The sequence below is a fragment of the Cornus florida genome, unplaced genomic scaffold (assembly GCF_030987335.1).
Source record: "Cornus florida cultivar Cherokee Brave unplaced genomic scaffold, ASM3098733v1 CherokeeBrave_3.0.0_Hap2_Chr11, whole genome shotgun sequence".
NCBI lineage: Eukaryota > Viridiplantae > Streptophyta > Magnoliopsida > Cornales > Cornaceae > Cornus > Cornus florida.
Genome location: NW_026775581.1, coordinates 139,337,117 through 139,481,295, shown reverse-complemented (window position 1 = coordinate 139,481,295; position 144,179 = coordinate 139,337,117). Strand labels below are relative to the sequence as shown.

The window sequence follows — 144,179 nt, the reverse complement described above, 5'->3', positions numbered from 1 at the left end:
CCATATCCTGTTATTAACAGAGCGGGACGGGGCGGTAAAAATTGCCATCCCTATTACTGATTACTTTGTTGGGACAATTACACTAACCTCTCCTGAAGTTTCGTCAACCTACATTGATCTCCCCTCTTGTTTGTCATATTACACTCATCTCCCCTAACAAGCATAAAAGATGGATGGCGTTAATAGAAAGAGTAAAGTTACTAATTTACCCTTTGTCCACTCTCTCTCTTTGCAATAACATCACGGTGCTCCAAACACCTTCTCCGGCGAACTCAGTTCAGTCTGGTGAAAGCCACAATGGCGACCACTGTGCGACTTCATACACACACATATATATATATCCACATATATAATGAGAAATACGTATCCCACGGGCACTGTTCTCTTCAAGCTCTCTCTCGGTTGGGTCTCTTAATGAACAAGCTCTCTCATATATAAATCACTAACCTATCGTATATACACGTGTATAGCTCTGTATTTGTATCGTTGAAGTATGGTTCAATCAAAGTTCACCGAAATCAATGAAGTTCCAATTCTATTGGATGTTTACCTGAATCAATGGAAGATGGTGCCGGCGAACACCATGTCCACGTACCCTGCAATCCTGTATACAGTATATACATACATATATATATATATATACACACGCCATAACCATCCACACACCGTCATCTTCAACCCAAACCGCGCCGGCAGCCAAACATGACCCAAACCACATGAATGATTCTAAACTGATTCTTGTTTTTTTTTTTTTAAAAAAAAAAAAAAAAAACAGAAGTTGTATCTGTTCGTAGAGAGAGAAAATAGCTTTCTCAGCCATCACGAAAATGGGTCCGCTCGTTGCATGAAGCGTTGCCGGAGAGGAGTGCACCAACTTGCCAGACTGAAATGGGTTTACGCCAAAACTATCAGCTCGCCGTCACAATATGGAGCTTTGCCGTTTGCCGCCGTGAGCTTCGCCAATGGATTCTTCATTCCTCGCCGGTGATTTTTCCATGTCGCAGTTTGTCCTCACCGGTAAGCTCCTTTACCGCTGTTCATCATTGCTCGCCCCTGTTCTTGTTTGCTCGCTGGCCTGTTCTTGTTAAATTCAGTGATTGCATCGCGGCCGGATCCATACACTATGTTGCTCACTACCGTCGGAATCGCGACTATTCACTATTATAGTCGTAGCTTGCTCGGCGACACCTAGTTCCAGCGAGAGTCCAGCATCATCTTTAGCTTCGACCAACCTTCAAGACCCATCTTGACGAAGCTTCCCGGCACCATCACAGACCGCCCATTGCGAGTTTTACCTTCCCAACAACCATTGTTGCCCTTATCAAAAGCTAAGCGTTCTCTCTCGGTGTGTATCTATATTTCTTTGTCTACAAATTTTTGGTTCCGATGTGGTTCAGTCCGAACTAGGTTTTGGTGTCAGCGGAACCAAGGAAGGTCTCAAGAGACAATGATTTTGTTGTCACCGGACTTGCAGTTTGTTCGCCGGAACTGGGTTTCACACCGAGTAGTGTTCTCGCCGATTTGTTTGCTGATTGGTTCATTTAAGCAACGCTGCTGCTTGACCATGTGTCTCGGAGGCTCACCGGAATGGTGAGCCCAAACTCAAGCTCGTGGGTTTCGTTGAAGATGATGGTCACCCAAACTGAAGCCCACAAGGGTAGAATGGGAATTTGATACATAAAAAATTGCTGACATCATCATTTTCAGTCAGAAACAGTGTTTTCCGTTAACGGAGGGATGTCTATGTTATCTATATACGAACTTGGAAGGAGGTGAGTGTAATATGACAAACAAGAGGGGAGGTCAGTGTAGGTTGACGAAACCTCAAGGAAGGTTAGTGTAATTATTCTTACTTTGTTTATTGATATTTTATTTTAATTAGACTTTGTTTATTGGTATTTTATTTTATATTATTTATAATTTAATGATCTGAAACACATTAATGTATTTTTATACTTTTAATAATAATATTGATATAGATATAAATAGATTAATAATAATATAAAGTATATAATATAGATACTGATATGGATAAATAATTTTTATTTTTAATAATATCATAGATATAGATATGTATTCTATTAATGTTATACAGACCAACTAAACTATCTCATATTAATATATTCAAATATAAGTTAATAAGTGCATATATATATATATATATATATTCATTGCTTATTTGCAGATGTTAATACATATAATTTTCCAAAATTGTGATGGTTGAGCAAATTTATATAAGGGAAAAAGAAAATTACGATTCATTAAAATATGCATTTATGTTTAGTTGGATCGGAATCAAATTTCTAATTAATTCTCATGGAAATTTGAACTGTGGGTCAATCAATTCAAATTCAGGTCAAAATAGAATTCTATTTTAACAGCGACAAGACGTCGGCGTGGCGGGTTCTTAGTGTCCAATCACTCAGTTCCCCACGTGTCGATGAAACGGCGCCGTTTTGAGTTCGTTAATGTTCCCAGTCTCCGCAATCATGACGCAATGCCTCAACTAAGAAGGGTATTTCCGGAAATTACACTCGGAAGTTTCAATACCGGACTGGAATGCGAACTAAGGTAAAGCCGAACATAAAAAAGACCCGTGTTTGTTTAATAAGTTGGGTTCCTCCTACTGTATCGAAACATCATCGCTGCCCTTACCTCCTCACTTTCGTCTCCGAACACACACACACAGACTGTTTGGCTTCGTACTTCCGGTTCCCTTGGCTCCAATTCATACAGTTATCCTCTCTATACCATCAATTGTCGAACGAAATTCGAAAGCCTTTTTCCGCTGGACTTCCCAAACAAATCCTTAATTATCCTCTAAAATCATCAGTTCATGATGAAACCCAGAACACACACAAACGCCTCGCCACCGCCACATTTTTCCTAAAAAGGTTCGTTTTCCTGCTTAAATCACTCTTGCCGTTTAATCCATACGATTTGTTTCATATTTTATCTTTTGTTTCGGTTGATTATTACAATTTCTTGCACTAAAATTAGGGTTCATCATGAAATCTATTGTGAATTTGTTTTTAGAATGCTGCGTTTGGCTGCTGAGAAAACGAAGGAAAACAATTCAAAAAAATTGGAACTTTCTACCTTTTTTTGTGCGTCTCTCTTCTGTACTGTTATTTGTTCGAGTTCCGTTTTTATATCTGGTTCTTTCTTTTTCCCCCCTTACTTATGTTTTCTTGCCGACTAAACGGAGTCTATATGATCTTTTGGTTTCCTGCATGTTCTTATGATTCTTTCTTCTGTTAATAACAATTCCTTTAATCGATTAAGTTTCCTGAGCACAAAGTTAATTAAGAAATATAGCGTGTTGATGACAATTGCAAGATATAAATAAATAACTAAAAGTGAACTATTGAGAGCTTTTGTCTTAGAGGTTTCCATCTGAAAGTAAGATTACTTTTTGTGTTCATACAATTAAGTGTCATGTTAGATAATAATTCCTCAAGTGCTTTGAATTAAGATTTCTTCTTTTAGTTTTTCAACTTATCGATAAAAGTATTCTCACCACACGCAGACGTAGCTGGATAAATGATGATGATGTTAAGATTAAATTCTGTTAGTTTTAAAAATAAAAATAAAAATAAAAATTCAATTTTCTTTTTTTATGTCAACTTTATCATCTTCTTCCCTGTTCTTTTTCTTCCTTTTTCTCGTTTGAACTCTGCATTTCACATTTGTAGTTGATGCCTTTCCATAAAACCAAAAGCATTGAGATTTCACTTTAAACTTAGAGGGAGAGAAAACAAGAGGAGGATGGGGGCTTTTTCTGTCTTTGGTTATTTGTCATAAAATATTACTTAATCAGATGATACTTCTAATATGTTGATATATTGTGTTTATGACATTTTGCCAGAAACCTTGATTTTGTTGTATATATGTTGTTTTAAAGGGTGCTTCTCTTTCAAAGGCCTGCTCGCATTATATCAGTGGGGTGGGCAGCCTTTTATCAGAGACGATGGGCAGTTCATTCAATCCGCAAATTTTGGTGGAAAAGCTGGCCAAGCTAAATAATTCACAGCAGAGCATTGAGAGTATCCTCTTGTCTTTAAATCGATTGCTGAGGCAGTGATACAACCCTCTCTATGTTTTTTTTGGCTGTTTTCACTCCTACAGAGAGGTCATTTTCCTGTCATGGTGGCAGTGGCAAATGGCTAGCACCATTTGTTGCAGTACTAATGTATCTGATGCTGTTATGTTTAGGTTTTGTTCTTTTACGAAGTTGGTTCTCCTTTAGGACCAAAAACTTATATTAGTTTATGTTATCTGCTATGGAACTGAATCTTGGAAGTCTTTGTTCTTCAAATAAGATTTGGATTATGATGTTTTTAGTTTGAAGAATTCATATATTGAATACCTGTGAATTGTTTTTGCTTTGAAGAATAATTTTTGCGGATACCAATGTTCATCCAGAATATTCTCCTGTACTATTCAGAGTCCCCTTTTTGTAATTTTTATTTTATTTTTATTTGGCACATGTACTCACTTTCTTATCTTCAATATGTTATAGGCATCATTGTGCTGCACTATGCATATAAGATTTTCGTTTATGGATTAATCTGGGGGATTACATGTAGCTTATGATTTGTTGTTTCACTTTACATCCTATTCTTTGCCTCATTACCATCTTCTATTATGATGCTATCTTAGCATTTTTTGAAGTATTTTATTTATTCACCTTACATTTATTAACCATATAATTTTAGTCATTATTAGATTCTTCTATCACACGCTACCCTTGACATGATTAAGCTCTATCACATTGGTGTATTTTCCATATGAACAAGGCGAAACAAGTGGTTGAAACATGGGCTCGACAATTTCACTGCTCCCCACGTGAGCAGCGATTGGCTTTTCTATATCTCGCAAATGACATTCTGCAGAACAGTAGGCGAAAAGGTTCAGAGTTTGTTGGTGAGTTTTGGAAAGTTCTTCCTGATGCACTCCGTGATGTAACTGAGAGTGGGGACGAGTTTGGAAAACATGCTGCTCTACGCCTGGTAAATATATCTATCTATCCCTTTAGATTTAGCATTTGCCTGTCCTGTCCTGTCCTTTTATTTATGTATAATAAAATGTGACGCATCCTCTCTTTTGACTCTCAAAGCCTTTTGTTGTATGAGGCATGCTGAAACTTTATATGAAAGCAAGTCAAGGCATATAATTTTCTTAAATTTCTACAAGGAAATGTGGAAGGTCTTCTTGATTCTGATCCAGTCATACTATCTTGATTTCTGTAATATAATTGTAGCATGTTTGCCCATAAATTTCTCTTAGCAAATTTTTTTTATATAGTGAGATTCAGGGGATGGACTTCTTATTGTCTTCCATGATTTTACATGAGGAAATAACTAGAATGTAGAACACTTTTTATAAAATGCATTAATTGTATAATTACTAATTTATTATATAATGTAATTTATTTTGATAGTTTTATTTAATTTCAACTTTTAGTATAATAGATTATATATTGTATCTTATTTATAAATTTAACCCTTTTATTATTGGTGTTAAAAGGTATTTTAGTCATTTTATGTAGCTAGGGTTGCTTCAAGGGTATTAAAGTCATTACAAATATTTTCCGTTAGTCTAGAATCTAATGGAAAGGGGCTCTGTGATGACTTTAATAGTACTAGGGGTAAAGTGTCAAAAATGAAAGTATAGGAGGGTTTTGTGAATTTAACCCTACCTATATATATTAATATATAATTGTATAATTCACGATGCACGTGGTAAAATAATAATTGCTGAAGGATGTAAAAATTAAATAAAGAGGTCACATAACAATATTTTATATAAGAGGATCTTTGTAATTTTTGTTATCTTTGTTTTCGTGATAGGTAAAAATCATGAATTCTAGTTCATAATCTACCACTTGCGAATTGTTATTAAAACAATATAAAGTTATGCAATTATTAGGAAAACTAATTAAAGCACAAACAAAAATGTAAAATCTTTAGTATGTTAATGCTAGATTCATAAGTGATCAACTCGGAGAGGACTTTTTCTTTAAAAATCATATAAATGCAATTTCGAAGAAATACATGTGATCAACCTATTTTTGCAATCTTCATACCCACTGATAATCCTTAGAAGCGAGTATCTGTCATTGGTACATTACTATTTTCTAAGCGACACAAACATACTATTTGTGTCTCTTAAAAAATTTATGTAAAATAACAAATTTACACAATTTTAATAGAAAAATATAGATAATTATAGATGTAGATTTAAATTTGCACGTAATAAATATACTAATATGTATCTTGTGTGATTCTATAACAAGATTACTTGTGAGATCAAATACCAAATTTTAAAAAATAATAATTGAAGCTATAACAAAGAACTTTTGAAAAATCAAGTCAATAAATGAGAAAGTGATAAATGGTCAAAACCTTCATTATAGGAATGATCTTTTCTTTTGATTTTCCTTCTTAAGCATAAACTATTTTTTATTTCACCGGATTGTAACTCTAAAGATAAATTACTTTTATTGATACTCTGCAAACTACTTTTAGATTATCTATGTTGTCATGTTATCACAACTTCCACTCATATTTGATAGTTGATGGTAAATAAAATAGATCTATTCTCTGCTCTTTTACACTTTTAGATGGCCAATTTATAATTTTCACAAACATGTTACATGGCTTTGGCGTGCAAGAAAAAATTATAAATTGAGGGTTGAGTATTATATTCTATTCAAATTTTTTTATAAAAAAAACGCAATCTAAGCGCCTAACACAACTGTGCCGCTAAATTTTAGTAAGTTTTATTAACAAGACTCAATATTGTTTTTCTTCATATTTACTTCTCTTCTCAAATTTCTCACAAACCAAACAAAATTATCACAAAGTACAGAGCAAAAAGGATTTCAACAATCAAATTGTGAATTGCTATAATTACATGAATTTAAAGAAGGCAAGAAACCCGTCTATGAGGATCTGAGTTTCTAAGTTTGGCATCGATTTCTTCAACAGTGGACGGTGACATCTTGCTCTTTGAAAGCCTCCAATGGAATCCTTGGCGGTGAAGACGACATGGTGTAGTCTCCCGTCAGAAAAACCATTGCAATTGACAAGACTCAATATTTTTAAGGTTTTCATCTTTACAAAGAATTTAGAAAAAGTAAGAGACGTGTCTAAGGATTTGAGTCTCTAAGTTTGGCTTTGACTTCTTCAACAGTGAACGGTGACTTGTTGCTCTCTAAAAGCCTCCTACGACGTGGAGTCACTCCTCCGAAAATCCATTGCAAATTTGCAATTATGGTCATTATCTGTCTCCGATGACTCGATCCACTACCATCGTCATGAAGCTTGAATTATAAGAAAAACAATGTCAATTACAATTTAAAATCGATATGTGAGAATATATATCAATAGGTGGACAAAGTTGATTTCATCTTTTGGACCATATCAAAATTGTGATTTAGTTAAAACTTGATAGAGATACATAAGAATGTAACTGCTAAATTCCATGTGAGAGATTGTTGGAAATGAGAAGTTCTACAATACCTCGGGGTACCGTACCCTCGGTGTCTCCCAGCTGTTGGATCATTCATCAGATTGGCCCCACCACCACATCCAATGGCTGGTAGACCCGGGGTACGGTACCCCCGGGTTAGTCTAGAATTTTCCCTTGAAAATTTCAAGTGTCATAAACACGTGCATTTTGTTAAAAATGTTGTTGTTGAGTAGTACTGGAGTGTCATGAGTATGTACATTTTGTCTAATCAATTCTTGATAAATGTATATTAAATTACAATCTCATTACTATCCATTTTCATTTGTCTCGAAGCAATTGAAACTCACAAGAGTTATAACTCTAAAATCTTTTGGTAACAATTCTTAAAGCTAAATTATCTTCTTTGTTTTTCCTAACAGACAAATAGTTAATAGTACCCTTTAAAGCTAAATTACCTTTATTATTTATTTTTTCTTTCCTAAATTCACACGTCTTTTTCTTTTCTCAACAGACAGATTGTTTGGCCTTTAATTATACACACATTTATTAATATGATACGTTCAAATATGTCCATATAAAATCATTGAGAAACTTTTCCTCTTCTTTAGATAGAAAAACTACATTATTTATTATTTTTAACATTTTCAATAATTTTATGCTATTTCGTATATGAGTTAAATATACATTCTATACTAAATTGTGATTATTAATAATTTTATTTCTAGACGTTTTCTTTTTTCTGCACAATCCAAAGGACCCCAACGCTTGCCAAAAGGGTCCCATATGAATTTCCACGTTTCCTTTTCCTGTGCAACCCAAAGGGCACGAACCCTTGCTAAAAGGTTCCCATATAAATCTTCAAATAGAAATTTTCAACAATTTTATATCTATATCTATATATACAATTAATACAGACACTTTATATAAACCATTAATGCAAACACTTTTAATGAAAGACACTTTTTTTGTATTTAAATATATATATATATATATATATATATATATATATATATAATTTGTTTGGAAATACGAAAAAGCCCCACTTTTATATAGTATAAATATCTAAAAGAAAAGGGAATAACATTTGGCAAGTAGTTTGCTCCTTTGTCTTCAACCCAATCCCACTCTTTTTGTTTGTGCAATTATTTTTCTGTTTGTTTCTTTTTTTTAAGTATTATTTTTGTCAGTATTTTGTATATATCTATATCTTTTGAGTTAACTCTATGATTAGAATATCAAAATTTTAATTGGTGTAGTATTTCTTATTGTGTATTTCGGTGGCTCCTGTATTCAGATCAGTATATGGGAGGAAAGAAAAGTTTTTGGTTCTCGAGGACAGATTCTTAAGGAAGAGCTTGTGGGAAAGCACCTGGAGAACAGTAATAGAAATGGGAAGCTTTCCGGGTTTAAACTGGTAACTTCATGTCTGTGTGCTGAATGCATGTTTTTTAAATATTTTCTTTCTAAGGTCCTATGTAAACTAAGAATAATATCATCTTTTATATTTGTCAAATAGAAACATTCTGCTGGAAATGCTTTGGATAAAATAGTTTCTGATTATCAAGTTCTGTATGGTGGCCAATTGGACGAGGATGCTATATTGAGCAAATGTAGGAATGCTATTAGTTGTATTGAGAAAGCGGACAAGGAAATTGGTGGTGATATTAGTTCAGGTATGTCTTGAGTGTTCTTTTACAGAAGTACTGAATATAATTCCATTAATATTTCTGCAGGTTTCCAATGTGGTTTATTATTTCTGTAGTTTTGTAATTTTCTTTTTGCAGAATAATGTTTTTGCTTTGTTATTATGTTACATTTCTAATTTATTCAATATCATTTATTGGCGACGTAATACTAGTTCAGAGTTTGTTTTAAGTAATTATTTTTCTTAATTAGAATTTGATAAGCTCACACTTTTGTGCATGCTATGTAAAGTATATATATGAGAAAGCAATTCAATTGGGCAGCTATACATGAATGTGCACATTTGCATCAATTTATTTATTTTACCTTGAAACTGTGAAGACTTGCAAGCTTCATAGCCTTGTGTTGATTTAAAAGTGGTGTTGCCAGATTGGTAATTGCAGATGGTGCTTGGAGTTAAGACGGTTCTTTATTCTAGAACTCTGCAAAATTCTTGTCATGTTATGCAATATAAAGGCAGGCTACATGTCAAAAGATTGGAGTGAGCTCTAAGTAACTGCTGCTTTGGTTGCTTTTCTATTTAATGAAAATTTTACAGCATTTGATTTCTTAGAATGTATAGAGCATGTAATCTTGTACTTCTTTCAAAGCAACTTAAATTGGTCGTCGCACTTTCTTTACTCCATGCAGATAAATAACTGCGGAGTTTGTTGCACTGCCTCCAAGTCAAAGATAAAAATTATGGTCTTTTGGTGTAGAAATGATTCCTGGATGTACAGAATTAGTAGATGATTGCTTGAATACATGTTGAAGTTTTGGGATTTTACTCATATTTCTCAGCAGTTTGCTTATACAATTGACTTCTGTTGTCTGTCTTAAAAGGATTGCTTGAACCTATTTCTTGTAATATTAATATTAACTGTATATTTTTATTGATTATTATTTTTTTGGGAACAGGGAAACTTGATGGATCTGGCTTTGTGGTGGAGCTTCAGGGGCAGCACACTATATTGAGAGACTGTATAGAACAGCTAAGGGCAGTTGAATCATCAAGAGCAAATCTTGTGTCTCATCTCAGGGAGGCTCTCCAGGAGCAGGTTGGTTTATCTGACATATACTAGGACTTTGAGATTATATGTGTTCTTATTTGTCTTTCTTTCTTTAATGTGATGAAGAGCTGTTATGGTTATGTTATTAGGAATTTAAGCTGGATCAAGTGCGCAATCAACTTCAGGTAACTCTTTTGCATCTTGTGTTGGCTCTACTTGGAAATTGCATAGTTGAAACTCGTTTCAGTGTATATGTATACATATATATGTATTGCATGTGTGTGTGTATATTTGTTAGAATATTCAAGTTGAGAAAATGCTTTGTTGAGTTTGAGTACAAAAAATTTCAAGAGGTAAATTATAGGAACTAGCATCTGGCTTTGTAGTTTGTCTAAGCTTAGTTTAGTTGGGACAATATTAAACATATGAATCCCTCATAACTCTGGACGGGAAAAAGGAAAAGGTAAATAATTTTGAATAAATCTTCTTAAATGCTATGTCTTTATCCTTGGGAATATAAAGCCTTGTGTCTATTGTGCTTATTAATATATGGCATTGGATCGTAAGCATCTAAAGCATGGTTTACCGAATCGGCTGGTTCGCAACGGGCTTGGCACCGGATGAGTGCGAGTCTCACTGATTTATTGGCGGGACTCAATTTCACATTGGAAGCGAACCCGTTAGTTTTGCTAAATTGGATGTGGTCTGCAAGCGCTCCGGTTCACCTACTCCAGATTGGACTCAGGCTCATTACATGAAATGTTTGCTTAAAACATTAGAATGCACCAAGGCGTGTGGCCTAGTGGTATTCATCTCCTTTCAAAGTGGAAGGTAGAGGGTTCGAGTCTCCCTAACTGTGGGACTTAATTGCCATGACTAAGTCACAATCCTTCTAAAGGGGTGCCGCTATCATGCTCCTCGCACGCATTGGCATTCAGAGAGCAAATCCTTCCCCAATTCACAAATTTAATTTTGTGAATCCTTGAATGCATAACGATATCTCATTTAAACAATCTCTCTTTTAAGAATTTGTAATTGTTGTAAAGCATAAAACAGAAGTGAAGAGAGAAATAAAACACGAAGAACACAAGGATATTATGTGGTTCAGCCACTAGGGCCTACATCCACGGTACAAAGAGCCCAAATGGCTACATCACTTTAATAATATATTCTTTTCCAATCTTTGTATACAATGATCACCTCTATTTATAGGTGAAAGAATATAGGTGATAAATATGAAAAATACATTAATAGAAGATTCCTAAAATCAATACCATAAATTGCTCCAATCAATATTCTATCATAGGTTAAAATCTCTCCTATGATATTCTCATATCAAATATTCTGTCAAGGAGTAATTTATGGGTTCATATAATAATATTTTCCAAATATAACATCTTCTAACACTCCCCCTCAAGCTTAAAGGTGTATGGAAATAACGCTCAACTTGCATATTAAATTAGGAAACAAATCATTTTCCAACGATTTGGAAAAAAACAATAAAACTGCTAGAGACACGGTGAATGCGAAGAACAATGCTACCGAACACATTAGTAGCCCAAACAAGTCCACATAGTACCGAACACATGGCGAAGGTTACGGACAATGCTACCGAACACACCGGTAGCCCAAACAAGTCAATAAAAAACTATCGGAGACACGGCAAAGACGAAGACAATGCTACCGAACACACAGACAGCCCAAATAAGTCACAAATAGAACCGAGAAACCCTTAGCAACATTTCAGATACTAAGGGAATGCCCCAAAATAGGGGTCCGAACCTAGGAAGAGAAATTAGGCTCTGATACCATGTTGTAAAGCATAAAACAGAAGTGAAGAGAGAAATGAAATACGAAGAACACAAGGATATTACGTGGTTCAGCCACTAGTGCCTACATCTACGGCCCAAAGAGTCCAAAGGGCTAAATCACTTTAATAATATATTCTCTCTCAATCTTTGTATACAATGATCACCTCTATTTATAGATGAAAGAATAGAGGTGATAAATATGGAAAATACATTAATGGAAGATTTCTAAAATCAATACTTTAAATCACTCCAATCAATATTCTATCATAGGCTAAACTCTCTCCTGAGATATTCTCATATCTACATCACTTTAATAATATATTCTCTCTCAATCTTTGTATACAATGATCACCTCTATTTATAGATGAAAGAATAGAGATGATAAATATGGAAAATACATTAATGGAAGATTCCTAAAATCAATACTATAAATCACTCCAATCAATATTCTATCATAGGCTAAAATCTCTCCTGAGATATTCTCATATCAAATATTCTGTCGAGGAGTAATTTAAAGGTTCCTATAATTATATTTTCTAAATATAACATCTTCTAACAGCAATAAATATGTAGATTTCTCACGTCGTCTAATATAGAAGAAATAAGAATAATATAGCTCAAACACATTTCCTGGGGTGTTAATGAAATTACATTTTTATTATCCCACAAAGTATATAATGGTCATTAGTATAGGTAGAAATATTGAAAACATGTTGTACATACACATATATTTAGTAGCACACGAGTGCACAAGCGCTTTGGAGGCACTCCTGCTCTTACAAAATTTTGGATTTTGTCACTTTTACGCTCCCGCCCTCAAATTCGCTCTTGTTCCCGCCCCCGCTCTATGTGACTTGGGCCATGGCAAAAAATAAAAATATAAAAATTAAAGCAAAAGGAACAAGGTTTGAACTTGAGGGCAAGCGAAGACCAAGTGAAGGAATGAACAAAACTTTAACCACCACACCCTTGTGTCCTTTAATTATTCAATGCATAACTATTTCATTTGTTGTATTTTATGAACTGTGTGCATCTTTAACTACATATATAACCTTTAAATGCTTAAAACCTTAAACATAATCAAGAATTGTCCCCTAATATCTGTTGGCCATCAATTTTGACCATTTTTTATTTATTTATAAAACCCCTAAAATACCCTCAGTGAACTCTCTCTCTCTCTCTAATATTTCTCTCTCCCCAATCTCTTTCAATTCAACATTGTCACGCTGAAGCGCCCGTATGACAGTGTCCCTCTGCCTAAACTGCTAGTCGGTCCAGGTAGTAACAGACATCAGAAGAGGTCAAGATACTTTGCACTGTATATACAATTAATAAACTAAACTTGTTTACGAGCCCAATACAAAATAATATCAATTCTGCATACATACTTTGCCTAACATATATATACAATCAATAAGCTAAAATTATTAAAATGTCAAAAACAAGAATTGAACAATATTCTGTATAATTAATACAAACTAAAGTTGTTCTAGTATTGAACAAAAAATTAACAGTTTTGCATGCCCAGTCTTCATTAAAAATAAATAGAAAACCTGTTGTGGAGTACTGGATGATGGCCTTGCTTCCGTACGGAGAGGATGGTGAAGACAAGACCCAAGAGGTGGTTTGGATCCAAATTCAGCCGACATGTTCTCTTGTCAATGAGATTTTATTTTTGTATAATTATTTTGCCTTGGGTATTTTAGGTAGTTCAATCTTCAAATTGGGAAAATATCCTTATTTGCTCAATTTGAAAAATGTTATTTTATGTAAATTTTTTTATATAATATGTAATTAATATCAGGGGGGTTTTCACACATTTTGTATATAACTGGGTTTATTTTATTTTATTTTTATTTTATTTATTTTTTTTTTTGCACTTTACCCATAATCAATTATGATAGATAATATGACATGTAAATAAATTATTTTTACTTAACAGATAAACACTCTGGAGACACTCCCACTTTCAAAAAATTGTTATTTCGTGTATTTTTTATTTTCACGTAGAAATGGCAACTGTTTTGAGATATAAATGCTATATATATGATGATTCATAATTTAACTTGTATTGTTTTTTTAATTTATTTTGTTTTTCAGATTTATTTATTTTATTTATTTTCTGTTTTTTAAATCCCCCACATTATATATAGTATGAATTTTCTTTTATTCATACTTTAGTTATTAACTTAATAAAAAGTGCAATTACTTTACCTTTTTAGTAACAATAGGGACTTAGAATTTGTGAATAAGTCGCTACTTTTGCTAATTCGGCTTCAAAAATTGAATAAAAATAATTAAAATTCACTAAAAAGTAAAAACCCACTATATTGAATTAAAAAGTAGCATATCGGTGCATTTTGGGGTTATGTGCGAGGTCCAAAAAATTTCACGACCGTGATAATCGATTCTGGTACATTACGTCAATACGAGCCCGATTTCTCATGAGCTGTCGATACAATTTAGTCATGAGAAAGCTGAAAACGAGGGTTTGATGAACCAGATTTCTCTTGAGCTATCTGAAAAAAATGGATGTGTAATAGAACGAAACTGTGGATACAATTTAGTCATGATCACAAAAAATTAGAGAGCAGAATTACATTTGAAGTAAATGTTATTGGGTTATAGCAGGATGGTATGACACAAGAAGCATGAATTTTCTGTCACTCTCATTACCTTGTGTTTCTGTAAGTGTTAGCTTTTTTAATCGTTTTACTGTTTTTTCTGGTATAAATTGCCAACTCTCTGTTAAATTTTTGTGTGAATGCTTGTTACTTTTTTGGAGAGTGCCTTCTTTTCACCCCATTCTAAGTAGCATGATCTACCTTTCATATGTATTGCTTTCAGGCCGCTCATTCCCAGTCAGAACAGGCTGGTAATATTTGCAGACAGTTAATGAACAGCAATGACGTGCAGTTGCTCGCTGCGCAGAGTATTAAGGAGACTCACAGCTCCAAAGCGCCTCACTGTTTTACAGCAGGAAATGGAGAAAGATCAGCCCCTGTAATGTACACACGACAGGTACCTTTTGCTGAAAAATCTGGCCACATCGAAGAGGACCCCAAATCTGCGGCAGCTGCAGTGGCAGCAAAGCTCACCGCATCAACATCTTCAGCCCAAATGCTGACTTATGTCCTCTCTTCCTTAGCATCAGAGGGTGTCATTGGTAATCCAATGAAAGAATCTTCCAGTGATTATCCTTCCGAAAAAAGGCATAAGCCTGAGAATGATCACTCTTACATACCACCTCAGACTTCCCAAGCACCGGGTCCACCTTTTCCACATCCTGACTCACTGCAACACAACAACCCATCTACAAGCCAAGAATTGACTCCAAATGAGCAACCACCTCCCCCGTCATCTCCTCCCCCTTTGCCACCATTGCCACCTATGCAACCATATCCGGTGCCCCATTTCATGCAGACTGCTGGATCAACATCTAGTGTACCATACAGTTATGGTACAGCCCAACCGCATCCACCACTCATGCCTGGTTATCCCATTGTAGGGGCTCCCATCAATGGTGTCTCTCCCTTTGCAGCGCCTTTAACAAATCCTTATCAGAGTTTTCAAGGACCAGAAGGTGGTTTTTATGGCCAGCCATCATCTTTGCCCATGGCTCCTCGGCAGTAGAATTATCCATCTCTGGTGGGTCTCAAAATGAAGAAGACCTGTTGTGGTAATTAAGTCTCTTTAAAAGCTTCTTTTTTAGCCTTTGCTAGAAGTCAGTCTCAAACCTTCCCTACATCTGTTGTGCTTTCTGAGTAGACATACATAATTAGGTTTTGCACATCTCAAGTAAATGTTTGTAACTCATATTTCCAACTGTCTTTAATTTATGGAGTTGAAATAATTCCATTGTGTTGTTGAATTGAAGATAACTAGTTTGACCATGTCGAATCCGTAATTTAACCTTGGTTGTGGCTGTGGGGTTCATACCTAACAGTAATTTTTGGGATGCAATGTTGAGAATCTTCCTTTCTGGTATTTTGCCAGAATACAACCTGAAGTAGCAATGTGGTAAACCGCAGACTGTGTTGGCCTGGTAAGGTGGCTGGCAATGGATGCTGAAGTATGTACTGCTGATTGATATAAATGTTGGATACCAATATCTGTTTTTGTACTGTGTTGATTGACGCCAGTACATTTTTTATTTATTTTTTATTTTTTTTATATACAGTGGTGATTGATGTAAATTTTTGAATAACCTATTGAACGTGACTAATGAGAAATTGGAGGAACGTGGATGTTGAAGTCCCATATACAGAATTAAGCTGGCATTATTTGATTGCGTTTTTGCGCGACTCTAATTACTAAGCAAGCATCCAATAAAGAAATAAAGACTGTTGGTCGGTAATAGTGTAAATTAGAAAGTTTGTGCTGATAAAATCTGTGTGATATTGATGAGTGTGGTTCTAAATTGATGATCTACGTTGCTGCGTTGCATTGCATTGCATCAATAAAGTAAAGTTGCATCTGGATGCATGCGATTAGTAGCACTAGTAGTATCTAGTACAGTATTAGAAAGCAGTTAAAATGCACCATTTCGATTTGGTGCGGCACCCACCGTTTTCTCTCTCATTCTGTATAAAACACATTTACTGAAAGCGTAGAGGACCTACTGTGTGTGTACTGTGTGTTGAGCTGGTGGTCAAGACTGAAAGGAATCGAAGGTGCAGTAAATCATAACAGGAGTGGGGGATTAGTATTGGGACACCGTACGGAAATAGGACAACGGTGATATAATGTCCACGTGTGCATGACGTGTTGACAGACCTTTTGAAAATACTATCTCGCACGCTAGCGTGTTTAATTTGTTGATTGATTGCTTTTGTTGGGTTAAAAGTTAAAAATAATACGGAGTTGAAATTAGTGTACTATATATAAGAGATAAAAATAAAGGAGTAAAGCAAAGATATGGGACAGATTTACAGAGCATTGTCGAGTGGTTGTAACAGTTTGACTGCAGAGGTACTCTGGACTTCAGGTTGTCATCATGTGGCCTATTTTTATCTAACTTTCTTGGTTTTTTTTGGAAAAAGATAAACTAATACTATCTCTAATTTGAAGGAAAAAAGAACAGCCAAAACCTTGTTAATGGAATTAAAAATTACACATTCAAACACATCTTTAGTCTAGTATGACAGATATGGGAACACAAAGTGAGACAAAAACACTGTCCGATCCCAATTCCGATACTTTGAATATTAAAATATTTTCAAACCATATGTTTGGTTTCTTGAAATGAAAGTTCAAGATGGGCTAATTGAAACCCTTTGTTATTTAGTGTACAATAAACAAAGAAAGGGTTAAATTAAAGGAAGAAAGTGGATCGAAGAGACAAAGGAAGAGCAAAAAGCGAAATGAGAAAGGAAGAAAAGTAGTCAACGGAGGAGGAGGGGCGTTCTAATGTGTGTGTGTGTGTGTGAATGGGAACAAAGGCTGACAAAAGCCGCCTGTGTCCTATGCTTTAACGGCTGAAGCAGTCGTCAAAGTAAGTTTTCAAAAGGAGAGTGCGTCAGTCTTTGCTTTGCTCATAGGGAAACAAACGAGATATTTAACTACTAGTACTAGTATTAATCTTTTATTTTTTTTATAAAAAAAATAGATCGATTCTTGAACTACGTACGTCTCTTTCACAAAGGTGTGATGAATCTTCCTATCCCTATGATTTAATAATATTATTTTTTTAAGTAAAACTGAGTTTTCCAATCCATTGGAGCAATATGGGAAGTGTGTTATTTATTTATTTTTACATAATAATAATAATAATAATAATATAAAAAAAAACCCTTACAATTTTTATACCGTAATAGAATTGTTTTCTATTTTTAAAGTGAAATATGTATTTATTAAAGAATATATATACTAACACTCTAAAAAGACTACATGTAATATTTAAAGGGGTAAGCAAAAAAATGATTGGATGAATCTTATATACACTTTGGTGTGTAGTAATATTTTGTATTGTATTTTACTGCACAAATTAAATTGGGAACATAATACACGCTATCACATAAACAAAGCAACATGATTCAATAATAACATTTTATTATATGGTCAAAGTGGGGGACCAAGGGACAATCCAATCCCTGCAAATGCACCCCCACCTCCTTCTCTTTCTGGTTTAGACTGTGTCCGTACTTGCCGTCCACTACCACCACCACCACCACCACCACTACCTGCAGCTTCAGTTGGCACAGGGTCCTGTTTTATAAACTCGTATATTTTGTAATTCTGATTTTTGTTTAACCAATATATGATTCTCTTGAATATTATTTATACTTCTAATTCATTGTTTAACCAACCTACTAATTTAGTAGTAAAATATGAGATCGACCACAAACAAACAAATAAACCGACATGCCTAAATCCTAATGCCTAATTACCATTAATAATCTTAATGACAACTTCGTGCGCATACACCAACTAACTCTTACCAGCTTTTGTCTCTTCAAATTTACGCCAATTGCCACTTTATAGGGGATTGGACTAAGTACGTTGTTTATTGGGCCATTTGTGAAGGAAGTTAGTTATTTTTGGCCGACCACAAATATTTTATGTGTGTGTGGGGGTAGTTTTCCACTACCTTTTTTTCATTGTCTTGACAAAAGAACATAATACTAAAAACTTTGTTATGTAGCTGATAACCGGTCTCAAGTTCCAAAATAAAAATTAAAAAAAAAAAATTTGCTTTACAATCACACTTAAATATTAATTGCCGTTTTATGACCATTTGAAATTTAATGTCCTAAACAATTTCTTTCTTTTTAAAAAAATTATTAACTCAATTTAACATGTGGATATATCTACCCTAATTAAACAATTTCTAAGCAAAATAAAAACCTAACATCAATCCACCTAGTTAATTAAACTCAAAAATAAAGTTCTATTGCAAGTTTACTCTCTCCGTATATAAGAAGTGAAACCAAAAGTGCCTCCTTGACCGTAACATGAGAAACCTACCAAACATTGCTGAATGTGATCATAAATTATTTTCCTAAATTGAGTAGAGTTATGCCTAACCCCTTTTAGTGCAAAAGCTATATGTCACTGAGGATATATACCTCATTTTTTCTCAAACATAGAGATTTTCTGCATTACCAAAATCTAGCAGAAATATTGATGTTCCAGTACAAAAACTCAAAAAAGAATTACTGTTGAATATTTAAAATTTTAAGATCGAATTGCTAACTTCTTATTAGATTGAGTTTGAGGCAGCCAAAGTTGAATAAATTCATGGACAATGAAAACTGTGGAAGTTGTTTACTGGATTAATAATACTTAACTTTATTGGCAAATGGGAAATGGGAACAACATCCAACCAAAAATAGATTGTTTCCACGTTTGCTATTAGGGTGCTCTAGTTTTTCCAGTCTTCTAGTCAACATATAGAGTTATCAAGTTAACCTTACCTCCAAGTTAAGTTCGTGGAGAAAGTCTGAACTTTACCCTATTGTGTGGAGAAATGTTTAGCAAAATTTTCTCAGAATTAAGATTACTAAAAAAATAAAATAAAAAAGTACATGACAAAACAAAATTATGTTGGTAGAAATCATAAAAATTATGTTCAAAGTTTTTGACAATTAGTGCGTTAACAATTATGGCAATTGCTTTGAAAGTAGAGAATCAAGCTGAAATGGTTTTTATTTCGAGTTATTTGAATTGATATGATTAATTTGTCTATTTATAATTATGAGGACAGGATACACGCATAAGTCAGAGAATAGCTACCTTAACTTTTTCTCTGTTATCTCTCTTTCCCATCTCTCTTTCGCAGCCGCCCGGCTCCTTCTGCTTTGCTCCCTGCTCCCTTCTATAGGAGTGAGGAGGTGACCTTGCTTGTCTCCCACATGTTAATAATATCAGCGTGTCACAATAAGTTCGCATGTGCACAATAAATCCGCACATGGCGATTTTTCACGTCATTTTTTGTGCCTTCCAAATGAAAAAATAAAAAGACAGGACACACGCATACACCATGTAACTGTCATACACCGGCTTTTCGCGGCGCCATGCTCCTCAGCTTCCTCTAATTTCCCCAACATCATAATCATATCTTCACTTCAACACGGTATATGCTAACTCTGTGCCCCACACACACCCACCCACCCACCCACCCACCTCTAGCTAGCTTCTTCTACTATATATATAAATATATATGTCTTCTCAAACCTGTACGTTATATATTTGTGCCAACCTTTGAATTTGTAAAGTTAATTGTTAAAACTTAGAACCCTGTTAGTTTTTAAAAATATTTTTTTATAATTATACTTTTTTCGAAAATTATTTTTATAATTATACTTGTCTCAAAGATATATGCAATCCATAATTTTAAGCCTTTGATTAGTAACACAATTCAAAAGGCACTAATTTTAAACTTGTCTAAAAAGTATTTTAATATATTATGTAAAAATCTCTAGCACAAAAACAAATACCATTTTTTTTGTATAATCAATAGAACTTGTGATAACCTGTAGAGTGCAACAATAAATTACATGTAGGTTATTAATAGATTCCATTGGAAATTTTCAAAAAAATTATAAATAATCACAACTAAATATTAACACTTCGGGTCATACGTAAGACTTGCATTCATCATGACGATGGATAACAGCCCCCCTATAATTAGAGAATGTTTCAACTAATGCACAGGAGATATATAAGTATATAGCATGCATGTCATGACTAATTAATGTCCCGCCATGCTTAATTAATTTACATATATCAGAAAGTTGAGGGCCGATGAATAACAACCCTCTCACAATTTGGGATGGCAATGGGGCGGAATTGGAACGAATTTGACTAAACCCTATTCCGTTTCGTTAAAAAATCTATCACACCAATACTACCTCTATTCTAGAACGAGTTTGTAATTGTTATACCAACTTCGTCTTTACTCCGATAGACAAAGTACTGATTTCGCTCCATGTACTGCGTTTAATTATGGGGCGCGACGGGAGCGGGCCAGATTATGCCACTTTATTAAGTAGTAAAAAAAAAAACTAGCTCAATATGTTCAAATTGGACTGATAAATAAGCTTACCCAACTTTTAAATTACTATGTAGTGAATACTAATATATTAACAAACACTTCCAGCAAAATAACAAGAATCTTAATAATATAAAATATATATTTTATAAATATAAAAAAAATTCAAAGGTACATATATAATCGGGGCAGAAGCGGGTTTAGCACTAAATCCACCCCTGTCCCAAACCCGCTTCGAATTTTCAATTATTTTATCATATTCGTCCCAAATTCATTTACAGGCCACTAAATCCACCCTATTAGGGGCAAGGATGGGGCAAAAACCCACTGGGTCAGAGAAAATTGCCATCCCTACCTACAATTAGAGAATGTTAAAGCTTTTGGATTTGAACACACACATACTTACACCATCTAGTTTTTATAAAATTAAATTAGTATGGAAACCAATTGCGGAGTAGTCCCTTGGTTTCTATACTGTACAAAATATATAATACCCTTTTACAGTTTTTGGTAACAACGTTCACCACTCATATAATATATATATAAGTGTAAACACCTTAAAGTATATGTTTACAATGCATATTACACTCTTTACATATAAAAAAATACTCAGTAAAATTTTAATTTGGTGCAAAAAGGTCCATCTGATAAATTTAAACTCTTACTTGACTAAATTACCCGAACTATTTTATAAAATATATAAAAATAAATAATTTTATAAAATGACCAAAAATGACACTGTTGGAGAAAGCCTCTAATGTACCAAAAAAAAAAAACCTAAAGTTTTAATTTGGTGCAAATAGGTCCCTTTAAACCATAAATTGACTAAATTACAATTACTGAACCATTTTATAAAATATAGAAAAATAAATAATTTTATAAAATGATAAAAAAAAAAAAAAAAAATGATACTATTGGACTGACAATGGACAAGTAAATATAAAAATAGAAAATAAAAATATGAAAGAAAAGTAAAGATAAAAATAGAAGGAAAAAAAAAATGAAATGGAGTGCAAACTAAAGAAAACAAATTTGTTTCAAACTTTGAAAACCAGTGCACACTGATATTGGAATTTTTTTTTTTTTTAAAGTGTGGTTACAATATATATATACATATATATATATATATATATATATAGTAGAAAATAGTAAATAAAAGTACTATGTAAAATATATATATATTTTTTTTAAAGTGTGGTTACAATATATATATATATATATATATATATATATATATATATATAGTAGAAATAGTAAATTGAAATCTCAAAAAACTCAAATTGTTATTCTATAAATTCTCAAAGTTTTTTTTTTTTTTTCTAAAAAATAGGCTTAGAGATTTTTGTTGAGCAAAAATTTTCAAAAAAATTATATATATAAAGTAATGTGCACATAACACCCCTATACTATGAGGTTAGTAGCCTATGCATTTCTGGAAGGGTAAAAACAACAAAATAGGTATTACAGCAAGATGAGATATTTTTACACAATGTGAAAATATTAAGAATATTTTTTTGTACACTTTTTAAAATAGAAAATAAAAGTACTATGTAAAATATATTTTAGAGATATTTTCTATACTTGTCCCGTGTAAAAAAAAAAAAAAAAAATTATATTTATCAAAATATTGAGAAATAATTAGAAGGACACGATCCCACTGGACCTAGGTTAAAAATTTTACTTTTAATCTTTCTTTCCCGCTTTTACTCCACGAGACTGTTGTGTTGTCAAGTAACGAAGTAAAAAAGGAGCCCGACACGCACAATCGAATAATATCGTTTTCTTTTTCTTCACCCCCTCTGTGTGTATATAAGTAATTATATATATACACAGACCTGCATTTAAATGTATATAAGCCCTTTGCCCGCACCTCATACCTCTTCCCTCTGACAAAAGCCAAGCTCCCCGGTACCCCTTCTTTTTCTGTCAAAAGAAATATCCCGTACGGATTCTCCACTTATTGTTTCTAGTTCCAACTTACTACCTTTTTTCATTATACTTGCGCAAATATATTTATGCACGCATATATATTACATCTACATGACATTGACGCATGCGTATCTATGAGTGCATAAACACACTTGAGGCACACATTCCCCCTACTAAGTGTCAGAAATTTGTTTATGTGGGACCGGTCCTACTGTGTTACTGTATTTGAGTGCTATATTCTCTTTTTTTCAGCTCTATTATGAATTAATTAATTAGGACTTTAATTTGTTACCATTTTAAGATAAAAATTACTCGATTTGTCCGTACTATTGTATACCTTTACATGTTCAACATGATTTACCGACAAGTTGATAAATCAGTGGTGCTGTGAATTAAAATTTGACCCCAACGGAACATGAGCCATTTCCAATTCCCTCCTCTATAAATAAAAAGAATAATGATGATTGACTCGAATCTTTGTAAAGAATAATGCAGCGTGGTAGATATGGATAAAAAAGTTCTACATGTTATAGTATATCTATTTATTTGTGTGTACGTGTATATTCTTGTTTTACTTTGTGATTAATTTAATGTTCTTTCGGTTAAAACAATAAACTTTCCCGTCTCTAGATATGCATATTAAAAAGGGTCGATGATGAATGGCCGCATCTCCTAAATGAAAAGCCTGATCCTAAACGGGAGTGGATAAACGCAATTTATTTTTGCCATCTGATTTGATGCTTATTGGATAGCAAGCATATATTATTTCTAATAATTAAGATGAGTCTGTTGATATTTCTTTTACATTAAAAAAAAAAAAAAAATTCCTTTTTTTTTTTTTTTTTTTCAAATCCAACGAAAATGGGTTGCACAATTAGGAATCGGAGCCACTGAGAATATTCATCAACGGCATGTGACCCACAATCCCACATGTTATGCATGGGACCCTCTTCCAAATTCGAGTTAATCCTGACCGCTTACGTGGGATAACATCCAAACTCAATGTTGCTGTTGTTGCAAAATTTATGTGCTGAAGGGAAGAGGGTTTAAAATAATAAAAAAATAAAAAAAATAGGGTTAAGGTGTCCGATGGTAGAAGGGAAGCTAAAATGCGCATGGTGGTCACGTCGAAAAAGAAGAAATATGAATTGTGATGGCCACGTTCGTGACTTTTGGATCGAAATAAGGCCGACAACAAGGACGGAAACAGCCGTCTAATTCCCCCTCTGAAAAAGCCTGTTCACCTTGTCTCTCCTCCTCTTGCCCTCTCCATCTTACACTATTTAATATATATATATATACACACACACACACTATTATTATAATAGAAGTTTAATTAGCAGAATGATGTTACTTTCTTTTCTTTTCTTCTTTAAAGCTAAAACTGGTCTAATTATTTTGAATATTAATTTTTTATGATACATGCATCTGGAGAGGGGAAGGAATTAAGGGATGAATTAAAATGAAAAGAGGGAGCCTACTTAGCAATTCAATGCATTTTCTAATTAAAGTAAGTGATGAAAAATTGTGACACATTTAATTGCTTCCCTTCTTCTACTTTTTAAAATAAAACCCTCTTGATTTTTTTATTTTTTAATCTTAAATCTCCTATTTTTTAATTGAAAATTAAAAGTGTGGACTTCTTAGTGTCCAAGGATAAATAAATAAATATATATATATTTATTTATTAATATCTTATACTACTATGAAAGAGTATAAAATCGAAGAAGCATAGTCAACTATGTTATTGCATGGAAAATGATACAAAGAGCTCTAAAGATTACTAAATTCCTATTACTAGTAAAGTGAGCAAACGAGAAATTCTCTCTCACACAATATGCCTTCTTTCTCTTGCATGCGCTGACGACAGTAAGAGACCCAACTTTTGTAGCAAGAAAAGAATAATCATAACACATCAGCTCTACTATAATTACCAAACTACCCCTTAATTAAAAAGTAGTTTAACAATAATCCCTCACCCCAGCCTCCCTCTCACTTGAACTGTGCACGATTGTTTGTCACCCTCTATAAATACCAGCCAAACCTTCAATCACTTCTCACTTCTCACTCCTCCATCACTCATTCACCAACTGATCATTCATATATATATATATATAGTCTATATATACATTCATTCTGCCATTCCTATAAATATATATAGTCTGCTAGCTAGTATTATATATATATATAGCTACCATATATATAGCAGTGTATATTTGAAAGGATGCATTACCAAACTCAATCTTGGGGATCTTATTTGCCAACAAGCAGGAGTGGTATTGTTGGTGACCCATTGGAGCGTATAGAGAGACTGGCCTCTGAGAACGCGGTGGTGATCTTCAGCATGAGCAGCTGTTGCATGTGTCATGCCATCAAGAGGCTCTTCTGTGGGATGGGTGTGAACCCCACTGTCCATGAGCTGGACGAAGACCCCAGGGGCAAAGACATGGAAAAGGCCTTGATGAGGCTTCTGGGCAGCCCTTCGGCCGTTCCGGTGGTGTTCATCGGAGGGAAGCTGGTGGGTGCTATGGACAGAGTCATGGCCTCTCACATCAATGGCACTCTTGTTCCACTTCTCAAGGAGGCTGGAGCTCTCTGGCTTTGATTAATTTGAGGAGGAGACTAGTATATGTTTCTCTTTCTAATTAATATATATAGTTTTAGAGAGAGAAAGAGAACCTAACTCATATATATATAGGTAATGGGTCGAAACTAAAATGAAGAGGAAGAGGAGTGGGTTTTAATCGTGGGTATCCTTATCGGACACACTATTAATGACTAGCTACTGTGTGTGTGTGTTTTTTTTTCCCCAAACTTTTGGCCGGGTCCTTCAAATGGTTGTGTTATTGTTGCTTTGGCTTTGTGTTTTCACTAATCTGAATCTCAGAGAGAAATGTAATTGCTCCCTCCTCTGTATATATGGAAAGAGAAAAAAAGAAAAAAATATGGTTATTAATCCTACGGAGTATATTGCTTCAATCTTCATAGCTGTCGTGTCTTTTATTTGCTTAATCTTAATTTCCAATGTCTAACTCTAAAATATATGCATTGTACGTAGTATATTTATAAATATAAGATATTTTTGCCATTGATTAATTACCAATTTACCACTTATTTTAAGCAAGAGCTTATAAAAATTTTGGCAGTTTTCACCGGAATAATTATTAAAGGCGGTATATGGTAACGATTGAGGGGGGCTTAAACTGAAATTAGTATGGAATCTCATCCATTATGTTAAATTAGGATGGATTTGGACCACCAAATGCATAAATTTAATCAAACAATAGAATGCTATCCACTTGCTTTTACTCTTAGCTATTAGCCTTTTAGATGAGGTGGGTCTTTGTATTGCAGCCCATCTTATGCAAAGTGGATCTGACAATGAGACCCACTTTCATGCAAGAATTGAGAGATCAATTACCACATAAAAAACATAATAGAAGATGACAATTATCGGTTTAATGTCTGGCCGATGGCCACAAGATATTAAATTTATTTTTTTGAAGGGACCTCTTGCGTGTACCCTTGGCGTTGCACTATAATTTGGGCCTGGTACACCCCACCTGAATAATATATATATTTTTTAATTCTTTTCAGAGATATTGATGTGAAATAATATATATATATATATATATATATATATATATATATAGTGACTAATGGTATGTTTGGTTGGAGGGATTTATATTAAAAAGGTCTAGTGATTGAAAATGTATCTTGATTGAGGTATTTTTATTCAAAAATTCAATCTTTACGAATTAAAATACTCTTCGTAACATCAACGAGAACTCGAATAAACTTGGCTTGACACCGCCTTGGTGAGTACATCAACAAGCTGATTTTCAAACCGCACGTGAGGAACCTCTATAAGCTTTGCTTCGAATTTCTCCTTAGGTGCGATCGATATTTGAGGCCGTTCAGCTTGTTTGGACTTGGACAAAATTTGAAAATGTGATATGACGTATGGATGAAATAATTTCTTCATGTATAGTGACTAAGGGTATATTGGTAAAAATAATATAAAAACTCTCTTTTCTTTCATTTTAATAATAATTAAAAATATATATATCACACCATCTATCTTTTTTACTATTCATTCTATCTAACCAAACAAAAAGTAAACCTCTCTTTTTTTTTTTTTTTTAGAGTGCCTCAATCATTCCTCTCCCTTTCATATATTTTTCTCACTTCATCCTTCCAACCAAACGATACATAAAAGATACCATTCAATCTGATCCTAATATATTTAACTCGCGTACCATCGAATGGAATTGAAGAATACATTATTGATCTTGGGGAATATTTGATGGTTAACCCCATGCTGACACGTTTGAAAAGAGGGACATGAAGCAGAGATGGCATAAATAGGTGAGGGGTGTGCTTCAAAAAAATAAAGCCCAAGCAGGAGGTGGATCAGTTGAGTCCAAGAGGGTTTCTAATTGTGGGACTATGGCCCCTCTTTCCTCCATTAGACTCTTTTTCAACTTTCTTGTGGAATGGTCCACCTCACCTCATCCTATCCCATAACGTCGTACCACTACCATTGTCGATCTCCACCTCACTCTTAAATTAGAAAATATGAGTCATTCTCTCCCATTTTTCATAATATATTGTACATTATTATTATTTTGCTCATCGATATTCATTTTTCATATATTACTTTCACAGTTTTTTTTTTTCAAAGCATGCCCCATACGTGCACGTAACAATTCTATAAGTTCTCCAGGTGAAAAAAAAAAGATTAGACACTCTATCTTTGAAATCAGGACTTTTGATGTTATTTACGTACAATCATTTTTATATGCCTCTTGTCCTGATTTCAAAAGATTAGACACTCTATCTCGTTGTCCTGCAGGTTCTTTTTCTTTGTGCTAAACCTGAGCGAAAATTGAACCCTATCTATGTTACAGTAAGTGTCTAGAGGCATAAAATACTATAATTGAGTTCTTGGCTTGCCATAAATATGCTAATTTATAATTAGGATGGGAATTGTTTAGTCGTGCCAATTCATTAGCTTGTCCCGCTAAAATTTAAACAAATCTAAAAAATGGTCCCTCCACTTTTAAGGCCTACAAATTTGTATCAGTGTGAATGCGTCCCCTTACTTAGACCAAAGTGAAAATCGAATTTAGGCAGAAGTTTCAAATGGGCCGAAATGTTCATACCACGCCCCAACATGTATTGCAATACTATGGGCCCGCCGTATGTGGAGAACAGAATGAAGAGTTTAACCTTAGACTGTATAACATATGATATTAAAAATAAATAAATAAATAAATCGTCCATCTCTTGAATCAAACTCTCTCTCTGCCACGCACACAAAGGCATTTTGGGGTCGGGAGATGATTCCAAAAAAAATGATGACATCACGAGGAGAAGCTAGGTTTTGACATGTTTAACGATAACTGCTTAATAATGTTTATTTTTTCCTACTTTAGATCCGCTGGAAAAAGAAAGGATACATTTTCATTCAGCAAAATAAAAATAAAAAAAGGATACATTTTTGTTTGTTTGAATAAAATATTTTTAAATTTTTTATTTATATTTATTTGATGTTTGATTAAAAAAAAAAAAAAAAACCAAAACTTATTAATTTTCAACAAGTTATTTTACACAACTCACACAATGAGACCTAAACTTTTGCCCAATACCAAAAAAATATATATATATATATATATATATATATATATATATATATATTTTACTTGAAAGAAAAAAAAATTTAAGAAAAATATTTTAACAGACCCTTTTAAAACTTTCAAATATTGTGGTACCATATATGACCATGAAATGTGTCCGACACATATATATATTATATCATTTGTTATTTTTTCCTTCAAAATAGTATTGCTATTATATACTCCCTCCATTCCATTATAATTGTCCTGTTTTGGACAATTACAATGGGACGAAAGGAATATATAATCAGTTTTTAAAATAGGACAATTATAATAAGATGGAGGGAATATATAATAACAGTATCATTTTGAAAAAAAAAAAACATAACAAATGATATAGTAACCACTTGTAAGGGATAACACAAATGAACCGAGTTCGGCGCAATTTCAAATTTCGGTGAAGAGTAAGTTATATCCAGACACATTTTTGCTATTTACTACGTATACAAGACAACTTTAGTTGGAGGTGACCCAAAATTTAATGCTTACAATTGAATTGAAAAAGGCCCCAGAATTGTAATTAAGATCATTGTTATAGTTTTCTTACATGATAAACGTGTATATAATTTCTTGTTAAAAAAAACAAACGTGTATATAATTTGATGCATCACTATGTACATTTTATGTGACATGTTAAAAAATTGCTAATTTGACACTAATACGAAATTATTGTATTCTTAAATTCTCTCTCTCACTTCGAAAATCAATTTAAATACTAAGTAGTTGTAATGACCTGAATCCGAGGGTTCGAATCGTTAACCGGATCCTTACTCGAACCTGAGGTCGTCTAAGGGCACTATGGTCAATTCCAATGTCGATACAAATTATACGTGCCATTTCAAGGCTTAAAAAAATAATAATAAATAAATAAATAATAAAAAATCACATATACAAGAGATATCAAAATAATCCACTAACCCGTCCAAACTTGTGGAGGAATATCGTCCGCCACTTACTTCCCATGACCTGAAAAATGTTAAAAATAATGGGGTGAACACAAGGCTCAGTAAAGATCGCCTAAGGCGTCAACTTTGAACTACCTTGAGCCACGTATCACATAATGGAATAAAAGATATTGGGATCATGCATTGGGAGTCCATATAACATTTACACCACAACAAACATTATCCTTAGTCACACAATACAATTCTACAATGCCGTGCATGATATGAAATGTAATGCACCATGTCCCATACTTGGTCTCTACCAACCCACTTTCCACTTTTCGAAAACCGCTAACTGACTTTACCGAGGCGAGATTGATAGTTATCCCCAATTCCAATTCTGACAAGGTCTGGCAACCGTTACTGGGCCTAGTATCAACTTTTTCACGCCCTACACCAGGCCGGGCTCCCTCTAGGTCAAGCTAACCCCGGATTCGCAAAATCCGGTTCATTTAAAAAAAAAATACTTCCCATGTTAAGAAAACTTCTTCCTCTGTGAAGACTTCCCTTTTCAAAACCTTTTCAAACCCCATTTTCCTTGCCATCTCATGCAATGTACCATTTCTCATACTTTTATATCGAGTTCATCAGTATAGCAATAACAACATCAACATGGCATTTTCCAATTCAATGAACACAAACAAGACATTCTAAAATAATCAATTATGATAATGGCATTTCTCTAAGTAAAACAACAAGCATGTTTTTCATATAATTCAACTCATCACAACTCATACTAGCAATTCAATTTTTCAACACAACATAGTCCATTTATTCCACATAGCATACTTTAAACAAATAATTCCAACATTTCAACAATTATATATATATATATATATATATATTTTGCATAGAAAACAATTGTCCTTTTTATTCATAAACTCAAATTCAACATAAAATAATCAAGATGTTAACGAATAAATTACTCAACAAAAGACAAAGTTTGAAGGCTTAGGAAAACCTCTACCTTAATTAAGCTAGCCAAACAAGGCCTTAAGCCTAGCCCAAAATCGAAGTCCTCCAAACCCATGCATGAATGGTGCCAAATGAAACCCTCTTTGTGCTCTCCAACTTTCCCTTCTATGGCAAAATCAAATTCTCAAAGAACAAAGTTAGATTGAGGCCTAAAGTATATGAGAAAAAGAAAAAAGAAATACAGCACACAGAGAGAATTTTTTGGAGAAGAAAAGATGAAGCAGATTGGGTCCATAATGACTTTACAGACCCAGAAGTCATTACATTATAAGTGGGTCCCACAGCTTTTAATAAAATATTTATTAACATAACTTATACACACACACACACACTACAACAAGCATAATACCACCACACATTTAAACATATAATCATGTACAAAAGCATCAAATAAATATGCATGTAGTGTAATGAACCCAAAATAAAATCCCCGTACTTAACAACTCCAGTAGCAGGTTCCACCTGGGACTTCTCGGCCAAAAAATACCGAAATGACAACCAATACATTTCTAAGAGTTCTGGACTCGAGGAAATGTCCGAATAAACTCCAAAGATGACATACCAAAATCCAAACTTGACCTCAAACCCGAACTCAAAAAATGGCCAAAAACGGATTCTAATAAGGGGGAAAGATGCACTTAGTCAAGACAAGTATAAAACACGAATGCACTACGACTTTTTAACAAAGGGAATGAGGTTTAATTGAGAGAAGGAGGGTGGCAGCCCTCCTTGGGCTGCCATGGCAGCTTAGCGAAGCCAGAAACCCTGAAACTGGGGAAAAACGACCAGAAGATAATTTTAAGAGTACACAACTTGACAAAAAGTGAAAATGAATCCCATACGAGGATTCAGGCTCAAAACGAGGCATTTTTGTAATAATTTTCGTTAATTGCACAATGGGCCCTTAAAAAAGGGTTAACTGCACTAATGACCAATAATGAAAATATCTTCCAAAAATATTTTCTTAAAAACCCCTGAAATAAAATATCTTCAAAAGATATTTACAAAAAATACCCTAAGAAAAAAAAAAGATTCTGAAACATTATTCATCCATACCCCTATGGACACCGGGAGCAACCAGAATACTTTACTGCAAAAATAAAGATACGTATTTCGTGAAAACCATTTAGAATGAAGATACGTGAAGTCAAAAACCAACTCCGAGCACGAAAAGTAAGATTGTGCCAAAAAGTGACAAACGGGGAAAAGACAAAATAAGGAAAAGGACAAAAAGTAAATAGTGTCGAAAAACGAAAAATGTGGAAATAATTCGGTCCTTAAAGGAAGTTGTCAAACCAAAGGAAATAGTCTCAGAAACCATTTCCGAGCAATCGAGAAGACACTAAGCGATGAAAAATCAAACACAGAAAAGAAAGGACAACGGAAAAAAATTATTCGCAAAATTTGAGGAAAAAGGAAAGGAAGAAAATGACCGGGTCATTACAGCCTGGACAGGTAGAGTTAGAATGGGTGATCAAATGTCATCGTGTAGTATAAAGGTTGCCATTTGGGAATGACGGGTTCCAGATGGAACGGGACACGGTGTCCGAAGGGCTGTGATCTTTTTTAGTGTTGGTATGCCACGAGCGTTGATGCTCTTATCTGATGGTCGTATAATGGGGTATACCCTAGTACTCGATGAATGGGTGGTATGGGTCTGATTGGTTTTTGCTAGCATGGGTATCGCGGTATAGCGTGTGTGAGGTTCCGATGTTGATAGTGTATGACGGTCTGTTAGTGGCGAGATCGCCTAGATTTGAGTTCGTAGTTTTGTACGGGTATCCGGTTGGTTTTTCTCCATGTGTGTAGGGAGTTTAATTCATCTCGGGTGTGATTGGGTGTCCACGGTTAGACGATTGGTGAGCAGCGCTTAATAGGTTACTGTTAGGTGCATTCATCTACGAGTCGTCAGTCTCTTGTGAGAGTGGGATTCGTTACCCTTTTCGTTTGTTCTGGTCCTGACAAGGACGTCCTTTGTCATATGTCTTATTATAATACCCCGATATTTTAAAAGATTTATTAATTGGGATTAATTATTTTTATTTTATTTTTAAATGATTTGTTTGATTTAATTGAGTGTTTCGATTAATTGTATTATTTTAATTAGATTATATTAACTTTTGTTTTATTTTTAAATGATTTACTTGATTTAATTGAGTACTTAGATTAATTGTCTTATTTTAATTAGATTATATTTCATGATTTTATTTGTTGAATTGATATGGTGTTTTGCTTTGAGGAATGCTATGATTGAATTGTTTATTTGATTTGTGTGTATTTATGTTTGTGTAAATTGTTTGTTAATTATTTGTAATTATTAGATTTAATTTAATTATTTTAAATTATTTTATTTTAATTGGATTGGGCTTAAGAGGAGTGAGACCAAATGATGTGGTCTTGGGCTTGAAAGAAGTCTTGTTGGGTTAATTAATAAGGGCGCATGGTTATAAAGATCTTTAAATAATTATCTTTGTATAATTATATATATATATATATTATTTAAGATAATTATTATTTTTATTATTTTATTTGGTAATCCTACTAGGAATAGGATTCGAATTTTAATGTGTATAAATATACACATAAGGTTTTATAGTTAAAGGTTTACACGTTAAAAAAATAAGAAAGACAGAGAGGGAAGAAGAAGAAGAGAAGATTGATAAAGAGGATGCTGAAATTGAAAGAGACAATCAAAACTTGAAGCGTTGGTTTCGTTTCGAAACCTTTATGCTAGTTCTTTTCTGACTTTCCTCTTAGAACCCATAAGGATTTCACCTTGATAGGCTTTAATTAAATTATTAATTTAAATCATGATTAGAATGGATTAATCAAAAGTATTAGATGTATGTGTTGTATTTATTTTTAAAATCAATTGATATGCTTGATTTATGATCCAAGACGGTTAATTGTGGTTTCTAGAATTTCTGGAATTTTCTGAGATGTTATAGAATTTTCTATGATTTTTCTAAATTCTTTTGGTATTTTTCTATATTTTTTAGGAATTTATTATATTATTTATATATATATAGATTTGTTTGGAAAATTATATATATATATATATATATATATATATATATATATATATATATATAACTTACGCACAGACTGGAGGCGTCTGTATTATTGGCGCAACATTAGGGTTGAAATCTAGTGTAGGACGGTGCATAGTATTTTGGTACACACACTGATATGGGCTGTTGAAAGAGTTTGATATAAATGGATTGATCTGGTGCATTGCGGCACATTGAAGTATGGTGTGCATGTGAATCTAGACCATGGATTAGGTTTGGTCAACAGAAGATTAATCTAGTGTGGGGTGTATACATTTGAGTTTGCAGTAAGAGAGAAGTACCCATCAGTAGTTAGAGAAGACCACAAATCAAATGTTAGAGAAATCCTACCATTTGTTGATTCCAACATATGTCGAAGCCTACCCTTTTCATTTTTTTGCATCCTTAATATGTCAGCCTTGGTTGTGTTCCTACTTACAGGTTGAGCCTCCTCATTTAAATAACGACGCATATTTCTAATGCCCTCATATTTAACAAATTGAAATGGCAAATCATGCATAATGATAGCAGCACTCACTAACTCACGAAATTTATTAAAATCAAACTTATAAGCACGAATAGATATGAATCCAGATGACTGAGATAAAAACAACAGACCTATGTCCCGTGTATCTCTCATAGCACACGAATCTATATGCCTCTTTAAATTACCAGTGCCACACCTGCCCTTCGTAATATACGCAGTCCCACACTTCTTACATCTACATCTTTTCTCCTTGTCCTTGCTAGGTGGAAGTATATCATAGTGCAACCAAACTTTTGATGTGAGTTTTCTTTTGCGCTTCGTGTCTTGTTTCTTTTTCGGTTGCATTTGCACATCTGTGTTTTCATTCTGATCCATTTCAAGGTCAATCAAATCAAGATCATTTTCTGATCCACTTTCGTCAAGTCTCATGGCAGAATCCATCTAAATATTACCAATAAATTAATAAATCAAATATATATAATAATTAATACAGTGGACATATGTAATAATTAATCAAACAAAAATTGAACAAGTTGACCTATTCACCCCCTCTAAATTATTAAAGTGTGAATCACAACTTAATCAACATAACAATTTAACAACTTAATCAACATAACAATTTACACACTGCACTACTCACGTAACTCACACTATTAAATTGATAAACAAAAAATAATAATAAATAATTCCTTACCACTTGTAAAATTATCAAAATTAGAAACTAGAAATAATCACAGGCATCGTTATAAGAATACATGTTTTCAATTTCATAATGGGTGTCTGTCTTTATTTAGTGTCTGGTATTGAAACTTAACATTCAAGCCGCCACCAGTTTTATCAAATCATTACATAAATTTAACCTCGTTGCCACATTGACAACAATTTATATGGGCAAAACACCATTATCTCAATATCTCATAACAATATATTCAAGTGAAAAAGAAACATATAGAGCCGAATCAAAAAGACAATGCAAATCCAATCACATTGTTGTATTAACCGATGATCTAGTCACTACAATACACAAATCGATCATTAGAAATTCGCCCAACAAATGATTGACATAAAATTGACAAGGAAATCAAAATAGAAATAAAGATGACAAATGAAGTGTTCGATTGAGCAAACAATGCAACACACAAATTATTTCCAAAATAACCGTATCGAATATGTAGCACACTATGTCAAGCAATTTAAATAGATTAAACCAAACAACACAATCAGGAGAATAAAATAAAACAGAAGAGGCATACAAAGTTACAAACCAGTGAACACCCCCAAATTAGAAAGGACAGAAGCACCGAGCACGATACATATATACATCAAATTTTCTAAAAAACAACAATAATAATGGGAAAAAAATTAGATAAAACTCGTTTAAAAGTAGATCTGAAAGAAAAACATTAAAGAAAACTTGTTTTCAAGTAGATCCGAAAGAGGAAAGACAAAAAAAATCAAACTCTTGTTGTTTCAAAGTAAATCTGAAAGAGAAAAGACAAAAAAATTAAAGAAAAGTAGAAAACTTATTTCGATTGTTCAAGGTTTGTGTTCTTCGCTGGTCGCTCGAAGTGTAGACTATTGTGTTCTTGGTCGCTCAAGGTGTGGTGTGGATTTGAGAGAGAGAGGGAGTTGTCTGGCAATCTTTTAGAGAGAGAAAGGGGGAAAAGAGGAAAGACCGAGAAAGAGATTGAAGAGTGAAGAGAAGGCGCTGCGTAACTTTGTAAACATGAAATATATTTTGTATATTAACATTAATAGGGTTTCTTATGTAACCATGAAATGACCAAAATGTTTCCTAATAATCAGGTCAAAACAGGTAACGGGTTAGACAGGTTCACAGGTGATACATTTAATTAAACGGGTTAAGCCACAAAACCCGAACACGACATGTTTAACTAAACGGGTTATTCGTGTCAACCCGTTTATGACATGAATCCGTTTATGGTAAACCCATTACCCATTTAACTCGTGTCGTGCACGTGTCGTGTTGGCGGGTCTTGTCGAACTTTGCCACCTCTAATCACACCCACCACAAACAGGTTCGAAAAGAACCTTAGTACCAAATCATGACCTAAGTCACAACTACTAACCTCTAAAGGTCATATATGCCTCACGAAAACCTCACCTCGTACACTTGACCTCCACGATCACAGGAACCCACACGCTAACACATGAAACTCATACGTCTCACCTTGGACATAACATTATGCCATATGCAATGGTTCAAAAGTCGTGCCCCTAACATTACGCCTTAAAAACAACGAGAAAACTGAAACAACCATGCACCGAATAGCTCGATCCATGAGCTAAAAACCTACGCCATTTGTTCGATAAAAACCAGCACCCAAACAACCCTGGAGCAATTGAGCTCCTTGCCTACTTAGATAAAAACTCACACAACCATCAATGCCGCAATAAGTACTCTACCGTACTAACAACCATCCCATACTAAACCGTACCCCATACCATGATACAATCGTGTCTCATTATTTAAAACCTAAACAACCATGACTAACTACCATTCACAATACCATATAAAACATGCTTGCACATATCGTGCTCACTACTTGCCACTCTATCATTTAAAATAAACTGCACAAACCGTGCCTACCACTTGCCATTACCATACTCCTCATATTTGTCGTCTTATCAAAATCAACATATTTTCAAATCATATATACACTTCATTTACATATACTGGCATTTAAATACGTAAACACTTGGCAAATAGGCATGCCTTTCAAAACATTAAACATTTAAACAAGTAACAAGTAAGCATGTTTCTTAAACAATTAAGTACTTTAACACATAAGCATATAAACAATGCAATCCACCTTCCACACAACCCTAGGTAAGCCTCCACCTGTCGTCCTAATGGTTTTTGAACCATTACTCTGATACCAAATTTGTAACGATCCGAATCCGAGGGTCCGAATCTTTAACCGGGTCCTTACTCGAACCTGAGGTCATCTAAGGGCACTATGACCAATTCCAACGTCGATACACAATATACGTGCCATCCTAAGCCTTATACCGGGAAAAAAAAAAAAAAAAAATCGCATATACAAGAGATGTCAAAATAGTCCACTAACCCGTCCAAACTTGTGGAGGAACGTTGTCTGCCACTTACTTCCCGTGACCTGAAAAATGTTAAAAGTAATGGGGTGAGTACAAGACTCAGTAGAGATCGCCTAAGGCGTCAGCTTTGAACTCTCTTGAGTCACGTATCACATAATGGAATAAAAGATATTGGGGTCATGTATTGGGAGTCCATATAACATCTACACCATAACAAGCATTATCCTCAGTCACACAATACAATTATACAATGTCGTGCAAGATATGAAATGTAATGATCCCCATCTCATACTTGGTCTCTACCGACCCACTTTCCACTTTTCGAAAATCGCTAACTGACTTTACCGAGGCGAGATTGATAGCTATCCCTGATTCCAATTCTGGCAAAGCCTAGCAACCGTTACTGGGTCTAGTATCAACTTTTTTCACGCCCTACACCGGGCCGCGCTCCCTCTAGGTCAAGCTAGCCCCGAACTCGCGAAATCCGGTTCATTTTTTAAAAAATACTTCCCATGTTAAGCAAATTTCTTCCTCTGTGAAGACTTCCCTTTTCAAAATCTTTTCAAATCCCATTTTTCTTGCCATATCATGCAATGTACCATTTCTCGTACTTTTACATCAAACTCATCAATATAGCAATAACAACATCAACATGGCATTTTCCAATTCAATGAACATAAACAAGACATTCTAAAATCATCAATTATGATCATGACATTTCTCTAAATAAGACAACAAGCATGCTTTTCATATAATTCAACCCAACACAACTCATACTATCAATTCAATTTTTCAACACAACATAGTCCATTTATTCCACATAGCATGCTTTAAATATATAATTTCAACACTTTTTTTAGGAATAAAATGGATAATTGTTTTCTATGCAAAAAAAATATATATCCATTTTATTTGTAAACTCGCATTCAACATAAAATAATCAAGATGTTAAGGAATAAATTACTCAACAAAAAATAAAATTTGAAGGCTTAGGAAAACCCTTACCTTAATTAAGCTAGCCAAACAAGGCCTTAAGCCCAGCCCAAATTCAAAGTCCTCCAAACCCATACATGAATGGTGCCAAATGAAAGCCCTCTTCGTGCTCTCCAACTTTCCCTTCTATGGCAAGATCAAATTCTCAAAGAACAAAGTTAGATTAAAGCCTAAAGTGTGCGAGAAAAAGAAAAAATAAATACATGAGAGAGAGAGAATTTTGCGGAGAAGAAAAGATGAAGCAGATTGAGTCTATAATGACCTATAAGTCATTATATTATAAATGGATCCCACGACTTTTAATAAAATCTTTATTAACATAACTTATATATATATATATATATAACAAACATAATATCACCATACATTTAAACATATAATCATGTACACAAGGGTTCCATTTGGTATCTCTCGGCCTAAAAAATGAAAAAAATGCCGAAATGACAATCAATACATTTCCAAGAGTTCTGGATTCAAAGAAATCAACACTCTGACACACTCGACCATGTTTGGTACACAAAACGAAAAAAGATGAAAATATCATCTAAAAATTAGAAAAAATCTCAAAAAATGAAAAATGAAAAAAATCAGGATCATTACAGTAGTTTTTGCTATTGTTAAAAAAATAGATCTAATGATATTTTCTTTCATATTAGAATGAATTCTAAAATAAAGTACTGTAAAAGTTATTTACTAGAAATACACACACACACGCGCGGATACATATAATTGAATATTTTCCAAATTGTTATGAAATATCTATAATTTTGACGGAATTAGGTACCAATAGATTGGGCTCGGGACGACCCTTCAACCTGCCAACCCCACGAACATATAATATCACACCAAGCTAATGTAGCAAGATTTGCAACTGCATCAAAGTTTTGAATTAATTTTCCTTTAACCACGTTTAACACTGTCATCTAGAACTTTTACAAAAATTTACTCCAACTTATTATAATTTTTAAAAAATAATGATAGGGAGACAAATGAATTAACCTCGAAAAAGTATCGAATCTGACGTGTTTTTGTTCACCTCATCTACTTAAACAGTTTCTAAAAATAATTATTTAGCACATGATAAGAATAACCAACCACGTCAAATTCGATATTAATTCGGTGATTCTTTTTCGGTTCCCCTATCATGACTCATTTAAAAATTAATTTGTCACTACCCATCATAATCTATCTGTTTTAAATCTTAAAATTGCCAAACCCAGACATTCATGCATAAGTTAGTTTGAAAATTCATTCCAAAAAAAGAGTTTAATTTGAGACAGCTACATTTAAACCCTAGTAGTATTATTTTATTTCAGTTCACTCAATTTTTGCAAATTAATTTGAACAATATAATCTTTCATCTCATTAATTAAAAAAATCTTATCATCATCACCTTAATTGAGGACATGGGAGCGGGAGTGTGAGAGCGACAAAATTAAGTCATAAATAATGAAAATTTGAATAAGAGCGCGTGCGAATTGTAAGAGCGAGAGCACACTTGAAGCGTGAGAGTAATACCCGTTGAAAAGGATGGTGGGACTTAGGAGTAGACAAATTATTATTATTATTATTATTATATTTTAGTTAAAAATGAAAAAATAAAAAAAAAACTTTCTAAAAATAAAATATCGCCGAACTTTTGTTTGGGTAAGGAAAATATTCAGAAGTTGCAACCGCTTTAAAGAAGAATTCCTCGTTTGTTCGGCCACCGGTACCAGTATCAGGGTACTTGCGTGGCGCTTGCAGCTATTGATTTTTGTCACCGTCTCACCGACGCAGTTAATCTCCCATACTCCCGCAACACATACACTCAATTCTTCTACTCAACCAATTCGTGCCACATCACCATTCTCATGGTATACTTGTCTTTTCACATATCCTTTCCATAGCTAAATCCAATAAAGCCTAATATCTCCAAATGCGTGTAAAGATATAATTGGAAGGACGGGATTTAATAGTGAGAACCGCGATACACAAGAGCATAACCCTTTGATGCAATCCCACTATTCTATACTTACAAATGCACGGAACTTCTCTACAATTTACTGACAAGATTCGAACGTATCTCACTTTCCCAAATTACAATTGTAATTAAAAAATAAAAAATAAATAATAAATTTTGAAAATGATAGAAAGAAAGAAAGAAAGTAGATGAATTACTACTTCATAAAGCAGAAAATGCTTTAAGAACACACAGTAAATCCACAGTGAGCGTGAAGATCGGGTCTAGGGTTCTTCAAATTCTCTCTTTCTTTACCAAAACTGTTTCATCTTCTCATATTTAAAAACCCTATAAAGGCTTGCGAATCTTTATAAACCTCGCTTTTTAAAATCAGAGGTACATAAATTATTTCTTCAATTCACGTTTAAATCTTATAATTGTTTTGATATTTGAGCTGTAATATATTATATAATTCTTGATGTTGTTTAGGTGTTGAATAGAAAGGCCTTCGGTTGGTGATAGTTGTGGTGTAAACTGTGTGTTAGGTTGATCGGACGGTTTGGATAACTAAGCCCGAGGTTGCAAATGCCGGACGAGGATTTGGTGGAGCTTAAGTTCCGATTATACGATGGATCCGACATCGGTCCGTTCCGTTACTCTCCGGCTTCAACTGTAGCGATGCTCAAGGAGAGAATCGTCGCTGAGTGGCCCAAAGGTTAGAAGTTCTTTGTCTTGCTCTGTAGTCGGCGATACGTGTCCTGCGCATATATATGTTCAAATTGAAATTGTTCTTCTAATGTTGATATGTCACACATTTGTTTAGGCCAATTGATATAATTAAGAATAATATTTGGTGAATTATCATTTGTTTGAATTCGGTTCTGAAGTTCTTGCTCACAGCTCCTGAAACCACTATTTTGAAGTATAAGCGGGTTTTGTTCTTTAAGTGAAAAGAGAACAGCTTGAGACTCAGATGAGTTTCATGTTACATGGTTTGACAGTAATCCAAGAGTTTGTAAACCAAATTGCTTCACTAGTAATATCCCTTACCAAAATGTCAAATATGGCTCAGTAAAATGTTCCATTTTTTTTTTTTTTTTTTTTTTTAAAGCAACCGCTCTTGCCCTTTTTTTTAAATACCTTGATTGCAAGAACTTATGGTTCTTCTTAAAAATACTGTAACCTGTTAAAAGCTTTTGGTGGTGTGCTTGTGGGTGGCTATCTTCTTCTCTACGGGTTTCCCGCATGAACACTGAATTTATTCAAATTTTGTACAAACACATGTTCAACTGGACATTCTCTCAGCAAATCTTGCTGTCTGCAGAAAATTTGTATTGGTTGCATCATTTATGATTTGATTATTTTGTTTAGAGAAGTATTGTAGAAATATAATTAACCGTCTCACACGAGTATTGTCACACACTTTTGTTGATACTTTCAGTTTAAGATTGGTCACTCATCACTGTTCAATCCTTATCTATTGATATTACATGGATATTTTAACAGTTATTAAGTGTGTGTTTGATATGACCTACCATGCTATGGAAATTGCGAGGCACATTTGTTGTCATATACACACTCAATGAACGTGACCAACAAGCACGGAAAGGGGATTGGATTTTTAACAATCAAGTTTGTTGAATGCTTTATTCATTATATATTTTTTTAATGTATGGAAGTTCCAAAGTAAGCGACTTTGTAGAACATGCCACGTTACATTGACAATGCATTTATATTAGGGTGTAGAACAAAAACAATTGGATGTTGCAAATTTCTTGTATTAATGTATTTTATGATACTAGGGCGGGCAAGGTTAGCACTTTACATACGGCTGCACTTTAGTGTATTTGAGTAGTTGTAACATAGTTATCAATTTTCTGATCACATGTTGGGCCACTTTCATTTTTAATTGCTTTGCTATTGCATATTCAAATAATGTCAGGGCAGGCAGAGTTAAGACCTTACAAGCTGCTGCACCTCACAATTGAGTACTTGTAACATAGTTACCAAATTATGATCACATAGTGGGCATCACTTGCATTTTCATCATATTGCTACTTTGCTATTGCACAATCATTAGTGGTAATCACCAATTTTCATGTGTTACATTAAGTCGTGATCTTGTGTTCTGTGTGTATACCTTTGATATTGAAACATGCATGAGAACATAAGCTCACACGCATCTCAGTAATTGGCACTACTGATTGTGATGAGTCGGGTATATATGCTTCATCTAAAAGATGAAACAGCTGGTTGGTTCTTGTGATATCTTGGTTAAAATTAGACTCGTCTATCTCTCTCTCTCTCTCTATATATATATATATATATATATATATTTATTTATTTATGTGTGTGTCTAAGGGCACCTTTGCCTTTCATTTTAGGTTTGAAATATGTTTGCTCATTCATTTGTTAATTTAAAGCTCTGTATTCTGTGATTGATGGAAAATTTGAAGGAGGTGGTGGTACGAGGGATGGAAAAGGTATCTTCATGGGAGATGGTTTTATGTAGATGCCTTTCCCCCTTTTTGTTTGGTTGAATCGGAAAGAAAGAGGTGTTATTTGATTTTACCATTCTGTCCTTATATATTAGAAAATGGTGTTGTTTGACGGGCATGAATGTTTAAAAAGTAGAGCCTTATCCTCATCCTTACTACCCACTTTTTGGGCAGGAAGGATTTGGTGGGCTCAGGGGGAAGTCACTCCCTCCTCTCATCCTTTCTCTTCTCCTTTCTTCCTTTCCTCAAATGGGCTGTTAATAACTCTTGTGAACTTGTAATGAATTATAGTATAACACAACGAGTCCTAAAAAGCTTATTTTATTTTTCAATTTCAATTTTATCAATGGTATATTCCTCTTATTATTATAATGTTATACTTCTCTATGGATTTAGACTAGTGGGGGTTCCTACTGTGCATGTAATATATATCAAGTGCAACTAAGAATTAAATTGTAGAATTGTTCCATGCCATGTAACACTTTGTCTAATCAGACCCTCCCATGTTTGTTTTCCTTCCCATTTCATTCCTACCAAATTATAGTAACGTCATCTGTCCAACCCCCCTGTTCTGCGGCTCTTTCCTCCTCCCTTTCTTCCTTTGTACCAAATGGATCATAGATGTAGGAAATGACTTTTTAGGGTTTTCATAGAGTACACACGCAAGATTGATACAAGGTAAAAACTACAGAGTAATTCAAAATCTAAACCTTATACCAGCTACTTGGGTCACCTACCAACTCTTATATTCTTAGTCAGCTCAATTTAGGGTGATATCTTGTATTAAGTCACAATGCCATCATGCGGTTTCTCTTTTTCTTTTTAATAATGATATTCAATTTGATAAAAGCACATTTTAACTTGTTGAAACATTTGATTTGCTTGGAGTTTGGAAATAGACAATGCTAGTGCAGGAAAAAGGGAGTCTGAAAACGTGAAAGAAGGGTGGGAGCCCCTTAAGTTGGCTTCTCTAACTCATGGTATACTGTAACATTGCCAGTATGATAGCTTCTCTTTTTGCTTGGGAGTTGTTAGCCTCTTCATTGGTAGTTGTAGGCACCCAATGAAACTGTATGCATGCAGAATTGTTTAGCCTCTTCATTGGTAGCTGTAGCCACCCAATGAAGCTGTATGCATGCAAAATTGAATTAAGCCTACATTCTACTTAAAAGATAACATGGAACCAGATACCCAAATTTTCAGATCTATCCACCCCATGATACCAAATAATTGACCACTAGAAAAGCATGATAATTCCCACCACAAAAGCCTTTCTAGAAGAGCCAAAAGCTTGTGTTGCATAGCTGGTATTTATAAGCTAGGGGTATTCAAAAATCAGATTTTGTCCATGATATTTACCTCCTAAGCTGACCATATGTGCTGATAGAGCATTTGTCAATGTCAAGTTTGAGTCTAGAGACAACCCTTCCAAGTTCCAAAGGCTTCCGAAAGCAATCCTATGTTCAGAACTTGAAAGTTACGGTCTATTCTCAAATAGTGTCTTCAATGGTGTGGCTTCAAATTCCTTAATAAATGGGATCCAAATGTATGCAAAGGAAAAATAAATTCTACCTGGTATCTCAGCTGACATTCTTTCCATTCAAAATCTCTATTCTAGTTTTCCAACTATATAATCCTCAAAATGCCTAAAAATTCTTGTGAACCTTAAGAAACCATAATGCATTTGGTAAAAGTTCTATTTACAACTTAATCTGATGTTGTCATAATTCCATCCATGTACTGATTCAACCAAAATGGTGATATTCAAACAAGACAGAATTTCTTAGCATGATCAGAAATTCCTTATTACTTCTTCCCTTCTCCTTTGAGCATTAAGCATTATGTGTGAGGCTTCTTTCCCTAGTCTCAGTCAAAGAAAATATGATAACTGGACCTTGGTACAAATAGAGATACATACATGCCCATTCATAGATAAATAGTATATGGTTTCAACCTCACATTAGATATCCTTAATATATGATTCTTGTTGTTACTCCTTTATGTACTATAATATATTTATTAAGTTAATGTAAGGAGTGCTTGGCTTTGACAACTCTTTTGCTTTACACACACACACACACACATGTTGAGTCACGGTTCAGTGGAGTCCCTCTTCATAGCCCTCAATGTTACAATCAATTTATAGTTTGTAAATCCTTGATATATGTGAGCCTTATAAAGACAGGAGTGATCATATTTTGGGTCCCTCTTCATAGCCCTCAATGTTACAATCAATTTATAGTTTGTAAATCCTTGATATATGTGAGCCTTATAAAGACAGGAGTGATCATATTTTGGGTGGGTTGGATGTCAAGTTTCTACTCAAATAATGTATTGTTAGTTCCTACAGTTCCTTTATTAAGTAATTCTCTGAACAAATTAATACTCAAATAATGTCTTGTTAGTTCCTACAGTTCATTTATCAAGTAATTCTCTGAACAAATTAATGAAGTTGAGATTCTTTCTTGCCTTTATTACCATTTCAAGGGACTTGATGAGTTAAAACCCAAGAGAGCAGTATATTTAGATTTATATAAGCCATGCCTTCCAACTGGGTAGTAGGTTTGAACTGTTTAAACATACTATTTCGTCACAATTAGCTATAAAGTGAAACCTTGTTTAGTGGTTACTTTAAGAATATAATTGGAGACTCAAATATTGGTAGGATAGCAACCTAAAAGCATGGCACATTTGGTTTTTTCAGCTAACCCTGCTTGTGACAATCACCTCCTGTCAAATGCCTTTAGACTGCTAAAAGTGAAGCATTTAAATCATTTCTCTTGTTCTCAATAGTGAGATTATGATTAGATGAGTTGAGAAGGTGTTATATTGTATCTTGCAATCATATTCAGTTATTTCTGTTATGCCTTGAAATTTTATTTGGGTTCTCTCTCTCTCTTCTTCTCCAGCTATCCATGTATATCTATGCAAGTGTTACTCTTTTATTTTATCAGATATTTTAATCACACCTTGCAAGGGATGTTGGAATTCCATTTCTTGCCTGCTGCATCATCTTAATACTTAATTTCAGCTCTCTGCATCAAATGATTTTGATTCAAGTCATTCTGGACCCATATGATTTTGCATCTTCTTCCCTTTTTTTTTTTTTTTTAAATGTATCTTCTTCTTATCCTCCATATTACTCGGTCATTATTGTGATTCTCTTTTTACATTGGATATAAATATGCTGGTTTGTCTTAGATAAAAAAATTGTGCCCAAGGCAGCGAATGATGTCAAGTTGATAAGTGCTGGGAAAATTTTGGAAAACAACAAGACTGTTGGCCAGTGTAGAATACCTTTCGGTGAGCTTCCAAAAGGGGTCATCACCATGCATGTTGTCGTGCAGCCATCTTTAGCGAAAGCGAAAACAGGTACTTTTCCTCTCACTTTGAAGTCTTCAATATATATATATATTTGCCTTCACATATTCTAGGTTTTCTGTTGTGAAGGACTTGATGCTTGTATATGCACTATATGCTTTTAAGGATAAAATATCAACTTGCCGAGAATCAGGCTATTAATAAGCAATATGATCCACATTTACTGTTTAATTGTACATAATGCAAGATTTTTCTAACTCCTTCCTTGCACAATTAAGGAGTTACAATCTTGAACACACAGTTTTCACTTTTCAAAGGCTCAAGGCTTACTAAGGTGGGAAAGTCTCCTAGAGCCCAAGTGTAACAATCCAATATTGTCCGCATTTGGCTCTCCCGGACTAGAGACTTCCCAGGATTCACCCATCTTGGTACTATTCCAGGTTAAGCACGCTTAACTCCGGAGTTCTAGTGAGTTTATGGCCATTACGGGTTTAAAACGCGTTGTGTCATAGAAGGGTGTTGAATCTACATATAGCACTTGCCCCCATCCATACTCAGGCGATGTGGGATTGTGCACCTGTAGCTCGCTCAGTGTAGTAGCCCACTGGTGCCACCCGTACACGCTCACACACACCCGCCCACAAGGTCTCTACAATCAGCCACCTTTGGGGGGGTCCAACGGCCTCGTTGGCCACACTTTCGGCTAGGTTAGGTTATGATACCATTTGTAACAACCCTTACCCTATCCAGACATACTATTGTCCGCTTTTGACTCTCTCTGACCAGAGACTTCCCAGGGGGCCACCCATCCTGGTACTACTGCAGGTTAAGTATGCTTAACTCCGGAGTTCTGGTGGGTTCATGGCCATCATGGCTTTAAAACGCGTTGCATCATAGAAGGAAGTTAAATTTACATATAACACTTGCCTCATCCACACCCAGACGATGTGGGATTGTTCACCCGTAGCTCGCCTAGTGTGGTAGCCTACTGGTGCCACTTGCACACGCTTACACACACCCGCCACAAGGTCTCCACTCTCCACATCAAGTGTAAGACGTAATGAAAGATGGGAGCCTGATTGAAATAAGGCGCGTTTGTGATATACTTGCATTTTTAATATAGTTATTATTGAAAAATTGTAAATAGGTAACAAAAAAATTAACCAGAATCAAAATGAAATAATTTTTCAGCATATTAATGCAATGCAAAGTTAAATCAATATGCTTATATCCTTTAAATGTCATATTAATTCAATAAAATTGAGACAATTTGAAATATTTAATATAAAATAGTCAATAATTTTCTAAAAGTGGATTATTTGTCTCATCAACTAAGAGGATAAAATGGGTAAATCAATGCACATAGATCCTTTCAATATGCATATATATTCAGTTAAATCTTATACCATTGCAAATGTGCAATAATAAAAGTTACAATAATGTATAATCTTAAACATGTATTATATTATCATAAATATCCCTTACTTAAAATCAAGCACTAGATGCATTTAACATAAGTAGCATGAATTCTGTCAAGTATCTGATAATATTAAACAAAGTAATCAATCGAATATGATCTTTATATCAAACATATCACTTTGTATTCATTCTTTAACATAAAATAAGAGAGTAATGGAGTATATATGATAGGCATTATACATATGGTTACCACAAGTTAATCGCGTGATGTCAAATTTTTTATATAGGACAAAAGTATAATCTTAATAAAAAGGTAAGAGAGTAGTAGTGTATATGATATACCAATCCTTACTATATTCATATATTGAAAAATTACACTTGCACGTCCTTTGATACTGTTGATTCATAATTTTAATGCAGTGAATGAATTGACAATTCTTCCTTCATTATGAAATATGAAGTGATTTTGTTGAAAAGTCGTGTTAGTTAAAAGATCTTTTATACCCTACGGTGAAAGACAATGTTTTAACTAAAAATTGGACAAGTATAAAGCAACATACACAAATTTGTATACACACACATTTGTCATTACCAAGATATTATTTTCAAATAAATTAATTGATACCTTCATCCCAAACTTAGCCTTTTGTTTTATTTAATAAACTCCATTCCAAATTTGATTTTTCCAAAGTATGATAGTAGTGTTGTATGCATAGTCATATGTCACATGGTCTAAATAGGACGTACAAGTGTAGAATATATGAACCATTTGTACACACTAAAACCACTCTCTATCTAATCAGTCTCTCACTTGCTCTTCAATAATTGTCTTGATACACAATAACCACGATTGATTGTACACACCATACGACAACCACAGCCATGCCCAACACCATCTCCCAACACTAAAACCCCTCTCTAAGTGGTCTCTCCCCTCCTCTCCTTCAATATTTGTCTTGATACACAGTTACCACAACCAATTGTACAGACCATGGCAAAACCGTAGCTGCACCCAAAACTAGGTACGTCCCATATGGCAAATTAGTCCTGGCTTTGCAATTAGAAAGAGAAGAAAAGGTGATACTTTCTCGTGTGTCTTGGCTGAAGAGGCCTAGAGTTTAAAGAGAGAGAGAATAGGAGAGTGAGAGAAAGGGTTTGTGGTTTTGAGGGGGTAATCCCAGGTTTGACAAGTTGTAGACATGGTAACTATCCACACAGTATCTACATGTGTGGGCAATACAACGCAAGGGTTGTGTGATTTTGTCAATTTTAGTTTCTTAAAGTGGGTGCATTTAAGTAATTTTCTATCGCTTAATGAGGGTAATTATGTCTTTGTGCTTTAGGGTAAACAAGAAATTTCAAAAGTTTTGCCTCCGCAAATAACATCTCTGATCGTTAGAGGGAAGGAGAATTTGTTACAATAGAAACAACCTCAAGGAACGTAGGTGTAATTTTTAATGTACAAGTGATGTAAGCGTGGTTTCGACTAAGCTCAGGGGGTTGTGGATAGATACTTTGAGCAAGCAACTGAGGGTATAGTTTCATCAACATAAATTTATTGACTTAAATCTAATTTGTAGTTTCATCAATTGAGGGTATAGTTTCACCAACGGGTCAGTGGCCTAGCGGTATCAGACCCCTACTACTCAAAGGGTGGTAAAGGGTTCAAGTCTTAGTAAAGGCATGTGTGTGTGAGTACCAATTATGAAAAAAAAAAAAAAATCTAATTTATACCATATTGTAGCATTAATGCAAATTAAAACTTCTAATATCTGACTTAAATCTAATTTATACCATATTGAGGCATTAATGCAATTTAAAACTTCTATCTGTAAATGGTTTAACCTTGTTCAACGATAAGAGTTCGGACTGACAAGTGTGAGGTCTTGGGTTACAAATCTAATGGTAGTCATTTTTCGCAAAGTAATGTCAAAAATTAGGTATGCCTCCAGTCTCTCTCCTTTGGCATCGTGCATAGGCACAAATATACATCGGATATCGCATGCACCTGGTTTGGGTTACTATGACTACCACCAAACAAGGTTAGTGGAGTCCTTAGGATTGAGTGAGGATTATGGTTGTACCAAGTGAATTCCATTTTTGACCAAACTGCAAATTGAATGAGAATTGACGTGTCAATGCAAATCACAATTTGTGATGACATTACAGTTTAGGCTGTTTCCTTTTACTTATATAGTTGCTTAAAGTAATGATATATGCTTGTTTGAACAGAAAAGAAGGTTGATGAGGCTCCAAGGAAAAACATCTGTGCTTGTTCAATATTATGAGAGTTGAGTCAGATTTAATGTTGTGGGGTTCTTGGGATCAACTTGGCTGTGGAATTGCGTAGTTGGAAAAGACAATAATATGTAAACAGTATCATACCTCATTGTTTCGTGTTTGTTGGAGCGCATTCCTGTGCAGCACTGTATGTTGGTTATGATGTATGTGGGTTTTATAAAATTTGGTGTTTGATGTACATTTCTAGCTGCAGCATTTCTATATATCAATCAATACACGGCTTATGGTGTTGATAAACCTCCAAAGGGCGTTTACATTTTAGTTCATATCAGCATTATGTGGCATGTGGGTGGTGTTACCGTGGTGCAAAGCTGAACATCTTGTAGGATCTGTTTTATTGTATCATGTAAAAGAAAATCAATATAGCTTGAGAATGTTGGTTGTGAATATGATAATGGTGATTAAGACATCATTTCCATGTATAATGTATTCCCTCCTCTTAGTATGATCGTATCTCCACCTGCATGTAAACATCAGTAGGTAATAGTGGGTCTCTCTCTCTGTGCACGTGTGCTCACTTGCATTGCGATTTAAGGAGGAATGGAGATCATTGCGACACCAGGTTCTTCATCTTCATATCATAACCAGAAAGGGTAGTATATGCAAACGAAAATCTTCCCTAATAATAGAGAATCGTGAGATTATAGTGAGGCCTCTTGTTTTATTTGTGATGCATGTACAAAAATGTAACGTTATTAGTGTAGGAGCAGGATGGATGGAAGATAAAATGAGTTTTGACTTGGAAAAGGGAGGAAAACCAACCTCACGGTGAGAGTTATTGATTGATTCGAGGTTGGGCCTGGAATAAATGACCCAGCTGTGATAAGGTTAAGGATGGGCTGAGGATTGGAATGAGGTCAATTATTTCTTGAATCTTACCAAAACACGTCTACAGTTCCTACTTTCTGACATGTGGCATGCAATGTTTCTTCTTGTACTTTTATTTATTTAATTAGTCTTCTTCATCATTATTCTATAGCCTTAATCCTATATAATTCTCTTTTTCTATTCTATTATATTACAAGCCATTTCTCATATGATGTTTTACATTTTAAAATTATTTCTAATGATTTCATCCAAGTTCTACTCCCTATGAAAATTAACCTCCCTCGCCTCACCAGTCTATCATATATGTGTCTATATCACCTAGGTATTTCTATCTAATCTTATCACTAATATTTGTTTCACATTTTGGTTTATAACCCTATCTTTTCTAGTGAATCCTTTTATTTGTCTTACATCCTCATTTCCGTTAAAAGAATGCTTAGGTTTTTTTAGTCCAACACTTTGTGCCATATAAAATAATTGGGGTTATTTTCATTGCTATAGATTTACACATACATACTCCGATTAGTTGTCGGGTGATCTTTCTGTATCTCTTTCCGTTACCAAGCACAAGTGTGCCAAAAATGTACTCAGGGAAATATATATATATATATATATATATATATATATATATATATATATATTGGGAGGTTCGATCACCATATTTTTATTATTATTATTATTATTTTGTGCTTGTAAGGTAAAATACGAATAAATTGAAAAAATAAAAAATCAAGAAATTCATAAATTTTGAGAGTTATGTCCTTATGGATATGTACAGGGTCATGTCATTTTCAAAACTTCTTTATTATACTCGTATTATTTTCTTCCTTGATACAAATACGTTATTTTAGAATTTAATTGGGGTTGAGTTGCAACTCGCAACCTAACCCGACCTTTGTCTACATGGATGACGATAATTCTGACCATAACTATCTACAAGGCTATAGTCCAATAGTTACGACACGTTTGGACGGAATTCAGGCATGCTTCATCCTCTGTGCATTAAAGCATTTAGATTTTCCCTCATAATTTAATACAAACATCATCATACACGTAAATTAATTAGTTCTAAGGTCACTTTCTGCTAAGATACGAAATGAAATTCTTTATTAATCCCCTTCCATCGATCATGTCCTTCCTTTACTTTTTGCATGGATTTGCTGAGAACGAAGCAATATCATGATTATGATAAACAAAAAAAAAGCCGAAAATAAAAAAATAAAAAAAGAAGAAGAAGAAGAAAGAAGCACGTACAAGTAAGAAACGATATCAGCATCGCCATGCAGAAGCAGCCAGGAGAGCTCTATCTTGCCACCCTAAGAGCAAACAACCATCGTCCTCTGTCAACCTATAACCATCACATGAATACAAACTCAACAATATTTTCGACTGAGTCACCGCGTTTGCACTCAGTGCCACCCCCTCGAACCCTTTACTTTCCATCACCTTCCTCCACTTCTCCAACCTCTCATGCCTCACTACCCTATCTTGCCCCTCACATGCCACAATATTTCTAATTTCTGGCGCGAATATGTACTGCTCTACCTTCGCCCTCTGTGCCGAGTCTGGTGGAAAGGTGGCGTCCATTGAGTCAAACATGGCGGAGTAATAGTGCAATGCCTCCAGGAACCGTCCCAAGAAGTAGGGTCCATTATGGCTTGCTTCTTGTTCCACAATGGTTACAATATTTGGTGCTTGGTCTCGGATCATTGCTAATAGGTTACCCAGACAGTTGCTGGTGACACGGTAGAGACAGTTTATGCCATTCACTGCTAGGGCCTCACCAACCCTTCTATTGAACATGTGTGGTTTTAGGTCTTCCAGTTCCTCTCCCACCGGGTGAAATTCAAATGGGACACGGAGAGAGTGGGCTAGCTCAGTTAAACACCGGCCTGTCTCCCTCACCCACTCTTGTGACTCGCCAATTCCGGTTAATCGGAGAAATGGAGCTCCACCCGGTCGAGCGGCTAGGGCTTGCATGAAGGCAGGCCACTGGTATCCTTGAAGGATGTCTAGATCAATGACATGAACACGCTCTTCGGCTTCAAATGCCTCAAAGATTGCTTGATTGGCTGTGAAGTGAGCGAATTTGATATATGGGCAAGCTTGGTATACAATTTGGTAAATCTTGAGGATTTCTAGTGAGTTTGAAGCGAAAGGAGTAAAGGGCTTTAAGTTGGAGGTGCTAGGTTTGGCCGTTAGCGTGGCAGCAAGCCTCGCGCTTAAGGCTTCGGTGAAGCAAGAGGCCACGCGCTGCATGGAGTCGCCCAGCGGTGAGACCACTCGATTGAGGTGGTGGAGGTATCTCCGAGCTAACATGTAGTCCTCTTTGGCAACTGCCTCAGCACAAGCAAGAAGGAGGTGCACCAACTGAAGTCCACTATCTTGGTCCTGTAGAAACAAATCAATTAAACAAGTTAGATTAATTAAAATGGAGATATATATATATGTTGAGAGACAGATCAAGGGGAAAGAAAGAGTATTTTATCTGCTCGGGTCCAACAGAGAGAGGTACCATGACGCTATGGTTGATATTCTCTGGTGGCTGCTGTTGTGGTGGTGGTGGTGGGGGTGGTCGTCCTCCTCGATGTTTTTGTTGTTGCTTCTCCTGCTGTCGTTCTCGTTGCAGTTGCTGTGATAACGGTGCAGTAGCAATATTTGAACTCATCTTATAAATGTCACTCTCTTGTTCCAACTGTGAGCTTCTAGTAGAGACCGATGTTTCATTTCCCGATGTACAAAACCGTGAAGAATTTGGTTGCGTGGTGAAGCACTCCAACAACTCTGGATTAACCGGTATCAGTGTATCATCAAAATGGTCTGATGATAAGTTTCCAACAGTATCCGAAGTGGTCAATGAGGAGCATGGTATGACATCATCATCTTCATCTCTCTGATAATCATCCAAGAAACTATCAAGAGCCGGCAGCGAAAGGCTCTCCAGCTGCATATAGTGACTGTTTGGGGAGTTGAAAACCTTTTGGAGTGGGCTCATTCCCTTCTCTTTAGTACCATGATGCATAGAGCTATAAGCTCCCAGTAGTTGTGATGAAGTGCGAGGAGGAGAGCATCCCATGGGGCTTTGTCCATGCATTGACTGAACATAGCTGTAATTGTAATTTGAAGCTTGCGGTGAAGCTGGTAGGTTCCTCACCGGTGATAATATCATGAAGTCAGTGTCGAAGTGATCGGAGAAAAGAGATTCCCATAATGAATTATCCGGTGACTGGACTTCCCCATCTCCGTCAACTTCAAATTTGATTGTTGGGAGGGTCAGGCTTGATGGAGTTAAGCTGTTGTGTTCAAGGTCGGAAGATGTCTTCTTAGATTCCGATAACGACGACTCATTGGGAGAAGTTGGTTGAAGTTTGGTGTATGAGTTCTCTCTCTTTAGATTCCCCATGCTAACAGAAAGAGAATTAATCATCTTAATTAGGGTAACGATGAAAGAGTGGTACGTACTATAGTTTCAAGCTATTAGCTCTCCACGTTAATACTACGTACAAGTGTTTCTATAGTTGGTATGGTATAAAGAAAAAGCTAGGACTTGTGTTTGTATACCCTTTTTGTATTCCAATAGATTTTGTCATTTTGCCCACCTACTTTGTCTTGCAATCAAAATGGTGTCTGGAGTAGGGATGGCAATTTGACCCGCTCCGCGATTATTCGCACCGTCTGGTTCCGTTTTTGACAATTTTGGGGGACCGTTATGCTTATATGGGCGGAGATAGTTTCATATAATAAAAAACCGAGCGGGTTTGGTGTGGGGGCGGGGGGAGGTCACCCCGCACCGCCCCGTCCCGTTTAGATAGGCAAATTATTTAAATACTTTTATTTTAATAGTATATATATTTATCACTATATATTAAGTACCCTATATAGTAATATTAAAGTAACATATGAATTTGATTGAAAAGAAAGTTGCAATGGTGAAGAATTGAAGATGAGGGAAAAAAAAAAAGAACAAATCTATTTCAACAATAAATAAATTATGGTCTTAAATGGGATGGAGTGGGTACCCTCGGGAGTAAAAATATTAAACGGTTACGGGGATGAAGTGAAAAGTTCCTTCATTTTTGCAGTTTTGGGTAGGGACGGGGACGAAATTTTTAAACAGTTGCGGGAGCGGGAGAGGATATACCCGCTCAAACTCGCCCTTGTTGTCATTCCTAGTCCGGAGACAAACCACACGTCTATTTTCATGTGTTTGGAGGTTAGTGATGAATTCCATTTCCACCCCCTTTTTATCACCTTTAGCACTAAGTTTAGTTGTTTCCTAGAAGCCCTCAATTGGTTTTACGTGTTTTAACTGTTTCTACCATGCTTCGGAAAGGCCTTTGCCTGTGCTAAAAGACATATTCACTCACTTGGTTGGGTCCCACTTTCATGGGCCGGCCCAGCTGAGAACAAGAAATTTCAAATAATTCTTGTTCAAACAATGGACCCCACTTATTGTTTTATAAAATCATGTACTACAACAGTACTACTTAAATAATAGCTAGCATTGCCTGTGAATCTGGGACCTGTGATTGGTCGAAGGGGGAGCGACAAGTACTCAGAGAAAAATATTCTGAAATGTGGTGAAAGGACATTAAAGGCCTAAATATTCTGCAAAATTTGTTATATTTGCATTGTAGATCTACTCTTTTATAGATTTGCATCTACATGGTCGTTTCAAATTTTTTTTTCTTAATCGGGAAGTCAAGTAAAAGAAGAATCATCATCATCGTTATCATCTCATCATTCGTGTTATAAATAAGATTGGTCACATAAATTCTTTCCTATTATATATATAAACCATTTCTCTTACAATTTATATTTTTAAAAATTATTTTTAATTACTGATATATTTTTTATTTTTTTGGAAGATAAGAAATGAAAATTATTACTGATAATTTTTGGTCTGATGCATTAAGCCTAATTTATTCCTCATTTGTTCATTATTAATTCTATTAGTTCTAGTTACTCATATCATTCATTCTAGTATTCTCATTTCTGCTACATGAATGAGTAGTTATTGAAATGAGTAGTTATTATTTCTTTTACGACATCGATCTAACACTCAATATAGCTATATTGACCTAATAATCATAGGGATAAAATGAAAATATAAATTGATGGATATAAAAGTGAATATATATCTCACGCATGCATTCATAAAGAAGTTTAATTTATATAGTCAATGTATACAATTTGCATGTATATATTTTTCTCAGATAGATAGTAACACAGCATTTGAGGTGTGCATATTATTTTATTTATACATTCAATATTTACCTTTCATAAAAAAAAAAAAAAAAAACATTTGACGTGTATAAAGGGCTTTGATAAATCCCGATTAAATAGGGAAGGGCTACACTGTAAGCTAAAAGCCTAAAGTGAAAATAAAAATAAAAATAAAATGGGTGATTTCATATATAAGAGGGGCATCGTGGCAATAGGTAGTTTGAGGAAAAAGGAATGGGCAAAAGAGAGGGAAAGAGGAAAGAGTGATTGAAGAAGAAATAGGGGAAGAAAGGAACAAAAAGGTGGACATTGGCGAAGTCGTCGGATATGGCGTCGGTGGCGCCGCCTACGCCTTGGATTTGCCAAAGGCACGAAGCGCTTTGTCCGCAACTCCATTCTTTTCCCATTAGTCGGCATCTCTCTCTCTACATCTCTCCACGTTATACTTGTATATTTATATTTCCTTTTCACTATATAGCATCACTCACTCTAACGACTAATTTCCACCAACTTCTAATTTTTGGATTAAATAATTCCCTAACCCCACTAATATTTTCTTGTTTAATGATTATATATTTATTTAAAATAGCATTGTAGAAGGAGAATAGGTTAAATTAATTATTTTGTTGTTACCGAAAGTAAAGTGTTTTGGTCCTTTTCTCTTTTGTAATATCTGTAAGCAACAAAACTCATACCCTTTGGATTCATCAGTTTTTGGTTTTGTTATTTGTACCATGATTTAGATATTTTGAATTTATGCAATATTGTTTTAGAATGGAGACTATGAAAGTCAAAATTAATCATAGTAATAAGTTATCAAAATGTGAATAATAAAAGCAGCTGAGTTATTACTATGGTTCGATCAGTTTCCTAGCTAGTTTGTCAATTAATTAGCATCAAATTTATATATATACTGATTTGTCATTAATTTTGGCCAATTCATGAATTAATGTTGAATGAACCATGATATTTGATTTATTTTTATAGAGTTACTAAGAAAGAGATGTTATTCCAAGCAAATACTCCCAACTTGTTATTATTAGATTAAGATTTAATTTCCTTCTTCGCGACAAATATGTGAAGAATTAAAGCTAAAAGTTGGAAAAAGTGTTGAAGAAGATTAAATATAAATGCCAATCGTTAAATTGTTATTCTAACTGGGTTTTGATCAAAATAGAGAGCCCTAGCTTGTTTTATGCAATGTTGCAATCTGCTGGGTATATGACAGATTCCGCTGGCCTAAGGAACTATGGCCAAATGTAAAGGGTGGAAGCTATTTCATGTGGTGTTACACTTCACATGAATATATATATATATATATATATATATATACTTGTACCATATTAATATTATGGGACTCGCTCTACTTGTTTGGCCAGGTCAAACCATTACTTTTGCAATACCACTTTTCTGTAAGTTGACCACACTGCTTTGAATTGAAAATCAATTAAGAATGCTCCAATGATCGAACAGCCTGTATTTTGGGTGACTCAAACGGTTCTCATGCAACATGAACAATTTGAATTGATGAAGTTGATCTAAAATTCTAACTTAATATCATATACTATATTTTTTTATTAAATTGGAAATTTGTTTTTATTTCTTTTTTCTTACTAATTAATCATGACAAGTGTTTATTAATAGTTCTTTTTGTTTCAACTTTTTTTCTTTTTCTTTCTGGACTAGTCTATTTTCAACTTTGTGTTGTAAGTAAGATTAAGTTGGGCTCTAGTTTGAAGTTTCTTACTTTTGAGTTGGAACTTGGGCTAATTCATCAACCTGCTTAAGCCATCTGACTTGTACCCCAATATATTCATGATGGGCTTCGCTGAAGTTTCTTACTTTTGAGTTGGAACTTGGACTAATTCATCAACCTGCTTAAGCCATCTTGACTTGTACCCCAATATATTCATGATGGGCTTCACTGATTAAAACCAAGAGGCCCATTGACTGTAGCTAATGGACTTGTGGTCCTCAGCTTTTCCTAAAGGCCATACACAACGCTCAACATAATTTCCACTTCCTTTGGTTGCACTCGTGCCTTTCAATTTTCATCCAACAACTGAGCTTTCGCTATCCACTCCCGTAGTTTGCTTCTGGAGCCTCAACTACCTGCTTACTTGATAACATGCCCATGGGACACACACAGATGGGACGAAGATAAGAAAAATACTACATTTTACTTACATTCTCTATGTGCAGCTCTCACCGTGTTAACATCATGCATACCGGGAACTCAATTTTGATTTATCGGGCATTTTAATGGTTTAAGGTCCTTGGATTCGGCAGTGATCCAATTCAAATTACTACCTCTCTTATATTAGTGGTCCATTATTTCATTTTTTATGTCCCAAATTAATTATCCACTTTTAAACGTCAAAGCAAATATCTTTCCATCATTGTCCTTTATATTTTCAAAAAATTTCAAACTTGATAACTATACCTATCTAAACTAAAAAGGACAAATTGGTAAATTTAAAAGAGGACAATGCATTAATTGCATTTTCCCTTAAAAAAATTCAATTTCTAAACATGGATATCTAATATGGGACAAAAGGAGTATGTGAATGGAGTAAGTCCCACTACATGATGTCATAGTGATATCATGTAATGGGACCTATTGTCCCATTCACATAAATAAGCACGGAGGAGTGTCAAATTCCGTTAGTAAATTATGAGAAATGCTATGATTTTTTTTTTTTTGGTTCAATCTATCGTTCAATTGCAACGAGTACACATAATAAATGGCTTAAATTGATTTACCCATCAATATGTTAAATGCATGTTCATACAAGTACAAAGTTATTGAATAGTGATATGGGCTTCTTCTCTAATGTCATTATATGGCTAGGGCCACCTTGCCATAATTGTAAAAGCTCCCTCATGAACCTTTTTTTTTTTTAAAAAAAAAAGAAAAAAACAGAATTTGAGCAGGATGGGAAACATTAAATTCCCTTGTTCCTTTGTAGTTCCTAACTAAGCTATTAAGACTTCCCTTTCACATGCATTGTGCCAAGAGAATCCTCTCTGTCTCTCTCTCTCACTCCTAGTCATCATCAACTCAGAAATCCGCCAAATGACATTCACATGTCTTTGTTTGTTATGGAAAGGAAAAAGTTCCTCAACTCTTTGCTTACAGTTGGTTCTCCTGCTCCACCATCTCGCACTACACTAGCTAGTTATCCACACCACATACACAATTTTCCAATTACTACTACATATAAATTAAGTATTATATCTGAGCTATTCCCACAGTAGCTTATGAAGAAGTATCTTTCTTGTATCCAACAAAAATGGCTGCAACTATGGATTCAACAACATTTATCCTCCTACTCTCATTCTTTTTAGGTGTTTGGACACTACCTCTCCAAGTTGAACCAGCAAATGTTAACCCTCAAATCACTGTGATGGGGGTTGTCTACTGTGACATCTGCTCCAATAACACCTTCTCCAGGCACAGCTACTTCATACCAGGTTCATAAACTCATAAATAATTGCTTTTAAGTTCTATCTGTCAGATACCTTTTGATTTCCTACTACACTTGCTAATTTAGGCATTATATATATATTAAGCTCCTGATTTTCACGTTTGCATTGTCTCTATATATATTGTAATTGTTGTGCAGGGGCAGATGTTAGAATAGATTGCATGTTCAAAGCAATTACTCCAAGTACCACAGAACAGATATCATTCTCAGTGAACAGAACTACAAACAGATATGGAGTTTATAAGCTTGAAATACCATCAGTGGATGGAGTTGAATGTGCAAAAGAGAAATCAATGGTGTCTTCGTGCAGGGCAAGCTTGATGCGGAGCTCATCTTCCTCCTGCAATGTTCCTGGTTATAGAACCACTTCTGATCAAATCTCTATCAAATCAGAACAAGCCAATCTCTGCATTTACAGCCTAAATGCATTAACTTACAGACCACCCAAGAGAGAGATTGCCTTATGTGGAAATTAGAATCATAACACTCTTAATTTCATGTGTAACTCATATGATTATATATCATCTGTATGTGTACAATTCGGATATTGCATGGTTTTTTTTTTTTTTTTTCATTGTTCCTCTCTCCCCCACCCATAAATGTCAAAAATCTAAAGTGTACAATTTATGCATAATGAAGAAATTATTCCATGCATGTTTGTGATTTAAGTACTTGAGTATTCTATTTTAGCACATTAGCTGAAAAAGAATTGTATTTTTGGAATATTCATAATTTGAATTTGATTTAAGTACATAATCGAGGATATATAACCACATCGCAGTTTAAATAACTGCAGTACCAATAATTTTTTGTAGAGTACCAACATGTAGTTACTTATAATTTTTTTTTTTCTATCTCTATATCTGCATCAGTTGTTGGAATACTTTCATGGCAGAAGCAGGCAAGCCCAGAAGCACATTTATGCTTTTTATGTTTTTACCATTAGATAAGAACAATATCACTTCCTTCTCCGGCAAAGCCACCGGTCCTGATAGAATAGGCTCTCCCCATCCAAAATCCGTAACGTGGAAAGATAGTCTGGACCAAGTTGTGATTAGAAGGGTAGAAGCTAGAGGTGGCCTAGCTCTTGTTAATTCAAAATAATCTATGGCAGATCTCATGTAACTGTCAGTAACCATCTTAATTGCCTCCTGAATTAGGCCAACCGCATACGATAAAGGATTCTCTAGTAGCTGACCTGCTTGGCACAGAGAGTGTGTTAAGACAATTCCATTGCCAAAGTAGCCTATTGGCAGTTGAGGGTTGAATTTGGATCGTCCATCAACGGCGAATAAGAGTTTTGTTTGTTGATCAGGCAGCAACTTCAGTGCCTGAGTTCGAGCTCTCCACATGAAAGCGGAGAGCGCTTCAAAAGTAGTGCACTTGTGTAGAACTGCATTTGCCATGGCTGCCTTCTTGAGTTTTTCAAGCTTCTCAGAATCGAAATGGAAGGACCTATAGAGCATTTCATCTTTATAGAGGCCAGTGGAGCTAGAAAAGTCTATAATCTCGGAGAATTCTTGGTGCTGGTACTCTATTTTAGGTGGGTTCCGAGCTTTGAGTATGTTTCTTTCAATGAATGGAGGGACAGTGAGTGGCAAGCCTCTGGCTGTTTCACCCCATGAGCTCACAAATTCCATGGCACCAAGTCCATCGAACATGCAATGGTTCATGCACAATCCAACAACAAATCCTCCACATTTGAACTTAGTCACCTGTAAGAGACGAGAAATAGCACATTGAAATCCTCCCTTTGTACTTTCAAGTCAAAAGTAGGGAAAGGAAACCACTGTCAGATCTTTAAAATATCAACCTGGTCTATTTGGGAAAATCATCAAATGTAGTACCAATGTTTCAACAAATAATGGAATAATTCTGAATCATGCTAGCATGAAATTATTTATGTTGTGCACAACAAATACTGAAATTATTCAGTTACCTGATCAAATAGAGCACAACAGTCAAATACATATATATCGCAAGAATAGATACGTGTTGGAGAAATTTATGAACCTGGGCCACCAGAGGCGGTATGTCCAAGATGTTGCTTGCAGCAGGGATATCATAAACCAGCTTCCCAAGAGTCACAGGGTCAGGTTTTGTAATGTCCCCAATCTCTTCAATTGTACCGTTAGCCTCTGCTTCAACGAAAACAGCACCCTCTCCAGTGCAATCCACAATGAGCTTTCCCTCTGTACTAACTGTTAGCCGCCCCGCGAGGGGATAGTAGTGAACAAGAACCCTTTCCAGGGCTTCTCTGATGACTTGGCCAGCCTTTTCATTCCCTCTCTCATCTGACTTGAAGCAATATATAGTGCGGACTATCACCGCAATGTTTTGGTCAAGGTTTGAGAGGAAGTATAGACCCTTCTCTGTCTCCTTTGCAGGAGGAACCAAAGCTGGCTGTTTTAACTTCACACTAAGCTCAAACACATTCCCATTTGGGCTTTCCATTAAACCACTCTCTCCTAGCTGATTCCAAAACCTGACTCACAATTCAATAAAAGAAACAATATAGACTTTACTTAAAATAATCACACAAAGAAATATAATTAAGTGAATAAATAAATAAAGTGACCAGTGAAGTTCAATAACTACTAGTAATTGAGAATCAAAATAAATCAGAATTCAGAAACAAATGCATTGCATTGGAACCTGATGTCTGCTACAAAGGGAGATGAGTGTGGTACGTACCTTTTGCAATGGGGTCAGCATAAACATATACATGTATATATATAGAGAGTATAGAGAGAGAAAAACCCAAACTTTAAAAATTTCTTCTTAATTAATTAATTAATTAAAGAAAGAGAAAAAGAGAGGTAAACCCAAACTCAAGAACTCTGCTTCTTTGAAGAAAGAGGTGTGTGAAGGGAACAAGCGTTTATAGCTGATTGGATTTGGTGCGTAAGTGTAGAGAGGATTGATTCATAGAGAGATGTTTGTTCCAGCCCAGAGTTACTTGCTTGGACATAGTCTTCTATACAGATACAACTTTTGTGGGCACGGGTGAGGTAGGAAGGACCAAACATTGAATGAATGCATAATAGCCTGACGTGGTTACATTTGAAGTTTGGTGGGTTGGCATCCCAAATGTGCATACTTGCTCTTCTTTCCAAGTTTAGTTTTTGTCGATCACAGTTGTTTTCTACTTAAATCATTGCCCTAATTCCTAACACTATCTTTTATCATTGTCCACCCAAGCATTACATTTATTGCTCCCCCGACTCACATAATGCTACTTAACTATGCCAAGATTCCCATTTATGAATTATGATGGCGAAAAGGGAAAAATTAAAAGAGAGAGTGAGCTATTATATATATAGTTTGATTACTTTTACACTAACATATCTTCTCAGAAGTGCTAATTATTATTATTTTATTATTTTCATATACGTTACCGTGTGTGGCTACTTTACTGCATTTTAAGTCATTTTGGTCATACAACTGGGTGGTTTTTGTTGGCAAATTTGCAAACAAAGTTCAATGGTGTAGGAGTTGGCAAAAGGATTTGTTTAGTGGTTATTAACTTGGAAAAATGAAGCACTCTCATATGCAATAAGATACACAATTTAATTATAGTCAACTACAATTTGAGTGTCGAGAGCATAGATAAATTTAGGGGCTGTTTGGCTAATGTTTTTACTTCGTGTTTTTTACTTTTGATAATGTACTGTAATAAAGTAAAAGTACGAAACATGTTTGGTAACGTTTACTGTCATTTAAATAGTAGAGAAGCCATTTTAAAATTGAGGCCAAAATCAAAAGCATCAATCCGCACTGTAGCAAATCAGTGTTCAAAAAAAAAAAAAAATTTAAATTTACATTTTTAACTAGGCATTCAATTTTTCAAACTTGCAACACTTTTTACCAAACATGTTCTCATGTTTTTTGCTTTCAAAAATATACGTTAAGGGTCTGTTTGACAGCAAATTTACGTTACCAAACAAGTTTTGAAATAGTATTGAACACACTCTAAAGCGGAAACATTGCTTTTGCTTCGGGTAAAAAAAAAAGCACAAAACAACCGTAATTGCCAAACACACCCTTAACTTTTAGTATATTACACTCACTGTTTTGATATTCGAACTCAATGAAAATAATTTTTAAGCAGTGAAATTACACAATACTTCAGATGTCTTGTAAAAGTTTAAAAAATTATTCGCCCGGGTTATGAAAATTCAATTGTTGGATACTTACATGTTACTCTTGTGTTTCTAAAAAACTTAGTTGTGTTTGAAAGTGTACAATTGATGCTCTGAAATTGAAAGTATGACTAAATTTGTTTAATATTAAATTAATTTTTCAACAATTCTAATGCTAAAACAGCAATTGTATGAAACAAAACAGCTGCGAGTACTAAGTCACATAAAGAGGAAGCGGGAGCGAAAGTGAATTCGTGAGCTAGATCGTGAGAGCGATATAATTAAATCATAAATAGAGAGAATTTGAGAGAGAGCGAGTGGGAACACGTTCGGAGCGTGAGAGCGACACCCGTTGAGAAGAATTGTATGACTTAAGGCATGGATGACAGATTTAATGGGCCTTATCTCATGGGTTCTCAGCCCAACCATTAAATGGGCTTATGTACAAACTCGAAAGACTTTATGAAACAGTCTAATTTTAACTTTGTAGTGATAAACGTATTTCTTATTTTCCAAATTACTTTTGTGGGTTGGGCTGCACACACACGGTGGGCTAGGTTTAGATTTGCCTTGGGAGTAGACCTTATAAAAGCACACTGGCACATGAGTAACTATCCTTGATACATACGGTGCCGTTTGGTAGAAGATCAACAAAAGACGACGGCGTCTCCAAGCATTTAACAACCTAATATATAATCACACTTTGCTCGACCACGACTGGGGATGTCATTGTTTTTAGGGTTTGCGCTTCGACGTTCTTAAACCCTAATAGCAAGAGATAACCAGATCTTATCGTGCAAAAATGGTGAACCCTTGAACTCTCTCTATCTTATTTTTTCTGTTCTTTTTTCTTAGTCTGTACATTTTTCTTCAATCTTTGTTTCAAGGGTTTGGTGTGTCGATGACATTTCTCAAACTTGTCACACTTTTTGGGAATGGTTATGTTTGTGTTTATGTTTTTACTTTATTTCGGTAAATTTCACTTTATCGGAGTGTTAACATGATATTCGTGTTGTTTTCCTATAATGCTGCTTCGATAGATGCGAATCTCATATTATTGTTTTATCTGATATGAAGGCTCCAAAGAGAGGTGTAAAAGTTCCAGCTGCAGCAGCGAAGAAGAAGCCGGTAGGAATTTATTTATTATACACACACACATATATATATACACATATCTTTGTGTGTTTGTATAAAGTGTTTTTTATTGATTTGTACTAAGTGGCAATTTATCAAGTTAGTGTGATTTTATTGATATTTTTAGGAGAAGGTGGTGAACCCTTTATTTGAGAAACGTCCGAAGCAGTTTGGAATTGGAGGGGCGTTGCCTCCTAAGAAGGATCTGCACCGATTTGTGAAGTGGCCACAAGTTGTTCGGATTCAGAGGAAAAGAAGGATCCTGAAGCAGCGTTTGAAGGTCCCACCAACCTTGAATCAGTTCACCAAGACACTTGACAAGAACCTTGGTGAGAATTGAATTTCATAAAATTAAGTTGCATAAAGTTTCTTAAATGTCCTGTATGATTTGAAGGAAGATTGTTTTTTGTCAATCGACTTGCCTATATATAACCTGTTTTGAACTCGGGGTAGTCAACTTATGTCTTATGTATCGGATGGAGAAAAAGTTCTATTTGGCGAGGCATTTGTTCAATCATCAATGTCTATGTGAACAGTTACTATTTATATTTAGCCATCAAATTTTTGTGCAATTTTTATTTTTTTTAACTAGTCTCCATAACATTTCAAAGTATTCTAATGTAGTTTCAATACAATGCTTTCTGTTTGCCCTTTTTGACTTGCTGTTTCCACCTTGTTGGTGACTTATTATAATATTATATTGTCTGGAAATTGAAGTTTTGGAATGCTTCTGTTATCCATAAGGTTTTAAAGCCTTCAAATAGTGTATCATACATTCAACATTTAGGGAATTCCTTACCCTTTTAGGTAGTTAATTTATTTAGGTGGCCTTGGAAGTTACTTCTATTAGCTTGTAGTATCTAAAAAATTAGGATTAGATTTATTTGTAAAGGTTTCTATTGGTATTAGCTGATAAAAATGTTATTGTTTTATAGATTGATTCCTAGCAATCACAAACCAGTAATTGTATAGATTGATAAACTTATCAAAGCTATATGGTTGTGGGTATCTTATCACTGAAATTTGCATTAGGCTATTAGGAATTCTTCGTGATGAGCGTAGAGATTGTTATTGCTTCTTGTATTGAACTGATAGGGCTAAGTTGGCAAAATTTTTTTATTGGCTGCTAGGCATAGGTATCAGTATCGATTGGAGCACTCACTTTAGCATCTTGGAAAATAGCATATGGTGTTTAACAATTTGCAGTGCTTGCTGTTATTTGTTTCTTTCGGTTTAAAAGTGTGTGACCATTCTTGTCAGACTATGAAACATGTCAAATATGAACATGTCAACACCTATCATCTTTCCTCCCTATTTTCTTGTGTTTTGCTCCACAATATTCTCCCTGCTGTCTCTTTAAAACTTACCATTCATTTTCTCAAGTCAACTAGCACAATCAAAGGTGAAAATAATGAGCCCAACTATGGTTTGTCTACAAATTTTGCCAATTTACAATGATATGACACCCTTTATCCTCTGTTTTTCTTTCTTCCTCATTTTGCGTCAGTTTTGTTAAACTCAACTCACGAGGTATTTTTGTAACTTCCTATGGTCCTCTTGACTTCAATTCAATCACACTGTAATATCAAATAGGGGTAATTAGGTTGCCATAGTGCCATTCTCCATTTTCTATGTATCTCTCTTAACTGGGTTTAAAAAGTTGAAGAAAGAAGAGGTTACAATTTCTAAGAACATAACATATCAACAAAATAAAGAAGGTTTTGTAGTAGGGAGTTTTTTTATTCAACCAATATGTGAATTTTAGATTTATCACTTTCAATTATGTAAACAAAAAGGACACCATACCAATATATGGAGTATGTCTATTAATGATCAATAGAAAATAAACCGGAAGATATGATTGAATGATAAAAATTAAAGGCGTTCTATTTTACCTGAAAGCTTGTTGAAAAGTGCACGCATGAGGGTTCTATGTGCACCTGCCTGATGGAGTCTCACCTGTAGTAGGGTTAAGTGCTTTGATTTAGCCTTTTCTAGTGCCTTTAATAACTATGGATTTGATGATTGTGGTGGTGAGAGGGTTGGATCAGGTGGTGGTGACGTATTCAAGATGATGGGTTGCCGATGGTTTGGGTTGTTTACTTGTGTTGGAAAAGCCATAGTTCCTAATAGTTTGGTGTTGGCTAATGGTATTGGAGGTTTGAATGGTGGGATATGGCAATGGTGAAGCCTGATGAAGCTAGTCAGAGAAGGAGAGACCATGGTATATAAATATGTAAACTGGAGAGAGATGGAAGAAGAGAGCAGATTTTGTAATTAAATATTTATAATTAATGTAATTTTTCAAAAATATGAACTTGACTCGGTTGAGTTAGGCTGAATTTACTAGGATCAGTCAAATAATGATTAATTTAATGGAAAATCTAAACATGTCAAAGTTTTAGGCCCATTTGGCATGCAATGTGTTTTAGGCGTTATGTTTTTGGTCAATACCAAAATACCTGTTTTGTCGTAGGAGTGTTTTGGGTAGAAATTGGTACCATGTTTGGTATTGAAAATTTGTTTTGAGAAATTCAAAAATTTGCTTTAATTCTTCCGCTACAATATCAAAACACACAATATCACCAAATGTGATCTATGTTATGAACTATTTCAAACCAATATCAGCCGTCCCAAACATGATATTGGCCCAAATTTGAATATCAATATCAAAAAATAACGCATGCCAAACAGGCCCTTAGTTTTGACTGGATTAGGTCACCAAGTTAAAATGCTGTGGATTGGATAACATTGAAGTGAAATTACGTGCTAACCTTGTATACTTGCATTTACCATTTGATGCTTGTTAATTTAAATTAAATTTTATTTCAAATGCTATATATGGACTATGGTAGATCATCTTGTAATTTTGTACCTTGCGGATATCAGTTGTTGGCTCATTTAGTTTTGTGGCTAAAATAAGGTATACTTTTACACTTATCAAAAAACAATAATAATAATGATAGAAACTAGCTAAATAAATAAAAGTAGTAAGATATATTTTAAATAGTCACATGCTAGTGTTTTTGTATTATATATCCAAGGCTCAAGTCTTTTGCTAGATCGAGTTTTTTGCCGACTTATGACTTCTCAGGTTGAGTTTGTGTTTCAAGTTTCAAAACATTGATCAGCATATCAGGGCATAAATGTAAAAGAACAGTTGTATTAATTTCTTCTGCAGTTGAGTTTGATAGGGTAAGTATATGCGATTATGAGCGACTTCATTGCAAATCAATGTAATATATCCAACATTTTATTGCATTTCATGTATGATGGTCATTTTGAATGGCTTAACTATAGACCCAACAATTAATAAAATAAAATATCCCAAGGCCTGTCATTTAGATTTTAGACATGGCACTTCTCTGACTCTTGTACAAGTGTGTCTGACACGGTTCATACATGTCTAAGATCTTTTCAGAAGGGATTGGACAACATCCACGTTTCCAAATAAGTCAAGCATGTTGCAATTTCATAATACAAAAAATAATATCGTTGTGAAAAAGATATAAGGGAGTGGTGATGGTACTCATGAAGGTATTTGGTATAGTAAAGGACTAGCAGTAAAGATTATGTATTTGATGTTTGTTCATCTTCATCATCTGATCCTTTCCATGTCCGTATACTACTTTTGTATTTTTTTTTCCTTGACTATTTTTTGTGGTGTTTTTCTCGTATGGTGTCCCTGTCCCTGCTAGGACTGAATACCAGTTTGATATATTTTGAAAAACTTTTAATTTCTTAAGCTTTTAATGTTCATGTCAACCCATATTAGTTTAACCTAATCAGAAGCATTGTCTTTGTGGAACCTTCGTGCATTTGTGATTCAATTAGTTGATTATTGTATTTCCTATATTTGATGTTTCAGTTATGCTTTTGCTTTGACTACTAAATGTTTCTAGAATAGGCTTTGAATTTTGGACTAATATCCCATTTCCCTGTATCAGACCTGGTTTATTTTAAGATCACTTTTAACATTTTTATTACTAAAATATTCATTTCAATCCATGTGAACTCGATGCTTTGAATCATTGTCGTTGACATTTTAAAGCATTTGTGATGGCAAGAATGTTCAATAGATATGAACTTAATGTTTTGAAGCATTGTCATTGTGGATATCTTAAAGTATTTGTGATGTCTGTTTTGTCTTGTATTTCCCATGTTTGATCTTCTGTTTTTGGTTTTGCTTTGACAACTAACCTTTTCTAATCTATGTAGCAACAAGTCTGTTCAAGATGCTTCTCAAATACAGGCCTGAAGACAAAGCAGCAAAAAAGGAGCGCCTCTTGAAAAGGGCTCAGGCTGAGACTGAAGGCAAAACTGTCGAGGCTAAGAAGCCTATTGTTGTGAAGTATGGTCTAAACCATGTCACCTACCTCATTGAGCAGGTGTTGTGTTATTTCTGCTTCAGCCTCCTTTCTTTCTTTGGCACGTACATATTTCAGGGTAAATTGCTCTCTAGCAGTGGGTTTCTTTACCAAATAACAAAATTCCAACTACACTTTTCTTGCAGAACAAAGCACAGTTGGTAGTTATTGCTCATGATGTGGACCCAATAGAGTTGGTCGTCTGGCTCCCTGCATTGTGCAGAAAGATGGAAATTCCATACTGCATTGTGAAAGGAAAATCACGATTAGGAACGGTAAATATTCCACAATCACGTAGTTTTAACCTGCCCCTTAAAAGCGAGAATCATGAGTTGAATACTCGTATATATATTTTTTCCCCGGCAGATTGTCCATCAGAAAACTGCGGCTGCTTTGTGCTTGACCACTGTCAAGAATGAAGATAAATTGGAGTTCAGCAAAATCTTAGAGGCCATCAAGGTGCTGTAAAATTGAATTTCTTATAAATCCTCTGACCTGTGAAGCTTCCGTGTTTTGATATCATCTTGTGTCTTTTTTAATATATATATTTCAGGCCAACTTCAATGACAAGTACGATGAATACAGGAAGAAGTGGGGTGGTGGTATCATGGGCTCCAAATCTCAAGCAAAAACCAAGGCCAAAGAGAGGCTTCTGGCCAAGGAGGCTGCTCAGAGAATGAACTAGGAGAGTTTACTCTATATTTCCTGCATATTAGGACAGGGCTTTTTGGGTACCACCTCTATGTCCCAGGATTTTTGCTTGTGTCAAACTTATCCAGAAGATTTACTGATTTTCAATGCACTGGCTTAAAGTTGTTACATCTAGTTGTATTAAGACATCTTGTTGCATAAAATTAAACTTAATGCGCTGTTTGATTTGGTACAAGTAGTAGTTGGGAATGTGATTTTCTAATGCCTTTGCTCTTGGACTTTGATCTGCCACAACTTTTTCCATGGGCCCTTGAAAATATTGTTTCTTAAACTGAAATCTGACCGAAGATATATTACTCCTGTGAATATGGGCCTTGCCAAAACTTATTTTGGAACATTGTTCCCTCTGCATTCTTATTGTTCTTAATGGCCGGCCATGTGCATGTCTGGGAGATAATTCTGGTCGGTCAATAAAATATATTATGAATGCTTATTTTATTTTATTTAAAAAAAAGAATAAATAAATCAATCAAATTCTGGGAGGCTTCATGAAGTGCTCTTTGGCCACCCCTCCAAACCTCTCCACGTGTCTCTCTCTCCGTAGAAAGAGAGATTGGGAATTTTATTAATGGCCTCGTATAAATGGAACACCAATCAATTTCAGGCTAAATTTCATCCTAGGAATGGAGGAGACTATTGGTCTAAGAAACCCAAGTACAAACCATGTCCGCTAAAAAAAAGGGATAAATTTGGAGCTGGTCTCACCTTACAATAAGTTATTAAAGCTTAAAAGCAAAGGCTTAAGTTTTTTCATTAGAATTTCCGAGTATATATGTACAATAATTCCGTTGTGACAGCCAATTGGTGTGTAGTAATCACTTAGAATAAATCAATCAATCAATCTAACATACGCTAAGAGTAAGAGACGGTGTCCAAATTAAGCATTTGGTGTTGTGTTATTTTGTTTTCACATTCCCAATAAAGACGTGTGAATTGAAGTAGCACCGTATCAAGTCCAGCTGAACGAGTCACCAGCGCACAATAGAATTTGTACCAAGTCCTCCCTACTGAGCATGATATGAAATGTGCATTTATGATGACTGACTGACACATGAATTGTCAACTGAAGAAGAAAAAAGAAGGCTAATGCAATTTATGATGGCGGGTCAATATGGCAGATTTCGTGGAAATATGAGGTGTAGAAGAATGGTGTGTGTGGTCAACCCCATATTTCAACACCTGGACCATCAACATTGGTTCGTCTCACAATAATATACTAGGAGTAGTGTATATATTATGATAAATACAAAATCGTACCAAAACTGACTTAGGTCCCCTCCCCCTCATTATCATATTTCAGTCAGGGAAAAAATAAAGTTTGATTGAATTGAATTTATACCCAATAAGTTAGGAGGGACCACAATAACCTATTAGTTACTCCTCCACATTTCCTTTCCCTATACGTTCGTTAACGTGTGCTGTCATCACAAAAACACAGACACAGGTAGGTTCGCACAACATTAAAATTGGTGAAATACGTATTCAACAATCCAAAAACATTGATAATTGAATGATTTACTGAGAAAAAAATTTCTTACCAAGTGTTGTAACTAAAGATGATTCAGGGCACGGAAGTCGGTGGTCACAACCATTTACCAACTTAATTGGACGGAAATGTGTGTAGATGAGTTGGGAAAAATGTGCGGGTTCAATCAAATTTGGCGTTGGGAGAGTCAAACAAATGTGCAGACAAGTCCGTACAAAATAATTATGTTGGATGTGAAACGGAACTAAAATGAAACTGACTGCTTTTACAATGCAATGCAATGATGTCCAATGTTATTAGAATAACTACTTTTCACCCACCAATTTTTGTCACTGGAGAAAGCACCACTACCTAGTTTCAGCTCCAGGTAACTAAGTAAGTAAATCAAAGATTATGTCAAATTGTTCAGCTGTATCAAGTTTCCATAAATGTAACCAATATAATTGCATACACCTTAGTCCTTGCTTCAAATTTGGTATATCTGACTTTTGAAAGCAAAGTTATTAGATTCTGGAGTAATGTGAAAGAGTAGCGGTGAAAAATGGACTCAATTTGTAGTCCAAATGCTAGAAATTGAGATTTTCCAGCTATATAAAAGGTTAAAGTCCAAAGTTAATTACTCATTTTTTACAAGACTAAGGATTTGTGGGGACACAAGTGGGAAGAGAATAACCCCTCAAACTAGGGTAAGGCTTCAGTGCAAATATAAAATAAAAAGTTGAGAATAACCCCTTGCTTCCTGGTCTCTCCTCAGTATGGTGAATAGGCAACAACAGTGTTGGTGAGACCACTCATACCATGGCTTGCCCTGAGGTTATGTGGGTGATAAAAAAGTGAAAGCTGACGACTCTAAGGAGGATCCAAAGATGTTGCAACTCCAATGTGTATATAAAAGTAAAGTTCAATCTTCGAAAGTGATACTCCTTTTACTCCCTTGTTCTTTTCTCTTTTGACTCAAGTTCTTAAAGACAGGACAGGAAATCAAAGAACCAAAGGAATATATATATATATATTCAATGACGACTACTAATGTGGTTTCTCAAATATCGGTCTCAGAAAATGAGAAATTGAGATGGAGTTTATTTACTAAACATCTATATCTTCTGTGCATCATTCCTCAATATGGTTTCTGTCCTGTTTCTATATGATCATTTCCCCGTCTGAAGTTTTAGTTGTTCCTCAAAACATACATATTTTTTCACAATCCCTCTTGACATAAAGTTTTTCAGCTAAACTTCATTTGAACTCAGAAGGAAAGCCGAATGCAACTACGTTATTTAAAGAATAGCAGATTCATTATATTAGAGACATTTCCTTTGCTATGTTTCCAGTGCTAGTTCACATAAGGAACCTAAAGAGTATTAAAGAAATGTGAGCAACATTTAAAGTAGCAGAGGGAGCAATTGGAGACATTTTGAACCAATAACTAGTAGATCATTTATCCTGTGTGGGGAACTAAGCACTAGAAAAGCTGACAAAAATCAAACTAGACTTACGAAAGAGTTTCTAAACATGGGCATAATGGAATGAAACAACATAATGATACAATGAGAATGAGGAAATGCAAGCATAAAGTACAACATTCTGTAGTTACCTTGGATCATAGAGGAATAATAATCAAGATATAAACAGGTTTGAGCACAAGGTGCAACTGTTCAGAAGGCCGAAGGGCACACCTTGCATAAGGATTTCAGCTGAGCCACACCTTTACGTGCTGACACTCGGACATTTGGAACCAAATCATGTAATGTGCTGACTATGGTCCAAGTTACTATAAACAATGATGTTCTACCACCCTGTACTTAAATAAGAAGGGGTCATATGAATGAAAGTTACTAAGATTCCAAGTCTCTGTACATTTTAATTTGAATGTGTTCCTGTAAATGATTTCTACCATTCATTGACTCTAAGGCCTGAAGACAACTAATACTGAGCTCTTGTTCCATATAGCAAGGTTACATTAGTTTTTGCTAGAGATTTTTTTTTAACTACACATATCCATATTTCTAAATTCACATTGAACATGATATAGTTGCGTGTCACACAAAATTGTACTACCTGTTTCCTCACAACTGAGAGAACAAAGCTTGTAAAGTGATAAAAGTATTCTCTGGGCAAGTCACCTCTCAAATCTGTTAAATCGTTCTGGTTAGTTTTACTAAGTTTGTTTTTTCAATCTCACTGCTCTTCCTAAAGTTCAAGTAAATTCTCAAATAAAGAGCTGATTTAGATCCTTGAGATGAAATTTCATAATTGAAGAGAGAAAGAAAAGGGTTTCAAGATTAATTAATGGAATAACAAGGGCTAGAATGGGTTCCAAGACAAAGTGTGATTGATTCAAAGCAGTGATATATTGGGTGTAGACACACATAACAGTTGAATGGGAAGTGGAGAAAGCCAGATGTGAAAGACAAAGTGTGATTGATTCAAAGCAGTGATATATTGGGTGTAGACACACATAACAGTTGAATGGGAAATGGAGAAAGCCAGATGTGAATAACAACTGCCTCTTTTGTGCAAAACATAAGAATATGTTACATAACCAAAAACTCTTATTCAGCTTAACTCAACAAAGCCTTATTCCAACTATTTGAAGTTGCCTACATTCAGAAGAACATTGCACTAGTATGAGTAAGAAATTTTATATCTATTTTCACAAACAAACTCATCAGCACTCTACCATACCTAAGGAGAACAAAATAAAGGGTGCCTTACACTATAATCAACCCACCTCTGAAATATAAACAATAATTTAAGCCCAACCCCAAGCTATTTGGCCATGCACAGTTCCACCTGCACATTCCACACCAGAAACAATTTTACAAAAAACAACACTAATACATAAAATTCTTATGATTTATACAAGAAAAAATTGTTTAAAAAAAAAAAAAGCAGAAGCACCTGTAATTAGAAACTTGGAAGAAGTAGTGGAGACAAAAAGGAAGGGGTAAGCCAAATCCAGTCCCTATTGAATTCTTAGTTCCCTCTTTCCTTCTGCAATTATATAATACAGAAACCATTAACCAAAAAACCCAGCTTCTTAACATGCTATTTTTTTTCAATCTTTCCTCCCAAATTGAAACTAAAATATATATATTTTTTCTCGGAATCTACTGTCCTGAGCCTTGAGAGTCATCCTTGGAGGAAGGTTGCTGCTGATGTTGATTCTGATGCTGCTGTTGCTGTTGCTGTTGCATTCTAGCCTGTCCCATCTGCTGGTAAATTTGGCTCAAGGCTTGGGGGTTTAGAACCCCAATGTGACCATCCTGTGAGAGCCCAAGCTCCAACCCAGGTAGCTGCTGGCTACTACCACCCAAAATTGAGGTAAAACTCATAGGACCTAGATTGGGCACGGGCAGGTCAAACCCTGGGAAACCAATTTTTTGCAGATAATTGGAACTTTCACTGCCCAAATTGGCTGTTGATGGACCAGATGATGATGGTGAAGACTGAAACCCAAAACCAGCGACAGCAGCAGAGGGCCATAGACCCGCAGTGGTCACATGGGGTCTTCCCAAATTCCCACCTATCATCGGCCAACTGGTCCTACTACTTCCTCCTCCTCCTCCTCCAGAGCCCCCAATATGACCACTCAAATCGTCAATCTTTTGATGTAATCCGGCTGATATGGAGCTCCCCTGATGTGAAACAGAGACTCCTGCTGCTGCTAAGGCTGAGGCCGGTATGGTTCCGGTCCCGGTGGTGGCTATTATTGAGGGCTCAGCCTGCTGTAACAGCCACTGGATGGTCTCTCCATCAGATTTGTGACCCAATTCTCTGGTCAATTGAAAAATTCTAGCTGCACAGAGTGCTGGCATCCTTACCCTCCTTCCTCTGCCTTCAACTTTTGTGTGCCTGTCTTTGTTAGATGTCCTCTTTGGGGCCAACTGCTTCTTAGCAGCCTCTTCTTTGTCTGCAATCACAATCTGGAAGTCTTTAATTTCAGCTGGCTTGTTCTCACCCATGTTTGTGTTTGATTGTGGGAGGCCGAGAAAGCCAGGCACATCCTGCGGTGGCTGCTTGGGATCCATACCTATTATTATTTTATGGGGTCCTCTTAGATTGATGGAAGAAGATGACCTCAAAATGTGTCTATTTTTTCTTCCTTTTAAACAAGAATTGTCTATTACACTAACATTCATGTCTTTTCACTGTTTATAGCAAGGGAATGTGAAAAAGTAAAAATTGTAATCCCAATGTAGACACGTAGTAGTAGCAGTAGAGTAATAGTACTAACTCTGTCTCTTCCTCATTGTGGTGTGGTGGGTTTGTTTTGACTAGTTATGATTTGACAGAGCCTTTTAACTGCCAAATTCACCATTTTCAGACTCACATGTTATTGTGAAAAGAAAAAAAAAGACTCACATGTTATTATTGTATGTAACAGCAAAACAATACTCCATATGATGATGGATACCATCCATCTCTTGCAAGTGACTCAAGTTTCCACCCGGAGGCTTAGGATGGTGACACCTGACAGGCTCTGTATGGATTAGGATTACTGGGGTCGCTTTTAACCCACTCTAGGCCCATCCTTAAACATTATTAAAATGAAAATTACAATAAAATATACACTAATCCACACTAAATGATGGAATCAGAAGCAACAAGAGATAGATGGACCATATATATATATATAGAGAGAGTGAGAGAGAGGCTTCTGTTGCATTTTCAGTAGAAAAAACTGAGGTTTCATCCTTTTTTCCGTTTAGGGATACTTTGTGGGTCCTTGGACCCTGAATGCAGGAGTTTGTGATTCTTCTGGGCCATGTACAGAATCCCATCTTTCATATTATTACTTCCAATTTAACTCTATGCATAAGACTTTTATATGCTTCTCTTTTTATTTAGAATCCATGAATTTAAGAAGTGGGTGTCTCAATTTTTTTTTATTTTTTAGATTTTCGTTTTAAGATTCTGAAAAAGACTAAATCAGTCTTATTACCTCTGATTCATCAGGGACTTCTCATTTTAGAACAATGCTATTGAAGCTTATTAGATTGACCGAAATGGCGAGCAGCCGAGACTCTCTCAGCCTCTAGATGTGTTTTAGTGGGACCCATGTTCTTTTTTTAATCCACAATAGCATCAAGCCTTAATAATTCTGATATATATAGTTAAACCTCTTGACTGGCAGTAGGCTCGAGAAAGAGAGCAGAAAGATGGATGTTGGTTGTTTTGTTTTATGATAAGGAAACACTCACGATTGTACATTTGTCAACAGACGTAAATAAAATAAAGAAATAAATAAAAGTTTCGAGTTTGAGTGGACATGAATAAACGTCCCAAGTAAAAGGAAAATGACAACAACTCCCTTAAATCACTCCGATGACAAAGATGCCCAATTTCTTTTCTTCACAGGGTAACCCATTTTCAATTCCGCGTTGAAAGCGATTTTCCTTAGATATACACACACACACACACGCACTAGGTCGTACGTGGCCAACTCTTTCCAGGATTGAATAATAATAGGTGCAGGTGTTATGCATATGATATGTACTTATAAATAAATAAATGTAGAAGTTAAAATCCCTAAATATTAGGTGACAATAATTCCCTGGTAATGAGAGAGTCACGTGATTGCATATTTACATGTCACTATTGCATTTGACTTGGCAATTACAATAAATACTTATATACCAGCGCCACTCAAATTATTCCAAGTAATTTTAGAATAACTAATTAATTTATAGCTTCCCAAACTATATAATTATATATTATACTTGTATACAATGATTACATGTAGGTAGATGTAAAAAAAATGTTAAGATTTCATGTTTTACTTTTTCAGCCCATGTTGCTGACCTAAGGACTTCCGATTCGTTTATAAATAGTAGAGGAAAGTAACCTTGGGCTTAGAAGATGCGAAAGCTTTAGGTTATATGTATATGTGTGTGTTTATAATTTAGAAAACTAGTTAGTAAGAATGAAATTGATGGGGACAATTAGTCCAAAGTTGCTTTTATTGTCAAAATTCAAAAGTGAGCAAGTAGGTATGATTAATGTCTCCATTCAAAAGTGAGCAAATGAGGTTTCAAGAAACTTCAACCATATATGAAAGTAGGGGAATCTGACGTCATATATTATTAGCCCGAAGCTTCCCCAACAAGAACAAGATATGCTCAATATCAGATGAGCATTTCAAAGTGGTTAACGACTGTGTTGATTCTTTCATTATATATATAATAAAAATTTTGACACCCTTGTCCAAGTGTTCATTACCGAGTCTCCATCCAATCTATGTATTCAGATTATTATAAAGAAACGTTATTTGTACATAAAGTAATTATATAGTAATTAAGTAATCTAGAAAGTTAAAAATTGGAGGTGCATGGTTACTACATTAATCAACCCGTGCTTATTGCACCACCTAAGGTAAAAAGGTAAGTGAGTCAACCGAGTTAATTGTATCGTAGCAAGCACTTGTAGTGGGGGCATTATTATTATTATCACAAGTTATTAGTTTGAGTGTGTGTTATATTGCTTTTTCTCTTTTATCATTCTCTCAAACTTAATTACTAAGCAACTTTAGGATTTTTGCATGAATCATGCAATATAAGGGCGGTAAGAGCTTGGCTTTACTTCTCTACCTTTTTCTTTTTCTTTTTTTAAATTTAAAATTATAAAGCTTGGTTTGATGTGGAGACGGTAGAGCAGGAATCCACAGTGTTAATGAGATGATGATGAAGGATGGTGGAAATGGAGGGGCTGTGTGTAGGTGATTGAGTTGGGTGTCAAATGGTGCTTCCCATAATGGAGACAAAGAGGACCACCTCTTTTCAAACCTAAACCAAAATATCATCCCAATCTCTCACATCCACCACTTCTTCAATGGGAAACAGATCTTTGCTTCTATATATAGTCTTTTTTCTTTTCTTTTCTTTTTTTTAATCATAAATATAAGATATATATATATATATATATTTCCGTAAGAGATAAGGTTGGTGTTATCTTATGATTTGTCTTAAATCCATTCAAACCCACCCCTCCTCTTGAGTCCTCTCTCCTTTTTCTACAAAGTTATGTTTGGCCTATTTAAGATGACAAGAGGCGTTAATCACTCTCAATTAGTGGTATATTAGTATAATCTAGAATCTAATATCTCAATTAAACCACCAACTAGTTCCAGTACTTTCCTATTCGGGTCTATATTCAAATTAATCAAATATATAATATATCCAAATACTATCTTCCACCACTTGTATTGTTTTCATCACTCTAAATTATAGTATTAATATACTCTCCCACACTTCTTGCAAATTAATATACCCAACCCCATGTTCTACCATATGAGAGTCATAAATAAATAAGAAATTCAAAACCAGAGGGAAATAAAAGACGGAAAAGCTTATTTTCTTACAAGAGATGATATATGCACACACACATACGTACACATACACAACACAAACATGAAACTTGGCAATTATTAGAATGATAGAATTTTGCTTCGTAAAATCAGTTAGTTTAGCACTCAAATTCCATCCTATCAGTGCGTTATGTGTAGGGTCTCTTTACTTTCTTTTTTGATAGCCAATATTATATTTATTTATTGGTGTTGATGATTGTTATATGACTTGGTCTACCACTGCCATTTCTTAATACAGTATTTTTTTTGTTTTATTTTATATGCTGTAATGCAACTGGGGTTCCAACCTCCTCAGTCCTCCACTGCACTAATTGAATAGGGTCAATCAAATCATACAGCATATTCCACCATTAATATTGGAGGAGTATTTACTTATTATTAAATGATGACATTGTCTATACTATACACTAGATAGTATTGTCAATTATTTATAAGAAGATCATATTCTCATGATAGCCAAACGCGTAAGATGTCTCTTCAATTGTATTGTTAAGAATAGTTTCAGCATCCCACTACTTGGTAAACCAAGTAAGAAGGCATTGGTAGCAGTAGAAAGCAAATAGATAGACCCCCCCCAAGAAAAGTGGGCGCATCTTGGATCAATTTAGGCATATAATAAATACGTACCACATAAAAATATATGTATTCCTCGGAATTCAATTGTTTTATGAGGGATTTCACTAATATTATAAACTTTACATGCATACAAACTAACTTTTCAGTCTCACTCTGTCCACTAGCACCATATATATATTTGATACCAGATGAATAGACACTTATACTAGTAGTAGCGGCAGTAGTAGGTAAATTGTACCACAATTAATAAGAAAGAAGAAACAAGTAGGCAGCAGCCCAATGAGTGAGCTCCAATAAAACCAGAATCCCGTATGAAGTCGGTCATTTTGATAAGCATGGACCACACCAATATCCTCATGTCAGTATGTCACATCTCTCTTATGTCCTCTCCCTTTCTTTCCTTTTCTTTTTTCATGGACTATTTCTTTTCTTTAATTCCTCATTTATGCTCTTCTCTTCTTTTCTTTCTAACATTTTTTCACCTCTTTCTTCGTCACCATCATTTTCAATCAAATTATTAAAGCATTTAAAATTTATTTTCATACTCTTTTTTCTTTTTCTTTTTTTTTTTTTTATATTGACAATAAACATAATTCACGCACTTTTTCCTTTTTCACCCACCCCTAAGCTCAAACCCTCCAGACTTTGAAGATAGGGAGAGAGGTTATTAGCATTAGAGTCATTGGACAAAATAAATGCGCCTTTGATAATTATTTTCATACTTTTTGAGAGCAGAATCATGAACTGAGCTTCTTACTTCTCTCCCCTATGGGTGGTCATAGGCTTCATGCCCTCTGTTTTCTCCTAGGCCCCCATTAATTGGGTTTGTACATTTTACCTTTATACCTTACACTTACCTTTCAATACAAAAACAAAAAACAAAGGTTCTAGTTGAATTTATTGGTCCCAGCAAAAGAGTGGTCACAATCTCTACCATGTGCTCGATTGATGTACAATTACAACCCTTTCCTATTTCACTGTCTACATTTAGACGTAGCTTTTAAGAAATTGATTTTTCTTTCTATTCACAAAATAATTCAGTCTTGGGAATAATATTTCAAACTACCATTCTAAATCTTAGGGGGGGAAATTACACTACTACTTGCCCAATTACTATTTTAGGACCAACAACTACTCTATACGCAGTGAGACTGTCAAGCATAAAGAACAAATGAGAAGTTGGGAAATGACACTCCTTTTATACAAATAATACTAAAGTTTAGGTCTGCCTTAATTGATTCTAATCATACTGGGTTTTGTTCACCCACTCTCTGTTCTTTAACACACCAAGTAATAAGTGATCTAGTTTGTCCCACCATCAACTTTTCATATATTGCTGCCTAAAAAAACATTTTCTGGTAGCACTCTATAAATTGATAGTCTGAAAGGATTAAAAAATCATAAATAACTACAGTAAAACAACGACACTGCAATCGTCTTATTACCATAGTAAGAACTCCGTCGACGACTAATCCATCATTTCAATCCAAGCCTGAATAATATTCTGTCTACGACTTATTCATCAATTTAATGCACGCCTGAATAATGAACGAAATTTAACACGATTGTAATTAGTTACCAATGCTCTTTTGTTTTGATGCAGAATGTTTCACACACCATAAAATACTTTTCGTGTAGAGGATCATTTTATCAATTCCTTTGCTACCACTGAAAAATTGGGAGCACAGGAGATCATAGTATAGAACATCTTCCTCTTAAAGGCCTTATTGACTTCACTCCTACGATTTACATCATCGCATGTCATGTTACTGCAAAATATGCAACCGAAAATTCTTCTATATTAAAGCTAAGTTCGCCATCCCCTGTAATGTTTCATGCCAAAAACTATCACGGTCAATCAGACCATATAAAATGCAGCTCAAACAGTCTTTTAATATGCATGCTTAAGGTTTAAAGAAGAGCACATGGATATTTATGCAAATCGTAAATATTTAGTATTTACAGGTCCCAAAAACAATTCCAGTTATAAATAACAGATGAATACAATCAAGTGCATGATTTACCTGCTCAGCGACTCAAAGAGGGCCCAAAGTACATGCAAATGGGTGGATTTATCCTGAAAATGGAGAGGATTGCAGATGGTATTGTCCAAATCCCATCGCCACATATTAACCCCGATGCTACTGCCCCTGCATAGTCTTCTGCATCCTTCCTATTCAATCGCTCCCACACATACAGTATCACAGTCCCAACAAACATGTCAATTGCAAAGTAAGCTCCAATATAAAATGGAACCGCCATTGCCATTGGAATAGGAATAAATTGGGAAATCTTTGACGGAGTTACATCCCTCAAGAGGTTTATAATCAGAGCTGCCACAAAGAACCCACAGCACATGGCCAAGCAATGCTTCGGAAGCTCAGAGAAGCCCTCAATTCCCAGTATGGCCATTTCCCTAAATATAACAGCATATGGTGCTTTGTACGGACCATCTGGGGACCCAATATCAAAAGCAGTCCAATACAACCAAAATGTGAGTGGGGCAATGACACAACCCATGGCTGTTCCGACTAACTGGCTCACAAACATAGACTTCGCTGATGATAGAGTGAGGTAGCCTGTCTTGAAATCTTGCATGAGATCAGCTGCAGTGGCCACAATGGCCATCATGACCCCAGATGCTGCCAATCCGGCTATGACCCCGCCATTGCTTCCAACTAATGAAGCAATGATGAAAAGACCAATCTTTCCATAAGTTGAAGCCAAGCTCCAGTCTGTGAGTCCAGTTCCATAGGAGTTGCAGAAGGCAAGGGCAGGGGCAATAATATACGAGCAAAGGACCAGATACCACTTAAGGGGTGGAAAGATGATTGGTAATGTAGCTGTAGTGATTGCAGCCAGACCCACGTATCCAGAAGCCGCAAACCATGATGGTATCTTATCTTTCAAAAATACTTCATCTCTTTTCCTTTGCTCCAATAGTAATTTGGAAGCCTCACTATCTGTGCAAAAGCACGTCCAGGAACAATTAAATCCCAATTAAAGGTCAGGTTTTGTCACATAAAGACAGTACAGAACACATATCTCTGCAGAATGCTGCTTTAAGAGATTCATAGTGATAGAAATATCAAAGAGCAAAGCAACATAAAGTAAGATATGACGCTATCTGCTGATAAACAAGTGTGGCAGGGCTGACCCTAATTTGCACATGAGATGTATCATATAATCATAATAATACCAGTAGTCCCCTTACAGGTCCAATGAGTTGAGAGATTGGATAACTATTACTTAAATAGAATTTTTAAAAATTAAACAGATCGAAAAGACCAATAACAGATTGTTTTATAAATATACTCGTCAAATCAGTCAAACTCTAATATAATTAGGATTATTCTGATTAGTATTATATCAGAATTTTCTCTTTCGTTTTTTTTTTTTTTTTTTTTGCATCAAAAAAATTTTCTCTAATAAAAATAAAGGTTGAATAATGAGACAACAAACATATAAGAGAGACATGCATGTTTGGCTATTGAAAGCTAAAGATACAACAAACATATGAATCTACAGACATTGCTCCACATACAAAAAACCACCAATCTATCAGATTTTCTGCTACCTAAGCATAATTATATATTGAAAGTTAATAATTCAAATATCATTATAGAAGATAAATGTGCAACACTCATTCACAAGATCCTAGTTTAGCCTCCTTATTTCAAGGATTACCCATCATCATATTTTGACAAGCAAGAAGCCAAAATTTCAGCCAGTTTTCAATACTCCAACCCCTGTTAATTGTAAGTTTCAAACTTCATTACTTTTAACATTAAAAGTTAATTGTTCATAAATTGTTATATGAAGCATGTATCCAATCCAAATGATGAAAACTTCAAATGGATCCTAGTTTTTCCACCACTTTCAGTCATAACCAGCTCACACATTCACAAAATTATCATTTATCAATTCCAGTTTTTGAGATAAGGAAAAATGAAGGTGACATTGTATCTTTTGAGTGTGTGCTAAGGCCTAAGGATGGCAGACATGATCATAATAATCAAATCCCTACCAAAGAAGCAATAGAGAAAATACAATGAAAACGGTATAAGGACAGGGAAAATAATTATAAAACATGAAAACAAATTTTATTGGCTGTAAAAATATGCCCACAGTAGCACACATGGACACATTTACCAAAGGTCTGGAACTTTATATCTCACCTAATTCTTCTTTCAAGATAGGAAGACTCTTCTGTTTGGTGCTTCTGTTGCACATTTCCTTGACAGTTACTACTATTATCTTAATCAAATTGTAAAGGCCATCCCCAAGAATAAGGGAAATGGCTATGAAAACCTGCAAAAGGGAATGGGTGCAAAGATCAATGCTAGCGCATCGGATGTCAATATGAAGAGCCAACTTACCGTGGAAAAGAAAGGAAAGTGAAAAATCAAGAATTTCCTTCTTTTAGCATGATGAGATCTTGAAATGAAAAAACTAAAATAAAAATTGAGTCCATTCCTTTGATAGCCCAGCAGCTAAAAATATTAAAGAGAAATATTTCCACACTTTAAGATACAAGCACTTATTGGACTCCTTTTAACAACATTCAAAATGACAATAATATTTAATTAAAATGAACCTTGACTTTAGTCAACATTTTAGGGACAGAAAACAAATCGGAGTCAAATGAATGGGACTTCTCAATGACTCCATCCATATGGGATAAAAGAAAGGATGATGGCGATGATGAGTCAGAAATGAATTGGACTTCACAACAACATCATCACTTAAATTAGAAGTGCAAATGTCTTACAAGTATCACAAACTATGAATGTTGGATTTTTCCATGTTCCTCTCTTCTCTAGTTCATTTTTTAACCAATTTGAGGGATAACATGTTGGAATTTTCTTTTCCAAACCACGCCTAAGAAAAGTTGAAGTTGGAATCAAATTTCGCATGTTCAAAAACAATGCAACTTTTAACATGTAGAAAAAGTGGTCAGGTCAGCCAAAAACCAAGAAAGATCAGGGAGGTGGTTGCAAAGACTAGAGCATTAAGAGCACAATTTGAAAGGTGAGTGACAAAGATGAAGCTTTAACAATTATGGCATGAAAAGAAGCTTTAACAATTATGGCATAAAATGTAAAAAAAAAAAAAATTAAAAATCTATTGCAGGTCAATGGCATTAATTCCCCTACAAACACTGTCAATGCTTCATGCTTAACAAAAACTGGGTGTCGTAAAAGTTCTATAAGGTTTTACACAATAATAACCAAATACTAGATAAAAACAAATTATGATTTAATTAAAAACCCAATAGCTAGGCAAGGGAAACAAGAATAAAATGTTCCAATTTTGTGATGAAAGCCTGCTAGCTGCTAGGTGTGTGCCCAAGGAGCTTAGCTTCATGACTCTACCTCCCAAGTTATTATTGAAGAATACTTAAAGAAATAAACAGCAAAAACCTTCAACGATAGCGGACCATGGATAAATGCAGTGAGGCTCTACACTTTGTCTAAACAAAAATATACATGTATAAATAAAAAATAAATAATAATAAAAATTTGTTTACCATACCTTGTACCCATAAAGACCTTTAAAATCATTGTTCCCAAGGTCAACCGGATACCAAGCCCCAGCCTTTTGGGAAATGAAGGGCCATAGAAAACCCCATGATATGATTGCTCCAAGAAGAACTGAGCAATTGACAATGTGAGGGCAGATAAGACCACATCCAACATAAGTTGGACTAAAATCAAAATAGAACCTGCATAATAGAGATTGATGTAAATCACCATCAATGTTACTGATTCAATTCAACTTTACCATCAGCAAAGTTGTGCCTGATATGAAAGGATAGACTTATATGGAAGCCTAATGCAAAGAAATAGAACAAGCAATGTGTAAATCACATGAAGCATGAAACAAATATATATGCATATGTGAATTTACTTACGTGTTCTTGAATAGCGTCAAGCCAAGGCTGGGAAAATTATCAAATCCACATGAATCTCCAACACCACTAAAGAACCATTTAAAGCAGCTCCAGCATAAACTAATGCTCAAATATTTTCCAAGACAGCTCACTTGTTTCCTGTAAAAATATGCATACAATTGAAATTCTGCCTTTGAAGCAGCTCATACAAAAAGAGGAATTATTTGGAACCAAAAGAGCTACAGTATTTGGCGTATGGGGGCACTTGATGGTGCTCAAATTTTGCTTGAAAGTACAAAGCAATTTCACAACTAAAGCAAGATGAAATATAGACAGAAGATGAATAATCATATAGTGGAACATCATTGCCATCAAACTCAAGGAGAGACCTTTCAACTTGATTAGCTATGATTTGTACAATTCAAATTTGGAACTTTAGGTTAGATATTTTTGTAGGTTAGAGGGCATTTGGAACTTTAGGTTAGATATTTTTCTAGGTTAGAGAGCCTTGACTGATTAATGGAACTCATCTTTTCAACTAATTAATTCATCTAGGTGGATGAATATAATAGATTTTGACGTGTTTTCTTACCGAATATTGTGCCACAATGTCACCATATTACATCTCTTCTTGTATATACTTTTCTAATATTTCTCTTTTGCCTTTTCTGATTTAATATCAGATATTTGCACCCACAATATCAACTGATATTTAATATTTACCAAATAAAGTTGAGCATCTGAGCAAAACATCTTTTGTGATTTTTTCCTGAATTTTGAAGAAAAATTCCTGAATTCTGAATTTATCCCTATCCTTGAATACCATGATACTCAGAGATAATACCCACCTTAATCTTTATTAATTCTTCTTAATTTTTTTCTTTTTTTTTATAAATAATTTATTCAAATGAATTATTTAACCTTACCAAGACACCATACATCTCAACTCTCAATTCAATATCTACAAGGCATTATCTTTTCCATACCCTGCAAGCTCAGCTCCAGCACTTGTGTGAAAGCTGTTGATCAACATCGCTGTGGCTGTTCCGCTAGGATATGTAAGCTTGTAATCCATGACCATAACCTGAAATTACGAGAAATGAAGTTTTTTTTTTTTTTTTTGATAAGTAAAATTTCGAGAAATGAAGATGAATACAAGATAAAAATAGAAAATAAAATAAATGATGAATAATGTCGTCACTAGACCTGTAAAGATTGGACAGCAATACACAAAGGAAGTCTTCTGTATTTTATTTAGGAGTGTGTGTTTTTGGTAAATGACTCTAATACTTATGTATTAAACAATGCTACACAAGCCGAGCCGGCATAAGACTACTACTCCCAAAGGGTCGTTGGGGCCCACCCCATTGTGACTCAAGAAGGTTTTTCTTATTTATAACTAATAATATATTTAATTTACAACAATAAGGATGCACATATAACATCGCCCCAGTCCTCTACCAAGTTGGCCCAATGAAGGCAATTACATTACAAAAACTAACAACTTGGTTACTGAAATTATATTATTCAGTACAAACCTACTAGATCAAAAATTGGATGAAGAATCCCATGCATATTTAGAATCATTCTAATAAAAACTATCTTAAAAGCATAACTTTAACTAATGCCCAAACTTTACTTGTATCCACTGGAGCATTTGTACTTAATTATCATCTGATATTAGCAATAAGGATATTGTCGATGGCAACATTGAAGCAATATAAATGTCAGAAATTACCTTGCGAAGTGGAACAAGACTAAATAGCCCAAGAAAACTGACAATGAATAAGAAACCAATCATCCACCACAAGCCTGGGTTCTTTATGTCTTCTGCTCGGTTGCCAGGGTAATCCTCACCAATCAGTTTGTATGTTCTCTCATCCATAGCAATCAAATAGGAACCAAATCCCCCTATCAATAATTAAAGGTTAGAAATTGCATCAAATGAGGGAATCATAATGAGCACAATATGGATTAAAGGTACAATGAGAAACAAAAACTCTTAAAATGAAGAAATGCAACAGATAGTTGTTAAAGAAAGAAAAAGAGGGAGAGACGAAATGCAGCACAGAATTTTTTTAAAAGAATCTGCAACTGAGAATGAAAAATAATAATAAGAATAATACTAATAATAAAAGAGTTAATGTAATCATAATCTTATTGAATTTTGACAACTTCTAAAGAGTAGACCTCCACACATGACTCTTAGAGGGAGATAACTTCATCTAATATCTGAGCACAATTCTGAAAGCACTCTCACTTCTTTCTTTTTCACTGTGTATTGATGATCAAACCAATAGAGCAACTCACCATAACTAGCTATTTACAAAAAAAATACCCTCCACCTCCCAATCCATCAGTCTAGTTAAATCTTTATATAACTATAAAAACTATTTGCTGCATAAAAAACAATTTATTAAAAGGATTCGAGTAAAAAATCTGGAACAGGTGTTTGTAGAAATACCACATAGAATATCAATTTGTAAAGTATTAACCAATGTCCCATTTATTGTCTCGTTGCTAATCTAAAGTTATATAATGGAATATTTCAAAGGTTCCAATTTGCAATTAGGCGTTGATAGGATGGGTTTTCATAATCATTTATTCACAGGTAGCCAGCTCAAGAATATCCTGTAGAAAGAACCGTTACCATTAAATAAGTGATTTAGCTAATAATTATTGCTCTTTCAGAAACAACTATCTATTCACAAGTCAAGTCTATGCCTCAGTTTCAATGTTGTGCAATGTTGAAGAGTGAATACATCAATAATATAAGTAAAATTTACAATTCAGAGAGGAATACATGAAATATACAATTCAATGATTAATGGTAGAGCAAAATTACTATTACTTTGGCCACTCAAAATTAATTTCCCCTAGAATTAAAGATAGAAAGTAACACAATTTTGCGCGTGTATTCAAGACTTAAAACTAATATATATCTACAGCAACAAAATCTAATGTACAGGAGGGAGGGAATCGTACCACTAAAAGCGAGGCCATAACAGGCTACCACACAGGTCTGAATCACAGTGTTTTCTTGTCTGGTAAATGGCTGAATGGAAAGCCCTAATTTGGATAAGAATGTAGTCCACGACTTGACAAAGAAGAAACCAAGCAATCCGGCGCCGACGTTGAGGGAGGGAATGATCCCCACAGTGAGATTGAGCTTGTGGGTGATGATACAAAACAGTGTTCCCAAGATAGCACTCACCACCAACCCTCTTATTGTTATCTGATCTTTCCATTCTGGGATTTTCCCTAAATCCTCGTATTCAACGTCCTTGATCTTCTCAGATTCAAGAAGCAGAGGTTCCGATATTTCCACAGATGACGAAGTTTCTGTTCCCATTTTACTCTAAAGAATCTAAACCCAAGTGCCCTATATGATTTTTTTCCCCATCTACACACATACACAGATCTAAATTGGAGTATATATATATATATAAATCTATGTTTGTCGGTTAATTATGAAGTGGAATTGGTTGATTGGGTTTTGGGTGTGGCAATTTTTTGTTTGTTGTTTGACGACGACGTCATCATTTGAAAATACGCTGAACGGCCGCTGGGGAGTCAGACGAGATCACATTGTAGTAATTAATGTAAGCTGGATGGACAATGTTTGGATTCAGGGATTGTGTTTGTGTGGCTGTTACGTTTGTATGTGTAAGCCACGTTCACTGACCCTTAGATAAAACCCATTATTTTTGGACTTCGCGGCATGGCCTTTCTTTCTCAAGTTCAGAAAAGCCTCTCAAAATTCAGATCAGATATGAGCAGCCCATTGAGCTCTAACTTGTAATTTAAGTTGGGCCATTGTAATCCATCTAAATCATGGCCCATTATTTTTGGACTTCTCGGGCTCTCTAACTTGTTATCATTAGTATATATATATTTTTTGATGGTCTCTCTGCCTTGTTATTTGTGAACAACTAAAGCTCAAGCTATTAGATGCCTGATGTGCCCTCTAACATTCTCTTTCATTTAAACACGTTTCATTGTAGTTCTGACCATCCTGCCTGATCAGATGGGGTCGGACACCATTCAGTCGGACATTTTGCGTGATATTCAATCAAGGATTAGGTCGCTCTGATACTAACCATAACAAGTCGGGTGCTTCGCAATCTAACCCAAAAATTTAATGATGTAGGACAATTTTATTAGGCTTTTTATTATTTTTATTTTTATTTTTTATAATTTTTAGAGAGATTTTTAATTTCCTTCAACTATTATTTTCTTTATATTATTTAATTTGCTTAAACAATTAGTTTCGTTTATGCTATTAATTTGCTTTTGAATTACGCTGTATGGTACTTTGTACTCATTTGATTTGTGGCTGCATGCCAAAAGAGTTATAGTCCTTGTAATTTAAAAAAGTTTTATACTTAAATTTTTATTAAAGATAGAATCACAGAATAAAATTATAAAACTGTTCATTTTCCATCTCCCTCCCCCTAACAATTAACAAAATGGAAAAATGTCGGACAATGTCGACAACCACGTGGAATCATTCAGTCGTTATCATTTCAATCGGACGGACTGAAATTCCGACCGACTCCATCAAATTGGTGGAAGCCAGTGTATGTTTTGTTTGTTTGATTCGGAACTTAAGAATGGGTGGTTGGTTGATTCTACTCTTTGGTGCTCCAAAACTAGCAACTGTGTCGTTTTCTAGTATTTGGTTGCTTAGCTAAAAATGCAGATCCCTCAACAATCACTTCTGCCTAGCAGTGACACGGTGATTTGATATTTCAACGGAACCAATTCTCCATAACTCTGCAATAATGGAGGTTAGGTCATGTTCGTTTCACACCAAGTTGAAGCTGCAAATAAATAAACACACAATTCAAACTCAACTCTTTCATCAATAAATTGATTACCCACACTTCTTCACCTTACTAGTAAGCTTATAAAACGTATTACTCTAAAATTATTTTACTACATCAATAAATGGGTAAAGTATTCCAAAAAAAAATGAAAGATAAAAGAGAGAAGAAAAAGTTTCTAGTTTTTGGAACAAGTTCATATTTCACGTTGAGGCTCAACTTTATTTAATGAACAAAAACAAACCAATAGCAGGACATTTCATTTGAAGCCCTACACTGGTGACTAAAGTAAGATTAGCAAAATCTCTACAGCAAACTCGAGACCGACAATCCAAGTAAACAGATTCTAAGGATTACCATTCCAATAGAAGATAACCATTAACTAAATCAACTCCAAAGATAGACCGACCATTCCAACCTACAATACCCATTCCATGCATAACCACTAAATCATCTCCAAATATAACAATTCCAACAGAAGATATCAGGACGGATTTCCCAACAGCCATTTGTATTCTAGTGTATAAATTATTCAACTCATGTTTAGTTAAACAAAAAAGAAATATATATATTTCCACCTATGCATCACATCAACTGGAATGGAAGTTGTTAGATCAATACCGCAACCAATAATATCACCAAGTACTGTTTAAAGCAATACACAGCTTGAAAACAATCTAATGGAAGATGCAAGATCAATACTGCAAACGATAATATCACCAAGCTCTGTTTAAAGTAATACGCTACTTGAAAACAATCTTTTGGCACGTCCAATATGTCTTCAAAAGCTATTTGAAATCATGAAAGTTCAAGCGCTCCAAAAACAATTCTTCTAGCCAGCCTCCTCTGAAGAATTCCTTCGTTTTACAATCAAATTACATTACCCACCCCACATACAAGTATTCTACTTTAACTCTTATCAAATCTATCACTTTACAATATTTCACGTAAATTATGATATATTATTCGTCTTCCATAAACTATCAAACATGCCAAAAAAAAAAAAAATTTGAATAAAAATGACTGTGTAACTTTCTGTTACTACAATCAAAATAGCTTTGTCCTCATATCACTTACATCCAGAGATGCTTGTGGGGCATGCTAAGGTTGTCCAGGCCGACAACTGCATTAACATGGGCTCCATGATGAGAACCATGACTTATTGTAAGTTCTGTATACACTAAATGTCACGCTCACCTGCGTGTGTCCATGATAAATGATGTCACTATATTTCAGACACACTTCTTTAATCTGTATAAATGAAAATTGAGTATAAATGTGATGATTGAAAATGCTTGGTTCTGTTTCATGTCACAAATTTAGCAAATTTGCGTCAACTAGAATCATAACTGGCATAAATGATAAATGCAGATGCAGTAACAACAAATTTCTTCTATTTTGCCAAGCCTTGAACAGACGACCAACTATAACAACATTGCGTTTAACTGATAACCCGTGAATAAATATGATGCGCGACTCTCTTAACAAAGTCCATTTCTCTTTTATTTTATTTTTAAATTTTCAATGGCCAAGACAGTTCAAACTACATGGTAAAGTGCTCAAAATAAAACTCAATTTTAATTAGCTTAACAAAGATGTCAACCATATCTCTTCCTATTAGTTAATAATTTTCAAGTTCAATAATGGAAAAATACTGTATCGTAAACAATAAATGTAGTTCAATCAGGGATAACGGAATACCAGAAATCATAATAGATTATTTAGTCAGGTTATCATTTTATAATGTGTTTAGTTAATCATTTTATCTACAAAAACTGATTAAGTATGAAGTTCCAAAAAGAGCAGGACAAGTTTTACCCATAATACAGTTCCTAACACACCAATACTTGCAACGACCCACAACATTTTAAAACATTAATGCCAGATATTTCTAAGCAGCAATCACAATGACGATTAGCAAGATAAGGATATTATTATAATCTAACAGATAAGTATGACCTATCAAAAACTTAGAATATTCATCAAGTACCGTTGCTGACCCTAATGAGTATAATATCTTTAGAATTTAATTATCTTTGCATGTAACGGCATTCAAAATATACATGCGCACTTTATAGTTGCTATATATACTTTTGGGCTTCTCCTCTTCACCAAATACCACACACTAATTCATAATAGATCACACGCCCTTGTCAGCATTGCATGCAGAAAGAAACTGTGTATACTTATATCTTTACTTTCTCTCATAATACGTACATATTTTGCAACTGAATATATCTTGCACACTCGGATGCACAAATTCATCAGTTGAGTGACTGACATGATTGCCTCATTTGCAGTAACATGTTTATACCACTCCTGATCAATGGTCAACAGTGCACCTAATACTGTACCCTACAACCCACTCCAAGCTTGAATGCATCCAAGTCAGATGTTCACCAACTTGTGGGTCTCAAACCCCCTCCTCAATTTGTCCACATGATTTGATCTTGAGAACAAACAGATGACAAATATATTTGTATCTTTCTCTATGTTCCTCTTTGATCACCTTTATCTCAGACCCTTCTAGCAACCTCTGGCTTTCTATTCACGAACAATCCTGATGACAAGATTCCAATCTATTCCTCTTTCATCAGGCCCAAGTCTCCTTTTTAAATCCCATTTCCCCATCCTGCTTCATCTGTGTCTCCTTTGACAAACCAAGCAATAAATCATCAGCCCCTCTAACAAAAGTTCAAGATGAAGGTGAGTCCAAATTCCTCTACATTTTGCATGAACACAAATCAATCTTTTAACTCTGTTTGTCATTGTTGCAGTTACTGGGTTGGATGCACCGTAGACTAAGGCGAAATAGCAATGAGCCTTTCAAGGATTTCACAATTGGTATTCTCACTCATCCAAAAAAAAAAAATTACTTAAATAAATATATCCCAAATGATAGAAATTCTTCTTCTTTTTCCTTTTCGATTGCACCAGTAATATAAAAATGATTACCGGCTGAATTTTCTACGTCAAAAGTTAAAGGCTATAATCTATTGTACCAAGTGTTTATAGCGACGAGACATAAATTTTTTTAAAAATAAAACATTGATCAAATGATGGATCCGCAGTAAGTCCTATGGCAGCTTTATAATATGTCATAGAAGCTGCTGTTAGGTCTCTACATTTTTTTCTTTCTTTTGGGTAGGACATGTCCACAAATTTACCACCCTCACCAGCATGTCATACAAGCTACTGCAGCCATTTGATTACTCCGTACCCAATTAGTACAAGAGAAAGATGATAAAGAGCACACTGAGTCTTTTTAACAACTCCTTTTGATTTCTGGTTTTAGGGAATTCGCTTGTTTGCCTCTCAGTTCAGCCATCACTTAGCGACCAACAATACTACTCCAAGCCAAGCTACAGCTATGCATACTTAGGGAAGCAACAAGGGGAATGTCAAGAATATTCCAGTGAACTCAAAACCAATAGGGTGGAAGAGTTCTTTGAAGAAGAAACAGCTATTATTAACTCCGAACTCTTCAATGGCTTTCTTACAATTGGAACTCTTGGTCAGGAACCTATCAATTCAGAGCCTCCAACACCAACATTTCCCATGCCCTTTGAGAGTGTAACAGGGAAAAAAACAGAGGTAACAGAAAATGAATTGAAGCTTATCAATGATGAGCTAGAGAAGTTCCTGCAGGCTGAAGCTAAAGAGATGTGCAATGGATCATCAGAGAGAAGCAGTGTTAGCACTATTACATTAAGTGGCAAGCAAATAGAAGGTGTGGACACAGAAGAGTATGGAGATATGGTGCTTTGCCCACTCCAGGGATACCTTTCTGGATCTTCAATTGAACTATTTGAAACAAGTATAGCTGTAAATAGAGAAAAGAGACCACTGGAGCAGCCCTTTAAGAAGAGTAACATAAGATACAAGCATCCCATAGAGAAACATGAGGATGGGAAGAAACAAGCCCACAAAACATATGCCACGCATTTCATGAAGAAGATGCTTAAAAAGCTCCATTCCTCTTCAAAGAGCTCTAAAGGTTCTGCAGCTTCTGCTGGTGGTGAAGGTTCTGCTTCTGTTTCAACAAAGAGGAAACTCCCTAAGGTTGGTCCTGATATTAGCTTTTCGAATAATGACCTATCAAATACCTGGGTCCCATATTTGTGTTCATGTAAACCTAAAAATAATTTCATCACATTGTGAAATTTACACTCTATTTAAGTTAAAATGTTCAATTTATGCCTTTGAATGCACTACCAGCAAATGCAAAAAAAATCTAGGTCTCACCAAATGGGCAATTGCCCAACTGGTACAAACCCACCTTCCCAAATGGGAGGTTGGGGGTTCGAGCCTCAGTGGAGATAATGGGTGTGTGAGTTTGCTTAACCATTCAAAAAAAAAAAATCGAGGTCTGAATAAATCTGATGGTGCAGACCGTCTGATTCTGTTGCCTCTTAACGAAAAGAATCTCCGAATTGGGGATTTTCACCAGTTGTTCACCACTTTGTGCATATTCACAGAGGTTCACAAAGGGCGTCCTACCTAGGACGGTCCAATCAAGGAATTGTTATACAGAGTTCTTTCGCGCTTAAAGCTTGTTAGTTACAACTGATATTCACTTATTTATAGGCACATTTTCTTAAATAACTACAATATCACTTCTGTGTGACCTAATAGCAAAGATTAGCTGTCTTGGTAGCCGCTTCCTTGAAGGTCATACATCCAAGTCACAATTTTTGACAATCCAAGCCTCCAACCAAAAGAGCTTTTGGGACCATACATCACTATTTAAGAGATGGCCTTGGACAAAAATGTTTAAGGAATACAAAACTATAAAAACCTTCAGATCTTGAGAGGAGTATCTCGTAGACGCCAGAGCATTCATAGTAGATATGAGGTAACAATATTAAAATTCTTAATTTCCTTGTGAATGACATGCAGGTCCTAAGAATGTTCTGCAAAAAAATCCATCCTGAAAGATCAGCATTTGAGAAAGAGTCCACTAAGTCACATAAGCATGTGATAAACAAGACTTCCTATGACGGTTGCTATGACAAGGGAGATCTGATACTCCAGGACACAGACAACAGAAGGTTTCCCAAAAGAGCCGCGTTAAAGAAAGAAATAACCAAATTGAATCTAACCCATAACAGTCTCAGCGGCAGCCATTCAAGTCAGAATAGGGAGCACTGGATCAAAACAGATGCGGAGTGTAAGTACAAACGCATAACATTTGCACCAACTCTATCAGACTTTATAAACATCCCAGTATCTCACCAACCCAGAGCATCCACCATCCAGAACATGGATCAAGTAAATCATAACTTCTTGTACTAACTAATACTTTTTCTGTTTCTGTGTAGTAGTAACTACATAATTTATCAAGTTAGAGTCCATAATCATCCTACAATTGAATGGATATAATGTAAATAGACATTTCAAAAAATGCAGTCAAAATCTATAAGTTGCAGAGTTGTTCCTGCTCTTGGAGCATGGAACAAACTTTTTAACAGTGTCTTCTGAAACTATTATGTTAGTAAGCATTCCTAGGCATGTTGGTCATTCATGTAGCAGTAGTAATTTAAGTACCATGACTGTGATCCACAATATGCAGGACCAAAAAGATTAATGATATAGTTATCTGATCCATTTCTACTATTTGCGTTGCAGATTTGGTGTTAGAGCTGTAAAGGGAGAAGAAGCCGAAAGCAATGGTGATTAGCTGTCATCCTTTGGGAGTAAAAGTGCCGGTATGGTGTTGGTAAGATGTTGTACATTGGTGAACCCAAATCAAAAGAGAAGAATAAAGCGACATACCCCTTAAGTCCGTCAGTGTGATATTCAAGTTGTGGTTTTCATGATAAAAGTTTCAGTCTTTGCTCTAATTAGTACAAATAATTTCAATTGTTGAAATGCCAATCGAACCATTGAGAATCATCATAACACTCAACTGCATTAAACCACCAAACATGGTTGGCTGGGACAACCATCATGAATAATCTAGACCTTCAAAGCCAGAAAATTGATTTAATTTTTGTATCAATTTTTTAACTCCAGAACTCAGAAATAACAAAATTGAGTATGAGTAAAAATGTGCATAGAGAACTAAAAACATCAGTCATACCTCATGCAGCATCCTGTGTTGATAAGAAGGGCTATAGTACAATTTGAAGATTAAACTGGCAGAGGCTCTTCCTCGAGTCTTCCACCCATTTCCATCTTCCAAGAGCGATCAACTAGAGGCACTAGCTCTCTATAGGCAGAAGAGCAGCTCCATCATAAGTAAATTATAATACACACACACACACACACACACACACATATATGTATATAAGCAAAAAGGAAACAGATAGCAAAACTATATTGCAGCGGCGTAATTCTTTTTACTTAAAGGTAAGGTCCATCGCAGAATTATAGTGTTAAATTACAGCTCTTGCAGAATTATAGTGTTAAATTACAGCTCTTGGTTGCCTGAAACATAATCAAGAAAATGCAATGACCTCGCAGATTAAATGAGTGCTTAATATTTACTTGGGTCTAAAAAGTTCCAGTGTCTTATTACATAACATTCAAGAAGATCTATTTAGTTTCGTTAATACTTGATTAAATTGAAGAAAAGTTAGAATTTCAATACATGACATTTTTTTAACCTGTGATCCGGTTTATCTCTCACTATCATGTAACTGACTTGAATGTCAAAATGCCATGTAAAACACTTTGGACTGATTCAATTTTCATGGGACATTCAAATGACACCTTATAAATTCCCTATACCATTATTGACCAAGGATGACAATAAAAATTATGGATCACTGTGGGCAATCTAGGTAATCCTACTTTTGTCCCACATCGAAAACAAATGAAAAACGTGAATTCAATATATAGTGTAATCCCACAATTGTCGATCACCAAGAAGGCAAGAAAGGTGCCCCTTGATAAATAGGTCTTCAAGCAAAATCGCTCAATCAGAAACCTACATATCAAGGACCCTCTTTCTTGAGCCTATCATTTTCAAATTCCTCAGATCATGATGGTATGAATGCAGCACATATTCCAAAAGTTGAGAATTCAAAGGCATCAATAAGAATCCTCCAAAGCACATATAGAGGCCGAGGAGACACACACTCCAGACCTCAGGATACCAGTCAAACACATACCTCGGATCTCAAGAATCCAAAGGTATCACAAAATTCCTTCAAGGCACAAAGAGCTGCAGAGAAATGAAATTCGTCTTCGGATCTCAAGGGTCCGAGGACCTCAAGTTTCCTCTAAGGCACAAAAAGCTGCTGAGGAATAAACATTCGCCTTCAGACCTCAAGAGTCCGGGTACCTCAAAATTTCTTTAAGGCACAAAAGTGCCGCGGAACAAAATGACATGAAAATTACCTCGAACTCAAAGAAGTCGACGGTTAAAATTTTCATATCAAATCCTCTAAAGCACAAAGCAGTGCCAAGGATAAAAATAAATTACCTCGGAATGCTAATCATGAAAGTTGAAGCTAATTGCTCAAGAAAAACACTACGTTGATCTCCAGGATGATCATTAAAGATGATCACCAAAGTTGGTCAACATCATTATTCATTAAGGCTAGTCACCTAAGCTAATTGCCAAGAGTGATCGCCATCAACCTGAGAAAATAAAAGCACCAATAGCTTGAACAGAAGAAGTCTCAACATAAGACGCCACCTTTGAGCATGGGGGCACCTCAACGACAACCTCCTCAGAAGCCTTGATTTTGGGTCTTCGTACTTTCCAATAAGACAAATATAAGTCACTGCCTTCAAGGCATACTGTCCCAATTTTTCAATTCCCTCTAGTTATGGCTGCCACATCAAACTAAAGGGGATTGGGGGCAAAGCGTGGGGCAAAAATCTCCCCTTCCAATTAAGACAAGACACATCAGCTCATAAGGGGACCACCACAAATACCGGGACTATTTAACCTTCAAATTGGGCCTCTACAAGAAGCTTAGGCCGGGTTAACTAAGCATAATGGGCTGAACTCATTATGAAGGCCCGAGATGATAAGACCCCCAAGCCCAATTACGAATATATTACTAAACCCATTTTAGTAACAATTCTATTAGAAGAAGAATTGTTATCTATGGAAACCAAATAATGTAAATCCTTGTTATAAGGAAAGTATGATATAATTCAGATTCTTAAGGGACAAGCAATGTGAGTCCTAAAAGGAATCGATTATGGTTTTTCCTATATAAAAAGGGCTCAGGACTCTCAATAGGGGGGACACGGAGAAAAAAGGCAAAGTCCCCACAAATAGAGATCCAATTCTTATCACCAGAACTACGTTCTGACCTGATTCCCACGCTCCATGCGGGATACGTAGGCAATCTAGGTAATCCTAGGTTCGGTCATATCATCAAAATACCCTCCATCTCTATACAAATTCTCTAGTTCGTTGTTTCTTCTATATTATTATTTTGAGTGTAATAATTGCAGAGATTTTGTTAACTTGTCAAAGTCGAACGAATTTTTGTACTTACAATCACTGCCCATAAAATACTCAACAGTCAGTAGCAAATGAACAATTCTAATAAACATTAAGCAAGTTTGAAGAATATCTATGGGAATACGAAACTTACTTGAGGTCATGACTGACAACGAGTAAAGTTACTTCTTTCTTTAAGTGCTTTAACAGCTTTACAACATCTGCACGTGCCTTCCAGTCTGATTTTTAGAGTAGCAGAAAAGAAATACTACAGTAGTTCAGGAAAGAGGACTCAAAGCATGAAAGAGGAATCAAAGGCATAAAGATTCATACATAAAAATCCCGAAAACTTCTTGAGAAATTGTCTTTGAAACCAAAGAGAACTGGACAAACACATTGAAAATTGAAGTTTACAAGCAACAGGCCAACTCAGACTCAAAGTTAATCATCCTAAAATGTGGTTAACTAGTTCATCACAAATTGACTTAGCAATGATTGCCAAACATTTCTTGTTCTACAAACATCTGAGTATGAGATAGTACACACTATTTACTCCCAATGACTCCATGTCTTCCTAGACTCCATTGGATAGTGTATGAAAGAAGAAACAACAGGAATGCGCAAAGAATTGGACTAAAACTACATATACATACCAAGACCAGCTAGAGGTTCATCCAATACCAATAAATCGGGGACGTTTACCTAAATAATGTCCACAAACAATAAGTAATCAATATTCATCCAACAATGAGCAACTATATCAGCAATAATCTTATGATAACATAAGGATCTAGTCTTTTAATACATACAAACATAGAAAGAGACCATACTTATCAAATATGTACATATATAGGAGAAGACAGAGGAAGAGAAGTTATTACTAATTGAACTGCTAAGGCCAGCCGACGTTTGTAACCCCCACTTAGTGAGTGGGGGTCTTTATCCAAAGAGATTCCATGCAATCCAACCTAAGAGTTTCATTTACTTAAGGAATGATGTTACTATTTAGCAAGGAATATGACAGAGCATTACATAGAAATTATGAACATAAATCCCAAAAAAAAATAATAATAATAAAGGAGGCAGTTTTAAAAAACACTTATCCAATCTGAGAAGAGCTTAGTTACCGAAGCAATAGCTCTTTGGAGTCTTGAAGCAAGAAGCTCTCTCAATTCAAAGCCACCCTTCTGCCTTGGCCAGCCAAATGTAACTTCGTCAATAACATTATCTGCCACAAAAAACCTAGTTCCAAAAGAAGCATCTTAGATACTTCAACTGAACAAATATGAGCAGAAATGAGTTGACTAATAAACAAATTCAAGTATGATGGATATAAAGCCAGAAAAGGCATTAGTAGCAAAATAAGCAAAATTCAAAACTCCTAAAGAAAAGGAAGGCTGAAGTTCAACTCTCATAATAGTTAAGGGGAGATTATAGAGAGACAAAGTTACTTTGTGCTTGACAATCTTGAAGGAAAACTAAATGAAAACTGAAAAGAAGAAGATAAAACTGCTCGTGGACAGCGTGAAAACAGAGATGAAAAGCTTAATAATTTTCCTAAGTAGAAAGACTTGGAATCAAATACTGGCTATGATTACCTCTCAGGAAACTGAAAAACAATACCAACTCTTTCTGGGGTTAATAGTTCAGGAGACTGACTTGGAGTGCCATCATTACCATATCTTTGAATGCAAATGGATCCTGATGTTGGTTTGCTCAGCCCTGCAATAAGCTATGAAGAAAAATGGGAAAGGAGCATTAAAAATAAAGACCAAGTGGTGAAAGTGAAATGAAAAAGAAAAGGTGCAAAGAAAATACAAGATAAATCCCAAATCATGAGGTAGACCTGCAAGAGAGTAGTTTTCCCACTTCCACTCCGTCCAAAGATCAATCCAAAACTGCAGCAATACAAAATAAAAAATCCTATGAATGCAAAGCAATTCTTGAAAATATATTTAAGCTTCCTGTCAAGTAGAAGTTGCAGAGGCTTTGCTGGAGTAGTAAATGTACGTAAGGTAATTTGAGTGTGAGAGAGGATATAAAACGTTCCACTAGTCTAACCTCAAAATTTTACAAATGACATTTGACCCCATTGGATTATCAAACCATCTATCTATCACATTCCTGTGCACTAAAAATATGGGAAATGGTCCACAACAAGAATACTAGTAGATGAAATGCTGAGGTTAATCTGTTTGAAGATATATCTTGCCATGGGAAATTCCTAGAAAGGACAGTTTAAATTTTACTTTTTTATAATCAAATCAAACGAATAATACCTGTATGACGTACCTTTTCTCAGGAAGGGAAAAACTAACTCCATTCAAAAGGTTGATTTGGGTTCCAGGGGGCCGGTAGCTAACAACCCTTACCTTAAAGAAAACAATCATAATGCTTCAGGAACTCCAGCCCTCTCACTTTTCTTTTTCAAATTATAATAGAAATGCTACATGTACATGCCAGCAATGCACGTATTTACAAAGTCTATGATTCTGCTGGATGTAAGAAACAATACTGGTGTAGCAGCTAAGAATTAATCCATGCCATATCTAAGTCAGGACGGGAGTGGCATGACAGGTTTGGGTCAATGGGGTGTGGAAGTATGTACTGAAGGTGCAATTATTTGCTTTCTTTTTTTGCTTGGAAACAGTAATGCTGAGCAATTATTATTACTGTTCCGTTGTAGCGAACTTAATAAAAGAAAAAAAAAAAATTCATTATTACTGTTAAAAGAGGGAAAAGACTTAAACCTAAGATGCATAGAAACAGTAAGGAAAAATGGGATAGCATATGATTTGATTGACATTGCATATGATTTGATTGACATTTTGATTTTTAATAGAGTGGATCGGCAAAACAGGGTTCATCTAGTCAATCCTAAATAGTTGGAAAAAAATATTTGTTTGAAAAAATTAATATTCTATTAATGGAATAACCAACAAAAATTAGGGGAAAAACAAAAGAAAGAAATGGAGGAGACTTACTTCGAAGCAAGAGTGATCGCATGAGAGTCTTAGCATTCGAGTCTTTCTAGAGTGCAAACAACAGAAAAGAAATTACAAGTGAACTAAACGATTTATCTGAATTACATTGTAGAATCTTAAAAAATCATTTCATGTACTCAAACAATTTTGGAAAAAATAAATTAATCAAAAACTATATGAAAAAAAAAAAAAAAAAAAAAGAAAGGAAAAAAAATACTTGCCTGGAGCATAGTTGTGGTGAGATGGCCATTTGTGGTTCAAGCATTCTGGTGCCAAGTGCAGATGACGAGGTAAATAGAGCACTTGCCATCAGTCACTGTCTAGCTCTTACGAAGGAAGTTTGGATGAATACCCAAACAAGTATCAAACTTATCCAACTGCCCTAAGATATATTACCATGTCATCATAAAATAAACGATGACCACTAAAGTGTAATGTATGAGATCGATATTTTTGAAAGATAATGCCACATGTCAAGTCAAGAGAAGAAAATACATTTCAAGATCATGACTGAGAATAGATTTTGAAAAACTAAGAAGGCCGATCAAAACCTACAAAGTAGGAGATGATCAAAATTATGGGCATAGTTATTGCAATTACCTAATAGAAAACAGAAAAAACTTAATATAATACCCTCATCATCTTATGCCCAACAATTAGAGATTTACTCCAGGGGTTGTTCAAAACTGTGGAATGCAGGTTTTCTTATTTTTAGTTCAAAACAAAAGCCATGTTTCTCTATGGTACTCGGAGACAAGTGAAACAAATGGAAGAGGTAAAAGTCAGCTCCAAAGGAATAAAGTCCAGAAGCATTTAGTGAATTAAGAATGCAAACAAGTTGATGATGATCAGTAGCAGAAAAATAGAGAAGACAATCCTGTTAAATCGTCTGGTAATCAGAGTAACTAATTTGGTGAAACCATCTCTGCTTAACAATCAAACTCCCAATAACAACCATAACTATTACATAAAAATATATAAATGCAGGTATAAATTCATCAGTCCAACCAACGAAATAAGTAAAATTTATCCCATTAACCAATGAAATTGCAAAACAATCCCATATAACTGGACATGAAATTCAACAAATTGTACACAAATAATAATAATAATAATAATGATAATAATAATAATGGAAATTTAGGTTTTCACCTGGTGGCGGTTGTGAGCGTTGCTGGAGAGAGCGGAGTGTACACACAGCGGGAGTCTGGATAGGGGTGCTAGAGAGGCGATCTTGAAGGGCCACCCACGATATCGATTTGTAGATTTCTTAGCGGTTGGAGAGGTGCCGTTGTGAGTGAGAGCACCACCACTACGATATATAGATATGCTGATTTAAGGTCTCTGTATGCTGATTTAAGCTCTCTGTTTACTAGTAATGCTATGTTTGGTTGGAGGGAGAAAGCAAAGAGGATGCGGCATCCCTCATTTTTTAATATGTTTTTTATCCGCTTCATTTTGGAATGGAGGAGAGAGAAAGTAAATAATTACCTATAAATATATAATTTACAATTTTAATGGTTTTAAAAAAAATCAAATGAATATCTACTTTTTATTATTTTATAAAATGATGATATATTGATAAAAAATATATATATATAAATTCTTTTTCCCTTCATTCTAATCAATCAAAAAATATTGATAAAAAAATTCATCATTTCTACCATTCATTTCAATTAACCAAATAAGAGATTCATCCCTCCCCCTATTTCTCCTATTTATTTTTTCATCCACTCTAACCAAACTGAGCATGATGGACTCATTAAGTAAGATTCTGAAAAAAATAAAAATAAAATAAATGTCCTACTTTTATGAAGGGATTCTCCCTATTGAACACCATTTCGGTGGGGCTTAGTTCGCTGTATCTGTGCTTGGTGAATGGTGAAGAACCAAAAAAAAAAAAAAAAATCCATATTGGTTTCCGTAAAAAAAAAAAAAAAAAAAAAAATTACATCTTACTGACATAAACCAACTCCTCCTCTAATCAAATATTATAAAAGAGACAAGGAAATGGGATCTGAATTAATGAAATTGTCAAAGATGATAAAAGAAGAGGATAAGGATGGAAAGCATTTGATTTGACTATCAAAATCAAATAAAAAATGTCGAGTGCTACTTTTTTAGGTTCGATATGTAATTAATATCAGTCGGTTTATATTTACATTGACTTTGTTCAAATTAATGAGTCATGTTGGAGAGCTATTCTAAGAATAGTTCGCAATATCTTTCACTAGTACTCGACCAAAGCATCTTAATACTCTCAAAAACGAAAAATGAAAACGTTGATAACAATCAGAAATATTCAGAGATGCTGATGTTCTGGTGTATGAACAATCCCTTGAAATAATCACGGAGCAAAGCCCGTGAACCGCCCCCTTATTTAGGTCATTTGTTCATGTTTATATTGTACATTGTAAATGGAGCCTTTTAAGACTTTTCTTTTTGAATAATCAATCGATATCAGATCTTTAGCCTTTGTTTTTATTCATGCGTTACACAACCACACCGTACTGGTGAAGACTTTGCTTGGGCCACTCGACTTGGGCCGCTCGGTCCATTTGGAAAGATGGTCCAGATAGAATTCTGTATTTCTGGTGAGTGGGCCTTTACGTAAGGGAAGCGCTTAGGCTCCTTATGTTGGGCTTGCTTCTGGGCTGAGCATTGTGCACGTGGCATTCTTTGGTTGGTGGGAGAATTTTCCTCCACAAATTTTGTTTATTTTTATTTTTTATTTTTTAACTTTATTGCATGAATTTTGTATCCTTTTACAAAATCCCTTTCCTAAAATGCTATTTTCTGTCCAATAAAATTGGTGCATTGGAATGAATAGCATAAAAATGGTCTCTAACTCTTCCGTTCTTTTTAATTTTACCATTTTGCTTCTTCAGATTTCTTTAACCCCTTAAAAAGAACTTCCATTTTTCTTGTTCAATCAAACTCTAATTTTCTCTTTCAAATTCTCTAATATTTCCTGTCTTCTTATCTTTTCCTTCTTTTGTTTTTGTTTTTTATTCTTGTTTTTAAATTTTCTTCTTCTTGCACTCAATAATGTATGTGCAGTAATATTTTTCTCTCTCTCTCTCTCCTCACGTTCTTTAAATTTATTAACTACAATTTTATAAACTTAATGTTTGTATTTAATTTTTTTTTTTTTTTTTTTTTTTTTGCAAATTATGACAAAGTATTTTGAATATTGATTACATAATTGTTGTTACACCTTGGATACATTGTAATATAGAAAGCATAAATAATGGCTTGACTATAGTAGTTTTCTATTTTTATTTTTTTTATTATACTCCCAAAAAAAAAATCTTCAACAGCCTAATTTTAGAAGTTGTGACGGATCAAATGCTCACTTTGAAAATTCATATTTATTTATTATTTATTTTTATTTATTGGCAAGAAATATACACATCACTCACAAACATAGTTTTGTTCATTAGGAGAATTGAACCCTCACCATCTATTAGGAAAGTAGAAAAATACCACAAGACCACAAAGCCTTTAATATTTTATAGATAACTTGTTGAAGGGATTTATATATACAATTCTCTATTTTTGTATTTTAGGGCTTGTTTGGTACTATTTTTGTTTTAACCTAAAATAAAATAAATGTTTTATTGTAAAGTGTTTTGAATAGTAATCGAAAATATGATTAATAATGTTCATTTGTTTTAAGATTTTTTAAAGCAAAAATATAAAAACAAATTTAATATAAAAGCTTTACGAGTTTGAAAAATATAATAGTTAGTTTAAAAAGGTCATTTAAGAGTTTTTCAAAAACAAAAATAAATTACCCTCTGTACTCCCAAAAGTTTTTGTTGATGCGGAAATCCTCACGACTCGGAACGACGGCGTTTACCTGCAAAATAAAGGAACGTCACCTCGAATGGCACCGGTGGAGTGCCGGCCGAAGACCCTCCGACGATCAAGTTAGTACTTGTAATCGTATCACATAATAATTACGTATATTCTGTTTAGAGGTTTTTTTCTCGTACCTTCTTTAACGACTTGGTGCCTTATTTATGGCTGTCGATCGTAATCAAATTGGTCCCGCTGGAGATTTGCTTGTGCGAGATAAGAGAAGATCGTCTGTTGCCAGATTTGTCGGGGATATGCTTTGCTCCTTTGACTTTCTCAAATTATGCCAAGGTTATCCTTACCCTGTTGAACTATGTCGTCATTCATTATCCTAGATAAGAAATGTCATCATTCTTATCCGATGGAAATCTTTATCTCTGATAACGAAATATGTCGAAGAGGTCTGGCGGCTGTTCAAAGTAGGTTATTTTTCCCTATCAGTTGCCCCCCATTCCCAAGCTTGCTCGTCTAGCTTTAGTAGTGTAAATTTATTTTATTTTATTTTTGTTTGCCCTGGGAACAGTACCCCCGCGGGTACTATTCATGTGAACAGTAGATTTTTTTATTTTTATTTTTATTTATTTATTATTTTTTTTTTCCTCTTTGCCCTGGAACAGTACCCCCCGCGGGTACTGTTCATGTGAACAGTATAAGTTTTTTTTTTTTTTTTTTTTTTTTTCTTGCCCTGGAATAGTACCCCCGCGGTTACTATTTCCGCAGGTACTGTTCACGTGAACAGTAGATTTTATTTTATTTTATTTCTTGCCCTAGGAACTCTTCCATCGGATACTATTTTTTAGTACTTTTGGGTAATCTCCTCGTGGGTACTATCTTTAGTACCTTTGGGTACTCTACCCCTAGGTACTATTTTTGATACCCTTGGGTACTCTGACCCTGGGTATTCTTTTTGGTACCCTTGGGTACTCTTTCCTTGGTAAGGGAATAAATTGGACGAGCTTTACTCAGGTCGTCACTCTTTTAATAAGGGAATTAAATTTTACGAGCTTTACTCAGCTCGTCCCCTTTAGTAAAGAATTTTTATTTACTATCCCTTATAGTACGGGGATATTAATTACTGAATTCATTCAGCCCGGGTCCTTGTAGTACAGGACATTTATTTACTATCCCTTATAGTACGGGGATATTGATTGCGGGATTCATTTAACTCGAATTCTTTTAGTACAGGACATTTCTTTAATATTCCTTATAGTACGGGGATATTGATTATGGGATTCATTCAGCCCGTCCCTTCAGCAAGGGAATAAATTTTACGAGCTTCACTCAGCTCGTCCCTTTAGTAAGGAAATTAGGTTTTACGAGCTTAACTCAGCTCGTCCCTTTAGTAAGGGAATTAATTACCACATAGGTATAACACGTGAGGGGAAGGATCGTTTTTTACCTGACCTTTGTAGGTTAAGTCTTGATCTCTGATGACCATACTTTTGTCAGTTAAGCCCTGGTCTTGGTCTCTGATGACCAGACTTGGGGTGACCGGGCACTGGTCTTGGATGACCGGGCCTTTGTAGACTTTGGACAATCAATTCTTAATCTTGGTTGACTAGGCCTTGGTTTTGGATAACCAAAGCTTGATTTATGATAACCAAGGGTTGTACCCTTCCCGGTGTGTAGAGACTTACCTGGTTATAGTTTCGGAAGATCGAGCACCGGTCTTGGACGACTAGTGCCCCCGAGGGGTCGCTAAAGGAAAGAGACTGAAAACCTGACTAGCTCGATGCACCAAGGTACGTCAATCTTCTAAACCTTGTCATCATATGTAGATTAATGATTGATATCGTGTGATCCACTATTCTGTCCCCGATGCTGGGATCTTGGGTGATGACCCATTCTATGAACGTTTATACAACAAATGGGGTGTCTGGTGCTGCAACAATTTACAGTTGTCTAAAAATATTAAATTGTGTTAGAAAGAATTACTGAAAATTAACCTACAATGGATTGTCAATCCAAAATTCTGCATAATCTGAAGTCGATAGGCAATTCCTGCAAGGGAAGAGAGGTGACGATTGTCGTCTGGTAAGTGGAGGCTTAGTGTCCAACGACTAGCTTGATGCTTAGTGGATAGGGGCGTGGTACCCAACGGCTGACGAATGACGGTCTGGTGGCCAGTACCAGATGACGGTCTGGTGACCAGTACCTCGTTGGGTCCAATGATCGCCCTTAACTTAGGAACCTCCTTAGGAATACAGACCTCATGGGATCTTGAGGGACATTGAACTCCTTGGACCTGAAGGCCTCGATACATTCTTGGGTGTAGAAGGCCACCCTGATTGCATGAACGGACGGAGTAATGAGACTCCGTTGCTAGAGATATCCTTAGTAGTAGAGGCTTTACTAATAGGTAGAGACCCCCTTGTTGGTGGTGATCTTCTTGATGGGTAGAGACTTACTCATTTATGTAGGTGCAGAAGGACCATGTCTTATTTTTCAACGACCAGGCCTTGGTAATTTGCTGTTGTCCGATATGAGATGGAGTCTGGTCTTAGACAACCAAACCTCAGTAGTGAGGGGACCAAGCATCGCTAGATGGAAAACACCATATTGGACGGCCTGGATCGACATGCCAAATTTTGATTATTGTCATCGTACACTGGGTGGCATCACGCAACCCACTGCTTTGCCCCCAGTATGATGGATGGGTAATCAAGATAGAGTCCTATCCTTATATAAGAACATGGAAACCCATTGTCAATTGATGACTTTGGGATGGTTTCCATGATCGGAAACTTTCGTCTTACCGTCCGAGCCAAGTCGCGTCGGGATAATTATTTCTTCAGAGAACTAATCGTTCCGACAGACGGCGCCAGCTGTTGATGCGAAAATCCTCACGACTCGGAATAACGGCGTTTACCTACAAAACAAAGTGACGTCACCTCGAATGGCACCGGTGGTGTGCCGGCCAAGGACCCTCAAACGATCAAGTTCGTATTTGTAATCGTATCATATAATAATTACGTATATTCTGTTTAGAAGTTTTTTCTCATACCTTCTTTAACAGCTTGGTGCCCTATTTATGGCTGTCGATCGTAATCAAATTGGTCCCGCTAGAGATTTACTTGTGTGAGATAAGAGGAGATCGTCTGTTGCCAGATTTGTCGGGGATATGCTTTGCTCCTTTGACTTTCTCAAATTATGCCAAGGTTATCCTCACCCTGTTGAATCACGTCGTCATTCATTATCCTAGATAAGAAATGTCATCATTCTTATCCGATGAAAATCTTTATCTCTGATAACGAAATATGTCGAAGAGGTTTGGCGGCTGGTTAAGGTAGGTTATTTTTCCCTATCAGTCTTGACTTGTTTGGATAATCCAAGTTTTTATGATAGTGGGGTTTTATTAATATACTATTGTATTGATATGAGTGAATTTTTCAATATATCCTTGTTAAGAGACAAAAATAGTATTTCGTAATTAGTGCACTTGTTTAGTCAAAAAGATAATTTAGAAATGTTATAAAAAATAGTACATCATTTTTGGAATAAGATCCCAAAATAAAAAAGATGGACAAGTATTTTAGAATAGAGGTAGTATTGTTTATCACTGTAGTGCAGAAACATGTAAAAACACAAAATTGGTGTTTTGATTTTTGGCTACCATTCATGAAACGTTTCGGCATTATGCAAAATAAACCACTGTTCGCTGCTACAATATTTGACAAAAACAAAATGCATACCAAACAGATCTTTACTCTTTTAAATCTAAATTATATAATTTTATATCATTTAAACTTTAAAAAACTAAGAACATTGCCTAATAATTTAGTCGGTAGAGTATCCAATTCCTCGAACGAATATATTCGCGTTTGAGTTTTCACTCCCCCTAAATAAAATAAAATAACTTAAAAAATCTTAGTAACCATCCAAATGCAAAAAGTTGGGCCCACATACAAACAGTGCTTGGGTCCTCCATTTAGGAGGATGAAGTTCATTCTCCATTTGATGTGGTATAGGTTAAACCCCCTTCTTCTTCTTCTTCTTCTTCTTTTTAAAACACGATCAGTACGAGCGGGACTCTCCTTTATTTTCCTTTGTCTCTCCACAACAAAGCCATTCTCTCTTCTTCTTTTCTTAATCTCATTGCAATACAAAATCTCCATATCCAACCTCCATCGAATATATATATATATATATATATATATATATATATATATATATAGTTTTCTATTATAGTGCTCCGTGTGAAATTATAAAGATTTTACACTTATTAAAGACTATATAGTTAGAGTTTTATAGACTCACCCTCAGGGTTTTGGAATGGAGACATCCACAAGCAGTGGAGGAAGGTGGCAGCGACTAGTAGTGCAGGATGAAGACTAGGGTTTCGAATGGAGGTTGAATATGAAGATGGAAAGAGACTTGTTTTGTTGCGAAGAGAGAGAAATAAGAAGATCGCGTTGTAGAAAAAAAAAAAAAAAAAAAAAAAGAAAAAAAAAAAACGGTTTAACTCGTAAAAAATGGGTAATGTCTATTTTTAATTTTATTTTTTAGACACATGTTCCAATGACGTTAAATCACGTCTGATGAAGAATGAACTTTATTCTCTTAGATAAAGGACCCAATCATTGTCTCCTACTAGATCCGTTCATAAAAATTAGAAACTACATAAAATTCAAAGCCACTGATTTTGCTTTTGATTCATAGAATTAAGTTTTAATAAAATTGTGCCGTGTCTTATCGTCAGTCAAAAATAATTTTTCTAATATAGACATGAAATGTGGATGTGAAGAAAGCCAAAATATATATCCCTTGCGAAAGTTCAAAGGAAAAAATCAATGATTTTTTTTTTTTTTTTTCTCTTATAATTATTAACAACAATTAGTGGTAGGAAAATAATATCCCATAAAAAAGTTCTCTTTGAAGAGGAAGTATTGTGTTTGTGTAACAAATGAAGAAAAAATATTTGTGTTCAAAACTTCAAGTACATGAAGAAAAATAAATCTTTTATAAATCATGGAATTTTTTTTTTTATGTGTTCAAGTACATGAAGAAAGATGCTTTGTCGGCAGAAGATGGATGATTTACCCTTTCTTTCCATGCCAGATGCCACCTTCTAGCTAGACTTGTATGGATCTGTGGGGGCCGCGGTATGAAATTTCAAAAAGATGATTTAACGGACTATGAATTTTTGACTGACTATTCCTTTTTTATGCATACATGCACCTGACCTGCACACACGGAGGGCTGCGCGGGCCTATTCGCTTCCAAAAAAACAAAAACAAATCTTTCCAACACACGGGCTCTTTTTCTTCAAATGTTCAAACCCCACTTGATGTGTGTATAATTCTCCTTAATCTAGTGTCTTCGGAAGGATATATATAACATTTTATATTTGAAAGATTAGACTCGTAACATTTAATTAGGTTAAAGTGATGGAAGGTTAAAAAAATAAAATAAAAAACTAGCTAACAAACAAGAAAAAGAAAAAGAAAAATATGTTGTCTCAATTTTGAAGATAGTTTGGATATACGGTCTTAGGTAGACCAATCTCTCATTGGAATTGGACAAGACTTATTGGTCTTTATAAAAGAAAAGTAGGTTGCCAGGGAAAAAGAGAAAAGGAAAAGTTGGACTTTACAACTATATATCATATCATTCCCAAAAAACATGCATTCACAAGGCTACTTAATTACGATGAATTAATTAAATTATAGTACCAAATATACTTCCAAACAGGTAGAAGCTAGAGTGAGTCTGCATTTACCGCCGGAGGGTGAAGGTAAGGGAAGAAAATAATTGGTAAAGGAAGAAATGTTTGGTTTGAAATTGAGGAATATATATAATATATATTAATTGAAAGGGATGGAGGCAAGGAGGAAGAAGAGGTCTTTGAATTTTTTTTTTTTTTAGTGTTTTTAATTACCATCATTCATAATTAAGCAGGAGGAAATTATAAAAGAATTAAATTATTAATAATTTATTCTATGCATATTTTTCTTTAATTATAATTTATAACGAAGGTAGATTATCTTATTTTACCCTTTATACTTACAAAACACGTACCATATCCTTTTGTCTTCTCTTTTTCAATAATCTTCTAGAAATAACATCTTATATATACAAATAAGATAGAAAGATTAATAATATTAATATCCTTTACTTTCTATTCTTTCCCATTTATATAAATATGAAAAATAGTGACATTACCCAATTTTGGTCTGCCGCAATAGGGTTTTAGCCTTTTAGGAAGATAGGGACCTTATTTTTTTATAGGTTTCATGTTTATGTTTTTTCCTCATTAATTGATTTAAACAGAAGAAACCTTTGACACTATCTTATTTAAATTTTCTCTTATCCTAAATTTTCACAATTTTCAGCCAAATAAACGGAAAACAAATTCTAACACTTTTCTGTGTATTGATATAACTTTCCAGGAAGATAATATTCACGAGTCCAATTAAGTAGTTTAGAAGATTCATATATGGCAACATTTGGCATGTATTTTGTAACCTTAAAACCATTTTAATTACTTGCCGTCTACGACACCTCTAGCTTTATATGTGTCTCCTATTGGAGCTATCTAAAATTTATAATTTATTATTAATTGTAGTTTACATTCCATTCTCCAAGCTACATATATATAGAGAGAGATATCGAGATAGAAGTACGGTTGGCATTAGGTTCAAGCCGCCTCACTTTCTCCATTGGACCATTATACATCGTACCTTTATAAGCAAAAAAAAATTCTACTATATATTTTATATCTTAAATATATATTTGTGGAGATGGAGAATTATGCTATGCTATTTCCTTGTGAACCATTATCATCTTCTACTTTCGCATCATCAGACATGTTGCAGGGAAGTACATCTGATGATCATGTTGTTGGTATTAATGGCAATCAGCTTTATAATAACAAGTCAAACGGGTTCCTGGCATTGAAGACAGAGATTGATCATGCAGTTCCCACATCAATATCACAAGTTAAAGATCTTCCTAATAGTAACAGTAACAGTACTAGAAGATTTCATGAAGTCGATGACAACGAGGCCGCAAAGTCTGCTTCAGGTAAGAAGATGATGAAGAAGAAGGGGGAGAAGAAAATTAGGAAGCCCAGATTTGCATTTCAAACAAGAAGCCAGGTTGATATACTTGATGATGGTTATCGCTGGAGAAAATATGGCCAAAAATCTGTCAAGAACAACAATTTTCCGAGGTGATCGATCTATCCATCAGTGGAATTAATTATCTAATTCATATATAGCTTTTCTAATTCAAGTAGCCTTTCTTTTATTTATATATATATGTGTGTGTGTGTGGCAAACGTGATCCATATATCTTGATGCATCCTAAGTAGATAGAATTGTATCCATTTGTTCATATCCATCTTGATGCATCACTAGACCCCACCATTATCCTTATCGGTTCGACTTTGTTGAAAAGCCCAAAAAAAGAAAAAAAAAGACCACTTTAATCACCTATTTGATGTAGAAATGTTGTTGCTTCCAAACTAGGGTTATTGATCCTAGCTAGTTATATAAACTGTAGTATATATTAATTGCATGCATGCATGCTTTCCATGGACGATATATGCATGGAAGTTATATCCTTTTTTGCATGCCAGATGTCAAATATAATTATATAACAGCTCCTTCTTATTTCTTATTGCTTTGTGAGTACCTTATAAGCATCATTGGTTATGGATCATATAGACTTGAGTAGGCATTACATCCAATATATATCACAGTCACCATATAGACAATCTTTGCCTTATCGATCTCCATATATTTTTCTTCCGGTTAGTGTCGATCTTGTGTATGTCCAGGGGCACTTGCCCCTGGCTCCGCCCACTATACATATATTTTTTATATATATATGGAATTTTTTATGGAATGCGCACCCTAAAATTATTCCTTATTTAGTTTTTTTTTTTTTTTTCTTCCTAATTTACTCTTCAAATTCTTTAAAAATAGTTAAATTTTCCTTATTAAATTAAATTTTAATTTTTTCCTTTTTAAGTTGTCATTTTTCTTACACTTTACTATTTTTTTTTTTCTACTCCTTCAAATAATTTTTTTTTCTTAACACTGTACCCCCTAAACTAAAATCCTGACTACGCCCCTGGTACCTATGCACACGTACATTGAATTTGTAGGCACACCTACATGGGACTGCTGACAACAATTCCATGTTATCCATAATTATATTGAAGAACAGATTAATTAATTCTTCTAAACACAAGTTTTTTGTACAATTAATTCACCTACATGTGTATAAATTCAAGACAATCGGGGCCGTACGTACGTAATTATTCATGTATAAGTTTTATAGACATGTTATATATCTGTTGGCTAGCTCCATGTATTTCAATGGCATCGGCTCAGGTGCATATCATATTAGTTCAGGTAATTAACATGAACCATATGTTCCATATTTCGTTTTTCAACGTCTTGAACCAAATACTGTTGGTTAATTTACAATTCGAGCATGATGTTATTTTATTGTAATTTATGTAAATGGTCATTTTTTTATGTTTATGAAGTTGTGACCCGAATTTTATTTTCGCTTTGACCTGTTTATGACCCAAAAATGTACTTTCGTTGGACTACTTTCTCTTGCAGGGTTGTAGACTCTTTTGTAGGGCATTTAGGGTTTGTGATTGAGAGATCCAGGGGGGGTGGGGTTTGGGAACCGAAACTTGTAATCTTTTTGTTTTTGGCATAGCTAGCTAAAATTTTTAGCTAAATCTTTTCTAAGTAGGCTTTACACTGAACTATACTTAAATATTAGTATGTGGTGTATGTATATTGTTCCGTCAATTTCTTGATTTGCGTATTTGTCTTGGTATGTGGTGTTGATTTGCGGTGTTTGTGGGAACATGTTCATGCAAGCTGTGAGGCACGGATCTAGAAGTCAATTGCCCTGATTGAAGTATATATATATATATATTTTCCTATTTTATATCTACTTTTTTTTTTTTCCCTGAATTATATACCTATAAAATTTGAAAATTGCTCCCATTTAAATTACAAAAAAAATCTACTATTACCCCCACCTCATGGTTTGAAATTTTTTATCTTTTTGTTGTTAAAGATCTCGTCCCACTCACATAATTTTCTGGATCCATCCCAGCACACTAATATATATATATATATATATATGTGCATTCATGTTGATATTTGGAAAGAAAAAAAAAAGAAAGACTCTGGGTTTTGTTGTTTGCAGAAGCTACTATCGGTGTACTTATCAAGGGTGCAATGTAAAGAAGCAAGTGCAACGCCACTCCGAAGATGAAGGCATTGTGGTGACAACTTATGAAGGGTTGCACACACATCCAATAGACAAGCCTACTGACAACTTTGAACAAATCTTGAGTCAGATGCAAATTTACCCTCCTTTTTGAAGTTTTGAATATATATATATATATATTGGATGCTTTTGTAAAGGATATAAAATTTGTAGTTACTACTTAAATTTGTTGTGGTATCTAGGTCGATTCCACGCCATGCCTTTGCTAACACAAGACCAACATGCAATATGAGGATTGCGGTGATGCGGTTAGATTGAGACTTTACCCCAGTTTATGCTTTAGCTAATAGCTACTATATATGTATATTTTTTCTCTATATATATTCTCTACATTGCTTGTCCACGTACATGATGTCATGAACATATGTAATAATTTATCTTTAGTTTGTATAATAGGCTTGTGCGTCCTTCATGGCTCTCGCTTGGGGTTGAATCAAAACTTCATAGAAAGCCAATCAGTGTGGGCTGGTCCAGTGGGAGAAGTTCCGGATTATAATACATCAACAACATTATCTATATAATGGGCCTAAATTTTGATTCGGTCCATTGTATAATACAATCGTGCAAGCCTAATTAAGGGTAAAGTGAACTAAATCCCCTAAACTTTCTTTTCTTTCTCAATAAACCCTCTTGAACTTTAAAGAATACATTTAACCCTCTAAATTATTTTATTTATTGCAAATAGTCAAACTTTGTTAGTTTGTCGTCTGATAATTAACGGTGAGTTAAGGCATGTGATCCATGTGTGTTTGTAAAGATTTAAAATACCATATATACCCTTACAACTATTATATATTCGAACCAGAGAACCCCAAAATACAAAATCCAAAGGTAATGTTTGGTAGGATGTGTTTGAAGGGAAATGAAAACATTAGTTATGAGGGAAAGGGAAGAAAAAGGAAGGAAATGATAATTTTAATTTCGTATTGTGTTTAGTTGATTAATGAAAGAAAAGAAAGGAAATGATAATAATCATGTTTGGGAAAAGAAAAGAAAGAGAATTATTTTAATAAATTGACTACTATACCCTTTTGTATTTTAAAAGATATATATATATATATATATTGTCTCCTAACAGGCCCACAAGAAAAGAAAAAAAAAAAAGTTAGGGCAAATCATTTCAGCCTCCCCAATCTCGCCTCCATATTCTCGTTCTCAACTCTTTTATATATATATATATATATATATATATATATATATATATATATATATATATTGTCTCCTAGCAGGCCTACAAGAAAAGAAAAAAAAAAAAAAAAAATTAGTGCAAATCATTTTAGCCTCCCCAATCTCGCCTCCATCTCCATTTTCGTTCTCAACTCTGAACTTGCCCCTCTCTCTCTCTCTCTTTCTCCCTTTTTCTGCACTACAAGATTCAGAAGTTCGAAACCCATATATTTCAGTTTATCTATCTGTCTGCAAGAATCAAAAGTTCAAAACCCGTATCAGTATATTGAAGATACAAGAAATTCCTTCCCTCTTTCTCTCTCTAGAATTCTTGTATCTCAACCAAAAAAATATCTCCCCTTTCTTTCCATTACTTCTCCTATTTATAGATATTTACAAATGTTGATGGACTGCTAGATCTAGGCCCGTTCCTCCATGAATCCTGGTCATCTTTGATGGGCTTATTCGCGTTCGGCCCATATGGCAGTGTCTTTCTATGGGCCTGACCCATCTGTACGGACCGAATGTCGCGTTTGCAAGTCATATCCGGCCCATGTCATCTCGGACCTCCTCAACTGCCCCCATAATTACCCCTTGTTTAATAAGGGGGTAATTATTGAAGGCGTCTCATCATGACGTTGACGGCTCGAGAAACCCACATGGGGGAACGGACGGTCAGATCCAGAATCAATGTTCCGGGGCTCGATGAATTTCTCGCCTTCCTGACGCTTCGGCCTTCGGGTCCCCCTCGCCTTTATAAGGCTCTAGAATACCACTTCATGCCTTTTTACCGTCTCCGTCATCAGTCAAATCTCTCTCTTTTTAGAACAGTGCTAAGCTTTTTCCGGTGAAATCCTTCAAGAGTCATTCTTCCAGCGGTCTTGCAGTGCTCTTTGTTGCTTTCTACCTCAGAGGTTAGTTTTGTTCCTTTTTACTTTCGGCAGGCTTCTTTTTACCCTTTTAGATCCTTCAAACATTTCCACCATGGTTGTAGATCTAGATGTTCTTCGTATGAGACTTAGACTTCCTGACAACATCCAAGTTAGGGTTTGCCCTAAAGATGTTAATATTATGACCGATGCCGGCCTCCTTCCCGGCGAAGTTTTATTTTCAAACCTTCAACTGAATGTCGTTAGGTTCCCTCTGCACCCCTTCTTTAATTATGTCTTCAATAGACTGGGGATATCCCCCCTGCAGGTAAACCCCAATTTCTTTAGAATCATATCCGTTATGCTACTGTTGATTCGTGACAGAAGTCTGGACCTTGACCTCATAGATCTTCTTCTGTGTTATAAGGTCAATAAGATCCGAACTAACGAGCCCTTCTACCACCTCTACCCGATCGACAAGATGTCCATATGTACGGACACAATCAAATCTGAAAAGGGTTGGAGGGATAACATCGTGGGCATTAGTGGGGCTTGGTTTTCGCCGGCTGCAGAGGATTACCCAATCCCGAGCGCCTTTGGCGTCTGTTCTGTTTCCTCATATAAGAAATTCAAATCTCACAAAAACGATTGTCCCTGCGAACCATGTGTTCCTCGCTTTTGTACTTTCTTATGCCGCTCCTTAGGAATACCTTGTGATGACTTGAGCTACAGTGTTTGCAGGGATAGGAGTAATTACTTGAAGAAATACGTTCTGAACGATATTCATTCCTGCTCAGACCTCCTCACTTCAGACAACCTTCTAGCGCTCTCATCCCTCGGCTATACCATGAGCAGGCTTCAGATTCCATCCTTTGGCAGGAAGAAAAATACTCTCCCAGCCACTTCTGCTGCTGGGGCAACCTCCTCTCCTGTATCAGCCTTTTCCTCAACCACCATTTCTGACACCATCCCGAGCACGGTGGCTATTGATTCTGTTGTCAGCACCCCTGCTACCAACCCGAGCGCGTCTCCACAAATCACTACAGCCCCTGCTGCCGCTGGGGGCGCTCGGGACAAAGAACGAGGCAAAAGGCCTCATCTTGACAGTGGAGTCGACCCTGAGGAGGAACCTCTTATAAGAAGGACCCGGGTCTCTGGGCCGGGTGCTCTCTTGCACCGCCCAGTCAGAGCTCCTGCCCCCTCCGGGCCTGTTGCAGCTGGTGCCTCTGCTTCTGCTTCAGCCTCCCTTTCTCTTCCCACTTTACCACCATGGGCTCCTCGGTACACCCGAACGGATGGGACGTTCGTGAAGCCGAACGAGACCATGCTAAAGGATGGCCAGACCGCCATGGCGTATTATAGGAGCATGTGGACTCCGAAAGACCTTGAGGCGGTGAAAGGTCTATCCCAGAAGGATGTGTTCAGCCGCTTTCCCCAATCTGCCATAGAGGTGACTTTTATTTTCCAACTCATGAATCCTCTCATATTATTTGATCTTGCCTTCGTCCGACCAGACTATCGGTTTAACCATTATTAATGTATATCTATGCAGACTTTGTTCGGAATGATGGCTATGCAGAAGTAGGTTGAAATGGGGAACGCCAGGGCTCGTAAGTTTTTTGATAGCCTGGAGGTGGCCAATAAGGAAAACGACCTTCTCGCCAGCAAGAATACCGAGGTATTGGCTCGGCTTGAAAAAACCGAACAAGAAAGAGATGTCTTGAAAAAGGAAAACGACTCTCTTCAGGACGAGAAGGATGCCTTCCAGCTTGAAAAGAGTGTCTGGCAGACTGAGCGTGATTCAATCAGAGACGAAAAGGCAGAGCTCCAGCGCCTTCTGGCTGATGAACAGTCTGCTCGGATGGCTTTTGAGAAGAGAGCTCTGGACGAGCGTACTGCTCTGATTGATACCATCAGCAGAGTGAACGGTGGGATGCTGGCTCTTCATGCTCGGTTCTCAAGGGTCAGCGCTCTTAGATATGCTCAAGGATTCTGAGAAGGTTTCTCCGACCGAGTTCTGGATGAGGGACAGACCAGCTCAACTCCAGATGAGGTCGATAAGGATTTAGGGATTGACCCTCTGGGGGTCTATGTTGACCCAGAACCCACCGAAGCGGAGCACATATTTGATGAATGCCAGGACATTGCTTCCTCTAGGATCACTACAACTCCTCCTACCGCTTTGCCTCTAACCGCTCCTCAATCGTCAACTGTGGTATCTCCCATAGCCACTGCTGACGTTGGTCCCCAGCAGAATGACTCTGTTATTCATCTTGATTCCCCACCTCGTGAGGGTGAGATGGCTGATGGGACTGAGGAGGCGGACCGGCACAACCAGGAGGCTGTCGGTACTGGGGCAGCTAGCTAGGACTCCTCCGGACTCTCCGATTCTATACTTTTTTGTAACAATGTGACTTGAATACTTCATTTTTTTTTTTTTGTAAATCCAATGCTTATCATGAATGAGATGACAGAACTCTTTTTCTCTTTTTCCTTTGTGTTACGCTCTGTTCAAACCCATTTTCAATATATATATACCTTTTCTCTTTCTTTTTTTTTTTTTTTTTTTTTTTTTTTTTTTTTTTTTTGTATTAACTTTGTCGCGTGCTTGTTTATGGCAAGTGCTTGGCGTTCGACTTGTGGTGCCAGCTGCCACTTATCTTGCTTAAGTGCCTGGCGCTCGGCTAGAATGCCACTTGCCACTTGGCTTTCCATCTTTTTAGCAAGTGTCTGGCGTTCGGTTTATGGTGCCAGCTGCCACTTATCTTGCTTAAGTGCCTGGTGCTCGGCTAGAATGCCACTTGCCACTTGGCTTTTCATTTTTTAGCAAGTGTCTAGCGTTCGGCTTATGGTGCCAGCTGCCACTTATCTTGCTTAAGTGCCTGGCGCTCGGCTAGAATGCCACTTGCCACTTGGCTTTTCATTTTTTAGCAAGTGTCTGGCGTTCGGCTTATGGTGCCAGCTGCCACTTATCTTGCTTAAGTGCCTGGCGCTCGGAATGCCACTTGCCACTTGGGTTTTCATTTTTTAGCAAGTGCTTGGCGTTCGGCTTATGGTGCCAGCTGCCACTTATCTTGCTTAAGTGCCTGGCGCTCGGCTAGAATGCCACTTGCCACTTGGCTTTTCATTTTTTAGCAAGTGTCTGGCGTTTGACTTATGGTTCCAGCTGCCACTTATCTTGCTTAAGTGCCTGGCGCTCGGCTAGAATGCCATTTGCCACTTGGGTTTTCATTTTTTAACAAGTGCTTGGCGTTCAGCTTATGGTGCCAGCTGCCACTTATCTTGCTTAAGTGTCTGGCGCTCGGTTAGAATGCCACTTGCTACTTGGCTTTTCATTTTTTTTAATTTATTTTTAGCAACCCATTGAAGAGGAAAGTTATTTTTATAAATTTCAGGATTTTGCACATTCATACGTACTTGATTGACAACAAACAACACCCAATAAAGCCGAAACTTAGCTTTCATTGGTAGTACCTCTTCAGAGACGTGGCATTCCAGAGCTTGCTGACCAACCTTCCCGCCATGGTTTCTAACGTATATGCTCCCTTGCCTATGACTTCTGCAATTCTGTATGGGCCTTCCCAGGGTGGCATCATTTTTTTGACTATCCCCACCTTTCTTTTCAGAACCAGATCTCCAGGGGCAAAATCTCTGTGTTTCACTCTTTTGTTGTGACTATTCACCAATACTTGCTGGTATGATGCTAACCTTATTGCTGCAGCGTCCCTCCTTTCGTCTATCATATCGAGGTTCAATCTTAACATCTTGTCGTTCTGATCTCGACTCCATGCTAAGCTTCTGATAGTTGGGACCAAGTGCTCAACCGGTATAACTGCCTCGGTACCATATGCCATTGCAAATGGGTTCTCCCCAGTCGGCCGCCTTGGGGTGGTTCTATAAGCCCATAGGACGTTCGGGAGCTCATCCAACCACTTCCCTTTATGATCCTCCAGCTTCTTCTTAATGCAGGCGAAAATGGTTCTGTTTGTAATTTCTGCTTGTCCATTGGCCTGAGGATGACTTACTGCAGCCAACTTCTGGTTAATTCCATACTCCTCTAGCAGCTCTCTTACTTGCTTGCTGTCGAGGTTCGTGCCATTATCCATGACTATTGATCTTGGAACGCCGAAACGGCAGATAATATTGTTCCAAATAAATCGTCTGGCATGAGTCTGAGTCACGCTAGGATATGGTTCTGCTTCCACCCACTTAGTGAAGTAATCCGTGGCCAGTAACACATACTTGTTCTGAGCTCTTGCCGTTGGCAGAGGACCGACCACATCCATCCCCCATTGCCGAAAGGCCATGGCGAGGCCATTATGTGCAATTCCTCAGGTGGTTGGTGGATCAATAGTCCATACCGTTGGCATTTATCGCACCTTCGAGAGAACTCCTCCGCATCTCTTGACATGTTCGGCCAGAAATACCCTTGTGTCATTGCTTTATGCGCTAACGATCTTCCCCCAGAATGATTGCCACACACACCTTCATGAATAGCTCGCAATACCTGCTGCGACTCTGCGGGGGTGACACACTTCAAGTATGGGCCAGAGTAGGATCTTCTGTACAGCTGGTTATGCACGATGGCGTATTTTGCGGCATTCTTTTTGAGTTTCCTAGCTTCATCCCTTTGCATAGGCAAAACGCCATCTCGAATATAAGTAATGATGGGGTCAATCCAACTCGGTTCATACGGTATGACGTTGACTTGCCAAGGGTCAGAGTCCAAAGGTTCTTCGAAAATAGATGGCTGGGTCAATATTCCTACTGGAATCACCCTCGCTAATGTTTCACCGGAACTCGAAGCACTACATGCTAACCGGTCCGCATCTGCGTTCTGTTCCCTCGGTAACTGTATAAATTCAATCTTTGCAAAGTCCTTGGCTTTATGCAGAACGGCAGAACGATATGCCTCCATCATGTCATCCTTGGTCGCGTACTCACCATTTACCTGCCGAACAATCAACTGTGAGTCACTATAAACAGTCAAACTTCTGACCTGTAGCTCTCTGGCCAACTTTAACCCATTCAGCAACGCCTCGTATTCCGCTTCATTATTGGTGGCTCGGAACTCAAGTTTGAGTGCTTGACTCAAAGAAGTACCCTCTGGGGTTTGCAGTTTAACCCCAATTCCAGCCCCTATCTGGTTAGAGGAGCCATCCACATAAAGTTTCCAAGAGCCGCACCTGAGGTCTTCTTCCGTATCTTCAGAGTCACATTCTAGCAGGAAATCGGCTACCGCTTGTCCTTTGACAGCTGTTCTCGGCTCATATGTTATGTCAAATGAACTTAACTCTATGGCCCACTTTGTCATTCTGCCCGAGAGTTCTGGCTTGTGCATAAGCACTCTGATTGGAAAAGTTGTTAGAACAGCTATAGGGTGGGATTCGAAATAATGCCTCAACTTTCTTTTTGCGTTTACCAGTGCAAGTATCACCCGTTCGGCCTTCGAGTATTTTCGTTCTGCCTCGGTCATTGTTTTACTGACATAAAATACCGGGTGTTGCACGCCTTCCTTGCAACGAATCAGAACGGCACTTATCGCAACACTAGACACTCCAAGATACAAAAATAACTTTTCTTCTGGATCCGGGGCTGACAGGACTGGTGGATTCTGCATATATTCCTTCAAATGGGTCAATGCTTGTCGTTGCTCATCTCCCCAGACCTGTCTTCCATGACTCCGAATCGTGTCAAAGAACGGCTTGCAGCGGTCTGACAATTTTGAAATGAATCGACTTAATGCAACTATTCGTCCTGTGAGGGCTTGCACCTCTCTGATCGTCTTTGGTTCGGCATTCTTAATCAAAGCCTCTGCTTGAACGGGGCTAACTTCGATGCCTCTGCGGTTGACCACATGTCCCAAAAACTGACCGGAACTCACACCGAACGAGCACTTGGTTAGATTGAGCCTCATCCCATATCGCCTCAGCACATCAAATATATCTTGCAGATGTTTCAGATGATCATTCTTCTTCCTACTCTTTACCACCATATCATCAATATAGGCTTCCACAATCTTTCCTATTTGATCCTTGAAAATTTTGCTAACAAGTCTTTGATAAGTTGCTCCCGCGTTCTTTAGTCCGAAAGGCATAACTTTGTAGCAGTATGTCCCTCGCTCGGTTACAAAAGAAGTTTTTTCTTCATCTGCCAGGTCCATAGGGATCTGATTATAACCTGAATAAGCGTCCAGAAAGGTTAAGCGTTCATACCCGGTGGTAACATCCACCATTTGATCAATCTTTGGCAGCGGGAAGCTATCCTTCGGACAGGCTTTGTTCAAATTGGTGAAATCAATGCATACTCGCCATTTCCCATTCTTCTTCTGCACGACAACGACGTTGGACAACCAATCAGGGTAGTGTACTTCTCTGATAAATCCCGCATCAAACAGCCTATCAACTTCCTCGGCTATGATTTGGTTGCGTTCTGGAGCAAATCTTCGTTGCTTCTATTTTACTGGTTTGAAATTAGGATTGACATTTAAGGAATGACAGGATACGGAGGGATTAACTCCAGGCATGTCTAGGTGACTCCATGCAAATACATCGGCATTGTGAGACAAGAAGTCAGCTAGCTCTTGCCGCTCTTCCCTGGTCAGTCTTATTCCTACTCTGGTAGTTCGTTCTGGCCTAGACTGATCGATCTGCTCATCCAGAAGGGGCTCTTCGGTCAAGTCAACTGACCCCTCCACCCTGTTCTGCTTGGGCGGAGGTTCCTGTAATTGCTATCTGGGGCTTGCCGGTCGGACGGGCGCCTTCCCTTTCCCAGCATACTTTAGTGTGACGGAATAGCACTCTTTGGCTGCAACCTGATCCCCACGAATGTCTATTACCTTATTTCTATCGGGCCCGAGGCACCTCATGACCTGATGCAAAGTTGAGGGTACTCCTTGGACTCTGTGAATCCATCTTCTTCCCATCAGGAGATTGTACGAGGGGTGAATCTCTACAACCACAAAAGTTTCCATAAGAGCTCGTTCTGCAGCTTGAACTTTTACTTCCACCATTCCGACGGGCTCCACCCTCTTGCCATCGAATCCTAACAAGGGATTTCCAGTGGGCTCGAGCCTCTCTGGTTTAATCTCGAGCCGATCAAATGTGTCCCTCAGCATGACATTAGCACTGCTCCCGGGATCGATCAGAACTCTGCGCACCAAGCAGTCCGCCACTGTTAAACTGACTACCAACGGGTCTTCATGGGGGATTTGAACACGCTGCAGGTCTGTCCTGTCGAACTTTATCTGTATCGATGTGATCTGCTGGTGTAGAGTATTCACACTGCTGACCCTTTTCTTCATCTGCGCTTGCCGTAGGCGCGCTCGGAGCAGCTCATCTGAATCTTCACTGGGCTCGGGTCGACCGTGGATAGCATTGATTATACGAACTGGTTGTGAATTGTGGGAGCTTTGTTTATGGCTCCTTTTTACTTGTTCCATTGGTCGATTCTGCTCTGTCGCCGAGCCTTGAACATAACTCGCGAACTCCCCTCTAGCTATCAACATCTCCACTTGCCTTCTCAAATTCCTGCATTCATTAGTCTGATGACCGAAATCGGAATGGAAAGCACAATGTTTAGTCTGATCCCTCTGTTCGAGGGGTTGCCTAATTGGCAGTGGTGGATGAAACTTATCTTTGTTCTCCTGATATAGCCTCGCCAGAGTGACCTTCAGCGGAGTGATCAGCTCTTCCTCCCTGGACCTCTTTTCTGCCTTCCAGGAGGTCTGACGCTGCGGCTGAGCCTGCTTCTGCCTGATCTTTGCCTTGGACTTTTCCTCGGTCGACACGAGCGACGCTGTCCGAGCATTGGCTGCCTCCTCTTCTTCTAGGCGCACAAAGCCGTCGGCTCTTTCATTGAGTTCATCCATAGTCGTCGGCGTGTTCACTACCAGACTGGTATGGAACGGAGTGCCACGTGTCATGGCTAACTTGAAGGCTTGAACCGCTGTAGAAGGGTGGCATTCGATCACCATACTCTTAGTGAGATTAAACCTGGTGAGAAAAGCCTGGAGACGTTCATCTTTATGCTGTCTCATTGTGAATAGGCTTGAGATGTCCTTTGGCGGACGCTTGTTCCCATAGTACTGACTTATGAACCGATCGCACAGATCTCGGAAGCTACCAATGGAGCTCTTAGGCAAGTTCTTGAACCAGCTGAGCGCCGGTCCAGCTAAGCTTATAGGGAAACATTTGCACATTAAAGCGTCATTTTCCGTATTCAGGGCCATCTTCAACTGGATATGGTACACATGATCGATCGGATCGGTTGTTCCGTCAAACAGAATAAATACTGGCATAGCAAACTTCCTTGGATGCAGGGCATTCAGGATCTCGTCAGTGAATGGTGAATCAACCGTTCGAGCTGCGGATCGGAGCGCTTCATTCTCTCTTTGGCGCCCAGTGGTAGCTCTGTGGGCTACGATTCTGCTCTCCGAACCGCGATGAGTGATTGTAGCCATGGAGGGCCGGTAGGACGGATCGAACGACCGTTCCTCTATGAGCTCTCTTTGCCAAGGCGACGCAACTTGGCGACGATCAACCTCTATCACCTCCTCTCGGTTGAACCTTTCCCGATGCGGATCTAAGGTCATGGCTTCGTTTTATCTGATCTGCTCATGTCGCGGATCAACGTGAGTCGATCCTTCGTGATCCTCAACTCGACGAGCATTTGGCGGCAAATCATCCATCCTTCTTTCATCACGGTGGAGAGCTGACTGACTATTCTCGTCCTGCTCGCCTTGATGCGCGATATTAGATTGAACACCTCCTTCTCCGGCCGGAGGTGGACGCGAAACCGTGGGCATTTGCTGATGTTGCATTCCAGCTTTCAATTCTGCATTCTCTTTTTTGAGAGCCTCGATCAAGTTCATCAACTCCTCAAGCTTTGTTTGCTGGACAGCCTCCATCGGATTGGAGCTTTCACCTATCATTATTCCTGAACGGAGTAAAGGCATTAATCTCAAGTTCGCGAGTAGATCCGAGCTTCGTGAGTGGGAATTTTTTAGATCTGGTTTCGAATTCTCCGAATTATGCTCACGGTTGACGAGATCTGAATTGTCCGAATTCTAAATCCGTCAGATCCTGCCACAATCGAACAACTCGTTGTTGCGTAGATCTGAAGCCACTTCTGCCAAAGCTACAGGAACTAAAATTCCTCCAGAGTAGGTCATAATCGTTCAGATCTGGATCCAACTCCCAAAGATCGAGTCTCGATAACCCGAATTGGTCTGAATCCACGCGATATTAATCATTGATCAATCAATCTTCCATGCGTTCCCACAGACGGCGCCAATTGAAGATACAAGAAATTCCTTCCCTCTTTCTCTCTCTAGAATTCTTGTATCTCAACCAAAAAAATATCTCCCCTTTCTTTCCATTACTTCTCTTATTTATAGATATTTACAAATGTTGATGGACTACTGGATCTAGGCCCGTTCCTCCATGAGTCCTGGTCATCTTTGATGGGCTTATTCGCGTTCGGCCCATATAGCAGTGTCTTTCTATGGGCCTGACCCATCTGTACGGACCGAATGTCGCGTTTGCAAGTCATATCCGGCCCATGTCATCTCGGGCCTCCTCATATATCATTTCAGATTGTTTAGAAAATCAAAACTCATATCTTTCAATTTCCATCGCCGTTGTTCCAGTTCAGGTTCGCCGTTCGCAAGCTTCAGCCATTGGCCCGCCATCTCTCACTCACTCTGCAGCTGCTAACTTGTATGTATATATAATCTTGAGGGTAAAATTGGCATCACAAATATTACAACAGTCATTGCCTTCACTTTTCTTCCATTTCCTCCCATTTTTTGAAGGATAAAAAAATTACCGTATAAAACTATACATAACCCTCCAAAGCCTTCCCTCTCCTTTCCTTTCCTTCCACCCATTTTACCCAAACACAATTTTTTAATCACTCTCCATCACCTTCCCCTCCCTTTCCTCCCATTTCCACTCTACCAAACTGAGCCTAACATTTAGTCATTGATTTTAAACAATTCCCTCTCATTCACTCTCAAATCTGCATTTCTAGGCGATTACCGTTGAACCAACAGACCCAATCCGCGAAGAGAGAGTTTTAATGACCTAATAGATTTTATCTCTTATAATACAGCTGTAGGATTGAATTATTTACTCCCTGATTTAGGGCTAATTGGTAAGTAATTAGTTACTTATTGTAGCTAGGTTCTATTCTATAAATTGGATGTAACACCATCAAAAAAAATATCGAATATAATTTTAATTTTTGTATTCATTCTTTAAATTTCAAGATGGTATCAAAGCCATGTCATATGTCATATTTGAAATATAGGAGTTCGTAAGATCAAAACCCATACCAGATTGTTGATATCTCTGCAAACTACAAAGTCTGCAAGAATAAAAAATTCAAAACCCATACCTTTCAGTTTGATTCTGCCACTGCCATCTTGACCATCCTTGTCAAAAATCCATAGAAAAAAAAAAAAAAAAAATCCAAACCAACTCACCGCCGGCGCCGAACCAAGCCCAGATTTGCCACACCAGACAGTTGCCACAGTATACATTCAGATGTTTGGGGTCCGTCCAAAGTCCCTACTTTAGGTGGATCCCGTTGGTTTGTTACTTTTATTGATGACTGTACAAAGATGACCTGGTTGTGCTTGATGAAGTCCAAAGGTGAAGTGAACGTATTGTTTCAGAAGTTTCATAAAATGGTTGAAACTCAATACAATGCACATGTTCAGGTTCTCTGTAGTGACAATGGTGGAGAATATCAGAGTTTTGACCTTCAGAAGTATTTGAAAACACATAGAACTATTTATCAAACCACTTGTTCCAATACACCCCAGCAGAACGGGGTTACAGAGCGAAAAAATCGACACTTGTTGGAGGTTGTTTGTGCTTCATTGATAGAAGCGCATATGCCATTATCATATTGGGGAGAAACACTTACCTCTACAGCATATCTAATCAATTAAGTACCTTCCAGCTCTATTGCCTTCCGGACACCATTGCAGGCTCTCACTGATACAGTTGTTGCCCCAACTGTCCCAAATTTACCTCCTTATGTATTTGGTTGTATAGCATTTGTACACCTCCATAAGCATCAACACGACAAACTAACTCCTCGAGCATTGCGATGTGTTTTTCTCGGATATGCTACTCATCAAAAGGGATATCGCTGTTATCACCCTCCCACTCAACGAATGTTTATCACAATGGATGTTGTCTTCCATGAAGACTCGGTGTATTTTTCCTCTGCGTTTGAACTTCAGAGGGAGTACCAGAACGAAATTCAGACTTTAGATTATGATTATCACATTTTTGAAGATGATTATCACATTTTTTAAGACGGCGAATCTAATGTTGATGACTCACAAGTTGGACCAACCAGTCAAGAATCGGGTGAATTGGATTTGAGTGGTATAAGTTTGGATCCAAGTGGTGATGAATGCCCAGAAATTGAAAGTATGGCGCCAACCCCATCGTCGTCCAAGTTCAAGTCCCTCGCAACTGATATATCAAACCAATCGCCTGCTGAGGATGTTCCTGATTTAGTGCTTGAGCCAGTCAGAAAACAATTACCACCGCGTCACACTAGAGATATTCCTAAACCCATATATGAACTCGAACTTTCTAGTAAAGCTAAGTATCCCATGGGCAATTATGTGTCGAACCATCGTTTGTCAGAATCAAATTTGTCATTTGTAAATCAATTATCTACTGTATCTATTCCTAATAATGTGCAGGAAGCCTTAGCTGACCCTAGGTGGAAAGTAGCTATGAATGAGGAGATAAAATCCTTGCAGAAAAATGAAACTTGGGAACTTATTAATCCTCCACCAGGAAAGAAACCAGTTGGATGTCGATGGATTTACACGGTGAAGTATAAAGCCGATGGTACAATTGAACGTTTTAAAGCAAGATTGTTGGCAAAAGGTTACACCCAAACCTATGGAATTGATTACATAGAGACGTTCACATCTGTAGCTAAAATCAACACAGTTCGCGTCTTGTTATCTTTAGCTGTGAACCTGGATTGGCCATTGCAGCAATTCGATGTGAAGAATGCCTTTCTGCATGGTGAATTATCTGAAGAAGTCTACATGGATCTCCCACCAGGATGCGTGATACCTGAAAAGTATAGTCGGAAGGTCTGCAAGTTAAAGAAATCATTATATGGGTTGAAACAATCTCCAAGAGCATGGTTTAGAAGATTCACAAAGTCTATGATAGCCTGTGGCTACCGTCAGAGCAATTCAGACCACACGTTATTTCTAAAGAAACAACAGGGTGGTAAGATCACTGCACTCATTGTATATGTAGATGACATGGTAGTTACAGAGAATGATCCTGAAGAAATGAAGGCTCTCAAGCAGTACTTGTCCAGAGAATTCGAAATGAAAGATCTAGGTCATTTGAGATAGTTTCTTGGGATTGAAGTATCTCGATCTAATAAAGGAATCTTTCTATCTCAAAGAAAATATGTCTTAGATCTATTATAAGAGACTGTCATGACAGCATGTCAACCAACTGAGACACCAGTGGAAGAAGGATTGAAGTTATGTGTTAAGTCCAACTAAGTACCTACTAATAAAGGAAGATTCCTGTAACGACCCGAACCCGGAGGCCCGGACCGCTACACGGGTCCTTACTTGAACCCGGGGTTGTCAACGCCGAACTTATCGTTTCGAGAGTCGAAATGTCATCATTTCACTAGAATTAAACTTCTAAACAAGATCATGGACACTTAGAATGTACGAAGTGATGAATACCTGAAGAGAAGAATGGAGCAACAACATTCAGCTTCATTTCGGTCGACCAAAGTGGAGCTTCGGTTGTCCGAAATGAGCTCTTGAGCTTCGATCGTCCGAAATTCTATTTCGGTCGACCGAAGGGTAGATACCGAGAGTAGCAAAAATTGCTTTGGTCGACCGAACCTAGCTCATTTCGGTCGACCGAAGTGAGATCCTGAGAGTGAAGAATTCTATTTCGGTCAACCGATGCACCATTTTGGTCGACTGAAATGGAGATCCCAAGACTTGAATCTGAGGTTGACCTGCTTTGCTAAGAGAATAGAGGGGAAACTGAAAAGAATACTTGGAAATGGTCCAAACTCAATATAAATCATCTATCATGAGTCATGCTGTGATTAGAAACGAACAAATTAACCCGTGCTCACATTACAACATCATTGATCAACTTTCATATAATTATGTATAAACACTATACTTTCAACATTTTCATTTACATTAACAAAAGTGAGTTCCTTTCTCAATTTACAAAGCTATTTGAACAACTTTAATTACATTTCCAAAATGCTCCTTATACAAAAGAATGGCCTAGTTGCAAAAATAACAAAAGTAATCTTCTAACATCTCTTAAGCTTGAGATGGATTATCGTCCACCGGTTCTTTCCCAAGACCTGAAAAAAAGATATATGTAGTACGGTGAGCATAAATCTCAGCAGGTGACACTTAAGATACACATCTTGTGTCCTTGTGAATCTAGACAAAGCATAGGCCAATGGGAAATGGGGATCATGCAACATAGGGGATCCATACAACATACAAGTCAAATCCAAGTATAATCAATGCTATGTAGTGAAATGCAATGCATGCAAATGTCGCTCCCCATTTTTATCCTTCAAAATATCGTTTCCAAACTGTTAATACAGTCCGCCCTTTGGTAACCCCGCCACGACACGAGAGTAGGATTGGCTAGTGTCCCTGACCCTTGGTAACCCCGCGACGTCATTATGGGGCCCAGCTAGCTCAACCACGCTAGGGCGACTTCTTAGTCCCCTCTAGGCTATACTAACCTCCGGTCCGTTTGTAACCCCGCAGCGACCGGGTTTTGCATAAAACCATTTCATCAAAAACACGTCCCTGAAATTCCCCATATTTATTTCAAGAACAATTTCTCCCATTTCATGCAAACCCAATGGTATATGCATGTATATATGTTCCATACATTCAATGTCATGGCATTAAAATTCTACACCATAAAATTAAACATTCAACATGTTCAACATCTCCCAAGTAATTATTAACACATTAAGATACAACAAAATACGTTTAAGCATGCTTTTCACATAGAACAACTCACATTCATACACATGGATTTCTTTAGACAACATTAAAAATATTCATTGATGCAATTAACTTCTAATTAAGCATGCTTGGCACAATAAAGGAGTATAACTCACAATGGAACAAGAAAGAAGTGGATTAAGATGTCCCTACCTCAAAAGTGAGCAAAACTCTTGAAAATGGGTCCTCAAATTCGAAATCCAAAGGGTGTTCAAAGTCTGAAATTGCTGGTACTAGTGCGTAGAGCTCGTCGTGCTCTTCGTTTTGCCTCAAATGACACTCAAATCCGGTAAGAAATGAGGAAGAAATCTTGATTCAAACTTTGCTTGGAAAAGAAAAGAAAAAATGGAGTGAAGGTATAGAGAAAAAGGAGCTTACGGGGAGAGAGAGTGAGTGCGAGACCAAAAATGGTCTCTAGCTTCAATTATACACTAGTGGTGGGTCCCGCCACTTCCACTTTTGACTTTTCTTTCCCTTTTGATTTTAATTCTACACCGCACACATACAAGTGCATTACCACACAACTACCATATAGGTCACACAAAATAAAATGCACAAATGCAACTGGACCCAACCACAATCCCGCGCGCAAAAGTGAAATGACCAAAATACCCTTGCATCAATTTCAATTTCAGAAAATTGAAAAATGCTAAAAATTGGAAACGTTACAATACCAAAGACTTGTAGGGAGATTGATGTACTTAGCACACACGAGACCAGATCTGGCTTATGCATTAAGCATTGTTAAGTAGTTTATGCATGATCCTGTAGAGCAACATATGAATGCAGTTATGCGCATTTTGAGGTACTTGAAATCTGCTCCTGGAAATGGAATTTTGTTCACTAAAAATGCTGGTTATCAAAACATAGATGCATATACTGATGTTGACTGGGCTGGAGCTATAGATGATAGGTGATCTACTTCTGGTTACTTTACTTTTGTAGGAGGTAATCTTGTTACATGGAAAAACAAGAAACAAAATGTTGTTGCTCGCTCGAGTGTAGAAGCTGAATTCAGAGGTATGACACTTGCACTTTGTGAAACATTGTGATTAAGATTTCTTGCGGGATTTGGGTTATCTACCTGGGCAACCTATTCGACTATATTGTGATAATAAAGTAACGTGTGATATTGCCTATAATCTAGTTCAACATGATCGTACGAAGCATGTCGAAATAGACAGATTCTTCATTAAGAAGAAGTTGGATGGGAAAATTGTGGAGTTGCCTAAGATTCGATTTGAGGATCAACTAGCCGACGTTCTCACCAAAGCAGTCTCAAATCAAGTGTTTTCAAAATTTTTAGACAATTTGGGCATGTGTGACATCTATGCACCAACTTGAGGGGGAGTGTTGAGATTTTATCTCTTATAGTATAGCTGTAGGATTGAATTATTTACTCCCTGATTTAGGGCTAATTGGTAAGTAATTAGTTACCTATTCTAGCTACATTCTATTCTATAAATTGAATGTAACACCATCAGAAAAAATATCGAATATAATTTTAATTCTTGTATTGGTTCTCTAAATTTCAAGATCGGCATCCATGAACTCCGGTGAGAAGCTCTAATCATCACTGGGCAAACTGAAGATGAATTCAATTGAAGATCTACAACGACCCATCCATTCTAGCAAGCTCCGAGTAACGATGTCCATTGAAACCGGCGAGCCCCAAGTTGCAGTGTAATTAAGACAGCGAAGTTGTGTTGATCCAAATCCATTGAAGTCGGCTAACATCATAACCGGTGAGAAGCTCAAGTTTGAACAGACCCAACGACAAGCTCCAAGCTACCATAACCCACTTGGCGAAGCCCAACAGTCTGGTGAGCTCCAGCAAGGAGTTAAGGTTTCAGAGCAGTTTCGATGAGCTTCACAGTTCTCACTTCTGAGACCCAACTGAATGTGAGCCATGCTTCTCTATTGAATACCAAAACGAGACCCAAACCGCAAAAACAACCGCTGAGCTTAATTCTTGTACACATCAACTGGTGAGCTTTATTGATATATTAGCCACCCAACAAGTGAGAGCCTCAGCTTCACATACACACATATATATAGAGTGAGTTACAAATATATAAAAATATTTATATATATCGTGAGCGATATATATATGGAATGAGCTTAACAGAATCTATATATATATATATATATATATATATATATATATATACATGAATTGAGTATTTTAGATATATACATACTGACATACATTGCTAAACTATTGGCAAGATTGGGATGAGAGTTGTTTGTTGGGAGGACATGTTTGGCGCTATAAATTATTGCTCAGTCATTGTTTAATTTGTTTGGCGCCTTTTTGATACACCCGAAGTTAATGATAAGGTTACTTTGGCTAGATGTCACTTCTTTATTAGTTCTGGAGATTACATAACCACATCAGCTTCCAAACAACAAGGGTCAAGTGCAAAAACACCCCTCAAGTATGCATATAGTGCATATAACACCCCTCCTGTGCAAATAACACCCCTCAATTTTCAATTTGGCGCAATCAAGTCCCTCTGGCAAATTTAAAACTAAACTTGACTAAAATACCCTTAGTCAACAAATTTATAAAATATATAAAAATACAAAATTTTGTAAAAAGACCAAAAAGGACAATAAACAGTCTCATCATGTGCCTCTCACGCACCACTTCTTCTATATACTCCCTCTCCCTCACCTTCACCGATGCGAACCAACAACCTCTCTCCCAACCTAGAAGACTCAATGACCACTGTTACCCAATCACAATTAGATACACTAGCACCAATGAACGATGATGACAACGAACCCACCGCCACCCTCCCGTCGTTAGCGACGGCGCTGCGCTTGTCCCGATCACCGCTGTTAATGCCCATCCGCGAGGACTACTGGTCTGAGGACGCTACTCACACTCTTATCGAAGCCTAGGGCAAACGCTACATCGAGCTCAACCGCGGCAACCTTCGTCAGAAACACTGGCAGGACGTCGTCGACACCTTCAATACCCGTTAACGCCATGTCAAAAAGGCTCGCCGTACAGGTATCTAGTGCAAGAACCAAATTGACACTCTAAAAAAGAAGTACAAGATCGAACGGCAACTACACCAGCCAGTGGCCTTTCTTTCTCGCTCTCAAATCCCTAATCGGCTCCTCCTACAAGCCCTCGCCGTCATCTGGCCTCACCAGAAAACATCGCCGAATTTTAACACATTCTTATCAACCCTATTCGCCATTGTTTAATTTCTTCTTCTCTCCACCGCTTCACCTACAAATTCAACACAAACAAAACCCAAATCCAAAAACCATTCAATACCCACATGGATTTAATCAGATTCCAAACAAACCCATAACATACATTTGGGCACACACATTACAAACAGAACTTTGATAAGACCCACTAAAACAAAACTAAGAATGAATCAGCCATCACCACAAAATCCCCAAATCCAAGGACGAATCAGCTATCACTACAACCAAAATTTGCAGACAAGAGAAAATTTTAGAGAGAGACAAAGACAAAAATGCAAGACCTAACGCTGGACCGCCATTGTCGACGCCGCCGGAGTCCTTGGCATCACTTTCGACGTCTTCTCTTCCATTATAGTCTTTTGATTTGAAGGCAGAATTAGCCGAATTCCAACTCCCAGCAGTGGTGCTCCTCCGTGTACTGCTCTATCATCTTCGTCGTCGCCACGCGGGATCTAGTCACCATGATGGGTCGCCTGTTGCCGTTGTCTCCTGCGCTTTCCCCGCAGCCGTCTCTTGCGCCGTTGTTGGTGGTGGTGGTGTGTGTATATATATACCTGTATATATACCCAGTTAGTGTGTGTGTGTGTGTGTGTGTGTATGTATATATATATATGAATGGATGAGATTGATGTGTGTGTGTATATATATATGTATAGATAGATATACATGTGTGTGTATATATAAGGATGCGATTAATGGGTGGAGTTGAGGGGTGAATTATGGTATGAGGACGAGGATGTAGTTGAAGAAGAAGAAGATGGTGGTGGGAGGAGTTGGAGGCAGAGAGTAGAGAAAGAAAGATGGGTATTTTCGGAAGACTAAAAGGGCAAAATAGGCATTACAGCACTAATTTATATCAAATTTCTGACAGAGGGGTAATTTTGCACAATTTTAAAAGATTAGGGGTGCTTATTGCACACTTTTTCAAATAGGGGGTAAAAATACTACAAAAAGTATACTTCAGGGGTGTTTTGTGCACTTCCCCCAAACAACAAAATAAAACCATTCAGGGGTGTTTTGTGCACTTCCCCCAAACAACAAAATAAAACCAATACGACGCTGTTCAAGTAAGGGCTAAACGGTCATTTCCTTTTTCTGTTAACACTACTTGACGGATGATAATGGCATGCAACAAAATGATAATCAAAGAGGGTTTTGCTTATTTCAAGAGTTTCTTACAATGGGGTCATACTATAGAGGGGTTTAGTGCACTTCACCCCCTAATTAATAATCTTACTGTATCAACTCACCTATGCAATAAAAATGTCTAATTTTTTTCATTATTATTTATTAGCTTAGCATAATCTTTTCAGTACTTCCAAGTAAAATAGGCCAGGAAAAACAAAAGAAAATATTAAATATGGCCTCCCTCTTAGGCTTAGCCCACTGGGCAGACGATAAGAATATCTCTAACAACCAACAACATATAATTGGGCCCAACAGGTTTTGTTAAGTGGATGCTAAGAGTTGGCTCATTTGGAAATCACAATTGATTTGTGTTTTTGTAAAAAATTGTTGTAAGTTAAAAAAAAGTGAATTGCTAATTAAAAAATTGTTCTTCAGTTTTTTCTTTTATTACTTCTTGATTTGTTTGTCTTTGTACGGCGTTTATGCCTGTGTTTGTAAATGCCATATTACTGTTTTTCTTCTTGTCAGGAAAAAAAAAAAAAAAAAAAAATTAAAGTTTTAGTCGAAAATGTTGTACGGCATTTTAGAGTTGTTTTTTTGTTTTCTTTTTTTTTTTTGGAATAGCTTCAGTACTATTCAAATTGTAGCAATATTACCAAACATGCTTTGTGCTTCTGTTTTGTAAAAATATACTGAAAGAAGCAAAAAAAAAAAAACACAAACCAAAAACGATTACCAATAAAACCTTTATTGAAGTCCCTGACTGCACAAGCACAGTCCTAGTACAGCGGGGGTTCAACAAACATGGAAGCCCAAGCCAAAAATTCTAGAAGAGGCTTCTTTGAATGATGATATTGTTACTAATATGGATAACATTAATATTAATTCTCTCTATGTTTTATTTAAACTTCATTATTTCTATTTTTGATACCAAAAAGACAAAGACAAATTGAAGGAAATTTGAGATTTTATACCAATGTAATTTTTTTTGAGAAATTGAGGAATACTTCTAAAAGTGTAATATTTTATTATTGGACTTAAAAAGGAAAAACTAGTATAATTTTCACTTAATTATATGATAAAATTTACTCTTTGTATTTGAAAATATTTTAAACCTTCAAATCATGTTGAGCTAAGTTAAAAAATGAACCTGAGTAGTGATTTCTTTATTGTTTTGTACGGTTGATTACAGCAGCGCCACACCCATTTATCTCACACACACATATTCTTACTCTTGATGGAGTTGGCGTACTTGCAATGGTTAACAAATAGCAATGTACTTGCAAAAGATTGTGCAATAGGAAACAGTAAGAGCCCTGCTTAGTCGTTGAGATCGATGGAGAAGTGGTAGTGAGGGGACATGGCTGTAAAGGTGCATTATATTTATATATGTCTATTATAGATTAAATGAGCTTATTATAAGCAGAATAAATTTAGCTTATTTGAACAAAAGCTTCATGACATGGACTTGAAGTACATAAACATGCAGAACAAAAATATCTCCTCACACGTACAGTACGAATTACATGTAGATGATCGATAATAATTTATTAATCAACAGAAGACTAAATTATGAGTAATAGTTGCAGGATTAGGAATCTCTAGCGCTAGCTGTGTCTTACATTGGTGGCCGGGTTAAAGCTTGAAACGCTCTTGAACGCAAGAGATGTAAGTTGCAGCCTTCAGATCAACACCTTCATCTGCAGCCACACCATAGAGGTTGTCAAACTTTGCTGCATACGAGTCATGACCAAAATCCGGTACTACAAATGAAACATTTGGCTTCGGCTGAGGAATTACACGCTCCTGATTCACAATGAAACCGACGGAGGCTGTCGATGGAGAGGAGTAGTGGCTCGGCTTATATTGTGGGGTAGTTGAGGAAGGCTTGGCTGCCTTATAAAATGACATGGCCAGCTTCCCTTTCAAGAACCCTCTTCGCTTGCTTCGGTTACACTCCATTTTCAACTAATTTGAGTACTCACAAGTAGCTAGTAGATGTATATATTTTGAGTTATATATTCAGTAGAAGGGAAGGTCTCTATATATAGTAGTTATTGGCTAGCTAGCTAGTGTCGTGCTGGAAGGGCCGGGCTTAAATTCGGATAGACATGAAGCCTCTGGATAGTGTGTACGTGGTCCCTCACTTAAAAAAATATCTAATAGAATCAAATATATATGATCACTAGCTACCTCTTTTAAATCCAACACTTTATGGCTAAGATACCCTACAATTCTTTATTAAGAGCTAGCTTTTTACATTTTCCAAAGATATGGAAAACTTGGATTCCGTACCATTCTAATAAACCGATCGAAATTAAGTTGATGTGGTAGTATTTTTTTACTACTATATCTGTTGTCATGTGGCCATAGGTTTGAGCTTGTTCGTTACGGTCGATAGACAGGCATATATATGTACATATAGTATACCCACACTATTGTAAAGAGAAGGAAACCTATTCCAGGTTTGGCGAATAATGGATCCCACTATAAGGAAAAACTGTAGACAGAACAATTTCTTTTCCTTTTATCATTTGTTTAGTCTAGCTTCTTCATAATCCCAGACATATGGGATCTAGTACCCTCCTCTAAAGTCCAGTCTCATTGGAAAATTTCCATTGCAATTATTTTGCAGTGATGGGAGAACAATATAACACTTTTTCTTTTGTATTATTCTTATTTTAGAGTTTCTATTATATATGTTCCTATAATGTTACGTTTGGTGTGCAAGAATGGAATAGAATGTAAGTGAGAATGGAATGAGAATAGGAATGGAATGGAATGGTCATTCTCATTTTATTGTTTGGTTGTAAATATGAAATGGGTAGGAATAGAATGATAATAACCATTCTAGTATTTGGTTGGACCAATTTAAAATTTAGAATGGAATAAATTTCTAATTGAATTCTCCAAAATATCCCTCTTAGTAACAAATAAATTAAATTAAATTAACAAAATGATATTATTTAATAATTTTTTAAAAATAAATGGTGGCAGTGGCAGTGGTGGATGGTGGAAAGCGGTAATAACGTAAGTGGTGGTGTTGGAAGGCGGCGGCGGTGGCAATGGTGGAAATTGGTGGCAGTAGTGGTGGTGGAAGGTGGCAGTGGTGTTAGTGGAAGGCGGTGGCAGTAGTGTAGTGGTTACGGTGGAAGGAGATAGTGGTGTGACTATGGTGGTGGTGGAAGGTAGTGGAATTGGTGGTGGTGGAAGGTGGTGACAATGGTGGTGGTGGTGGAAGGTAGTGGAAGTGGTGGTGGTGGAAGGTGGTGACAATGGTGGTGGTGGTGGTGGAAGGCGGTGGCGGTGGTGGTAGTGATGGCGGCGGTGGTGGTGGATGGCGGCGGCGGTGGTGAAAGGTGGTAGCGGTGGAGGTGGTGGAAGGTGATGATGGTGGTGGTGATGGAAGGTGATAGAAGGTGGTGGCGGTAGCGATAGTGAAAGTCGGTGGTGGTGAAAGGCAGTGGTAGTAGTGGTGGTGGTGAAAGGCGGAGATGATTGTGGTGGAAGGTTATTGTGGTTTTTGGACTTAGAATATGAGAGTGTTTTGGGAAGTCAATTTTTTAAAATAAATTACTTGGGAAATGGAATGACCATTACATAGGTTTAGTTGTGGAATGGATTTTCATTCCAATGGAATGGTCATTCCCACTTTAAGTTGCATATCAAACAAATGAATAGTTGGAATGGGTATTCCATTCCATTCCTGCATACCAAACGTAGCATAATAGTAATAAAGTAATGATACTTGCACCGATTTGTTACAGTGAATTACTTAACAGAATGTTTCTGATATGTTATTTATGCACAATATATGTAAGTGAAGGGCCCATTCTTTTATTTATTCTATTTGTTGTAGTAAATTACGAGACCTTTTTCTTTTAATTAGTCTATTTATGCATCAATAAAGAAGTGGGGCCCTCCACTCACATGTATTGTACATAAATAATTAATCAGAAATATTCGGTTAAGTAATTACTGCAACAAATCGGTGCAAATATCATTACTCATAATAATAAATGATTGATATTAGGGCTCCCCAATTATCCTCTCCATTCCTTTTATTTCTTAAGATGAAATTACAAAAGAGCCCCCATATCACACCATATTTAGTTCTGATATTTTTAATACCGTAATTGCCCACCACATAAAGGCATGAGTTTTAACCTTTCCTACAATTTTATATTAGGTTCAATCCCCTATCTCTTCCTATACATGGGACTCTTTTACAATTTTGGAAAATCTTTTACAATTCTAACTCCTCTAACTCATTAAATTTGACGAAGTTAAGCGTGTATTGATTGGCATGGCTAAAAAAAAAAAAAAAGAAAAAAAAAAACTGGTTTTAATGTATAATACTCAGTTTTTAAATTGTTGGCAACAAAGTAATTTCGAAATTCTTGCTGAAATGACTTGCTCGGATAAAGAACTTATAGGATTTTGAGTTGTCAATCAAACCATTTCTTATGTAATATAGTAAATTTTGTATACTTGTGAATTCATAAATAAGCAATTGTAAATTTTTAAGAGATCATTTTCATGTAATTCATTGTTTTTGTTTAATTTTAATATGTTATTGTATATTTATTTTATAACTCAAGTTCTTCATTGAGTTTTTTTCTAGTAATTTTCACTTATTCCTAGTTGATCGTTTCTTTATGGTGTTGGTGTTAGGATATGTGTGCCCTAGCATAGCAAATTCTAATTTTGGATTGTAAAAGTCATGATTTCTTATTTGGATATTATTATTAAAGCATTATACAATTGGTGAATGGAATGTATTATTTTTCGATTCTTTATGGAATTGATGGTGTCTGCTTGATTACAATATATATATATATATGTATGTAATGGCAATTAATACTATGATATAAATTAGTAATCATAAATGGTTTAAAGTCGGTAATTATGGATGGACATTTAATTAGTTAAGACTTAAACCGAGTCCACGATAGATTGAGATATATTGCGAGAGCTGTCGTATGCAATTGCTCTCTATCACAGTCATGGCTTTTGACTATCAAGCATGAGAGAAGTATAGACTCTTTTATTAATTAATAATTACTTTGATTTGTTCGGCGGATACCTCGGGATCCTTAGATCGACACTTTGGGTAGTTATGTAATTAATAATTAGAGGTCTATATTCTCAATATTTGCATCAGTGCTATTTGTATTTATTTTGTTTTGATTATGGTTGATCACAAATTAAATTCGAAGGACTTCGTATGTTTTAGACAAATGTTTTCTATATATATTTATTTAATAAATTATTATTATTTTTTGTTAAATAAATATTTTATTGTGATCGAGCCGGAAATAATCAAAGGTAACAAAATAGTTATATTAATTATGTTGTCGGATTGATGGCTTTAATTATCCGATAAATAATTAAGCATAGATGGGTTAAAATGCAACATTTACTTAGAGGTTATTTACTATTTAATTGGAGTGCAATTAATTTCTTTTAGTGGAGTAGAAATTAATTTATGAATTAATTGAATTGGGTCCATGGTTTAATGGACCGGACCAATTATTAATTTATAGGAGCCAAGAAAATAGTAAGCCCAAAAGGATTCTCACCAATAGCCCAAGTTGATATTGGAGTCATGTTAGGATTGAGAAAGTTGAATTAGAGATGGAGAATGATTTATTGTTTCCTTATTCTTATTTTTATTTTGCCTATATATACACGAGTTCATGTATATTTTAGGGGTGACTTGGAGAACAAGAAAAAGGAATACACTTTCTCTCTCTAGATTTTAGGGTTTTGTTTTCTCTTCTAAAGGAGGCTACCACCAGCCTAGATTCCAAGATCATTCATCAATGCATATTGGTGATTCCTAAAGGGAAGATAATAATCGAACGGAAGGAAAAAGGATCTTGCTAAAGGGATCTACAATAAGTGAGAACATTCACTTTAGAGGAAAGTTCAAAAGGTTTACTCAGACCTTTGATGTAAGTATTCAATCTGTTTATTGAATTATGCATCATCTTTTATTTATCTTTGCATAAAACTTGTCTCTGTGTGATGAATCAAGATCCGTGATTGCAAATCCCTCAAAAAGTTTTAAAAACTTGCACGTTTCCCAACAGTGGTATCAGAGCACATGGTTTGATTCATTACTAGAGAACATGTGTTTATAAAAATCATATATAAAATTATTGATATATGTTGATGTATGATTTATTATGTTGATATATATTAATACATGATGATGTATGTATAATTGTGAATGGATGATGATGTGTGTTTGGGTCATGGATGAAGCTTATAGGTATATAGAATGTAATTTTATTTTTTGGATGAATGTAATTAAGGCTTTGTTTTAGCCGTTTGAAAATTCAATGATGTAATTTAATTTTTTCCATTGTATTTCAAATTGTAAGTATTTATTAAAGCCATGTAATATTCATCAAAGGATGCTATGAAGCTTCAAGAGGGTCCGAAAGGGTTAAATTATGCTTCAGTAATTTTCTGGAATTTTTCTGAATTTTTCGAGAATTTTTTGAGGCTTAATTTAATTTTCTGGGATTTTTTCGGATTTTTTGGAATTTTTTCGGCATTTTTCCGGTGGCCGGAGCTTCGCCAGCGACGAGAAGGAGCGTCGGAGGTGGCCCGGATCAGGTGTGGCATCAATATGGTGAGCCTGGCGCGTGTTCCACACGCGCTAGGAGAATACACATGCTGGCGCGTGCATTGCACGCGTCAGCCAAGGCAGCTTGCCCTCCACGCGCGTGAAGGCGCGTGGAGGCGCTTCCCACGCGCCCCAGGCACGTGGGAGCGCGTCCCACGAGCCCCAAGCGCGTGCCGGCGCGTGGGTGCACGTGCCGAGTCTTGCAGCCTGCCCTAGGCGCGTGCCAGTGCGTGTGGGGTCCTCCGGGCTCGTTCCAAGCAGCGATTTGCTTCTCCTGACGCGTACAAGCTTCCTATGGGTGTTTCAGACAGTTGAAGGACGCCCGTACAACAAGAATAGTTTTTAAATGTTAAAAGCTGAATCCATTGGCCATTTATATTGCTTCTGTCTATTATTTGATGCATGGAATAATTTAATAGTTGTTATAATTGTTCATGCATTGGATTCATGATTTTTAACTAAATGGCTTGATTTATATTAATTAAATTATGAAGATAAATTGGATTAGATTGCTAATTAATTTGAGAGCATTTATTGGGAAACAGAAAAATTATTTTTATAAATTATTTTTTGCCTCAAATTAAAGATTAGTGAATCATTTAAAATCCATATATTTTCTAAATTTCATTGGATTAAAATCAAGGCATTTTGCATGCATTAAATCATGAATTGAAAACTCTAGTTTTATATTATTAAAAATTGAGTGGGAGCGGAGATTTTTTTATACATTACCCCATGGCCTTCGTAATTATAACCATTATGATTAGATCTTTAAAAATAAGGCTCCACGCATGATTTAAAGAGTCTAGATTACAAGAATGGTTGTCTCACGAAAATATATTTATTAAATAACCATTATAGTTTGATCTTTAAAAATAAGGCCCTACGCATGATTTAAAGAGTCTAAGCTATTAATGGCAATATATTTAATATTTGTTTTTCCGTTGGAGCATTAATTATGTTATACACTCAATCTAAAATCAATAGTATTAGCTCCCCAACGGAGTGGTCTATACTAGGTGATTTTAGAAAGGCTAAATCTAATCGGGAATTATTTCATATATAGATAAGGCATTGTCTAAAGAGATATGGAAATAATGAGTTGTTCTCGTCAATAAGTAATAATGAATTCCGCCAACCGGATAAGTTATTGGCATATTGATTGTCCGATTTTTCATGCAATGTGGTTAAGGGATCCACAATTAATTAATTATTTTATACTTGCATGATTATTATTATTCACTTTATTTATTGTATGAATGCTTTTATTTTCAGATTTACATGACTAGTCCATTCAGTCCACTTGCAAACATACTAAAAGAAAATCGATTAACTGGACCTAATTATATCGATTGCAAAAGGTAACTAGATATTGTACTCACATATGAGGGGTTGAATTATGTGCTTACTACTCCTAGACCTTCTCCACCTTTGCCTGAGGATCCTCCTGAGGAGCATGAAGTATTTAAGAAATGGAATAAAGCAGATGAGATGACTAGGTGCTACATTCTTGCTTCACTCTCGAATGTACTCCAAAGTCAACATCTTCAATATCTCACTTCTGCAGACATCATACTTAACCTTAAGGAAATGTTTGGGCAAATTGGTAAGAGCGCACGCCAAAATGCTATGACAAATTTGATGACCATTAAGATGGTCCAAGGTACTTCAGTTCGGGAACATGCTTTAAAAATGATTGATTTTTTAAATGAACTGGAGATCCTTGGATGCAACTTGGATGGTGAACTTCAGGTTGACATGATTATCGCTTCATTGCCAGACTCATTTAACTCTTTTAGGGTTAATTATTATATGAATAAGCTTGAGTACACACTCGCTGAACTATTGAATGAGTTGGTAACCTTTGAAGGGATAAACAAAAGCAAGGGTGCATCTATCAACTACACTCAATCTGCTGGACCATCCACTTCTAGGCCTAAGAGGAGAGGCAAGAAAAAGAAGAAGGATGGTGCCAAAACTGTGGTTGTGCCAAACAAAGTAATCCAAAAGGATAAGGGAAAGAAGAAAGTGCGGGTTGAAGGCGAAGGAAACTGCTTCCATTGCGGTCAACCGGGTCACTGGAAACCTAACTGCCCAATACTTTGCACACAAGGCAAAGGAAAAAGGTATATTCATTGTTGAGGCATGTAATGTGGTTGAATCTATAGATTCCTGGTGCATAGATTTTGGAGCCACTAATCATGTTTGCAATTCATTGCAAGGATTCCAGGAGTCCAGAAGCCTCAATGAAGGAGAGATATACTTGCATATGGGATCTAATGCCAAGGTGGAAGCTAAAGCAGTGGGAGTGGTTCATATGCAGTTTGATAGTGGGAGGAGTCTTATTTTAGAAGATTGTCTTTATGCGCCAAATGTTAGGCACAATTTAATTTCAGTTTCTTCGTTGGTTTGCAAAAATTATATTTTTACTTTTGGAAAAAATGTTTTAATTAAATTAAATGGTTGTGTTATAACTTCTGGTGCATTGAAAGATAATCTATATGTTTTAACTCCTAGCTCATATCAAATGCAAAATTATGAATTAAATGCAACTTCATCTAGATTGAATGTTAAAAGAAAAGCAGTTTTTCCAAACTCATTGTATCATTGGCATCTACGATTGGGTCACATCAATCAAAATAGGATTCAAAGGTTGGTTAAAGAAGGTTTATTACCTTGTGAGGCAGAGGAGCCTATGCCAACTTGTGAATCCTGTATTGAAGGAAAGATGACTCAAAGGGCTTACTCAGCCAAAGGAGATAGAGCCAAAGAACAATTAGAGTTGGTGCACACAGACGTGTGTGGTCCTATGAACACCCAAGCGAGAGGAGGGTTTGAGTACTTCATCACTTTCATTGATGATTATTCACGTTTTGGATATATTTACCTAATGCGACACAAGTCAGAAGCTTATGAAAAATTCCGTGAGTTTC

The 144,179-nt window shown here is 36.1% G+C and overlaps 13 protein-coding genes across 21 annotated transcripts; 7 read left to right on the top strand and 6 right to left on the bottom strand.

Annotated features, from left to right (window-relative positions):
* Positions 1-2,574: 2,574 nt before the first annotated feature.
* Positions 2,575-16,249, top strand: LOC132282378 (uncharacterized). The gene is made up of 8 exons (XM_059784037.1): positions 2,575-2,894; positions 3,905-4,046; positions 4,765-5,012; positions 8,771-8,890; positions 8,993-9,149; positions 10,078-10,217; positions 10,319-10,354; positions 14,828-16,249. Exons 2-8 carry the CDS (start codon positions 3,971-3,973, stop codon positions 15,611-15,613), a joined length of 1,563 nt encoding a protein of 520 aa, XP_059640020.1. The 5' UTR covers positions 2,575-2,894; positions 3,905-3,970; the 3' UTR covers positions 15,614-16,249.
* Positions 16,250-25,125: 8,876 nt separating this feature from the next.
* On the top strand, positions 25,126-25,516 carry LOC132285921 (glutaredoxin-C1-like). Its single transcript, XM_059788158.1, has one exon. The coding sequence runs from the start codon at positions 25,126-25,128 to the stop codon at positions 25,504-25,506; it is 381 nt and encodes a 126-aa protein (XP_059644141.1). The 3' UTR covers positions 25,507-25,516.
* Positions 25,517-40,257: 14,741 nt separating this feature from the next.
* LOC132282744 (membrane-anchored ubiquitin-fold protein 4-like) lies at positions 40,258-49,824 on the top strand. Of its 2 annotated transcripts, none has more exons than XM_059784517.1 (4): positions 40,258-40,444; positions 40,594-40,763; positions 45,748-45,918; positions 49,519-49,824. In XM_059784517.1, the coding sequence occupies exons 2-4, from the start codon at positions 40,634-40,636 to the stop codon at positions 49,572-49,574; spliced, it is 357 nt and encodes a 118-aa protein (XP_059640500.1). In that variant the 5' UTR covers positions 40,258-40,444; positions 40,594-40,633; the 3' UTR covers positions 49,575-49,824. The 2 variants fall into 2 exon arrangements, with proteins under 2 accessions (XP_059640500.1, XP_059640499.1); XM_059784516.1 differs by having other exon boundaries at positions 40,259-40,444; positions 40,538-40,763.
* Positions 49,825-51,684: 1,860 nt separating this feature from the next.
* LOC132286461 (GRAS family protein RAM1-like) lies at positions 51,685-53,842 on the bottom strand. Its single transcript, XM_059788801.1, has 2 exons — positions 52,908-53,842; positions 51,685-52,810 (listed from the first exon to the last, which is right to left on the bottom strand). The coding sequence occupies exons 1-2, from the start codon at positions 53,840-53,842 to the stop codon at positions 51,685-51,687; spliced, it is 2,061 nt and encodes a 686-aa protein (XP_059644784.1).
* Positions 53,843-58,804: 4,962 nt separating this feature from the next.
* Positions 58,805-59,797, top strand: LOC132286424 (uncharacterized). The gene is made up of 2 exons (XM_059788755.1): positions 58,805-59,115; positions 59,268-59,797. Exons 1-2 carry the CDS (start codon positions 58,935-58,937, stop codon positions 59,603-59,605), a joined length of 519 nt encoding a protein of 172 aa, XP_059644738.1. The 5' UTR covers positions 58,805-58,934; the 3' UTR covers positions 59,606-59,797.
* A 106-nt stretch (positions 59,798-59,903) lies between these two features.
* Positions 59,904-61,583, bottom strand: LOC132286423 (omega-hydroxypalmitate O-feruloyl transferase-like). Its single transcript, XM_059788754.1, has 2 exons — positions 61,143-61,583; positions 59,904-60,844 (listed from the first exon to the last, which is right to left on the bottom strand). Exons 1-2 carry the CDS (start codon positions 61,581-61,583, stop codon positions 59,987-59,989), a joined length of 1,299 nt encoding a protein of 432 aa, XP_059644737.1. The 3' UTR covers positions 59,904-59,986.
* A 2,367-nt stretch (positions 61,584-63,950) lies between these two features.
* On the top strand, positions 63,951-69,658 carry LOC132284949 (large ribosomal subunit protein eL8y). The gene is made up of 7 exons (XM_059787095.1): positions 63,951-64,076; positions 64,349-64,399; positions 64,533-64,734; positions 68,624-68,793; positions 68,919-69,047; positions 69,139-69,231; positions 69,326-69,658. The coding sequence occupies exons 1-7, from the start codon at positions 64,074-64,076 to the stop codon at positions 69,455-69,457; spliced, it is 780 nt and encodes a 259-aa protein (XP_059643078.1). The 5' UTR covers positions 63,951-64,073; the 3' UTR covers positions 69,458-69,658.
* Positions 69,659-73,462: 3,804 nt separating this feature from the next.
* On the bottom strand, positions 73,463-75,276 carry LOC132283608 (transcription factor TCP20-like). Its single transcript, XM_059785593.1, has 2 exons — positions 73,871-75,276; positions 73,463-73,762 (listed from the first exon to the last, which is right to left on the bottom strand). The coding sequence occupies exon 1, from the start codon at positions 75,109-75,111 to the stop codon at positions 74,080-74,082; it is 1,032 nt and encodes a 343-aa protein (XP_059641576.1). The 5' UTR covers positions 75,112-75,276; the 3' UTR covers positions 73,463-73,762; positions 73,871-74,079.
* Positions 75,277-80,821: 5,545 nt separating this feature from the next.
* Positions 80,822-88,355, bottom strand: LOC132280767 (probable metal-nicotianamine transporter YSL6). Its single transcript, XM_059782496.1, has 7 exons — positions 87,790-88,355; positions 86,543-86,715; positions 85,791-85,888; positions 84,826-84,963; positions 84,447-84,636; positions 83,090-83,222; positions 80,822-81,874 (listed from the first exon to the last, which is right to left on the bottom strand). The coding sequence occupies exons 1-7, from the start codon at positions 88,154-88,156 to the stop codon at positions 80,940-80,942; spliced, it is 2,034 nt and encodes a 677-aa protein (XP_059638479.1). The 5' UTR covers positions 88,157-88,355; the 3' UTR covers positions 80,822-80,939.
* On the bottom strand, positions 88,236-101,095 carry LOC132280768 (ABC transporter I family member 11, chloroplastic). Of its 8 annotated transcripts, XM_059782501.1 has the most exons (11): positions 101,022-101,095; positions 100,330-100,409; positions 99,884-99,935; positions 99,636-99,769; positions 99,165-99,279; positions 98,919-99,005; positions 98,691-98,739; positions 98,192-98,276; positions 95,713-95,841; positions 90,828-90,881; positions 90,378-90,753 (listed from the first exon to the last, which is right to left on the bottom strand). In XM_059782501.1, the coding sequence occupies exons 1-9, from the start codon at positions 101,055-101,057 to the stop codon at positions 95,763-95,765; spliced, it is 717 nt and encodes a 238-aa protein (XP_059638484.1). In that variant the 5' UTR covers positions 101,058-101,095; the 3' UTR covers positions 90,378-90,753; positions 90,828-90,881; positions 95,713-95,762. The 8 variants fall into 8 exon arrangements, with proteins under 8 accessions (XP_059638485.1, XP_059638484.1, XP_059638483.1 ...); XM_059782502.1 differs by lacking the exons at positions 90,378-90,753; positions 90,828-90,881 and adding an exon at positions 88,236-89,627; XM_059782500.1 differs by having other exon boundaries at positions 90,378-90,881.
* On the top strand, positions 92,331-95,310 carry LOC132282271 (protein LAZY 1-like). Its single transcript, XM_059783878.1, has 5 exons — positions 92,331-92,336; positions 92,408-92,474; positions 92,926-93,692; positions 94,530-94,681; positions 95,259-95,310. The coding sequence occupies exons 1-5, from the start codon at positions 92,331-92,333 to the stop codon at positions 95,308-95,310; spliced, it is 1,044 nt and encodes a 347-aa protein (XP_059639861.1).
* A 10,400-nt stretch (positions 101,096-111,495) lies between the features above and the next one.
* LOC132286697 (probable WRKY transcription factor 45) lies at positions 111,496-114,489 on the top strand. The gene is made up of 3 exons (XM_059789063.1): positions 111,496-112,053; positions 114,063-114,211; positions 114,329-114,489. Exons 1-3 carry the CDS (start codon positions 111,623-111,625, stop codon positions 114,376-114,378), a joined length of 630 nt encoding a protein of 209 aa, XP_059645046.1. The 5' UTR covers positions 111,496-111,622; the 3' UTR covers positions 114,379-114,489.
* Positions 114,490-136,244: 21,755 nt separating this feature from the next.
* LOC132282270 (uncharacterized) lies at positions 136,245-136,571 on the bottom strand. Its single transcript, XM_059783877.1, has one exon. It carries the CDS (start codon positions 136,569-136,571, stop codon positions 136,245-136,247), a length of 327 nt encoding a protein of 108 aa, XP_059639860.1.
* Between the last annotated feature and the right edge of the window lie 7,608 nt (positions 136,572-144,179).

Coding starts and splice junctions, on each gene's coding strand:
- LOC132280768 (XM_059782502.1), bottom strand. CDS start 101,057: ATGCTAAGACTCTCATGCGATCACTCTTGCTTCGAA. Junction 99,280..99,635: donor GTTTTTCAGTTTCCTGAGAG/GTAATCATAGCC, acceptor TTTTGGAACTAG/GTTTTTTGTGGCAGATAATG. Junction 98,277..98,690: donor TGAACCTCTAGCTGGTCTTG/GTATGTATATGT, acceptor TCTAAAAATCAG/ACTGGAAGGCACGTGCAGAT.
- LOC132282744 (XM_059784517.1), top strand. CDS start 40,634: ATGCCGGACGAGGATTTGGTGGAGCTTAAGTTCCGATTATACGATGGA. Junction 40,764..45,747: donor CGTCGCTGAGTGGCCCAAAG/GTTAGAAGTTCT, acceptor GGTTTGTCTTAG/ATAAAAAAATTGTGCCCAAG. Junction 45,919..49,518: donor TTTAGCGAAAGCGAAAACAG/GTACTTTTCCTC, acceptor TTGTTTGAACAG/AAAAGAAGGTTGATGAGGCT.
- LOC132285921 (XM_059788158.1), top strand. CDS start 25,126: ATGCATTACCAAACTCAATCTTGGGGATCTTATTTGCCAACAAGCAGG.
- LOC132282378 (XM_059784037.1), top strand. CDS start 3,971: ATGGGCAGTTCATTCAATCCGCAAATTTTGGTGGAAAAGCTGGCCAAG. Junction 9,150..10,077: donor TGGTGGTGATATTAGTTCAG/GTATGTCTTGAG, acceptor TTTTGGGAACAG/GGAAACTTGATGGATCTGGC. Junction 10,355..14,827: donor AAGTGCGCAATCAACTTCAG/GTAACTCTTTTG, acceptor TATTGCTTTCAG/GCCGCTCATTCCCAGTCAGA.
- LOC132280767 (XM_059782496.1), bottom strand. CDS start 88,156: ATGGGAACAGAAACTTCGTCATCTGTGGAAATATCGGAACCTCTGCTT. Junction 84,637..84,825: donor TTGACGCTATTCAAGAACAC/GTAAGTAAATTC, acceptor TCTATTATGCAG/GTTCTATTTTGATTTTAGTC. Junction 81,875..83,089: donor TATCTTGAAAGAAGAATTAG/GTGAGATATAAA, acceptor GCTTTTGCACAG/ATAGTGAGGCTTCCAAATTA.
- LOC132284949 (XM_059787095.1), top strand. Junction 64,735..68,623: donor GACACTTGACAAGAACCTTG/GTGAGAATTGAA, acceptor TAATCTATGTAG/CAACAAGTCTGTTCAAGATG. Junction 68,794..68,918: donor TCACCTACCTCATTGAGCAG/GTGTTGTGTTAT, acceptor CTTTTCTTGCAG/AACAAAGCACAGTTGGTAGT.
- LOC132283608 (XM_059785593.1), bottom strand. CDS start 75,111: ATGAATGTTAGTGTAATAGACAATTCTTGTTTAAAAGGAAGAAAAAAT.
- LOC132286423 (XM_059788754.1), bottom strand. CDS start 61,583: ATGGAAAGCCCAAATGGGAATGTGTTTGAGCTTAGTGTGAAGTTAAAA. Junction 60,845..61,142: donor TACCGCCTCTGGTGGCCCAG/GTTCATAAATTT, acceptor CGTCTCTTACAG/GTGACTAAGTTCAAATGTGG.
- LOC132286697 (XM_059789063.1), top strand. CDS start 111,623: ATGGAGAATTATGCTATGCTATTTCCTTGTGAACCATTATCATCTTCT. Junction 112,054..114,062: donor AAGAACAACAATTTTCCGAG/GTGATCGATCTA, acceptor TGTTGTTTGCAG/AAGCTACTATCGGTGTACTT. Junction 114,212..114,328: donor CAACTTTGAACAAATCTTGA/GTCAGATGCAAA, acceptor TGTGGTATCTAG/GTCGATTCCACGCCATGCCT.
- LOC132286424 (XM_059788755.1), top strand. CDS start 58,935: ATGGCTGCAACTATGGATTCAACAACATTTATCCTCCTACTCTCATTC. Junction 59,116..59,267: donor GCACAGCTACTTCATACCAG/GTTCATAAACTC, acceptor ATTGTTGTGCAG/GGGCAGATGTTAGAATAGAT.
- LOC132282271 (XM_059783878.1), top strand. Junction 92,475..92,925: donor TTTCAAGGATTTCACAATTG/GTATTCTCACTC, acceptor TTCTGGTTTTAG/GGAATTCGCTTGTTTGCCTC. Junction 93,693..94,529: donor CAAAGAGGAAACTCCCTAAG/GTTGGTCCTGAT, acceptor AATGACATGCAG/GTCCTAAGAATGTTCTGCAA.
- LOC132286461 (XM_059788801.1), bottom strand. CDS start 53,842: ATGATTAATTCTCTTTCTGTTAGCATGGGGAATCTAAAGAGAGAGAAC. Junction 52,811..52,907: donor CCTCTCTCTGTTGGACCCGA/GCAGATAAAATA, acceptor TGATTTGTTTCT/ACAGGACCAAGATAGTGGAC.
- LOC132282270 (XM_059783877.1), bottom strand. CDS start 136,571: ATGGAGTGTAACCGAAGCAAGCGAAGAGGGTTCTTGAAAGGGAAGCTG.